This window comes from Lemur catta, chromosome 19, assembly GCF_020740605.2.
Source record: "Lemur catta isolate mLemCat1 chromosome 19, mLemCat1.pri, whole genome shotgun sequence".
NCBI lineage: Eukaryota > Metazoa > Chordata > Mammalia > Primates > Lemuridae > Lemur > Lemur catta.
The window spans coordinates 16,017,181-16,161,359 of NC_059146.1; the positions used below are offsets into that span (position 1 = coordinate 16,017,181).

General features: G+C 42.7%; 1 protein-coding gene and 1 long non-coding RNA gene across 2 annotated transcripts; one reads left to right on the top strand and one right to left on the bottom strand.

Annotated features, from left to right (window-relative positions):
- The first annotated feature begins 3,725 nt into the window (after positions 1 to 3,725).
- Positions 3,726 to 78,311, top strand: PARM1 (prostate androgen-regulated mucin-like protein 1). The gene is made up of 4 exons (XM_045532824.1): positions 3,726 to 3,842; positions 45,548 to 46,279; positions 65,808 to 65,886; positions 74,382 to 78,311. The coding sequence occupies exons 1-4, from the start codon at positions 3,800 to 3,802 to the stop codon at positions 74,464 to 74,466; spliced, it is 939 nt and encodes a 312-aa protein (XP_045388780.1). The 5' UTR covers positions 3,726 to 3,799; the 3' UTR covers positions 74,467 to 78,311.
- Positions 78,312 to 83,224: 4,913 nt separating this feature from the next.
- On the bottom strand, positions 83,225 to 104,247 carry LOC123624725. The gene is made up of 4 exons (XR_006730188.1): positions 104,212 to 104,247; positions 97,312 to 97,382; positions 85,678 to 85,808; positions 83,225 to 83,702 (listed from the first exon to the last, which is right to left on the bottom strand). It is a non-coding gene; the product is annotated as an uncharacterized LOC123624725 (long non-coding RNA).
- Between the last annotated feature and the right edge of the window lie 39,932 nt (positions 104,248 to 144,179).

Sequence of the window (144,179 nt, forward strand, 5' to 3'; positions counted from 1 at the left end):
GGATAATAGTGGTATTTGGGGGAAGAAAAGATAATTTTCTCTCTACCCTTTATGAGTTCTTACTTGGATCCCCCTGTAACAAAAGACAGATTAGCAAGGGAAAACAAATACAAGTTTATTAACATGTATATTTCAAATATACATAGGAGATACCCAGTGAATGAGTCATTCTCAAAGAGGTGGCTTTGAGTTCAAGCTTAAATACCATCTTCAGCTGAAACAAAGAAGGGTCTTGGAGGGGGCAGCCAGTTATGAGGAAGTGACAAGAAAAACATGGTGAGCAAGGGTAAAGCTTGTTTATACATATTTAATTCAGTGTCCTCTCCATTGATGGGTGTCTAGTAAGGTAGAGTTATCCCTATCTTTCTAGCTTTGAGAGGGACACAGTCTTACAAATGGAGATTTGCTTTATGGATTTAAATTCCTCTTACAAAAAGGTAACTTGTACTCTGTTCTCAAAGCCTCTCCTACAGCTTCTGTTTCTCAAAATAATCATTATATCAAAAAGGCCTATTCTGGGGTGGCATGTTCTGGTCTCCTACGGTATCTAACTCATAAAGTGCAAAGTTTAAACCTATGAATATACAGAAAATGCTCAGAGCAATTCATAAATGTTAATGTTAATGTGTTATTATTTGTAGCATTTAACATAAAGTTATTGCATATATTTTTGTGATTATTCATCCAACATTTGACTCCCCAATACTAGAATAAAAGCTTCCTGGTGGCAGAGACAATTAACCACTCTGGCACACATCACATCTGTTCCTTGTGTCAACCTAAAAGGAAGAGGCTGAGGCACAAAACATAATTTAGACTTTCCTTGAGCCAAAGTAAGGACAGCTATCTGGAAGACTCAGCAACAAGTAATCTTGGACAAGAGCTCCTTTTGTTCTTTGTTACAAGCAGGTTTTTAAAGGCAAAACAGAAGGACAGGGAGTGGGCTGATACAAAGTTGTTGGTCAGGAATTCTCACTGGTTTACAAAAAGACCATTGATTAGTGATTGACTATACATTGCTAAGCTACGGGACGTGGGTTATAGTATACACTGTGGCGTTAGTAGGTTAATTTATAGCTACTTGTGGCACTAGCAATTATTTTCAAGAGATGAATACATAGCTCAAAGGGGGAAGGAAGATGTCATTGCTTTATCATTTTAATGTCTCTCTAGGCCCGATCATTTAAAGGACTCAACTTCCTCAGATAAAAGTTCTTATCTTTTTCTCACCTGCTATCCAGTTCTCCCGTCTATCTGGGCACGTGAAGAGTTTGTGCTTCCTTGCTTTCTTGAAGTTGGGTATGGTCATCCACTTGCTTTAGCCAATGTAATATGACTAGAAGTGTCACTTTGGTACGAAGATTTAAATACTGCACTTAACTCTCCACTTCTCTTTCCCCTAACCCAGTGAATGTGGAATCGGGTTTTGATGTGGCAGTACAACACTGAGTCCTGACATAGAGGACAGCCGTGCTGAAGGGTACCTAGATCCATAGCAGACTTTGATAAGCAGGAAATAAACTGTTTTTGGTTAAGCCTTGGAGACTTTGGGCTGGTTTATTACAGCAGCACAACCTAGCCTACCTTGCCTAGTACCACCATTATAATCCTACAGCTTAGTATGCGATCTGGCATATAATAAGCGATTGAATATGTTTTGACTAAATTAATAGATTTAAAAGCTCTAATCAGCAATTTAAATGAATTATTTTAATTAAAGAAATTATTTCAGCTTGATCCTGTGCGCAGTAAAAAGTCTTGGCAATTTTAACTCATTAGTATGTAGCGATCACAATCCTTTGAGTATCAAACCATCATCTTAGATATCAAAGTTCAAGTTGCACATGCTTTGCACTCCAGAAAGACTCCGTTAAAGTTTTGTTGAATTTCAATTGAATAAATTTTTCTGTGAAGTGGGCTTCAAAAACCTTTATTTCTGCCATAGAGCCACTTACTTAAATCTGTGTACTCAAAGGCCACAGTGCCTTATAGAATGTCCCTGCAAAACTCCATCTGTGTGTGGTCCCTGCCTCCATGACAACCAATATCCAGATGCAGAAATTCTTCATAATATGCTAGAAACCGGAAGGACCTTCAAGTCAAAAGCATTCCGAGAACATGTTTAACAGATTGAATTTGCAGTTTCTCTGGCCAGGGAGGACAGAAGGGGGATGGGCACTTGTTTGTTGTATTATTATTATTTTTTTTTAATTTCTCATTCTAATAGGAATTAATAGATTTACCAAGACAAAAGAAAAACAATACGAGCCCAGTTTAATCTGGTTGTAGAAGTGTGAGCCAAATCCACAAGCGGTAATGGTGGAGCAGGCAGGGGGACTGACCTCTCCACAGGTAAGGTGCCAAGGCCAGCTTCTGGCATACGAGGAAGAAGTGAGAAAAGAGCCTCTGGTATATGAAAAAGAAGTCACAAGGGCAAAAAAAGCTGTTCTCCAGAGCTACAAATTATACCAAGCAAATCAGTTCTTTAAGAAGGTTCGTTACCTCCTGTAGCTCTCAGCTAGGGGACAGTCAGGCTCACTAAAACAGGTATTGGGGGATAATCTGGCACTGATTTGACTGAGGTGTGAGAGCTGAGCAAATCTAAAGCGGAGGAGGAGGGAATTAAGTGCAAGGTCAGTTTTGATCTGCCAGCTTTGGAGAAGCTTTGGGGTCTGGAGAGGGTATAGGACAAAAAACGAGCCAGGTACTGGGCAGACGTCTTATCACCATTTGCCAGTTGTATGACCTTGGCCAAATACCTAAACCTCTCTCTGCTTCCATTTCCTCCACCTGAAAATGAGGATATATTAGTGCCCACCTAAAGGCCTTGGTTTATTCCTGGACGGCATGCTATCCAGCGCCTAGCACACAGCAATTCCTCAGGAAATGTCAGCCTGTGTTATTACGGGCCTGATGCACAAACTATTCTTACCAGCCATGTGATCTTGAGCACATTATCTTCTCTGCACCTTTATTTTCTCTTCTGTAAAATAGAATAATAACCATTCTTATGTCACAGGGTTGTTAGAAGCAGTCAACATACAACACCTAGGATGGCGCCTGGCTCGGTTATCCCACGATCAATGTTAAGCAGCGCTACCTTACATTGGTACTATTTCTTCCGGCAAGAGGCTGAGTAGGGCGACAGACATCCTGGCTCGGGCACCAGGAAGTGCAGTGGGGCTGAGAGTTTCAGGTACACGCAGGAATGTTCGGACAAATGAAGGAAAAGGTCCTCAATGCTTGGAAGGAAACGTCTGGCTCCCCAAGGTGACAATTAAAATAGCATATGGTCACCTCTTTAAAGGCTGTGAGCGCATGTAATTCAAGCTGAGCTGGATTGCCCAGGGCGGAGATCTGCTCGCACTTGTTTGCATCCGTAGTTGCCGGCGCAGCGCGAGCCGCTGCAAACAGCCGCGGAGCGCAAAGCCCGGGGCCCGCGTCCGGAGTGTCCAGCAGAGGCCGCTCTGGGCCGGGGCTCCGGGACCCGCGCGCGGCGGAGGCGAGGCCGGGCGGTGGCCCGTCGGCGCCGCGGGGCCGGGTGGGAGTGGTTTGGCGGCGGAGGCGGCCCCGGGCTCCGGCCGCGGGGATGGAGCAGAAGCGCGCCGAGCACCGCAGGGCACGCAGCTGACCCGGCCGCGCCGCGCCGGCCTCTCCTCGCCGCCGCCACCGGAGCCGCCCGCCGTCCCGGCCCCGCCGCAGCCTGCCGGGCAGGGGACCAGCCGCCCGCGCCCCGCGCGCTCCGCCAGCCCGCGAACTCCCCGCCGCCCGCTCCGGGCCGGCACCGGCACCGGGGACCATGGTCTGCAGGACCCTCCTCGCTCTCTGCATCTTCGCGGCAGGTACTCGGCGCCCGCCTCCCGGAGGGGCTGGGCTCGGAGCGGGCCGGGTGGCCAGTGCCGGGACAGGGGCAGGGGCTGGGGCCGGGGCTGGGGCTGGGCGAGGGAAGTAAGTCGCCGCGCGCTGGTGGCCCGAGTGGCGCGAGCCCCCGGGGCTGAGCGCAGGTGAGCGCGCGCTTAGGTTTGGGGTGGTCTACGCTTTGGGGGCGTCCTGAGCGGTGCTGAGCGAGGGCACGACAGGGTCCTTCCTGCCGCAGCCTGCTCCCGCACAAAGTCCCGCTTTGTGGAACAGGTGGCCGGCTGCGCTGTGCGTTCGAGCCCGGAGTGGGCGGCACTGATTGCTCCTCCAGGCTTCTCGTTCTTCGCCGGGGTCTCGGACCGCACCCTGCCGGGGTCTGGGACCAGACTTCTGGCCACGGTTCGACCCGGGAGGGACGAGAAAGCCAAGGGAAGTGGGCGGGGGGAAGGGGTCGCAGCTGGGAAGGCTTCCGCAGTGGCTGCGCGCCCGGCAGGGCTGGTTTGCGTTCCCGGGACTTGGCGGTCTCTGGTCTCCCGCGTCCCTTCCTGGTTGTGCTTGGGATGATGCTACGCTAACAGTACTACGGGCGGCGACCCGGGCCTCGGTCGAGATCGCGATCACCACTGGGGATTTGCAGGTCTACCTTGTGGCCCAGAGCCTCCCAAAGAAACTGGGAACTTGGCTGAAACTGGTATCCTTTCCTCCCCTCCCCCAGACGGCTTCCCCACGCGCGACTCGAGGCTCTTGGGACCACAGAGAGTGGAGGAGAATCTGGCAGGGGCCTGGGGAGACCGGAGCCAGCCGACTGAGCTCGGCGTGGCGGGGGCCGGGGAGAGATTCGGAATGAATCTTTGAGTCTGGATTTCGGGTACCCAGTCTTTCCAGAAAACTGTCGCCTGGCAAGGGACAAATGACTGTGGGTCAGGCACTGGTGGAAAAAAAATAGCCCGAGTGCGCGGCCACTGGCATGTTTAGTTAAGAATGACCCAAAGTCACGTAGCACGAGCCAGGTCATGTTTTATCCAGGTATTTCCCCCCTGGAGTGCCCTGGGTTCCTGTAATTGCGGACACAAGTCGTTTTCAATCCCTTGGGAAGAAGCTAGCGGTGTCCTGGCAGCTCACAAAGGATGGTACAGTTTTAAGGAAAAGTTTCCCAACTTAAGGCTGTAGCGTGGTATTGCCTCTGCTTGCTGAACGTCTGAGAAAACTCTCATTTCGCCCTGGTATTTTTGCACGGTTTGGAGACCCGTCTGCAGATGGTTCCGGAACACTCTTAGGCAGCTTTAGCTGTGGAGCCTCAGGGGGCCGGGCTGAGGGAGCCTGGATAGGGCAGATGTGACAGCCGGAGCCCCAGGACTGCGATGATGGTAATTAACTACCTTAGTACTCCCACCAAGAGATGCTTACAGAATGGCATGGAAGGTACCTTTACTTTCTCCTCACTGAAAATCTTTTCATAAGGTTCAAAACAGCTTGAATGAGCCAGGAGAGCCATAGGTTCGTTTGCTAATTTGATTTAGTGGCTTGTCTTATTTATTTATGTATTTACTTAATTTTTTTGATAGCTCTGGCAGTTGGCAAAACCCCAGGATTAACCCTAATAAGCAGTGAATTGTAGCGTCCCTCCCCTCCCACCCCCACTCAACCCCCCCTAGCCAAGGAGCTTAAAGGTTTTTTTGTTTTTGTTTTTGTTTTTTGGTCCACTCTTAACTGTTTAGCCCTGAGGGGAGGAGAAATATTGCCCTTGACTCCACCAGAGTGGGGAGGCTGGTGAGTCAGGGACTGGCAGAGCAGCCCTGTCCCTACCCTGACACAGGTCTCCTGATCAGAGTCAAGATGGTCACAGCCTCATCGTTCCGGGGCTCCGGAGACCCAGGGAGACAGACATACTGCCCTTTTCCCCTGGTTGTTTCTATGTACATATCCCAAACAGAGTGAAGCCAATGGAAGCTCCATCCTTCCCTCTGAGCTTAGTGCCTCTGAAGGAAATCTCTTTGGGGTCAGTGTCTTGTTCGAGCTATTTGCAACAAATTGTCAGAAAAATAATATTTTAAAAAATTGGCATAAATACTCGTGAGGTTCTTTGCACGCCCACGTGAGGTGCTTCCAGAATCTAAGCTATCATTCTCAAAGAGCAAATAGATGTGTTGGTCAAGAAGAAAGGGGTGAGGGTTCTTGAAATGAAAGTGGCACAGCATGTTTGTGCAGCTCATTCTAGAGCTCCCCTAGCAAAGCTCTGCTCTGCCAGACATTGTTTCTTTTTCTGTTTGCTTCTCCTTTTTTCCTCTAGCTTTAGAGGCTTCAAAAAACTTTCTGTAAAACCCTTAAGGTGATACTTTCTTGAACCAGAACAGGGTTGAGCAAGGGCCTATTTTTGTTTTGGCTTAACAAATCCTTTCAGTATATACATAGCATTCCCTCCAGCACTTGCAAATGTGCATGCGTTGTCAACAATCCAGCAAGGGTAGATCTCTAACTCTATTCACTTGTATTTTAAAAAGGAGGAAGAGAGAAACCTTAGACGGCCTTCAGTTCCCTCAAGGTTGATTGTAGTAGAAAACTAGCATAGCTATTTCACAAACCAATTCTCAAACACCTCTTTTTGCCAGTACAAGGCATGTAGAAGTACTGCCTCCAAATTCACATACAAGCCAGAACCTCCCAAGTTTGGCCCCAGAGCCAAGAAGAAAGAGAGGATGCCGGGCCACTGGGTAGTTTCCACCTTTATTCCTCGCCTGACCCCCTCTGCGTTCTCTTCCTTTACTCCCACCACGGTCATGGTCATTGTTGCCCTCTGAAGTTCTTGGCTCGATTTATTAAAAAAGTCCCTCACTGAGATCTCTGAGATATATTGCAACTTTCAAAAGGCCTTTTCCAAACACTTGAGCAGGACAAAAGGGAAACACACATAGGTAAGAGAGGCGCAAACATTGTGATCCTATTTTTCCTGCCCTGGGATCTGCCCTGTCTGTCCCTGGCCTCCCCTCAGGAAGAGTACCCTCCACCCCGTTACCCAGGCGTTCTGTGCAGACTCATTGATCCCTTGCTGATCAAGACCAGGAGAGCTAGATTACTGGTCTGCCACTCAACTAAAGGTCCTGTTTGTATTCTGGGTCCGGCAGATACCTGTTCTCTAGGTAACCAATATAAAAAAATGTCCTTAGACCCCACCCTACACATTTACAGTTCTGTACCTACTACAGGTCCTGATACATTTCAACACAGTAGCCTCATCACAGATATAGTAAAATAAGCCAGAAATGCGCACACATTTACAGGAACATGAAGATTGCCTATGGTTTCTTGGGGGGGGGGTGCTGTTGAAGAGTTGCTTGTATTCCTTTAGCCTGATTAACTCCGGTTTCCTGTAATCTGTGGTCATAGTCAAAGATGTACAATCTCCTTCACGTGAAAACTGACCTGAGAAGGTAGATGGACACGCTTCCTTGTGACCCGATGCATTTACAGAGGCAGTGTTTCAAGGTGGTAGGTACATAGATTCTGCAGCTAAATTGCCTAGGTACAAATCTAAGCTTTACTACTTACTAATTGTGCGATTTATGGCGAGTACCTTAACCACTCTGAGTTTTCTTATCTACTAAATTGGGAGACTCAAACCTCGTGAGGTTATTGAAAGTGTTAAATGACTCAATATACCTATAAGTATACAATGCCAGAGACAGTAAATGTTCCATAGATGTTAGCTGCTGTTGATGCTATTATTCTAATTACCAAAGTTTACTATATTCTGCATTGATTAGGTCATCCTCTCCAAAAGCTGAGTTTATATGTTTGCACTGGACTATGTAAATCAAAGATCTCAGCTAATATTTCAGTATAGTGCCAGCTGTTGCAGCAAACCCAATGTGCAAATTAAGAAAATATTCAGCCGAGCCTACTAAATGTCTCATTTGAAAAGGTTAATAATGTGTCAACTCAGACCTAGCACAACAGTCCAAAAAATGCTCAGTAACAAATAGAAGCAAAGGCTCACCAAAGACTTATTTCTTCCACAGAGACTTTTTGCAAACTGGTGTGTTTCAAAAACCCAACTCAGCTAAATCTTAAAAGTCAGGTCCCCGGAGCCACAAATCTGAGATAATTCAGATCAACAACTTAGGAAAAGACAGGTCATTGTATCTGAATGCTCCAGAATGGCACTCTTCAGAACCCAGAATCACCAGTAATTGCCAGATCTCTAATTTAACTTTAGCATTTGGCTCTGGTCTAATTGTGCTTGTGTTTTTATGAGGGAAGTATTGGCCAAGTATTTATACTATTTACGCACACTTTCTTAGGCAATAATTTCCCCTCAGGGGGTACTAGCACCCCACGGGAAACAACAGACAGCAATATTTTAAAAGTGTTTTCAAAAGGGATTGGCTGTCTTAACACCTCAATGAAGGAGTCTTGCAGTAGTAGTAACCACAGTTTGCTTCCTTTTGGAAGTATCTGATACTAAAATGGGGCATGTTAGTTTAGAAATCAAATTTATTTGCTTTGCTCAAAAGATATCAAATGAAGCAGTTGCTTGGAAAAATTAATCTTTCATGTAGAAGGTGGTGGCAGTTCTAAAAAGAGGTGGGCAGATAGTGTCTGCTGGATTCAATGATTGCTTTTTACTTGGAAATGCAGGACTAATAGATTACCATCTAGTTAATGTGCAAGCAGGCTGACTATAAAGGAAGACTGATTTGTGTATGTAGTACATGATGTTTCTTTTTTCAGTTACAGCTTAAATTATTTAAATGATGAGGATTGATGTAACATCAAATTTTCTGACATGTGGATCTTTAAATGTTCGTCATAACTCTTTATACCAGTATAGCCCATTTCTTTCACCTGTTTTACCATTGTTTATAAATTTTAAGACCCTTACCATTTTATAAGCAATATTATAGAAATAATTAAAACAAAATAGACAATTACAGTATTTTTTCCACATGAGCTTTTCATTGGAGCAATATGGCATTTCAATTGAAAAAATATTGTCTTAATTTTTCTTTGGCTGGTATTGTCAGATTTAGCAAATGAAAACACAGGTTGCCCAGTCAAGCTTGGATTTCAAATAGTGAATTCTAAGTATGTCTCATGCAATATTTGGGATATACTTAGATCAAATCTTTCTTTGTTGTTCCTCTTAAATTCAAATTCAGCTGGTTGTCTTGTATGATATCTGGCACCATTACCTTTGACCTTTCATCTATGGTTCATGTATGCAATGGTTTTGATACAGGACTAGCTTTAATTTGAATTCTGCCTCCTGGGGCTTTTAGGTGCCCTGCACCATTTCGTTAAAAATAATCTGTTCGTGGGAAGACATGGAAATTTAAGAAGAGCTTTCTTGGTGTTAGCACCTACATGGATTAGGAGTGAGAGGCAGCACTCACTCCAATGAAATATTTTGACTGTGATTATATAACCATTAACTATGTGTTTCAAAACAATTGGTGGGATTTCTGTAGCCTCCCTGAACTACATTAACTAACCCCTTTTGACCTTTACTTTTTTAAAAAATAGTATATTTTTAATGGTAGCAATGTTCTTGCATAGGAGCTGGGACTAGAAGCCTTCTAGAATCTAGCTGGCAGCTGATCAAAAAAGAAAGTTGTAATTAAAACTGAAAGCTTTGGATTTCAGTACTGTTTTGTGTGCCAGGATCTTAAGACATCTCACACAAATATTAATTATATAAGTTTTACATAATTCCTGCTGTATGTCTGTTGGTATCACTTGAAAGCTCTGGCTACATAGGACCTGAAGCAACATATTAAACAGAATTTTAAGGCAGATGTAAAAAAAAATAACTTTTAATCAATCAGACTGTGGTAGAAATTTGCACCTTTTATACCTAAGGCAAAAATCTGTGAATAACTCACTATTAAGTGGAAAAAAATTGTGGGAAATTACCAGGTGTGATATTTAGAAAACATGTCTAGTCAGTACAAAGATGAACAATGGAATATACCTTTGATGATAATATCTTCCATTTATTATATATTCCAAATTCTGACGCCTGACTTTCTTTTTTATGAACAAGGAAATAAGGACATGGGAACTTTAGTGCAGGTGTTGAACATGAAAGGAATTAAATGAGAGAAGGTTTTATTTATTTGATTTTTTGGACATGGTTGTAAACTTAGAGCTACTATTCAGACTTCCCATGGGTTAGAATGCATTATATTTCTGAAATGGAATTACTGGAATATATGTTACATTTTACATTGTGAGATTCTTTTTTATTATTATTTTTTATTTTAGCATATTATGGGGGTAAAAATGTTCAGGTTACGTATATTGAATAAGAAAATGACCTGCCCTGTCCAGATGCATTCAGCTGCATGGTTTGGCTCCATCAAGGAGGGCAGAGTGGCCTGGGGTTGCTCTCTTCCAGGCATCCTTCCTAGATTGCAGTTTTAAAGTCCTCCTAATATGAGCAGACTCTTTTTTAAATGCTTATATGAAGTGAAACAGAGCCCTGACATTTCTCAGGCGAGGATGAGATTTGTGTTATTTTATATGAGAAGCAGCGTGGTGTAGTGGCGGGGGCTGCGGAGTAAGACAGGCTGGCATGGAGTGCCAACTCTGCAACCTCACTTCCTCCCTTGGAGGGTTATGATAGTAGACACAGAGTGCCATGTGAGTAAACATTCGACCCGTGTCTACTGAGCATGTACAGCAACAGATGAAAGATTTATTTCATTTTACTTCATTCGCTTACCTGCCTCTCGCAACTAGATTGTAAGGTGCACAACAGCAAAAATTTTAGCTGTTTCGTTCACTGTTGTATCCTCGGGATATAGAACAGAGTGAGACACTTAGTATGTACTTAGCACATATTTGTTTAATTAATTTTGAATTGAGAATCTACATGTGCTAAACAAGGCTCTGGAGATATAGTAATGAACAAAATAGACAAAATTTACCCTTAGGGAATTTATATTTTTTGAGGATGTTGAATTTTGACTTAGTCAAAAGAAAATCAACAGTTGAATATCTAACAGTCATCTCAAACTCAGCATGTCCAAAACTGAGCTCCTGGACTCCCTTCCCTAAGAGGCTCCACTTGGAGCCTTTCCCATCTGAATGAATGGCAGCTCCAACTTTCTAGTTGCTCAGACTGAAATGAGTCATCCTTGAGTCCTCTTTTTCTCTCAACACCCCTCATCCAATCCTTCCAGAAAATCTATTTTCTCTGTCTTTTAAGATGTATACAGAACCTAACCACTTTCTGCCATCTCAGTTGCTCTCTCTCTGGTCCAAGCTGCTGCCATCTTTCTCCCGGAACACTGCAGTGGCCTCCTCTCAGATCTGCCAGCTGTTACCCTTCCCCTCCCAGGTCGGTTTTCTACATAGCAACAGTGGATCCATTGGAACTGTACCAGAGAATGTCACTGCTCTGTCCAGAGCCCTGCAATGGCTTCCCATTGCACTCAGAGGAAGAGCCAAAGTCCTCAAAGTGACCATCAAGACCTGCGTGAGCCAGTGTCCCATTCTTTCTTGAACCTGATTGTCTATCCTCTCCTTCGCTCACTCTGCACCAGCCACGCTGGTTTCCTTATAGCAGGCGGTGGCTGGTTCCTCTGTCTGGAACATACCTTCTCCAGATATCCACATGGATAATTCCCTCCCCTCCTTAAAACTTTTGCTCAAATGTCACCTTCTCAATGAGACTTACCCTGGCCAACCTCCTAAAATTTCAGTCTGTTCCACCTGCCAAAACCATATTCCCAGTGCCCCTTATCTGACTCTTGCCTCTACTTTTTCTTTAATTTCTCTCTCACTCCATCCCTCCCCTTTGCCCCTTGCCAAAACACAGCTCCAGGAGGACAGAGATTTTGTCTTTATTGTTTGCCATGTTTACCCCACAGTGCTAGAATACTGTGTGGCACATGAGAGTACTCAATATCTATTTGTTGAATTAGATGATTAAAATACATTTTTGAGGGCTGGCAAAATGTAGACTTTAATAATTCAAATTTTGCCTTAGATGACCCCAAAGTGAGACATTGGCAAACTTGCTATCAGGTATTTATGTGTAGTGTTTCCAAATAGCTTTAAAAAAAAAATGAGTCAGGCCTTTAGTCTTCATTGAAGATTACAAAAGCTAAACTTTAAAAATCAGCTATTTTTGAGCAATGCATATACAAAATGCTTCTTAAAATGTAAGCTTTTTTTTTTTTTTTTTTTGCCATGGACATCATTTTAAAATAGCTGAAACTTCATAAAATTTCTGTCCAGTTAAGAAAATGTCACCTTTGAGCTCAGCTAGGGAAGACAGTTACCTCCATTATTTGAAAATTTTTGAGAATTTTTCTGAATTCCTAAAAATAGCATGGTGATGAAAAGTGATTTGAGTCAAGGGAGAAGCACAATTTTCAGTTCCCCAGTAAAGTCTGACAAATTTAAGTAAATTCAGATGCGTTGAAGGTGTAAGTTTGTCACTAATAAACTCAAGAACAGAATAGGAGTTTTCTTGGCTTTAGAGACCCTGTGTTCTACCTTCCTTGGTGATTCTGAAATATGAATTATGCTTTAGCCTGAGCAAGAGATAGAAGGGATGCTGAAGTCTTGACTCAAATCAAACCTGTATCCTGGGCGCATGGGGAAGGGGAAGCACTTGTTACCTACACAGCAGGGATGACACCCCTTCACAGGGCTGGTGTTAAAGTCCCCCAGACTGGCCGTTCCCCAGCTTCAGCGTGCAACAGATACTCTTGGTATGCTCTGGCTTACTCAAAATAGGAATGTTTAATTATTTACTGGCTGCCAAAAAGAGCAGGAGCTTAAAAAATAGAAGCATACTCTTTGTGAATCCTTAGGGACAATAGTGAAATTTGAGATTATATCAGCTTAAGAGCAACCTATAAACAAACCATAGAAGGGGAAAAGATGACAATTTATATTAAAAACATTTGCCTTGCTGTTCCCTAAGATCCATTTGTCCATTCTTGAGGAGGGCAGGCTCTCAGCCATCTTGAGGTTCAGCAGCCTCAACTGTCATCAGAGGTGTGGCAGAGGACAGCAGCCCTGACCTCTGCTGGAGGCCAGCAGCGACCTGTGTCGGGTGTCGTGGGCGTGGTACTGGAGGACAGGTGATCACTGTCCCCCTCTCCTCCCAGAGGGGATACCGTGTTCCCTGAGTGAAATGGAAAACAGGGCCTAATTTCTCACTGGAAGGAAAAAGGGGACACATCAGCCAGAGAAGGGTTGTGGTGCCCAAAATCTCAAAGGCAAGTGTGGCTGCTGAGGCGGTGAAAATGGCTACGTCACTGAGACTAGAGTTTCAATTTGGAGACTTAACAGAAAGGGGGAAGTGTGGTTTTTGAGATGCAGAAATTTACTGCCAAATTTGTTGTTGTTGTTATTTATGTTTATTTATTTATCTTGTGTTCTATTTATTTTCTTAGTGTTTCATACTTCTTTTTTATTATTTCAGAATATTATGGGAGTACACATGTTTTGGGTACATAAATTGCTTTTGTACAGTTTGAATCAAAGTTATAATTAAGTGTGTCCACCACCCAGATAGTGTGCATTGTACCTGTTAGGTGTGAATTTACCCATCCCCTTTTTCCCCCTCCCACCTGCTTGATTTCTGTTGAGTTCTACTTCCACGTGTGTGCACATAAGTGTTGATTGATTAGTTCCAATTTAATAGTGAGTACATGTGGTGTTTGTTTTTCCATTCTTGTAATACTTCACTTAGAAGAATGGTCTCCAGTTCCATCCAGGTTACTGCCAAATTTTTGGTTAAAAAAAAAAAAAAAAGAAAAAACAGAAAAAGTTGTAAGTAACAGCTCTCTTGTAACAGTTTTAAAAAGTTGCATTGAGGTACTGATTTTTTTGATTTGTTTATTGTTATGGACGCTATAAAGATACACAGAAATGATAGACAAGAATGTACCTATCACCTGTCCAGACCTGATTCAGAGTCTTGTTTGTTTGTTTTGGTTGAGAACTATTTTTAATAAAAATAAATTGGAAACAGTGTAAATGTCTAACAATAAAGTGCTGATCAGATAAACCAGCATACATTCAACATTCATACTGGGCAATACCAAGTGACTGCTTAAAAGAATGAAATGGTTCATTATGTATTGACACGTAAAATGTATTATAAGTTTATATGTCACAGTATATTGAAAATGCAAGCTACAGAATAAAATGTACATTGTGATGAAACATTGAACACTTTATGTGTGTGCTGTGGAGAAAGGGGTTTGGGAGGATACAGTTGTTATCTTTGGCAAGTGAGTTTTGGATCAGTTTCACTTTCTCTCTTTCTCACACACACTCACACTGCCTGAAATTAAAAAAAAATAGTTTGTATTGCCTTTACAATTAAAAAAACTAGAGATATTATGAATAGTTTTGATCCCTCTTTAGCAACAATTACTGTGGCTATACTAACTGCTAGATGACTGTTTCATGCCTTCAAATCTTGCTTCAAAACTGGTTCTGATAAAACCCTCAAAAATAAGATATTAAAGAAGCAAATAACCTCAGAAATGTTTACAGATCATCACTGATGTAATGTGCAGGGAAGGTTCTGGGAAAGCATTGACTTAAAGTAATATTACATTTTTAAAAACCAGAATGCTGCATAAATCATTGATCAGGATGACCATCTTGAATAGTATTTTAAGGGGTTCTGAGCTAACTGATCAGTACTTAAAGACCTTTGTTAGTTTTTTAAATCTCTTCAGCATTTGTCACTTACAGGAACATATTATTCTAAGCTTTTCTAAAATATTATTCTAAGCTTTTCTAAAATGAAAGTTGCCATCTTAGATATTAAATAAGAAGAACAGCTCTCGGAAGAATATACAATTTAGTTTTCTTTTGGCAACATTAAATTTGTTATATCATCTTTTCCCTAAAATAATCAATAAAATTTGGTTTAGGCAAATGCTGGAGGATCCATTATTAATACTCTAGAACAGCGGTCCCCAACCTTTTTGGCACCAAGGACTGATTTCATAGAAGACGATTTTTCCATGGATGGGGGGTAGGGATGTTTTCAGGCTGATTTAAGCGCATGACATTTATGGTGAAGTCAAACCGCTCTGCTAATGATAACCTGTATTTGCAGTCGCTCCCAGCGCTGTTCACAGTTCAACCCAGAGAAGTTATATTATTTTCACTTCTAAACCATTTCATGAATGAACTTCCCCCTCAGATGAAATAAGTTATTAACTTAATCAATTATAAGTCACTTGTATTCAAGATAGCATTTGCTGTCACCACAAGCATTTCTGTTTGTTTACTTATTTATGAATTTACTTGTTACTCTTGGTGGTGGAAGGCTGGTTGAAACGCTTTAAATCAGATGTTTCTCAATCTGAGTACTGTAGGCATTTGGAGGGGGACATTTCTTCAACACGTAGAGATGGCATCCCTGGGCTGTGATCACCGAATAGTAGTAGCACCCTGCAGGCACTGTGACAAGCAAGAAAAAAGAAAAATTAGGAAAAAGTGAAAGGCAGGAAAGAAAGGAGAAAGGAAATACCTTCACATATCTCCAAACCATCAGACTCTTTGAAATCAACAGCCTAAACTAATGAGATTTTTAATGTCCCTCCTTAGAGCCCCACACAGAATGGGTTGCACTCAGCAATAGCAGTTCTGGTCACTCAGCAGCCTGCTGACTGGGGGAGGCCTCTAGAGGATTCAAGAACGTTCTGACTTGGACAGGGCTGGTAGCATGTGTGCTATTTTGGAGGCATGTGGCAGATTCAAAGGCACCATTTCACTTCTCCTCCGCCATGTTTAATACTGTATTGTTTACAACACTGTGCCTAAGGTGAGTGAGGTTGCAGGAGATGAAAATAGCCTCCCACTCATTGCACTGTCGAAATGATACCTTTCCTCTGTTTGTGTGCAGGGAGGACACGATCCACTTTCTAAACAGCATCTTTTTCTCAGTTCTGCATAAGGATTATTGGATGTGGGAACGTAAGAGATCACAGGAATCTTTCATGGAGAAAAGCAGAAATTGCAAAATTCTAGGACTGTGGATTTCTGTTTGCCAATGTGAAAAGTGTGTGTGTGTGTAAAATGTGTTTATATGTATATTTGTGAGTGAGATGAATGTTTTCCTCCTTGCCTCCTTCCTTCCTTACTAAAATAATTAGAAGATTTCAAAAGGGGGAGATCAAATAGCATTAGAAAGAATGTCTTTTTTAGGGAAAATTAGTATTCAATGGATACTCCATTTTCTGGAGTATCTAAAACTCACTTTGTCTCCCTATAAGTAGAATATTCTATACATTCAAGAGCCATAATCATATATATCCATCTCTTCTAATCAGTAACTAAGATATTTGTTAGGTAAACATGAACATTTATGTGTTTCTGTAGATAACCTATTTGATGTCCTTTTGGAATCATGCCTTTCCTTATAAGTCAGAGTGAAAATCAGCACTTGAAACTCTTTCCTCTGGAAAAAAATATAATTTCACTTATAAGAGATTGAATTATTTAGATAGTTTTGCTCACATAGGTAAGAAGATGGTTTTGCTTGCACAGGTAAGGGAAATATTCTAAGAAACATGAGAGATCCGCTGTCCAAAGCCTTTATTGATTTGAGTTATTCTTTAAGGAAACAAAAAATTAAAGTTCTGATACTATAAACAAAGCTCCTTGATGAGAACTGAGTTCATGCTGAGATAAAAAGTTACAAAGCAAGAGAACAGACTCATTATATTTTTTAAATCCCAGGGAGAGTCATTGTTTTGCCAAAGCAGTGTGGTGAGACAGCCTGGGACCCAGCATCAGTGCCCAGGAGACTAGGAGGAAAGAGCTTTAGAAGCTTTGAATTTTTTTCTAAAACAATTAAGATTAAAGGAGTTAATCAGGAAATCTGAGGTTATATAAGGGGTGAACAGGTCAACCAGCTCATATATCTGGTTTGGGGCACACGCTGGGGATGACCAGACTTTTCCACGGAAGATTGTGCCTTATGATAATTCTTCCAGAGTGAAAGAAGTGACAAGAAACATTAAAGTTTGGAAAGTGATCCCCATCACCACCGACATCTGAGAGTATCTGGGCCTCTCCAGAGACATCTGACCGAGGGAGGCCGATGAGCCAGCTGGGCTCCAACCCTGAGGGGCTGATGGGAAGAGGAAGTGGGTCACTTCTGGCGAAGCAGCTCGTCTCTCTTGGCAAGTCAAGCTGACTGATTAGGAGGCGACCAGCTCTATCACGACTGGTCTGGCCACCTCACCACTTCCTCTCCAAAGGTGACTCGGGCTGCAGCTTAAGACTTTATATGGTGCCTGAGTAGATCTGGAATATATCCTCTGGAGGTCTAAGGTTCAACATCCACAGTAAATTCTTTTTGAAATCAGTGGAAAGAGAAGATTCACTATTCAAGCAAGAGCCACCCAGGAAGAACCAAAAAACCCTTGGAGATGGAGTGTGAAGGGACAGGAGTTCTAGGGAAAAGACCCCATTTTTCCATGATTTAATCTGGACTGGGTCTTGAGTTTCTGGGAAGGCACAGAAAACTTTACTAGAGAGGCAGGGTTCATTGGTATGTGCCAGATGACACTTCACGAAGTCTTTGCTAGTAAAAGTGACATCATTTATCTTCTTTCTTAAGCCCTGTCTATTTTGGTCCAACTTTACCCACAGTAGCAGCTTGGATTTGAAAGGGTGCCTAAGTACTTCTGCAAGGTTTTTAACAACCTAAATTTGACCTGTGTTTGACTCACAATGCCCCACAAAAAATGCTGCTGTTTTGAAATTACACGGATAGCAAAGTGTAGTTGGAACCTTGCTATACACTCAACGATTCCAACTGCTCATTTTCTTTTCACTTGTGATGCTGATGGCCTGTTCTAGAAAACACCAAGCACTCCTGCACCTGTGGGAGAACAATTTCTGCTGGTTGCAATGACAGTGGAAAAATAACAGGTCTCGAATCCCATCTGCAATGGGAATGTTGGCCCTCTTCGCCAAGGCTCCTAAATGTGCAAATTATATTGTTTATGTGTTCACTTGATTTTATTTTTATAAAAATGCATTTTTCTTAGCATCAGACTTAACACTTGATTTTGCTTTTTGATGAGGAATTTGGCAGAACGTAGGCAATTAGCTGGGAGCTATGTAAATTCAGGAAACCTGATTAACAGTTAGATCAGAATTCATCTAAGAGTTTAGGCTTAGGCCATGGTGGGTAAAGTTTTCTTCTAAAAGTGTTAGGCAGTTTGGCTTTAAAAGAAGAACTGGATTAATTCAATGTATGCTTTCCTGCTATACAGCGTTTTTTCCCCCCAGTTTTCAAATCTGCAACCTACATTGTAGAGAGTAAGCTCAGTTATTTGGAGTATGTTAGTCACCGGACATTGCATTTATCATCCCTGTTAAATCAAAACAAGCTTATGCAATCTTAGGATATCAGGGGTACGGGAGGGGTGCACAGGCTGGGGAACATGTTTCCAGGTGAGACCATTTTTACAGACTTATGTGTTAGAAAGGGAACTGTATGCAAAAGAAATTCTATGATAAGATAGTGCATTTCCTGGAGTCTAGATTTGAATTTTTTTTTTCTAAAAGTTCAGAATCTTTCTCCCTACCGAGTAAACAAAGGACAGATATATCTATGACCAACAAGAAAATGACTGAGACTGAAGTCTCTTCCCCAGTTATAAATGTAGCCTACAACTTTCTATAAGAACATTTTTTGTGGACTTGCATTATTTTCTTTCCAGAAGAAAATGTGGCCTGATTCAAAACAGGGGGCCTGTGAAGAAAGATTTAGGACAAGAAAGGCTGTTGGTGTTACCTAAGTCTTATTGGCTTTTTGCAAATTCCATAGAAACTGAAGCACAGTAATTATTCTAGTATCTTTTGCCAACGTTGAACCTTTTTCTTAAGTAGGTCTATGACATTAAGTAGCTGGCAGAGATATTTTTATGATCAGGCTGTACCGAAGGCACTGGGAGATGCATGATTCATGTATTTTGATTTTGTCTTCTAAGAGATTTACATCTGGGCATAAATACATAAACTAATAGAGAGTGGTTTGCCAGGACAAAGGAAAGAATCACTCAAGTTCAGCCACTGTGGTTGTATCACCATAGTGGGGGAGGAGCAGCTCAGACAAGTTCTCATAATAGATGTGCCAAGAACTTGGGTTTGGGGGCCCACGACCCTGCTTTTGAATTCCAACTGTGCCAGATAGCAGGCAAGAGAAGAGGGAACTGCCATTTATTAACTAACAAGGTGCCAGCCATTGTGGTAGGCACTTTACAGACATTTTCGTATTCAACTACACAACAGCCCTGGAAGGTTGGTACTATTGGTCTCCATTTTCAAATGAGAAAACAAGAGATTTAATGCTCGAAGCTACCAGCTCCTAAATTTGAACTCAGATTGCTCTGCCGTTAAATCCACGCTGTTTCTATTATTCAGCACTTCTTGTCTGGGCACTAAGTTTACCTTTTAGGATTGTTAGATTGTAAGAGATTAATTTACCCAGAACAATCTTAATATACAGGAGGCCTTGGATAAATAGTATTTTTCTTCCTACACTTTGTTCTGGTAATACCTCTGATTTTGTTGTTTGTTAGGTTGACTGATGAGAGGTTTTTTGGTTTTGTTTTTTTGTTTGTTTTGTTTTGTTTTAAGATTTGGGCCTACCTCAGCGTTTTCTAAGATGCAGAAGCAAAATGATGACTCAGAAGAGAAGGGCCAGTGTGACTTTAGAAGACCAGAAGAGTCAGAATAACATTTTATTCTTCCATCATTTGTCTAGGGTAAAGAGCTGCAGGCAGGGAATGGAGCGGTGCTGTTCTGTCCGTTGAGAGATCATATATAGCATTACCAGGTGTCTCCTTAGCTGTGCAGCAAGGCCTTTGCAAACAGTTTAGTATCCCTTCCTTAAGTAACTGCAGTCTGTTGCTTTGTGGAAGGTTTGAAGCTAGACAACAGCCAAGCTGCACCCTAACAGGCCTGCAGTATTCCAAGCAGCCTCTGTCATTGTAGGCAGGTAGCCCAGAGTGCTGCCCAAGCCTGGTGCATGGTAGAGAATGTGCAGAGAACTTCTCCAGAATTGGTAGGAAGGGGCAGTATTTTCTTGCCTATAAAGACCAGACTGCTCACAGAGAGGCTTGGGAAGAACTATTTGTCATAGAAACAGCGATTGCTTGTTTGTATTTATTTATTTATTTTACCTTGCTCCCTGCCTAAAGGCACTGGAGCTCTCTGCTTGCAGATAATGAAAGGCATCTAAAAGTGCATGTTCCAAGAACCAAGGAAAGCATCTAGATAAGCTGGAGTGGTTGGAAAGGCTGGCAACTGAATCTTAGAAACATATTTTGATATTTTCATTCAGCAGACATTGACTCAGTGCCATCTTTGAACTGGGGATATACAAAAATGATTCAGGCACAGCCTTCATCTTGAACATACCAACAGTCTGGTAAATATCTGTTGAATTAAAACAAATAAATAAAAGAAAAACTCTATTAATGGATAGTGTCTAGCTGCTTTGGCAACTAAACACAAAGAATAATTTTTTATTGAGTGAGTGAGAACTCTAGTTTAATATCTACTTGTCTGGGAAGTTTAGGAAATGGTTTTGCCTAATGACCATTTAGGACTAGAGAGGGAGTGAGTGGCAAACAACTAAAGCAAAGTATTTAGTGAATTTGTGATACCTTGCGAATGTGACTGTTAAGAAAGTCAAATGTTGGACATTTGAGCAAAGTAAGCTCCTACTCAGCCATCCCACCTCCCAGATTCCAGGGGAAAGACAATTGCCTTAACTCTCCACTTCATCTTGCATGAGTGGACATTGTCCTAACGTCACTTCTTGCTGCTAAATTGTGAGTAGAAAAGTATTTAATGCACTTTATTTTGTGTAAAGGAAAAAGAGTGATTTGTGATTGAAAAACTATTTCTTGTTTATTATCCCCGGGCACCTTCTGTGCAGATAGTCCTCGGGAGGTCTTTTGCTAACTAGATGGGTGTGCAGATGTATAGGAGGAGAGGGGGGAAACTGGGGCACAGGTGGGTTGGAGCTGGTGGATTTCAGAAGCTGCCTGGGCAAGTTGAGGATACAATGGCTGGCCTTCTTTTGTAAGAAAGGGGAAAACCTGATATTAGGGGGATTTTCATTGTGCTCTGTTATATGCCACAAAACTTCCTCCTCCTTCCCCTCCCCCTCCTTCCAGCATGAAATGTTTGGTAAAATTCCCCATTAATGCCTTGAGTAGTGGGTTTCACTTTGGACAGCAATGGAATTTGATGAGTCCTGCTCTGAGATTGGTGAGAAAAGGCTACCGCATTGGGTATCTGCAGAAGAATCAAAAGTCATCACAAAAACATGACCCTGTGATGAGGACACTTCACTTCCACGGTATTCTTTCTAAAAACTCATAGCCCCCATCTAAGCATAAGAAAAGCATCAGACAAACTCAGACTGGGGACATTATAGTCGATACCTGATTGGTATTCTCAAGATTGTCAAGGTGATGGAGACAAGGAAAGGCTGGGAAACCGTCACAGCCCAGAGGAGACCGGGAAGACATGACAGCTGAATGCAATGTGGTGTCTCGATTGGATCCTGGACCAGAAAGAGGACATACATGGAAAAACTGTGAAATCTAAATGAAGTCTGGATTTTAGTTAATAGGGGCATGCCAATGTTGGTTTCTTAGTTTTGACAAAAGTAAGATGTTAACAATGGGGGAAACTGGGTGAGAGGTATATGGCAACTCTGTACTATCTCTACAACTTTTCTGTAAATCTGAAAATTACTCCAAAATTAAAATAGTCTACTTAAAGGTAAATTCTCAAAGCTAAAACAGGCAGTTTTTCCTCCTTGTTAAACTAGCAGGGAAAGCAAGTAAAATAAATCTCTAAAGTTAGAAATATGTATTTAAGCAAAGTAATCACAAAAAGGGAAACTTAAGCTCTCTGCTAAGTGGACAGTAACATTTGTTGTCACTAAAGTGCCTTGACTTTTGACCCCTGTTGCAGCATAGTCATTGTTAAAGAAAAAAACTATTCTGACACTTGTTAAAATGGTGAAGACTTTATTCAGGACAACTACAATAGATGTCAAGATTATTGTATTATAATAGCAGGGAGATTTCAGGCTCAACTCCAGATACAACAAGGACAAGTGTGGGTTTATAACCAATGAGCAGAGTGAGGGGGTCAGTGGTTGGAAAATCACTCAGAGGAGACATCAAGTTGCTAAACCAACTTGGTTCTTCTTGAAGGCAGGCCAAGGACTTACACATGAATGGTGGGGGATGAGGAACTTGACCAGATATCAAGGGTAAGAGGGTTCTCACTAAACCGACTTAGCAAGATTCTTGCTAAGATTGGGTTAGGCAGGCCAAAGACAGGACAAGGGCCAAGGTCCAAGCCTAGTTGAGAAGAGGACTCAGAAGAGACTAAATGAAATGTGCTCATGAAGAGAAACTTTGTTATCATTAGCAACACCAATTACCATCTGACTCCAATTTGAGCCTCAGGTATCCTACCAGCATTTGCCTGATAGCTTGACTTGTATCCACATGATTTGGTATAGTCTTGGCGTGATGCAGCCTGGGGAGCAGATTTCACCTGTGATTTCACATCCAGAAGCTAGATTTTGGCCATTGACATCACCAGTGTTGATGTTATATGAGCCAATTTCCTCCCAAATTGATTGGCTTGTGGGCCTGGAGACAGCAAGCTTTTGGGATTTGGCATGTGATTTTGCAGATGATTTGGTACCTGGAATCCACCAGGCAGTTGTTTCCCAGAGCCAAAGCCCTTAAAATATGTAGATCTTTCCAGTCAGAAGATGCTATGCAGATGTAAGAACTTTACATACAATGCACACATGAATTCCATCAGTCTGGCAGTTTAGGTATAGAAGACAAACTCCCGAAGGACTATCTATTTTCCTCTGTGCCTGTCCAGCACATTCATTCACATTAGCATACCCAAATGTGGAGGGCTTTGCAAAAATCGATAAGCTCAGTCTTCCACTTTGCATTACTCTTGGTGCAGAGCATCATGGTTGTCTGTCATTTGGGTAATTCCTGGATCAGCGTCTCTGCATGTAAAGCCAAGTGACAAAATGAGAGCAGCCAGGCAATTTCAAACAGAGCCAGTTTTGTTTTTTGGCTTGTATTCTGACCTAAAATTATCTGCACAATAGCCCCGTTTCTCCACCTGGCTTTGGCTCTGGAAACTCTTTGGAGCTCTGTCTGCAGACAGACAGATCGTGTCGTGGGGAGAACCAAAGCAGAGGCTGACAGGGGCTGATATTGGCACGTGGGCTAAGCTGGTAAAAACTTAGTTCAAAGTTAGTTTTTTTATTATTATTTTTGGTTTCAGTTCCAAAAAAAAATTTTCGTAGACTAAGACATTCTGACTCTCCCAAGTCCGTAAATAAATTCTGAAAGGACATGAAAGAAGGTCATAAAACCCAGCCAAATACATGTCTACCTGTAAGGTCCTCTTGTTCTGCTGTTATTTAACTTGTGGTTTTTCCCTGAGGGATATTTTAATATATGGAGAAGGTGAAACAGTGGCTAAAATATTGGGGAAAATGTAACCATTGTTAACAAGCAACACATGGGTAGATTGGCTGTCAATACCCCAGTGCTCTGGTGGGTTACTAGAGTATCCCACCAGAGTGCAGTGGATAAAGCAGCAAACACAGAATTCTTCAGTCTTAGAAGACACTGGCAGGAAAATATAGGTGTTTCATTATTTCTGAAGTGTTTGCAGATCACTCCCCCGTTTCATTTTCCTTCTTTCAAAACTCTTTAATTTTAACACCATCTTTCAGCCAGCTTTCAACATAAAATTAATATATGTCTATGACTTCATTGCTTTTCAGCAGCTTATGATATTTAAGGACAAGCCAACCATAATTTATTTATAGAATTTGATCCCATTTCTGTTTTCTCTATTTTGTCTCCTGGAAAGCAGAGGAAAAGGGCTCTAAATATATCAGAGAAATTAGACATTGAACTTTACTTTCCCCCAACTGCTACAAATAAAATTAGAGCATTTGTCTCAAGATAAAATTAAGAGAAAAGAACATTGTATCATTTGAGAATCAGATTACTAAAACATCGGGTCTGCAGAATTAAATTTGTACAGGTCAGGAAATAAGAAAGTTGATTTATTCTGGTTTTAAGCCTTTCTATTTACGTGACTACTGTATTCTATGATAAGACGTTAGCACTCCTGAATTCTACACCATCTCAACTTCAAATGAGGTTTGAAATTTTTACATGTCACACCCTGATTATTTGTCAGTGCGCACAGAAGAAAAAAGAGGAAGGAAAATAATCCTGGCACTTAAATTAACTGAAATAGTCATTAATTGTGAAACCAACCTCAATCCCCCTGACGTGATCCTGTTGACTGCAGAGAAAAGGCAGTTTGGGCTTAGTTGTTTATTGTGCTTTCTTCTGACAACATTCTTTCCTTCTTTCTTTGTTATTTTTATTCATTCATTCAGAACAAAAGAGAGAACTTTTCCCTTTGATCATTTACTTCTGTTTCCTTATTACTCAAAGGTAGCAAAATACATGATGTAACTTCTGTGGACAGGATTAAAACAACCTTGAGTTTGGGGAGGTGTCAAAACTGAATCCTGGAAATACAGGTAAATCTACGGGATTTTTGGTGTCTAGTCATTCTGAGAGTAGTGGTGATTTCCCATATTTAAGAAATGCTTTGAAAGACAATAGCAGATTATGGGCTGGTTTGCCAAAGTGGTTCACGTTCAAAAATAGCAACAACCTTCCCGACAGAGAATCAGGCTGGACCGAACACAGGCATGCAGTAACCATGTTTGGCTTCAGTCTCTCCTGCCAGTGGATGCTGTGAAAGTACATCATGGTGTGTTCCTAGGGCGTCTCCAGATGATGAGGGAGGGTGGGGAAGAGCAGCTGGCATCCCTCACTTCTCCCTCTCACTTTCAGGAGAACCCACAGGGAGCCAAGCTCACGAGCCCCTTGAGGTTGTGTTGGGGGGCAGGTCCAAGGTCCCTTCCTGGCTGTGTTATGTCGTTTAAAGGGGGTTTGTGGGCCCTCAGAGGACTCCTACTCAACACATACGAAGGGACTTAAATGCCAGGGATGTAGCGCAGCACCAAGAATGTTGTGCCATCCAAGTTGCAGACAAGCAACCATCAAATGTGAATGCAGTTGCCACCCCATCTTATCCGGTGCCAGCACATGTCTTGCCTTCCAGACGCACGCAGTGGTCCTCTGCAGTCAGAGGAGGGCAGAGAGGGTGCAGTCTCACGTCCCATCTTCAGAGCTAAAGTGCCCATCTTGCTGCGAAAACAGCCAGTGTCACAAGAGGAATGATGGATCTTCTCGAGCCACCTGGTCCGCAGGCATAGCCCTGAGTCTGTTTCCTTCTCTGGACGGGAAAGGAAAACAAATAAAGGTTGAAAGGCCAAGCTTTCATGTGATGGAACCGAACACCTCGTGAGAAGGGAGATGCCTTTGTCCCTCTTCCAGGATGGTCCTCTGGGTTGCTACTTCCCTTTTGGGTGCTCCTCGCACCTTGCTAGCAGCGGGCTGGCAACAACCAAGTGCCGGGGAGCAGTGTGTGTGTGGGGGGGGGGGTTAGTTTTTCACTGTTTTTGAGATTGTAGAAATTGATGATGCACAGCACTCTCATCTTGAATGTCTGTGGGCTGAGCTCCCAGGCCTCCTAACAGGGGCCAGGTGAGTCTGGATACAAGCATTTGCTACTGTCTAAGTCATTGGTAGACTCAGAAAATCCAGCCTGGGGTGGGGGAACAGTATCTCCGCTCCCATGTAATCCAGTCCCAACGCAGAGGTTGGAACACTCTCAGTTAAAGGAAGCCTATCTCCACATGAAGAATTGGAGGACATACCTCCCTAAGCTAAACTCAGAAGTGACAGTGTGTGGACATGAGGTGCACAGTATCTGCAGGTTCCTAAGGCACCAAGCAGATGAGACATTCCAGATTATTCTCCTCCAGGCCTAATGTGTGCCTTGATGCCAAGCTGGCCAGAGGAGGCCTTGCAGAAAGAGCTGTCCTCTTATGTGGCCTTGTCCTTTTTCTCAAATGTGAGGGGGTTCAGGACCCCATAAAGCTGGAGAGTTCACATGTCAGCCACCAGGCTCTTAGTTACAGGCGTGGCAAACTTCCACCCTTTAAGCAGTGACGCGGGAATCTCAGGGCCCCAGCTGCCCGGCAGAGGGAAGGGTTAGGCCTAATGGGAAAATAAAATTATTCTCACCCCCTCCCACGTTCCAGTAAGTCTAGATCTGGTAAAACATCAAATCTAACTGTAATGAACAGCCGTGCAGTTGCCTGGCACAGGCATTACCTACTTGACAGACTTTACTGAGCACATTTCAAATTTGAAGACTCCGTCTTCCCTGTTGGCACATGTCTGCCCAGGCTGTTTCCATCCTGCATGTATTCAGGGCAGCAATTTAATTTTTGTGTTATTATAAGCAAAACCTAATCAGGAGGCAAATGTCCTGCAAACTGATTTAGCTCTATTTTCCAGAACCACAGATAAAAACCTCAGAGTGAGAGACAACAGAGAGTTTGGGATCCGGCACAAGGGAGTGAGGGGCCTCGTTAGAGTCCTGTCTTTGTTCCTTATTAGCTCAGTGACTTTGAGGAAGTCACCCAACCTCTGGATTTTGGGTTTGTCATCTGGGAAATGAAGCCACAGAGTCTGGCGGGGAACGAAAAGAGACCTAAAGACTGAGAACTGAGCATTTGGGGGCAAGTTGCTTAACTACCTCTCCTCGAGGCATTCTTTTCTAAGACACCCTTTTCTCCATTCTTTTTTTCTTTTGTTTTTACTTGTATAATACCATCTCTGAACCTGACGTGCGTCTCACAATCAATGGCATGTTATAGCTAATTAGCAGCATCTTCTGTCTGTCCCAGTGGCACATAAAATACCTGTATGTCTGATAATTGGTACTTTTTAGGTTTGGTGAAATACAGTCATGTTTCTGGGCTGAGTTTGCTTATCTGAAAATACAGCAGGTGGGCTGGTCAAGTTCTTAAGTCTCCTTCTCTGAGGTTCTGAGCTCTGCCTTGCTGACTTGTGCGCTCCATCATTTCCTCCCACTGGTGGGGCGGTGTGGGGAAGGGTTAGTGAGGAGCTGGCTTAACCTTGTAGCTGCCCTTACCTCTGATCCTAATCCTCTCTCAGCCTAGTCTAAGCTCTACTTCCCAAAAGAAAGTCTTTGAGGCTTCCGAGAAGTCCAAGGGATTAGAACACATTCTTCCTGTAGGACCAATTACCTGGATGGTACCCTCCCCTGCCAGGGCCAGAGGACATCTTTTACAGCCACAAGCATAATCATTTTATGCCAGAGATACTTTTTTATTCACCTATAGCTCCCTGGGGTCACTGGTAGTGAGGGTGTGGCTGGAGGCGGGCAAGTGTGAGCAAGGGTATTGATGATATGTGTTCCCTGTCTCGAGCAGGGCAGGGGTGACAACACTGAAATTCTGGGGTCATGCTCTATGGAGCAATGCTGCTTGTGTCACCTTCACACAGGACTTCAGAGACAGGGAGCATGAGCTAACAGCAGCGCCTCGTGACTCTGGAGTTGCCTGAGCATCTGTAAGATCTTGGTCTACTGTAGGGGAGGCTTGATTTTTGCCCTAAACATTGCATTTGTTTTGTTGTGTTTTTTACAATGTGAAAAGAAAATGCCTGTGACAATACTTCCCTTTCGATTACATTCATTCACTTGGTTTTGAAACCTCGCTGTGTGTTTCTTTCAGAATCCCTCTGTTTAGCATGGAGCTGGCATTTGTATGTTTCATAACAATAAGATACCTTCAGAAAGAAGCACACATCTGAGTTAAAGCCTTTCTGAAATCCTCGCCTATTTAAACATCTAAAGATGAATCTGAATGTTCTCAAAATTCTGTCTTTTAGTGCAGCTCTTCAGTAGTATTGTGCGAGCTTTGACATTCTGCTGTAAATAGCTTCTCCGAATCAAAAGTTTTATCTGAGAGATTCGTCTTTTACTTTAACACCTTTGTGAAAATTCTCTTGGTGAATACACAAAGTAGTACTCCACGATTTCTAATTCTGAGGCAGAGACCCTATGAAAGTAACATAGGCTCAGTCTGAATCTATTAATAGGTGACCCTCTAAATTCTTTGGAGCATTTTATTTTAAATGTTAAGTCCTTGATGATGTAGTCTTGCTGGCGCCTCGCATTTCCAGGAAGCGAGGTGAAATGAAGATTTACAGTTTGGGGACAAGAGGCTTGAGGACATCTGCAGTCTGGTACAGTAGAGAAGGCATGGACTTTGCTTTTAAGCAGATAACAGTCAAAAGCTTTGGCCCCGCCCCTTGTCTGCCATGTGGATCTTTAGTCCTCTGAGCCTCAGTTTCCTCATTTGTAAATAATGAGACAATCACGCCTCATAGTGTTATTGAGAAGATGAAACAAAATAATGCAAAAAAAGCACCTGCTACAGTCCGGCTTAGGAGGTATTTAAATGCACTCTTTCTTCCCATGTCCGCACTACTTTTAGGAGCCTTGTTTAATATTTTTGTTGGTTTGAATTTTTATTTTGGTTTTTGTTTTTCAGCCAACAAAGTGTAAAATCTGGATGCTTTCGCAGTAGTACACATCATATGTAACATACACTTGAAATAGAAAAATTAATGAAACCTGCCATCCAGGCGATGCTGGAGAATATGTATGAATAATGGAAAAATATGTCCTTCCAATAAATATGAACAGACTTTCAAAGTGTTTAAAAGAATAAATGATCTCAGCATATAAAATACTTCTATAAAAAGTACTTTTATTTACCCCATAAAGATCTCAGCGTCTTGAAAACAACCAAGGAGCTCCTCCCACCCCCAGGATGAAATCACAGTCCAGGGATGGAGTTGGGGACATTCTGTTTTCTGGAGGCCATTGGAGGGTCAGGTCTCCTCACCTGCATCTGAGCCCTGGACAGGAGAACAAATTGACTACAAAGTCCTTCCCTGAAGATCTGGGAGAATCTAACCTCAGATCCTCCCTGGGACCCTCTTGCAGTGGTACAAGCCTCGAGATGGCCATGAACTTGAATATACATTTTTCAGGTGTAGAAAACCCATACTGCCGATTCTGCCTGTCTCCTCCCTCCTGACACTAATTCCCGAGGTGTTGGCCAGGGGAACCCAGGCCACCACCCTCTGATTTCAGAACACTGGGATCCTGTGTTAGTCAGGATTAGAGAAACAAATATGTTACGTGTGTGTGTATGTGTGTGTGTGTGTTATGAAAGAGAGAGATTTATTAAGTTGGCGCAAATGTAATTGTGGTTTCAGACCATGAATTTTAAATCATTATAACTAGGCTCAAACACATCTTTATTAATCAAAATAGCAACCATTACAATCGACACATTTTTGCCAACAAGAAATAAGTTTGTTTATTCCTGTGGCATAAAAATCCATGCTTTGGGATTTCACAAACTCTGGGAAAGCATTTTCTGCATGCATCCTGCTGGTTGTGGAAGCGTTTCCCCTGCAACAAGTTGTCGAGATGCTTAAAGAAGTGGTAGTCGGTTGGTGAGAAGTCAGCTGAATATGGCAGATGAGACAAAACTTCATAGCCCAATTTGTTCAACTTTTGAAGCATTGGTTGTGCAACGTGTGGTCAGGTGTTGTCGTGGAGAATTGGGTCCTTTCTGTTGCCCAATGCTGGCTGCAGGCGTTGCAGTTTTCGGTGCATCTCATCGATTTGCTGAGCACACTTCTCAGATGTAACGGTCTCACGGGGATTCAGAAAGCTGTAGTGGGTCAGACCGGCAGCAGACCACCAGTGACCATGACCTCTTTTTGGTGCAAGTTTGGCTTTGGGAAGTGCTTTGGAGCTTCTTCTTGGTCCAGCCACTGAGCTGGTCATGGCTGGTTGTCATATACAATCCACTTTTCATTGCACATCACAATCTGACTGAGAAATGGTTCGTTGTTGTGTACAGTAAGAGAAGACAACACTTCAAAATGACGATTTTTTTGATTTTCAGTCAACTCATGAGGCACCCACTTATCGAGCTTTTTCACCTTTCCAATTTGCTTCAAATGCCGAACGACCATAGAATGATCAACATTGAGTTCTTGGGCAACTTCTTGTGTAGTTTGTAAGAGGATCAGCTTTGATGATGGCTCTCAACTGGTTGTTGTCAACTTCCGATGGCCGACCACCGTGCTCCTCATCTTCAAAGGTGTCGTCTTCTTTACAAAACTTCTTGAAGCACCACTGCACTGTATGTTCGTTAGCAGTTCCTGGGCCAAATGCATTGTTGATGTTGCGAGTTGTCTCCGCTGCTTTACGACCCATTTTGAACTCGAATAAGAAAATCACTCAAATTTGCTTTTTGTCTAACATCATTTCCTTAGTCTAAAATAAATATAAAATAAATAGCAAGTAGTAAGTCATTAGCAAAAAAACATAAAGCGAGAAATGCACATTAAAATGATGTATAACGTGACCACATTTATTTAAGAATGTATTCCAGTATCAAAGGGCAAATTTCAACAATGCTAAAACTGTAATTACTTTTGCAGCAACCTAAATGATGGAGAATTGGCTCATGTCATTATGGAGGCTGAGAAGTCCCACCATCTGCTTTCTGCAAACTGGAAATTCAAGGAAGCCAGTGGTGTAATTCAGTGGGAGTCTGAAGCCTGAGAACCAGGGGAGCTGAAGGTGTAATTCAGTCTAAGGGCCAGAGAAGATGAGATGCCCCATGTCAAGCAGTGACGCAGAATAAGGAGGGGCAAATTCCTCCTTCCTCTGCCTTTTGTTCTATTTAGGCTCTCAACAGACTGGAGGATGGGTACCCACTTTGGGGAGGGCAAGATTGCTGAGCCCACTGATTCAAATGCTAATCTCATCTGGAAACACCCCCACAGGCTCCATCCACCCAGAAACAATATTGAATTTGGGCACCCTGTGGCCCAGTCAAGTTGACACGTGAAATTAACCATCACAGATTCCCAGCTCCCTACAGACATAGCAAAGATACCCTGGAAGGATGGGCCACTGAAAACTGTCGCATAGCATCCAAGAAAAGACTGGTCCAGTGCTTAGACTTCCATATCTGTGCCAATCTGCTTCTGCTCATTCAAGCTCAGGAGGCATGGAAACATTTACAGCTTTTATTCTCAATATTAGCCTGTCAGAATTTTTGCATTCTCTGTTAGGGTTTATTAGCATAGAATATGGAGGTGATTGTAACCATAGTAGAGAAAATTGAATGTGGAAACAAATGTTATAGTGACTTCCCAAAATTTGGCCACCTAAGGGGATAACTTTCAGGAGAATTGCTGTGGACTGAATTGTGTCCCCTCCAATATTCGTATACTGAAGCCCTTAACCGTCAATGTGATTGTATTTGGAGATAGGGCCTTTAGAAGGTAATTAGGTTTGGGTGATGGCATGAGGGTGGAGCCCTCATGATGGATTAGTGTGCTTATAAGAAGAGATACTAGAGAGCTTGCTCTCTCTTTCTCTCTCTCTCCATCATGTGAGGACACACCCAAAAGGTAGTCATCAGCAAGCCAAGAAGAGGACTTTCATCAGAACCTGACTACACGGCATCCTGACCTTGGACTTCCAGCCTCCAGAAATATAGGAAAATAAATTGCTATTGTGTAGCAATAAAATGCCCAACCTGTGGCATTTTTTTATGGCAGTCCAGGGAGAGTAACACAGGCAGCATTAGACACTGCAACTGCCCTGCCACCTCACTCCACCACATCTCAGACTTTGTCCAGCACTGCCCTGCCCTGAAAGCTGATGCTTCCATTTTATGTCCGTTGAGATAATTTGCACATTTCCCCTTTCACCTAACCTTTGAATGTCAGCGCAGCCTCTGCAAAGCTATGGTAGACCATGGCATCCAATTTTTAAAACATCGCAGCCCCTGTTAAATGAATTAAATTCTGATGTACCATTTAAAAAAAAAAAAGAGCATCTTTAGCTCAGCTTTAGAGTTAAATGAGCTCTAATTAGTCACAGCCAGACCGTGTAGTTAATGAGAGTTTTGCATTTCCCAGTCATGTTAAATTGAGACTTTTCTTCCTGGAAAACAAAACAAAACAAAAATATGGGGTGCGAAGCTCCACCCTGAAGTAGTTCAGTGATCTCAATTTCCTTGATGGACTTCATGAGTTTTGGGGTAGTTGAAAGACCTAACCATGGCTATGAATACAAGGGAAAGAATATTCTTTACTAGATTTTGATATTTCCCGGAAATTTTATAGGCATGTACATACTAGAGAACACTTGTACTGAGTTACCTTTGACTGCATTTGTTGTATTAATTAGATTAACGTGGTTAGGAGAGACAAGTAAATCGGTAGTTAAGTAACCTCTGCGTAATTGTATCTTCCTTCACAATGGTTTGGGTATAATTTTCTTTTTTTTTTTTAAATGAGCTTTGCATTATTTTAGTTGCAATATGTAGGTATTGTAGAAAATTAGAAAATTCAGGCAAACAAATGGTTTTTTTTTTTTTAATAGAAACTTGCTCTTCCCTCCCCCCAAAGCTCACCACTGTTCAACCTTAGCTCTTGAGTATATTTTTGAAACGAAGTCACTGACGCCTGGGATCAAGGTTTGAAGCTCTGCTACCACTGGTGAATATGAATTTATTCCAGAGGCAATGGCCCTGTATTTCCAATGTATCTCTCAGAAACAGTTCCCTTCAGGAATCTTTTCTGAGACATTCCATCAAACTTTAGAAGAAAAAATTCTAAAGCAATTTCCCCACTGATATGCCTGAATTAAATTACCATTATTCCAAGACACGTCTAGTTGAGTTCTAATTCTTTTTATATAGAAAATCATTTATCGCCCCTGAGTCAATCAGCTCGCTATTCAGAGGATGGCTCTCTGACCCCGTAAAGTACATTTAGTCTTGTGCATCTTTTCCTACCTTTCTGTTAACACTGTAACAGGAAAAAAATTGGATCCCCTGCCCTACCTCACCACCGACACCATAAAAAAATTGTTCCAGGAACCAGATGCCATCATATATCTACAGTGACATCTCAGAATCTTATACTATAATGAATTAGAGGGAAAATTAGAGGAACTGACTATGGCTCAAGACCAGCACAAGTCTCACGAGGGTCATCTAGAGCGTCCATCTGACCCACCCCTCACGTCCCCTGAGAGCCACTCTAGATCTCAGTACATGGTAGATTATTGTGGCTTCGGTCACTGAATATGGCCTGGGAATCAAGTTTTTCAGAAAACTAAAACCTTTGTCCTTTCATGGAGGAAGTTTCTGAAATCTTAATTTATGACTTTTTTTGAAGGAAATATTTTCAACGTCTGCTTTTCTGACTCAGGAGACAAAACAGACTGTGCATCCTTCTTGCGTCTCTGGATGACTCAGGGTCGTTGTCACAGAACTTCAGTGACGCAGCGGCGTCATGGGACGGTGGGACAGTGGCTAGCGCTTTTCTCAGGTTTGGGCCTGGAGAGTTTGCCTGTTAACTAGAACCAGGGCCTGGACACTTGGGGACACCGAGTCATTCATTCATTCCCTCTGGCTTGCCGTTCCACCTTGCTCCTCCCCCTTCTGTTCAGCCATCTTTCAGGACCTCTCGTCGTCTTCATTCTGTATGTCCTTGATGTTTTCTGGGCTGTTTTTGATCATCTTTCTCCCCAGAGACTATCTGGGCCATTAAGAGTTAACCAGCTAGTGTGACTTAGGAGTTTCTCCGTCCTATGAGGAGCAGCCATCCTGCGGTCACCTCACCGGGATCAGAGAGGGAACCACGTGTCCCCACCCAGCTCCACACCAGGCCCTCTCTCTTTGCAAACAGTGGTCTGAGCATTGACAACTTCCTTATATGCCAAAGCCGTACTTTACTAAACAGTAACTTAATGGCCTGAGCAGGGGTTAACAACCTTTTTCATGCCTTGCCACACATAGAAGGATAATATTTGCACAGCGCCCTGGAGTAAACAGATTGGGTGACCAGCTGCCCTGACAGTTCAGGAGTTCAATGTCTACACACATACCTGGAACCTATTCTTGGCACATGTTGGCAAACCTGACTTAAAGAATTGTCCTGTTTCCAAGGAACAGAACTCATTTACAGGAAGGGAAAGAACTAGTCTCTATGTATTATATATGTGTGCTAGAAAGTTCTCCATTATTTGGGAACATTATTTGAAATACCAGCAGGGTTTCCTTAGGCTTAGAGATTAACAACACCACAAAAGGCATTAAGTGTAAGAATAACTAATAATTTTTGAATTTTCATTACTATAGCACATACTGTTTTAAGTTTACCCATGACTATCAGGGAAGAACCCAGCCTCATAAGAGTTGGGGTCAAACCCAGCCCTATTTTTGTTCAACCTGTGAATTAAAAATGGTTTTTATATTTTTGAAAGGCTGTTAAAGAAAAAAATACACAAAGAAGAGTATACAATAGAGACTATATGTGACCTTAAAAGCTTAAAATAGTTACTATTTGGTCCTTTATAAAAAAAAAAAAATGCCAATCCCTGTCACAGAGAATGGCAAGGAGTGACAGGACTCCAGAAAAGATCCAAATGACGTGGATAAGCAAGCAGGAAAGCTGGCTTCCACAACTCCATAGATTCCCTAAGTAGACGATGAGATTCAGTGGATCAGAGCAAGACAGCTTTTGTTTACAGCACAGAAAACAGCAGGAGCATCACATTCAGTGGCTGGTTCCTCTGCCACTAAATCCCATAGGACACGGAGGGCCCAGGAAGTGGCTCTGCAGGCAATCATGCTGCAGCTGAGGAACCTGGGGCTGAGGGCTGAGCACCTTTTCTAGCAAGTAGTGAACGAGTAGCTAGAAGTAGCTCCTTCCCCTGGGGAGTTAGTGGTCATATGGGAGTCCCTCTCTGTCCCCACGACCTACTTAATTGGCTTTGGGACTACAGAAATAGCTCAGCGTCACAGGACGCGGTTAGGTCTTGCAGTTTGGCACGCTCAGCAGGATGGGTACTGATGCTTGGGCCCATGACGGATTGCCTCTCTCAACAATGGGCTGTCCATTTTATCCTCACTGAAATCCTGTGAAGGTGACACTACTATATTCCCATTTTATAATTGAAGAAACCGAGGCTCAGAGAAAGGAAAGTAGCAAAGTAACTTGTTTAATGTCAAAGGCAACTTGCCCAAGATTGCACAGCTGCTGGATGGTGGGCAGTGACTTAACCTTGATCTGTCTGAACACAGAGCTCAATACACAGCTGCCTCATTTCATTCAGCAGGAAGCCAAGAACCACGTGGACTAGACTTAAATCACGTACCTAAGAAAATAATTCATTGTTTTGCTTTCTTCTTTTAATAACAATAATGCTGAGAGATGGCATTTTGACAATGCATAGGCACGCAATAATCCATTTTTAAGATTTAGAGATGTTTAAATGCTAGCAAAAGCTTGCCAAAACACTTTCCTGGTTAAAAAAAAATGGATTTGGCTAGATTTTACCTTTCCCAGTTGTTTGGAAAAGTTTTCTTTGCAGTATGAAAGGCAAAACACAGATTTAATTATCTTTCTCTAGCTAGTGTTTGAACTGCCTGAAAGCATTAACTTCAGATATTACAAATAGCAGCTCACAATAAACTCTTTCCTGGTGATTTAACAAGCCCCATCCATTAAATGAAGTCCCAGACATTTTCCTCCAAACCTTTTGCATTATTCTCTCTACATTTCCACAAATAAGTAACTGATTTGTATGGACAGTATAGAAGGAGGTGCAGAAACGTGCTGTGCATGTGTGTCTGTGTGTGGAAAACTAACTCGAACAGCAGAGGAGGTTGCTGGAAACAGGAATGTGAGTATATACACAGGAAGCTCAATGCAATGCTAGGCCTAACACAATGGTATGGACGTGACGGGGGCAGGGCTGTTGTACAGGACTTTGGGGTTGCAGGTAACTGAAACCTCTGACACTATTTAAGCAAAGGAGGAAGAATTTAATGAAAGACATTGGTCTCCCTCATAATATCCATGGACAGAAAGGTCAGACAAGTCTCAGGCAAGACCAGGAAATTGCTCACTAAGGAAGCCAGCCAGCTCTTTTCTCTGGGATCGTGAGATCCCTTGTGCCTGCTCTGCGGGTCCAGGGCAGTAGTATGATGTCGTGGTTAACAAGCTGGGCTCTGGAGTCAGACTGCTACCTTCACATCTCTGCTGTGCCACTTCCATTAATCTCTCTTTGCCTCAGTTTCCTTGCAGTAAGCACTTGAGTTTCATTGAGTTCTGTGAGCATTAAATGAGATAGGACCTAACAGATATTAAATGCTCAATAGTATTTGTGCTTCTCTTTCATATTTGCTTCATTCTTTTCCATCTGCAAGTTGGCTTCCGCTTCTTTATGCGCATGGAAGATGTCTTCCCAATTCAAGCACTAATCCTGACAGACTGCCTAGTGTCTCAGTCCCAAATACAAGTTCCTGGATAAAGGAATCTGATTGGTCCAGCTTGGGTAAGGTGTCTACTCCTAGTCCAATCAGCTGTGGTCGGAGGAAGGATCACAGTGTTCAGGTGTGACCACAGGGGCCCCTTCCTTTGTTAGTTGGGAGCATGAAAACAGACATAGCGCTTTCATAATATATTTGAGTTCATTATAGGTATTAATAGTTATAAATGAAAGATATTGAATATTCTGCTGTTTATCTGTAAATAGCAGTTATATTAAGGAAAGATCTGGGATCATTTGAGAATGAGGCTGGGGATTCAGACTTGCTAATTCCTGCACATTTTACCACTTTTAGAGAATTTTGCTTTCCTCCCTGTGTTTGGTAGTTTTTTTTACCTAGACTAACTGTTGTTTTATTACAGTGAAACAAATCAAAATTATTACCAGACATACTCCTTTCTAGGTTGTGTGTACAATTGTACGTAGGTAGGAGAAGTAAATTTCTCTGCCTCTTTCAGAAAGTCTGCTTGTAGTTTTTATATTGTGCTGTTGCTTGCTTAGACAGTGGGTTTCAGAGAGAGGAGCCAAAGCTGAAGTGCGTTTGAGTCAATTACACAGCAAATAGAAATGCTACTTCTGGTCTTTCAAAGACATCATTATTTCATAAGGATTTAGTAAAAGGTAGATTTTTCTGGCTGAAGACTTGTGAATGCAATTACAGCCCCACGGCCGTACCAAGCCAAAGTGCTTGTGTTTCAGCCTGCAGCAACCTAACAGTTACCAAGGGCTTTTAAGGTGAGATGTGAATCTGTCGTGTTAAAAGCAGCCTCTGAGCTAGAGAGAAGGTATATCAGTAATCTGGCTGTCAGATAGTCCCTGCCAAAGTACATCTGAGCATCTATCCTACGGCCTAAAGAATGACCCACCCATTTTCACTGTGTAGCTCTATGAGGAATTTGTATGTTTGCTGGGCAGGAAAACTTCCTTTACTCTGTGGCTCACTTAGAAGGGCGTGTGTGTGTGTGTGTGTGTGTGTGTGTGTGTGTGTGTGTGTGTGTGTAGGACAATATTTCACCCCACTGCAAACAAAGTACTTGCCTTAGTAGATTCCATGTCTATAGGAATAGAATCCTCTTTCAAAAAGAACCGTAGGGATTACTGGAATAGCCAGATACATCTAAGCTCAAAGCCCAGCTTTGCCTCTTGCGAGCTGTGTGATTTTGGACTAGAACTTGGATAAGGGGGAAGGTGATGACAGAAATGAGGGAACCCCAAGGAGCTGGTTTGATGAGGAAAGATAAGTCAGATGTTAGACTTATTGACTTTGAGTGTAAAACCCAAAAGGCATTAGGACATATAGGACTAGAATGTAAGAGAAAATCCAAGGCTGCATAGAAGATCTGAGACTCACTTTTGTAATAAAGTCACGTGGTAGAGCTTACTCTGCCTCGAATTAAGCATGTGTATATTCGGGGTGTCACTGTATAATCCCAACATTGCCAGAGGGAGCATAGGAATATATGAAAAAAGTGGTTTATAAGGTTTAAAATGGGTAGGGGTATTTCTTGAATATTTTTTCCTAGGCAGTGACACTTTTATAAATTTATTCTAAACAAGTATACCAAGAGCCATATTATTCTTTGAGTTCCATTACCAACAGAGCCAATTTTTATACAGCTTCTGCAATTCACCCGAGTAAGCTCATGTCGCCAGATTCTGTCCTTCCAGATTGATGTGTTTAATAGCATATGTCAGCGATGGCTGCAGAGTAGCATTTTAATAGTTCCCGAGGATTTTCATCAGAATATGCTGTATTCCAATAACAGTGCCAGGGACACCTCCCCAGTTGGCGTTGCAAACACTTTCTTTAGTAGAGTGGCTGTGCTGCAGGCATTGGAGAGCTACTGAGGGGAGCAGCAGTTGGAGGCTTGTTAACAAATGAAACCCTGAAGATGATGTTTGTGTGGCTGTGTGTATCCAAGCAGTGATTTATGTTATTTTCAGCAGAGATGCAAACTCTGTGAGTAAGGAGAACAAGCTGCTTCTTTCTGAAGTAGTGAATGTGTTAGGTAACAAAAGCATAAGAGAGTCCAGATTTTTTAGGCAAATTAAAAATCTAAAAGCTTCTTACACAAGAGACACATTGGGAAGGTAATTAATCACATTAAATGAGGATTTGCCATGGAGTTTCTTCAAACAGCCAGTTCCCCTTGTCTTTTAAAGTGTTTGATTAAAATTCATTACCCCCATAACGTCTCTTATGGAAAGCATGGTTCTCCATATTGATTTCAACTCATTTAGTTCATTATGAGGAACATTTTTGCAGAAAGATTCAATCCTACAAAATTAATAGGTTACCATAGTGACACCGAAACTGGAAATAATATTTGTCCCACCTTAGCGTTATGCTATCTGTATCTCTGTGTGAGCTAGAAGCATGCGTGTGTTGCTGTGACCTCCCAGTGTCTGAGTTCCCATTCCCCAGCCCTCCTTTGTTCATGGAAAGGATGGATGCAAGGTCCCTACTCCCCTAGAATTGCCTGCCAGTCTTTGACAATACAGCAGGACTTGGAAAACGTTCCATGAGAAAGTAAAACACACAGTCCTCTCCTGGGGTCTCCGGTGATGAGTGGGGTCCTGCCGTGCAGAGTGGTTCCATCAACATCCTCCACCCAATCCCAGTCTTGAAAGTGGCCCCTCTCAGCAAAGATGCCCAGTACCGCATTGAGTGTCCCTGACGGGAAGAGGGTTAGTAATCAGAGGAACTGGGTCTCAAAGAGGAGAAGTGGTTTATCCAAAGAAGTATGACCTGGAGACCCTCAAAGCCAGACAGAGACTTCAGAGCTTCAGGTTCAGCCTCAGCACTTCCAGCCTCGAACACGCAAGTGAGCAGCAAACTTCATTTCCATTTAGATGTCTACAGAGGACAGTGATCTTCAGATTCTAGGAACTACATCCTGACTCTGTAAGTTTTAAAACCTGCAGTTTGGAAGACAGTTCAAGAGGCAGAAAGAGAGGTGAAGGGCAGAGATCATAATTCATGAAAACCTTACATTGGTGCGTTACATATTTGCTTACCAATCCCTTCCTTCCAGCATACTTAACAAAACAGATCTGCGTAGAGAAAAGGTAGTAGAAGAGGAAACATGACTGTTCCAACCTCAGAGGATTTTATTCAGAGAGGTCAGGGGTAGCAGACATTAAGCATTAACATACATGAGAGAAAAATAGAGCTGAATTGCAGCAGTCAATGAAAAGGCTTCATTAAATATAAATGAATGTATCTCCTTTCCAATGTGCCTTCCTCCACATCATTTAGATACCTGGGTGCCCTGGTCACAGCAGGCTTCCATACATAGTTGCTGAACTGGACCTACACAAACAAAAGTCTCATGGAATATTTAAAAAGTAACCTAAGTGATACACACAATTTAAAAATAATAGCAGAATGCCATTCCAGTGAGTGCGCTCTGGCCTGTGCCTCACAGCACTGATTAAGGTAGGCCAGCTCGTCTGAAAATAACAAGGTAAGCATCCCTGATTGTGCAATTTCCTCTGCTGCTTTCGCCTGCTGGAGCCACTCAGCCTGATACATGTCATATCAAAACTGCCCCAGAAGTTTCTGATTTTTTTTTAATAAGGTGGAAAAATACAAATCACATTTAGCTGGGGTTTTATATTTTTCTTTTTCCCTTTCTGATGTGTTCTGTGGGTGTGCGAAGCAGCTTGGCTTTCATGGGCATCAGCCCAGAGAGTACCTCTGGGACGCTGACAGACCCAGTCCCTCTTGCTTTGTTGAAGGATGTGGGAAGTGCTCCGTCCCTGAGGCTCACAGCTGATGCCAGGAGGAGCGACTGTCTCCCTCTGAGTGCCTGAAAAGCACCTTTTGAGAATCATTAGCAGATTAGAGGTGAGGACTTTTGAGCCCAGGTTCCAACTAGACATAGGTCAACAAAATAATATTTTTCGAGTTCTTACTCTGCGTCAGGCATTGTGATAAGCTCTTACAAGGAGGAGTTTCAGATTATGTTGGTGATGGTGCCCATAGACCTCATGTGGAGGGTAAGCAGAAGAGATTTCCTTCCCTGTGGCATCTCGTGACCGTGGTGTGTCACTGCCCAGGCAGGGCTCGCCATATCTGGCAGTGTCACTGTGTTCTGAAACAATGCTCATTCACCTCTGAGAAGTTAATAGATTCAGTTTCTTCATCCTGGTTTCTCAAGGAAATATTAAAACTTGATTCTTTTCTTCAAATAAAAGTGGTTCTCCTTGTGTGGGAAGGTGTATAGGGGGACTACATTCTTTTAAACTTATCTGGCTGCCCAGTCTCACATAGACTCCCCTGGCTTGCTCTGTAATGGTGATTGCTAAAGTCCTGCCAGCTTTTTTGAGTCTGGGCACTGTGGTTCAGTGGCGATCAGAGGGTGGGAGTTCTGGTGTGACTCTGTCCCTACACAGTTCTTTCCAGGCAAATGCTGTCCACTTCTTCCTCTCAGACGTGTGCGGTCAATTGCATCACTTCTCCTCCCTGTGCCTGTCCCCTGATTTATAAAATGAGGAGTTATACTCACTCATCACTGAGGCCCTCTCTAGCTCTAGAATTTCCTTGAAATCCCAGGAAAGTATACACATTCTTACCTGTTTGACTTATTCGGTTTGGTATTCCTTTGAAAACACAAGTCCTACCTATTAGAAAGCAGAAACCATATTTTCTCAGACGATCTCAGTGATTCTGAATGCTGAAGTCCTAGCGCCCAATGGGATGGTATTTGGGCATGGGCCTTAGGATGTATTAATAATTAGGATTAGATGAGGTCATGAGGGTGGGGCCCTCATGATGGGATTTGTGCCCTTACAAGAAGAAACACTAGAGAGCTCACTCTCTATCTTCACTCACATGCCATCAGAGGAAAGGCCACTTGAGGACACAGCTAGAAGGTGACCATCTGCAAGCCAGGAAGAGGGCCCTCACCAGAAACTAAGTAAGCCAACACCTTGATCTTGGATTTTCCAGCCTCTGAAACTATGAGAAGTAAGTTTCTGTTGTTTAAGCCACCCAGTCTATGGCATTTAGTTATGACAGTCCAAGTAGACTACCACAGCAAGTATTCTCTAGGAGAGTCAGGACACCTCAGCCTTGGCTATCTTTGTGCTAAAAAAAGACCCACCATGAGTGAGGGCAATCTGGAATGTACCATCAAATAGGGCAAAACAGAGACTTTAATGCCTTGCTCAAGTGAAGATAAGCAATGTTGTCACACAATTTCATGCCTTGTTGGCTTTTTAGGAGTAGAAATTGCTTGAACTAGACTGTAAAGTTCTTTAAATAAGTACTCAGTAGATAGCAATGGGAAATGAATGACCACCTCCAGTCCTCTTTGGAAGCAGGTATGATAGGAATTATAACAGTATATTAGTAAACATTAAACAAGAAAATGGATGTCTCCAGCAACAAAACCAATTCCTGGAGCATGTCATTTTCAGCACTGTAATGATTTCCATGGTACAGCTTTTAGCTCCCCTGGAAATGCAAATTCAGGTGTGTCACCCTGAACATCATGTATCTTAAGTGGCATCTTGTGCATTCTTATTCTTTCTAGAACCAACTCAAATGTCATCTCTTCTCTGACTTTTGTAAATGTCACTTGAAAATGACATTTGTGCATTTTTACGTTCCATGGTCCCCATACAAAATTTATTAATCTTTCCTCAGGGCTCCCATTAAAACTTGGTTTTACTTTCATCTAGCACTTATCTCATCATATAACAGGAAGTTGGGTATCCTTTCTGTCTTACTAGATAGTTAACTTTCTGAGGGCAAAGCTATTGATGTAGAAGCTACTCAATAAATGCGTGAATGAATTGGTGCTCCTTTGTATATGACTTATTCCTTATTTATCTCAGGTTTCCAAAGACTCCTTGATTTGATTATCAGACCGAGGCATTTTATGCCTCCGTCTGCTTATCTATTATATGATGCTATGAGCAATAATTAAACATTGTTATTTTTTGCCCTTAGAATCTTCAAACAGGCCCAATGCAGTGATGCACACCTATAGTCCCAGCTCCCTGGGAGGCTGAGGTGGGAGGATCACTGGAGCCCAAGAGTTTGAATCCCGCCTGGGTAACATAGCAAGACCCCACCTCTAAAAAAAAAAAAAAAAAACATAATCTTCAATCAGACATAGGAACTGCCAGAATGCAAAGCCAGTAAGCTCCAAAGGTCATCTATGAAGATCCAGTATTTTAATAATATTTGTACCAACTTTTGTTTTGCCCATATTTCAAAGATTTCTTGATCTGTATTTATCCCAAAACTATTGATAGTTCACTGCTGCCAAAAGACCATGAGTATGGAATATTATGTGGCCTAAGTGGAGAGGTCTATCCTCCTGTTTACTAGGAAGGTAATTCTCCTGTAGTTTATTGTCTTGGCCAACCCCTTTTAAATAAAATAAAATCAATTATTTTGATGATAATCCAAATGTTAAATTCAGGATAAACTCTGTAGCACAACTTTGCGTCAGCATCTGAATCTGTTGTGTGGCAGCATGGTGAGGTAACCCGAATGCCTCCCTTTGGTCTTTTCTCCCTTCCTCTGTACTGGCATCTAGCCCATGTTCTATTCCTTCTGACTTTTGATGATGGTTGGCCTTTACCTATATGCCACCTCCAAGGAAATCTCCCCACAGTAGGCTGGGTTAAAAAGTTGAAGACCTAACAAGACATCAGCCATAGGCATATGTTGTGTTGGAATGACAAAGAGTAAAGGTGATCTTTAAGTGAGGATTTTGCCCTCAAGTAACACCAGGTAGGCAGCTCTACCTGAGGAAGCCACGATGGATAGGGCAATGACTAAGTGATATGTAGAAGCAAGTGGAGAAATGTTGAGAGTATTCATGCATAAGGTTCTTAGGTTAATGTATTTTTCCACTCTTCCTTCCTTCCTCCTCCAAGTACTTATTGAGCACTTATGACCTAGCTCTGTCCTAGGCTCAGAGAAAACAACAATGAATAAGACCCAGTCACTGTGCCCTATTTTTGCTTCCATTCTGGTAAAAAATAACAAATAAGTGAATAAATAAATGTGGAATTTTAGGAAGATGCTACTAGTATCACAAAAAACAAAAATGAGCAAAGGGAATGGCATTTCCTCAAAAATGTAAACATAGAATTACCATATAATCGAATAATTCCACTTCGGGGAATATGCCCAAAAAAAGTGAAAGCAAGGACTCAAACACATTATGTGTGTACCCATGTTCATAGCAGCGTTATTCACAATAGCCAAAAGGTGGAAACAATCCAAGCGTCCATGGATGGGTAAATGAATAAACAAAATGTGATATATACATACAATGGAATATTATCCAGCCTTAAAAAGAAAGGAAATTCTGACACATGCTATCGCATGAATGAAACTTGCAAACATTGTGTTAAGTGAAATAAGCCAGTCATAAAGGGACAAATACTGTCCGATTCTGCTTATATGAGATACCTAGAGCAGTCAAATTCATAGAGACAATATGATGTAGAATGGTGGTTTCCAGGGGCTGGGGAGAGGGGTAATGGAATGTTGTTGTTTAATGGGCACAGATTTTGAGTTTGGGAAGATGAACATATTCTAGAGATGGATAATGATGATGGTTGCACAGCAACATGAATACAATTAATGCCACTGTACTATACACTTAAAAGTGGCTAAAATGGTAAGTGTTATGTATATTTTACCACAATAAAAATTTTTTAGAAATATTTTTTTAAATGTTCAAGGAGCTGGAGTCACAAGGATTTTAGTCAGGATTGTCTGGGAAGACTCCTCTGAGGAGGGGGTGATATTTGAGTAGAGACCAATCAGAATGATGAGGAGAATGGGATGACAGAGAGAAGCAATTTTGGGTTTTGTTCTAAGTGCAACAGAACGCCTTTGGAGGGTTTTGATCAGTGGGAGAACACGATCTGACTTACCACTGTAGAAGATCGGAAAGCAGACTGGAAGGGAGGAAACCTGGGAGCCAGAAGCCCAACTAGGACTATTGCAGTCGTCTTGGCTAGCAACTGTAGTGGCTCAGGTGACATTGAGATAATGGAGGAGGTGGTGGAAAGTGGTTGGATTGGGATCATATTTTCAAGGTAGAGTCATCATGACTCACTAAGGATTTGATGTAGGGTGTGAGGGAAAGAGAGGCATGAAGGGTGATGTGTCTGTTCTTAACTGAGCAGCTTAGCAAATATGGGTCCCCCCTATTGAAATGGAAAAGCTGCTGGGGGCTGGGGTGAAAACTAGTTGCGGGATGATAAAAGAGGCGTGGGGGGCAGTCAAGAGATGTATTACCTGAAAAGTGAAATCCCAAGCCCAAGCAGAGTACTAGCACCGTTTATCAAATAATGGCGAATCAATGAATGAATGAAACTGAATGGGTAAATGGAGGAAGCGAGGAACAAAGAAAGGAAACTAGCTCTAAATCTTACAAAACATGAAGGAGAACATTTGGCAAAATGATATGATGATAAGGACCTCAGGCTAGAATTTGGGACAACTGGTTTCCAGTCTCAGAAAATATTTCCAAACCTCAGATTACTCCTTCCAGCTTTTATCCTGGGACCTCCCCCTTTTCCTTCCTCAGAAGAAAATGTGGTCACATATTTCTCCATCCCCGCGGGCAGGCCCGTAGCCCTTGCGTGGCTGGGTTTAAGTGCGGAACAGATAGCACCGGAAGCAGGGAGCAGCCAATCAGGGAGCTCCTCTGGCAGGGAGCAGCCAATCAGGGAGCTCCTCTGGCAGGGAGCAGCCAATCAGTGAGCCCCTCAGTTGTGGGCGGAGCAGGACTGAAGCCCGGATTCCGGGCACCACGCTCATCTCCAACCCCCGTCTCTGTCCCCACACGTGGCCTGGCATCCCGCGGCGTCGTGGCGCTGGCCCCTGAGTCCAGACAAACTCCCATAAATCAGTTCCCCAGAGGGCCCCATTCCCTGAGGACACGGTTTTAAGCAAGCAGGGGACAAGATTAGTTCCTAGCACGTACTGGCTGGTCTGGAGCTGACTGATTTCTCTGACCGAGCCTTCGGGCTGGCTCCTTCTGAGACTCGCAGGACGAGAGCAATTAGTGGGAAGAAAAAAATTTAAAAGTTGCCTTCCCCACTGGGGAGGACACGGTGCAAAATGAGAAATACCCGTGAAAATATTGGGAAACAGCCGCAGGGCAACATATCATGAAGCTTTCCCGTATTAACCGCGTTTGTCCTGGCTCTTCCGCAGGATGGAGGGTGCAGAGCGCGCCCACCTCGGCCCCCTCGCCGGTGTCTCTTCCGGCCACGATCGCCCCGTCGCCCGCCCTCGGGACCAGCTCTCCTCAGACCGCCGCCACGGTCGCGGCCACCCCAACCTGCGGCCCTCACGGCACCGGGGCGCCCTCAGCCGCGGCCCCGACCCCGACGTCTCCGCTTCCCGACAACACGTCTGTGGAGCCCAGAGGGGAGAAGACCACCGGCCCCGTGTCCGGCTGCGAACTCACAGGCGCAGCAGCCTCCTCTCCTCCCGGGTCCCTGTCAACAAGCGGTGGCGTCCGCCTGACGGTCACACCCGGGGAAGGCGGCGCGGGCACTCGCGAAGCGAGCCTGCCGCCCACGGCGTCGTCGCCGTCCCCGTCCGGGCCTCCCGCGCTCACCTCCCCTCAAGCTCCAGCCTCGTCACCCGCGTCCCTGTCGCCTGCACCACCTGACGCCTCTTCTGCCCCCGTCACCGCCAGCCACAGCTCCACCGTGGCCGGCACGCCGCCCACGGAAGCTGCAGCGGCCCCGGCGTCCCCGACAGAGGAGCCCAGCCCTGGCCACAGCCCCACCGCACATACCCCGGGGGAGCCAGCGCCCGAGGAGAAAACGCCCCCCACCACCGTGTCAAGCAAGGTGATGTGTGAGCTGGTCGACACGAAGACCACCACCATCTTCCCCAGGGTGATCATGCAGGAAGTGGAACACGCGCTAAGTTCAGGTGAGTTCACACCACGAACTGGCGACACTGAGATGCTAAAAATGCAGCTACCCAGACACAATGGAATGGGTTTTAATTCTGCAGTTGTAACACCTAAGCTGAATTATGATTCACAAGAATTTCCACAAGAGCGCACACTTCACTTTTAGTCACTTCATAATTTCCACGTGATGTCTTATTCATTGTGGCCCACTGCACCTCTGTGATTTGTCTTCACCCGATGTCGCAGGGAATGCAAGCAAGTGAAACGATATAGCGAAGGGATTAACACAGCAGAGTGGCTTTGGGTCAAGCTTTCTGGTTTTCCGTTCTGGCTCCTGACCTTGGGCAAGTCACTTCAATCTCTCTGTGCCCTTATTTTTCCTTATCTGTAAAGTGGGGATGAAGTATGTCCTGCTACATAGAGTTCTTGTAGAGATTAAATGAGATGACATATAAAGCTCTTAGAACCATTCCTGGCCCGGAGAAAATGCTCAGGTTGAGTCAGTTGCTATTATTATTCTGATCAATGTTTTAAAGTAGTGTTTACTTCCTGGAAACCAGTCAAAGTAAGGTGAGGTGGAGAGAACTTGCTTTTTCTTTATGGTCACTGATATATAATATTTCATGGGAAAGAAAAATTTTACAGGATGTCACATTTGTTTATATTCTCCCAGCAATCCTGTGAAGTTAGTATTATTTTTATCTTCATTCTGCAGTCTTAGAAATTATGGTGGAGAGAAATTGACAATCTTTTCTAAGGCCACATGCATTTGACCTTGATGTGAAAACTGTAAACTTTAGGGTATTGAGCAGGAAAAGGCTTTCATGGGAGCATTTGGCCACTTGGTAGAGAAATAGGGAGGTGAGAACAGCTGGAAGGTGAAGGGGCAAGTGGACCTGCAGCCCTTTCCCTGAGAGGTGTGGACTGAGAAGGGAATATTCCAGATAGAACTACGTATGGGCAGCTGGGGTCAAATGAATGGCTGTCACTGAGGAGAGATTCACATCTTTTAACAAAAAATTGATAAACAACCACTATGGATGGAAACTGTGCTAGACAGTGAGGTGGGAAGAGATAGAATTAAAGTTAGCAAAGACATGATTCCTCATGGAAGAGCTCATAATATCATAAGTCAGGGGTATGGAACCTTGTCATGTTGGAAGGCTGCATTAATTTAGTTATAATCAAATAAGGCCACATTCAACAAACTTCAATTAGATATACTTAAAAATGTACACGATTTTGTAAAAATCTAAGTACTATGTACTTAATAATTTATGAAAACTATTTGTTAATTTTAAAGTTAACTAACCTTCTAATGACTCTGTTGTGTCTGCTTTTTGTTGGAAAGTATTTGCATATTTGGTTGCAGCATGGAGGTCCCCAGTCAGTTGATCCTCTAGATGGGTGTCAGTCATTTGTGACATTAAGAGCATCTTGACTTGGGTTAGGTAGGAGAATGTAGATTCACAGGAATAGTGGTTGAAAAGCAAGAAAGCATTTTTCAGGCATGTTGCTGAAGGCGTGGGTATTCTACTGCATTTTTCCACATTTCAATTGGATCTTTCTTAGCATCAACCAATGATTTTAAAATATCATCTACTGAAAGCTTAATAAATTCCATTTGTAGTTCTTTAGGTGCCTTGGTGATACCAACTAGGTGAGGCTGAAATGCTAATTTGAATGTGGTATCATGATTCTCAAAGTCAGCAAACATTTCATTGTATTCTCCAGTTAATAAGTCTATAACAGCTGTGTATTCTTCAAACGAGTCGTATATATCATCCTGCTCATCAATGGCCTTTGCTAACTGGGGAAAATGTTCATCTAAAATTTCCTTTTGAAGAAGGAGTGTTTTGAAAAAAGATAGATTTTTTCAAAATGCTTGAATTTTTTTTGCCATGTATCATATATAGACTTAGTTTTACCATGCAAAGAAATATTCAAGTGGTTTTATTTTTATATATCACACAGAAATGCCGCATTCCTATAGAAATCTTATTTCAATAATTCACATTGCTGATTTTGTTATTCTTAAAATTTAACTATATGTTCTTGCAGAAAAAAAAAAAATTTGGCTAACACCAGTTCCTGTGATAGCCAACGCACTTTAGAATGATAGGGCAAATCCATACTGAATACCTCATCATTCAACTTTAGCATGTTATGAAAGAAACTGATAATGCCATGTTGCATTTGCATGAATATAGTTAACATTACTTATAACTTGTTGCAAAGTGTCACTTAAAATAGCTTAAGCACAGAGATTTTGCTGATGCAAGATACAATGAAAAGAAATGAGAGCATCTGGGTCTGTTAAACACTTTTTTAAAATCTGTGCAATAAATCCTTCCTGGTTTCCTGCCATGGAAGGTGCACCATCTATATATACACTCACTAAATTTACCAAATTCAGTCCAACTTCACAACATTTATTTTGAAAGTTCTTGAAGATATCTATTCCCATGTTCTGTTCACAAGAGTGCCCAAACCAAGTAACTCTTCATAGCAAAGAAAATCTTTTGTTATGACCCAAACAAAGTATAAAGCCTGCACCAAGTCAGTAGTATTAGCAGATTCATCCAAAGTGATTGAATAATATATATTAATATTTTACTTTTGAAGTATTGCATGAAGTTGTTCTGTTAAGTTAAAGGTTAATTCATGCTGCTGATCAGTTATGATTCTCCTCGAAAGAAGCAGTTGTTTGTACAATACTTTGAAATGTTATCAGGATCTGAGAATCCTACAACTTTGACAATACATTCTTTCACAATTTCCTCATCACTGACTGGCTTCCCTTTTTTCCCCGAGCATATAAGCTACTTTATAAGTTGCTTCAGTGGCACTATTTCCAGGTCTTATTGCTGCTTGAAAGAATTGTCTTTGCTTTTGCTTTTCATCTTTTAATTTCTGCAAAACAACCTTTCTTGCCTCTCTTCTAATTTACAATATTTGTGGTCCTTATGAGTGTTGTAATGCTAATGAGCATTGATTTTCTTTAATGTTGACATTGCAGTATCACAAAGCAAGCAAATCATCTTATCTTTAGCAGAAACAAGATAATATTGCAATTCCCAATCCTCATTAAAAAAAAATCTGTTTTCTTCCTTCAGCGTTCTCTTGGTCTTCTTTGACATGATGAGCTGTTAAGCAGACAGAATTAAAAAATACTGTCGAACTGTGCAACTATTCACAAATTCCACCTCAAACAGAAACAGTACAGCACTGTCAAAAGCTGATAACAGACTGGCACATTCGACCCCCATAAACTCTCACCAACCAGCCTCATTCGGTAGTGGTGCCAGTCAGGCGGAGGAAGTTAAAACTAAATCATGAGCATAGCAGCCATTAATTTAGCCTTTATGGCTTAGTAATGTTCTAATTGTGCTGGTCAATCTGGAAGGATTATTTCATTGAAACTTATTTTATTTTTTGGTATTTTAGATACATTCATATTTAAAATAAAATATAAATATAAAAGACAAACAAAACTGTATTAATAAAAATAAAATCATTTGTTTTGTAGAATGTGGATTCAGTCAAAAGGCCACACTTAAGGACCTAGAAGGCCACAGGTTCCCCATGCCTGTTACAAGGGAAGATGTCCCAAAGAATTGCAAATTCTTATTTCAAAAGTCCAATGTGTTAGTGAGGATCCCAACAAGAATAGGAGAGACACCCAGACTGGGATGAAGGAACTAATTTCAAAGGTCTGGCTGGGGTACCGGGAAACCACAAGAGGTCATGATACTAGGACTCTTATGGGTTAGGCCTAAGAGGGAAGAAGAGAGTAGAAACCAGAACCTAGAAGGAGAGAGCCCTGCAGGAGTGACCACCTTGACAGGAGTGGTGGTGACTCTTGGTTGAGGGGCACAACTATCCCAAGGTTAACCTTCTTGCAGTGAAAGGAATAAATACTCTGACCCCGCTCTCCCCCTCCCCTCTGATATGGGGCCAGAAGCCAAGAACAAGGGAACCCACTGGTGTAGCCCATGTTGGTCAGCCTCCTGGAGGGCTGAGCAGGAAAGCAAGTCTGCAGAGGCAAAGGGAGGAAATCTGTCAGTTCCTCTGTGCTGCCCCATCCTGGATAGCACTTAGCACACTGCCCTTGAACATGCCTTCTGTCTGTCTCTACCCCAGCCCCATATCCTGGGCTCCCAGTATGCAGGTAACATCTCTGGCATAGGTACCTGAAGCAGAGTGGGTGTCAACTTAGATATGTTGTCTCAAGGACTATCTCTAACAAAGGGGCCATGGAAGTGCAGGCTCCCAGGCCCCATCTCTTGTCTCTTTCTTAGTCCAGGCCCTCACCACCCCCTGTGTGCACTACTTCTTCAGTTTTCTAACTGGTCTCCCTCTCTTCACACTCTGTCCCCTCCAGGACACCCCAGACATGGTAGATTAATACTTCTGAGCACAAAGTCTGAGCTTGGCATACATGACTCTCCATAAGCTGACACATCTACTACTTTCTGCAAGTTTCATGGGCAAGATTATCCAAGATAGTTCCATTCCAATATTTTATCTTGTTTTTTAGACCACGTATCTTGATTTTCTCAACTCCAAGCCAGCAAGTCAAGAGACACAAAATTAGTGGCAGATTTGGGTCATGAGCCTTTGTAGTTCTCAGGAATATTGCACACAGGAGGAACTCAGAGTAAATGACTGAATGTTCAGGTGACTGGGGAAGAGGGAGATGTGGCAGATTAGAGGGAGGTCACTAAGCATGGACCACTGGACACTTCATAGACCAAAGAGGATTTATCCTTATGATCTACTAAATCAAAAAAATATTTAGTGTGCATCTACCAGGACCCTCTTCTTAATGCAAAGACCTGTCCTTAGAGATTTTATAGTTCAAGTAGAGAGAAAGGACACAAGCACAAGTAACTCTGAATACCACTCCTTAGTGTCTAAAATGAGAATAAACCCAGGTAGGTGGAAGAATCTTTGAGATTATGTGACACAATCTGCTCATTTCAAAGGTGAAGACATGACATCCCAGAAGTTTGAAGTGCCTTGCCCAAGGTAACACGGCTCAGTGGCAGAGCTGGGCCCAGAGCCCAGATCCCTAAACCACAGTCAAGTCCCCTCTCAGCACCTGGCGTTGCTGCATGGCTCCTTTCTCAGCTGGCACACCATTCAGCACTCTGTGTGGTTGTGCTTCCATTTTGGGATGCTCTCGTTTAGCGATTCTTATGCTTTAGTAGTGGGAGTAACAACACCATACTTTTGTATAGCAATTTGTCTTATTCTGTGTGGGTTCACATAGCATATTTCTATTAATCCAAGGACTCATCCACTCAACAAATATCTAAACATAGTCACCAATGAATAATTTGAAACAAGGTGAATACTATGGGAGTTCCATTTGACTAGAGGGATTTAAGGAAGGCCCCGTGACGGAGGGAACTGGGAGCCGAGGTGCAGAAATAAAGGGAGGTGGGGCCTAGAGAGAGATGAAGGGGATTTGGGCAAGGGAGTTTCAGGTGCTTGTGCACACAGGCAAGGAACCAGAAGCCCAGTGGCTACAGCTGCCCGCACCTGCATTCAGAATCCACCCAACAGCTGTCAGCACTGAGACCGCCCTTGTGGAGGAATCCGGTGCCTTCCACGTTGCCAAGTCTGGTGGGCACTTCATAGCCCTGGTTTGCCCAGCCTGCCAGCAGCATTTGACCCATGTGATCACTGCCTTCATCTCCAAAGTGCTGTCTCCACTTGATGTCCAGGGCACCTTCTCTCTCACTTCTCTGCCTCAAGGGCCACCTGTCTCTGTGGCTTCACTCAGCCCCCTCATCTTCCCGCACAGCATGGGGCAAGCACCCTGGGCCACCACTGCCCTCCTCCCTCCCCGATCTCTCCACACTCACTCCTGAGATGATCTTGTCTCGTCTCATGACTTTAAATGTCGTCCATATGATGACAACTCTGAGATGTAAAATTCTATCCCTGTTTTGTTTCCTTGAACTAAAGACATGTATATCCAGCTGTCAGCCAACCCATAATCTCTCTCCACTTGGGTGGCTCACGTGTAAGCATCTCACACGTAATCTGTCTGAAATGAATTATTGATTTCCTCAGCTCTCAGCCTGCTCCCACCTCGATCTCTTTCTGTCTTCCTTCAAATCCTCAGGCCAAAACCCTGGGAGCAGTCCTAGGCTCCTCTCTTCCTCACTCTCTCCACCTGCGGTCCATCGGACCTGGGCTGAGCTAACCTGGCCTCTCCGTCATCTTTCACATGTGTTCCTGTACTGTTCCTGTAACCGATCTCACTGCTACATACTCACCACCACTGCTGCTGCTGCTACACACAGGTGTACTGCATACACCCTTGCTGGGCAGATCTTTGTAAAACTCAGAACAGTTCTTGCTGCTCCTCGGCTCTCACATCCCAATTGCTTCCCTGCTGAATCAGAGTAAAAGCCAAAGTCCGTGTGATGCCTGCAGTGCTCAGCATGACCTGAACCCACACAACCTCTCTGCTCTCACCTCTTCTACTTTCACCCTCAAGCACGCTGACCATCTCGCTGTTTCTCAAACATACTGAAGACACTCCTGCCTCAGGGCCTTTGCACTTACTGTTCCCCCTGCCTGAAACATCCTCCCTCCTTTAATGGCTCACTCCTTTTCATTAGTCTAGCTGTCACGTCCTCAGCAAGCCTTTGTTCATTCCCCTGTCTGAAATACTCACCCCCATCACTGTTGATCCTTTTACCCTGCTTTATTTTTCTTTTTATCACTTAACTATTTTCTGAGATCACCTCTTTTATTAGATGAGTCAGTGTCTGTTTTCTGCCACTAAACTGTCAGCTCCGTGGAAGCAAGTGCCTTGTTCACAAAGAGGAAGATGTAGGTGACTTGCCCAACCCCTAGAACAGATGGTCCTGACACACGGTAGGCCCTCAATAACATGTGTTGTATAAATGAATCAATATTAGGGGAAGTATTAGATCTCTCTGAGCCTTGGGTCTTCTCGTATTATTAAATCAGAACTCTTCAAGGATAGAAACTATAGTGTGTTTTTGACTCCCTGGGCAAAATTGAATGGTGCTGCATACAGTTTGGTGCTCGGTAAATGCTTGAGGGATTAATGACATTGCAAACCAAATTATACTCAAAACATAATTAGTTCTTGCATATGCAAGCTTTAAAATTATACTCCCTATGCCTGTTGCAAAGTTGATATTCTCTTTGTCTATAAAATCCGCTGGTCTTATGCCACTCTATACCTTCCATTACAAAGAGAAAAACACAGACCTGTGAAAATTGGTGTAGTCCATTGAACTTTTAAATTACTGGTTTGAACCCCAGAATTTATTCAGTATAAACCATGTGAATAAGTGCCCTTAAATACAGGACACTAAGCAGGCACAGACATCTAGACATCTCCGTGTCTGTACCTGCAAGGGACTTTCAGCTATACAAGACACTCATAACCCTTAGAATGAATAGGGTGAATGAACCCTAGAACAAATAGAATGAATGAACCTTCTAGAACAGAATAGATTAGAAAAATGAATCAACTAGTAGAAAAAAACGAAAGAATAGTTTTAAAGGTATACCTAGAAAAGCTGTAGGAGTAAAAAATGCACATTGTGTTAATGATCATCATATTTAAATGACTTGCTAAAAAATAGGTTAAAGGGAAAAATAATGACTTACTAAGAAACATAGGTATGAAAAGACTATGTAAAAGAATGATAAACATTTCCTGGTCAGATTCTTTTAGAATGCCCAGAATGTGTCAGAAAGCAGTAATCCTAAAAGTATGGTATCTTAGGCTCAGTTTTACAAATCTTGTCATTGTCCGTGATCAGGCCTGGTCCTCTTATAGTGAGTGCCACTACCATCTTTTCAGTTCTGTCTCTTCTGCTCCCTAGTTCCTCTCCATCACTGAGAGCTATTGATTTTGAATTCTTGGTAACCCCCCCAAATTCATCTACTTCTCTTTGTCTCATTCTCAAGTCAAAGCTCCCATAATCCCACCACAGTCGCCCCCTAACTGCCCTCCACCTCCTCCCCTGCTCCCATCGCCCCCGTCCTGCCTGTTCTGCACACAGTAGCCAGAGTGACTGACGATGAAACACAAATCTGATCAACTTTCAAATAACCTCCCTACCACCGACATCCCACTGTTCTCAGCACGAAGTCCCCAAGCCTTCACTTTAGGTGGCCTCTACCTGCCACCCTTGTGTCATCCCACACCCCTCCCCTCACTGTCTGCACCACCCACACTCGCTGACTCCCGGTTCCACGAACCTCTGACCTCCCTCTTGTCTTAGGGCCTTCACTCACTCGGACACTTCTACCTAGAACCTTCTCACAACACATCGCTACACCTGGGTAATTCCAGCTCATTCCTTGGGTCTTAGCTCAAACATCACCTGTGCAGGATGCCTCTTATGGGGTCCCATGTCCAGCTGTGGCCTCCCAGTTACAAACTGTCACAACTCACTTGTACCCCTTCTTCACAGTGCGTGACTCTACACTTCCCTGTATGGCTCTTTGTTCATTGCCTTCACTGCTTTTCAAGGTACATGAGGGTGGGGCCTTGTCTGTTTTGGCTCAACAATGTAGTCCTAGCACTTAACAGCGTCTGCTCATTCAATGTTCAATAAATCAATGAATGAATGCCTTTTGGTGACTATCAAGCTTTAGATGATAAATCTACATATTGTCTTAGCCTCATAAATCCTGAGCTTTCAATTGAGAATGAAGAAAAATTGAACATCCTCACTGCACCTGCAAAGGCAGCCCCTCTGATACCTTGTAAACCAATGAACGGGCTTTCTGCTGCCCACACATTCCCACCACACCTCTCTTTTACCACTGTTCCAACTCCCATCTTTGGCTTTCCCATGAACTTCAGGGCTGCCAAGGTGATTGATCGTTATAAACTCTCACTCACATTTCTCTCTTTTGTGCCCAATTCTTTAAACTTAGGCTAAACCTCAAAGCTTGCTACAGCCGGGTAAACTCCCATAGGAGACTCCAACTGTCTGATTTTATTTTAGGTAAAAATTATTCTGAATTATTCTCTCTACTTCTCATATTTTTCTCTTTTGGCTTACTTTTACTACTTAAATCTTAATCTGGTTTTGAAATATGTCTAAAATATCTTTGGAAAAAATATATGTCAAGGGCGTAAAATCTAATAAAACCTATTTACCATTTAGGTTGTCATCTAGTAGCAATACAATTACATCACATATTTTAATTGTCTCAGTATCACATTTTATGACCCTTGGAGAGTTTCTGTCTCCATGGAACAATTTTCTTTTCCTGTTTTAAATGCTTTCACCAATCCTGTATGACTAATGTGATAATGGAAATGCTACACTGAGAAAGTGGGATTTAGTTTATAAGCACAGCTGATACCACTAATGAATCTATGGCTTGTTGGCTCATTGGGAAAACTGATTTGGAATATGCCTGATTCCATATCCAGGTTGAACTCTTACTATAATCTTCCAACTCAAAAGAGCATGTCTTTTTAGTTACAAAATAACTTGGCAGGGAAGTAAGGAAAGAGCAACACCATCCCATCACCATTATGAGAAATGGATCTAAAAATCCCATCCCAGAGATTCAAGTCACGAGTATTGTATTAAGAGAACATATAATGGATACTAAACCCATATTGTCCTCAGCATGCCTTGTTTCTCAGGTCTTAGGAAAGAAAAATAGTGGCCAAGAAGAGACAGCATTTTATTTAACAGTATCATGCTTTCATCATCAGACTCATGGCCTCCAAGGGGTAGACCAGAGGCTCAAAGGTGAAGGTGAACTTATGTTAAAATAATAAAGTCTCAATAAGTCCATGGAAGTGGGCCATCAAAAACATTTTGCCATATTTCCATGTGACGAAATCATGGAGTCATTTCAAAGCCAGGCTCTGGGAAGGCAATGATGTTTGTAACAGCACGTGCTTTGGCATCGTTCTGCCTGGTTCAAATCTCACCAGTGCCATTTGCAAGATGGGAGACCTAGGCAAGTTTATTTATCTATATGATGAGGGTAATTACCGTCCTGTACCTGTTTTATAAGATTTTTATTAGGATTAAATGAGACAAGTATATAAAGTGCGTCTTACATAGTTAGAACCAAATAAACGTTAGCTATTATTATTACAGTTGGGTCCTTAATTCTCAGTGTGGATACCAACCAGCCAGAGTTTTGACTCTTCTAGACTTTGATTTTCTTAACTTTTGAAGAATTAGAATGTTTGTAAAACACTTTAAGACTCCCAAAGGGATTACTACTGTGAATATTAGGTAATAAAGATCCACTTAAGAACTCGCCTGCAGCACAATACACAAAAGGATAATCCAAAAAGTGTGAAGGAGAAAAATAACTATGTTCACATTGGAAACAGTAACACTTTCAGAAAACTTGTAAAATCCAAAGGAAAGGGTTAAAGAGTCCAAACAACTAGAGGTTTCTAGCTGGGAGAAAAGCCACTTTGAGGAGTTGGGGGAAACAAAAACTGAGCTTCAGGATTTAGCCTAAATCCCACCTGCCCTGAAGGGTGGACAGTTAAGACCCAGAAGTTGTACTGTTCCCTTAATTTGCATCAAAGTTTGGAAATTATTTTTTCTTTCTAGTGTTTTTAATTTTAAAACCTTCAGGGCCTGAATCTGGGAGAAATTAAAACTTGGTAAATACAGAATTCAACGGCAGGTTCCTGTGTGGCCTTGGTGATTAATGGCATGGGGTCAGGGCTAAATTTAGCTAGTGGTTCCTAGGAGATTCCCCGAGTCCTTGGGACTGCAGTAATTATATTGATGTCACTGCCCTTGGCCAAGCTGTTCAGACAGGTGACCTGAAACTGTGACTTTCTGCTCCTCGCCCGTATTCCATGATAAAAATGAAAAACTTGCGCACTGCCTGGCAAACAGAATTAGGACTCTATCTCAGGCTCTTAGAAATTCCTCCCTTTCTTCTTGCTTACGTCCTTTGAACCAAGAAAACACCAATGTGGAAGGTCTTACTTGCCAAGAGTGCTGGAACCCACAGGAATCTGAGTCTTCACCCGGCAGACTGGGTGATTTTTAAAAACGGTGTATGCCAACTTTTTCGGTTTATTTTTTCCCTCAGTGTTATTTTATCCATGGCCATGCCTCATTCTCACATCAAAATACTAAAGAGATAGAGAAGGAGGTAACAAAACAACAAAAAACCTTCTCTCTCGGTGTTCATGGAAATAAAGGGCAACTCCTGAGCAAGACAGTGGGATTCTTCCTGCAATACCTTATTCGCCCCCTCCAGGCGTCATTCAAAGAGATGATTTAGGCGGTGAGATCCCCATCCTGGCCTGTGATGTTTCTCATTCCCTGCGGACTCCTTTCTTTTCCTCTGGGGAGCACCATTATGCCAACTGAATGAAGGCAATGCTCCCAGACACTGAGCCGCAGCCTCTGTGTGCTCATCAGCTTGCTGTGACATCAAGATGGCAGCCACACTGTGAGAAAAAAGGATGCGGAGCATTGTCTGCTGTAAAGGAGACCTGGCAATCAGGCTACCTAAACACGTAGTTAAAATAAATTCCAAATGCGAAAGAGGGTTCATTTGTGATGGAAAAGATTGTAATAGGAAGTGAAGTGAAAAAACTTGAAAACGCTGGTAACCAAGAACTGCACCGTTGTGTGTGCCCTGGTTTGCATTAACTGAAACCTGTGCCCCTTGTACTGCGGATGTGCCCCGTGAGAGAGAGAGGGAGAAAGGAAGGAAGAGGAGATGAGCGCTTGGCTTGCGCAAGTGTAAATCTTTTACTAGCTCAACCAAGGTTAGTATCTCCAGTGTACGTTCTTAACTGTGTGCTTCAGGTAGGTAAGATGCTTTTAGATAAAAGTAAAGCCCGTCTCCAAACCAGATCTTCTGATTACGTGAAATGGAAAAGTATAAATATTGGGGATCCTTCCCCAAAGTTTGAATCCTAATTCTGCCCACTAACTAGCTTTTAGGAAAGAGTATAAACATATGAGGTACAAGATTCCAGTTGTGATAATATTGGACTGATTTTGATAAAGTTTACCTCTGCTCCTCTGTGTGAACAAATGCCAAGTAATAAGTTAATGATTTAAGGACCGGGGGAGGGGTGGTAGGGAAAAGGACCAACTTAACAAAGACAAGCTTAGGCTGGGTTAATTAGAAAGCACTTCTGTAGCATATTTGCATGCAAGCTATATAGCTTATAAAAGAGCTTTCTTTTTGCATCATACCTACTAATGAATTTTTTAAAAACTGCTATGCTTCAGAAGATCAGAGTTATTTTATGAATTACTGACTTTGAGGCTAGACAAATAAAGAAGTGTAACTTCATATCCCTTGGCTTTAAGGGACTTGCAGTCTAGAGAACAGGTAGAACATGTTCACATGAAACCATTGGTATAAGAGTATATTTCATGCATCTATCTTGTATGTATAATGTGCGTAACTGTCCATAGATACATGCAACAGTATCAGTTATATACTGAAATAAATTTACTAAATTGTGCCATACAAAATAAAAGAGCGAGCATCTAGAAAAAGAGGACTCAAAATAGTGTCTGTCACCAGGGATGATTTCCAGTAGAAAGAAGGACTTGGAAAGGTTCTTACAGGAGAAAGGTGCATCCCTCTTCCCCAAACACTGTCACAGTCCCTGCTGCCCACACTGTCAAGCCCAGACACCACGCCCGGCTTTCAGAGTTCTCCGCGATTCAGTCCTGAGTACTCAACCATTTTCACGGTCCCTATTAATTTCCATTACACCTGTTTATGTAGCCTGTGGCCCTAGTTTTGTCACTTCCGTAAATCGTGTGACCTTGGAAAAGTCACTCTGTCCTGAAGTATTGCAGTCTCTTAATCTATAAAGTGAGAGCACTGGGCTCTACAAAGCTCTCAACAGCCTCTCTTTGTCTCACGTGATCCTCCCAATGTCCCTGTGGAGAGGACGGGGATTAGCCTATTTTTCAGATAAGGACACCATTCATGGTGCACCATCTTCAAGCCCAGTGCAAACCCTTCAATCCTGTAAGAGTTGAGTGTCTTCTCTCGCACAGTTGGTCCCCACCTCGAGCCTCACTGCTGTTAGTACTAGCCCTGCTGTCCTTCAGATAACAGCTTCATTCCCACCTCTTCCCAAGAGCCGCCCCACTCCCCCAGTTACAGGCAGAAATACAGAGTTTGGTACCACCCACCTCTGTTACCTACCTTCCTATTTGTCCATTCAATCCTGACGCTCCTGTGTCGTCCTGGGGGCCCGACAGTGGTCTCTACAGTGGGGTAGTGAAACCTCAGAGCCCTGGCCTGTTGCATCTCTGCACCCCACCCAGTCCTGGCTCAAGATGAGCCCATGGAGCTCATTCAGGAGAGGCTCATGGGATTGGTTTGGGGCAAGAGGGAGGAGGCAAGATCAGGGCATGGGGTAGCACAGGAAGAATAGGAGTGAAATCCAAGCAGACAAGGCCAGAAGTCAAAGTGGCCTTCATTAATGGTAAAATTAGTCTCTACCTAGGTGTGTATCCAAGAACTGCGGTTTTCTATTTTTGCTTTCTCTCCCCCGTCTCACAGCCTACACACCCACACACCCCACCACCGCCAAAGCCAACTGCAGTTACCATACACCGTGGGTTACTTAATATACTGCAACAGACAGCATTTGGCAATACTCCGAGCAGTTATTTTAGACCACAGCACATACTAGAAACCAATGACATGGACCTTCTTAGGTTGCTGATCTGTGACAGTTGTCTGTTTCTAACTAGTCTTCCTTCCAATTAATTTGCATTATTGAGCTTTGACCCGGCTTCACTGGTGCCTACAAGAGGATCCGAGCCACCGCACAGCCCCGAGTTAGGCCCTGATTCCTGGGAAGCCAACAGAAAGTAGACAGAGGACGTACCAGAGCCATAAGTTTTATCTAAAAGTAGACTTGGATCTAACACAAGAGCCCAGGGTGGCAGGAGAGCCCAGTAGGTAACACATGGCCTCTGGAGTCTGTGCTTATAGCCCAGTTCTTCCAATTACCAGTCGTGTGGCTTTGGGCCCTTTGTGTCTCTGTGCCTCAGTTTCCCCATTATTAAAATGGAGATAACAAGAGTACCTACCTCACGGAGTTCTCATGAGGATTAAATAAATTGAAAGAAGTGAAGCTCATAGAACAGTCCCTGGCACAGAGTCAGTAATAGGGAGGTGCTAGTGGCCATTATTTTTGTTGTTATTATTTATTCCTATTACTATTATTGTTTGCTTTGGAGGACGGAGACGTGGTCGGACACTCTAGCTGTAGAGACAGAGGAGTAGCATACTAAACAGAGATTCGCACACGGTGCTGTCAGGCCCTCGCCAACCGCCCACCTCCCTCCTCCAGCACGGCCACAGACACAGACTTTTGCAGAGAAAGAATTCCTTTGAGACTAAATGTTCCTTTCCTGTTGGTGACCTTGGCTGAAGGAGCCACCGCACACTCTGAAGTGGCCACCTGCTCCTCTTCTCTGTTTCTTACCTAATCTCTGGAAGTGGAGGGAAAAGAGCAAGAATATTGGAAACCAGTCAAGAGGTTTGCTAAAGCCTCTTCTCAGAATAGATCCGTGGTGTGCACACAGACCCAGGAGCTCGGTCAAGTACTTACACGCACCTTCCAAACAAGCTGACTGGCGAATTTTCAAGGAGAATGTAGTTCAGGAGTCATCTGTGGAAAGAAACGAGACAACTTTTGTCACCCCTGGAACCTTTCCACCGTCACCTCCACCCCCAGCTCTCTCAGAACAACGACGTTTTTAAAGAGCCTAGTAAAGTTCTTTCTTTTAGAGGGTGTTTGGGTTCATCCCATCACATCCTAAGATTTTTATGTTGGATACAGTTGGCAAATATTCCTGCCCAAGAGGTCAGACGAGATGTTCCTTTCATGTTTAAAGGGGGAAAAAAAAGAAAATCCATCAATGAGAAGAGTCCCCGGAGGAACATCTGAGGTCTGGGAATGTGGTTACGCCCAGGAAGGCAGGAGGGTCCTTTTGGCCCAGTGAGGGGGAGGTGGTGTGGACGTGAGCGGGCCCCTCTGAGTGTGCGATTAAGGCAGCTCGTGATAAGCAGGGGCTCATGTCTGCAGCGGGAGAGGCAGCTGCGGGCGAGACTCTTCAGACGACGCTGCAGTTTATTCCAGGACCCCACAGGGTACAGAACAGAGTCAAAGCAGGGAAAATGACAGCCTCTAGGGGCAACCTCCTTCCTCGGGGGTGCAGGGGAGTGGAGTAGTGGCCCGCCAGGTCCGACCAGGAGTTTGCTTGGCTGCTTCAAGGATATTATCTAACTCTAGTCAGTTACTCCCAAATGAACTCCCCTCCAGCTCACCATCTTGGTCCTCCATGGGACTCCCAAGTGCGCAGCATGGAGGGCAAGGGGCTAAGGAGATGGGACCACAGATGCAGTCATAGGAGTAGGTGCCCAGGTGAGGCCTGGAGCAGGCGATTCCAAGGTGAACAGGCAGAGAACCTGCTGCTTGGGAACTTTCTTAGCACAGTGATTGGGGTCAGAAACTTCCAGTTAGCAAGTTATTTTTTTCTGCCAATATTATATTTATTTATTCAACATTAAATGAGTTAAGTACCCACTATGAGCCAGAGACTGTGCCTGAAGCTAGAAGTGCACAGAGAAATGGGAAGAGATGCGAGATGGATATGATTAGACTCTCCCTGGGAGGCTCATAAACACAACACAGAGTGTTGAAAAGATACAGACACCAAGATCTAAGAACACACAACACTGTAATTTACTTAAGGGTGTCAGGGAAAGATTCTCAGAAGGGTTGATATTTAGTTAGGTCATGAAGAAAGGGTGGAAGTTGGCCAAGCTGAGAAAAGGGCTGGAAGAAGTAACCAGTATATTAATGATTAAAAATGAAAAATCTGTATGAAACTCTCTTGGGTTCAAATGCTAGTTCAATCATTTACCAACTGTAAAACCTTAATCTCGCTGAGCCTTAACTTCCTCATCTATAAAATGGGAATAATTGCACTCATGTCATAAAGAGAATTAAATGAGGTGACAGCTGGAAAGTTCTTGGCGCAGTGCCTGCCAAGTCATCACGTGCAAATGGTAGCTATGGCCATTCTTTAGCACATTTATTCTTGCTCTAGACCCTTATGAAAGTGGCAAAAAGGCAACCTTGAGAAATCCCAGACTTCAGGGAGGCCCAAAATTCAAGGAGGCTTTGGCTCATGGATCTTCAACAGCCTTCTGGCTAGGCAGAACATATTAGCAGAGTGGAATGTGCTAGCACAGTGGAATATTCTTATATCTTAGCTTATAAAATATACAGGTAAATTTCCTCCAGTTCTCTCTTAATTTCTGCCCATTCTGACTTTACAGCGTGAGTCACACCCAGTCTGTTACTGGCAAATCTCAATGAGGAAGAACTAACATGGCAGCCACCTCCCCTGCCCCACTCCCACCAAGTGTCCGGCATCTTCCCCGCAGGGTGAGCCTCCCCTGCCCACAGCCACACCGGCCTCATTTTTCCTCTCCCCTGCCCCACCTTGAAACAAGAAAGGGTAGGACAAGGGGAATTCCAGTTTCGTGTTAACAGAACTGAGGGGGAAATGACATTCATTTTCACAAGGAGGAAATGAAGCTTTTCCACCTTTTTAGAGGTGTGCTGACGCAGCTTAGCAACCCCCAACCCCCTCCTATGCTCAGACCATGATGCACTCAGGTATGGAACTTCCCAGGGCTGAGGTGACAGGCTGCTTCCGAAAGCAGAAGCTGCCGTGGGGGTGACAGCAAGCTCAGGACACGAGATCACCCAGGCTGGGGACCCCATCAAGGTCTTCTACTTCTGGAGGACGCTTGCTCCCTGGCTCGGCTCAGCTAGGCTTTTCCCCACTGAGAAGAGCCAGTGGGTGGCAGAATAGTTAATCGGGTGTTCCAAATGTCCCAGTACCATCTAGTTTATCTCATACCTTTTGGCTTCATATTGGGCTGCGCCAACTCTAAGAAGTGCCCCTTTGCCCAGCTGCCCTCAAGGGCCCAGTCAGGTGGAAAATCACGTGCTAATTCCAGCCCTGGTCACACAGGCTGATGTCTCTGTGGACAAGGAAGGGTGGCCTTGAAGGGCCCCATCTGAAGATCGGGGCTACACTGAGAGCTAGACAGCCACCCATCCTGTGGAGAGGAAGCGGTCAGTCTACCACTTGCAGTCTCAGAAAACAAAAAAGAGAGAGAGAAAGAACAGCACTTTAGCTGGGAGAACTGCATGATTTATCTTTAGAAAGAGGTGGTATATAAATAAATTCAGTAAATCGCAGACTTGGAGGAGACCCAACTGCTTAGAGTTAGGGAAGAAACTTAGAGAAAGGTCAAGCCTACAATTTCCTATATTAAGCCATCCCTGAGGCAAGAAAGAAGAGTCTTACAGAGAAATGGGTTATATTCTTCTCTTCCTCTACTTCTTTAAAAGAGAGAAATTAAATTAAAAGGTCAGTTTTTTAAACTGCTCCCAATTGCAATAGCTGTATCTTTCTGAATCTTAAAAATACCCCCATCACCTTACGTTGTGGTTATAACCGTCCTTTCACAAGCTCTTAAAAGAGCTTTTATGAGGCTTCAGTGAACTTTGAATTGTCCTAATTCCAACACAGTTTGGAGGCCAAGAAGCTAAGAGCAGCCTCTCAAAGTAGGAGTGGAGGTTTTTCATAAGGTGGAAAGTTTGACCTCGAACTTTCCCTGCCTGACCAGATCTGCACATTTGAGCATTCAGTGCCATGGTTTTGTCTTTAGTAAAAAGAGAAAAAGATCATGCTGATAATTATACTCATCTGGCTCAAAAGGATTCCAGGAGCAAAGAAATGGATTGTGAACGTCCAGAAGTGTGCACACTCTGAAATGGTCAAATCTGGTCAGTCTGTGTAGAGACATCAAGCTCTGGTCTTGAGTCTCTATGTCAGCAATGTTCTTTTTTGACTGTTTTATGAATTATGACCAGTGGGAGCATTGATGTCTGATGTAGCCTTCTTTCACCGAAAACTTTTGGGGAGTAACTAAAGAGTTAATAAGTAGACTGATTCTCTTCCTAGCTATGCTCTAGTTCTGTTGGTGGAAGGGCTAATAAAAAGAACAACAAACAAAAGCCATTCATACCAGAGGAAAAAATAATAATAAAAGGAGACATGACAAAGTAATCTACAAAGATAAATCTACAAAAATGTGGGGAAGACTCAACCTCTTTGAGACCTAGTACACAAGAGGTGGGAACTGGCCCAGGGTCATGCATTCGGATAGCACTTTAGACTGGTGCACATGGCATTGCATGTAATCTCCTTAAAACTGCGTGAGATGGGTAGGACCCTCCTATTCTTCTGTCTCTGCAGGTGAGCAGCATGAGTCGACAGTGCTAATAGCTCATGGTCACACAGCTAGTAATGGTCGAGGCACATATTCAGACTCCAAATCTCTTACACTCTTTCCAATGTGTGTAAGAAGAGTGCCATTCATTTGCTGAAGTACTAGTAAATAATTTCCCAGTGGCCTGAAAGCGTAAATGAGGTCCCTAACACCAGCTTTTGTGCCAAAACGTCACTTTAAGTATGAGGGGACAAGAGCTCAATTGATTCCTGGCATTTCTAGGGTAAAATAAAACCAAGTCTATACATTACTAGTCCAAAGTTCACACAAAAAGAGTGTTGTCCTTCAAAGTAGTATTCAGAGGCAGTATGCTTATTCTTACAAGGCTACAGGCTCAAAGGGTTTTTTTAACTGCCCGTTATTAGTTGCTTTTGGAACCAGATTTCAAACTGCAGCATAAAACATTTGTGTTGCTTTATAATTGCACCCAGTTATTTCTACAAACAAAAAAGTGTTAACCTATCAGACTTGACCTTATTTTATACACCACACTGGACTTTATTCTCTATGAAACCAAATTTACTATTCAAGAATGAAAACTGGACATACTTCCCAAAGAGGTGTTTTTAAAAATGCTTTGATATGATGGCATCATTAAAATTAGTGTATCTCCTAGCAAGGTGGCCCTTTTGAAGTGGACACTACTGATATGGCCGTGCGGCTGTGGTTTATTAAAAAATCAACGACATCACTTTGTAGTGACCCTTGAATAAAACATCCTAAGTCTCCCAGTATCTCACAAGTAGTGGACAGATGAGCCAGAGCCTACAGAAGAAGAAAACAGGACATCCAGAAATTTAAAATCCACCAGCCCTGCGAACAGCAGCAGCAACAACAACAGATTGGTGTCATCCTTTAAAAGATAATCACATATTACTAGGTGCTGTTCTCTGACTTCCAGGCCAGCCACAGGTCTTGATAAATATTGAAATAAATATCCACCATTTATGCAACCTCACCTGGCATAAAAAGCATTTTGGTAACAGGATTGAGATTCTGGGTTTTATTCTTGCTCTGACTGTCACGCAGAATGATCTGAAGTAAGTCACTTTTTCCTCTTTCACAGAAACGATGGGGCCAGGCAGAGGGTGGGTACTGTGCACTCCAGAGTCACTTAACTCTCTCTTTTGTCCTCTTTTCTGTGCCTCTCCTCCTTGGCAGGCAGCATCGCTGCCATTACCGTGACGGTCATCGCCGTGGTGTTGCTGGTGTTTGGCGTTGCGGCGTACCTAAAGATCAGGTGAGACGTTTCTGCTCTTCTTTATAAAGAAAAGGACTCCCCTTTACAGGGCTCCGGGCTGAGAGCTGTTTTGCCGAGTGCGTGCTCCTTAACAGGTACCTCGGCCCTCAGAAATATGGGCAGGGAAGTAAAGTTGGCCAGTGTATTCCACACTAGACAGGAATCCGTACAGTGTCTGAGCCTTGGCAAAGCGGAAGAAATAAGCTGAAATATACAGCACGATGATGCAATGGGACAAGAATTAACCTGGAGTCAGGAGACTGAAGCCCAGGCTCTCTGCCCTGCCCTCACCTCACACCCTGGGGAAAGCCGCAGGCCTCCTGAGCTCGCGTTTTCCCATCTCTGAGATGGGGCTGAGGGTGGCGTCAGTGGTTCCTAAATACTAACGTTCTGAATACCGATCCTTGGATTCGTGTCCGATCTGATAACGAGGTTTTCACTGGTTCTGATGCAAAATGTGAAAAACATAAGGAAAGTGTAGTGTTTTCTGTAAAACTTGGTCTTTTTCCCCCCTGAGATCATGTCCTTATAGTTTTGGTTTTAAAATATCTTTTTTCCTGTGCAATGAAGGTGATCACAGATAGTAGCGGAGATTTAGCCAAATAGAAATTTGCAATATTCTGTGAGTCCCCCGCTTGTGTTTTCTATTGCTCTGTGAAATCCAAGCCTCAAAACCACGTTACTCACACTCTCTGAGTGTCCTTCCAGCTGTAAAATGCCAGATGGCAAGGGGCAGTCTGGTTTGCCAGATTGTGCAGTGCCTGCAACAAGGGACAGAAGGGCACGGGCAGCCGTGGTGAGCACAGCCACCCTTGGCCGCCAACACTTTCTCCTCCAGCAGCCAGAGCCTTCTCTGTGCAAGCTCCTCTGCCCCTGCCACCCCCTCCCTTAAAAGCCCCCACGGCTCCCCCTGCACGGAGAATACACTGTAACTCCCAGGGGTGGCCCTCGAGGTTGTCACGGACCTGCCCCTGCCTCCCCTTCTAACTCATCGCTCCCCCCCCCCCCCCAAGCACTGAGCTCCAGCCATCTCCGCCCCTCAGCTCTTGGCACATACCAGCTTCTCTCCTTCCTTCCCGCCCAGGCCCTTGGCTCTTGCCAGCCCCCCTCCCCGAGATGCTTGTCTCGCAGCCCTTCCTCCCGCCCAGCTGCGCACGTTGGCTTTCATCTCACTCCCTCCAAGAGACTCCCCTTCCGGTTTGGTGCCCTTGTTATTTATCCTCTTAGTGCCTTAACTACGTTTACTCTGCTTGTTAGCACAGTCTATTTTTTTATTTTGTTTTTTTTTTAATATATATATTTGCTTGTTTATAGTCTCTTTTCCCCCACAAAAATGTAAGCTCCACGAAGACCCAGACATCATCCGTGAGCACGCTGCTTGATAAATGGAACAGTGAACAAGGAAACATAGGAACACGCAGTCCCACGAGCCCACAGCACGCACACACCGATGCGGTTCCAAATCTCTGTGCACACACCCGCTCTGCTGCCACCCTGTCCCCAGTAGCCACCCGGGGTAGCCCAGCACCCGCTAGGGAGGGCTGCCCTCCTCCTTCCCTTTTCTCTCCCTCCGTCTGGTCTCGTGTTCTAAACATGCAGCACATCAACCTAGTGATGGCGGCAAGTAGGAGAGTAATAATAGCACCTGTGTCTAAGGCGCCCAGAACAGGAAAGCCAGGTTTCAAAGAGAAATTAGAATTAAAAGGCCAGCGTGACCTGTGTCTAATAAAGGATTTTATAAAAGCATCCAGAAGTCCCCTTCAGATTGAAAAAAAAAAAAAAATTCTCTTCATTAAGTCTGCATTTCCTTGAGCAGCAAACTTAATTTTATAAATTATATCTTACCGAATGGTACCTTTTTCCATCTGGTTTAATTACTAGTTTATCGCTGCAGACAGGTTGTATTTTAATTATGAGTTAAATTGCCTTTTATGAACTACTCTGGGAACCTCATTCCCATTTTGTAATAAAGTATCTGTTGAAAAATACGTCCTGGGGCCCAAAAAAGGGAACTTACACATAAATTTTAGAGTCATTTTTGGAGTCCCCAGTGGTGAGTCTCCGAAGGGCTATGGAAATACAACCTTCAGTGGAGTGTGGAGCGAAATAGAAACACTTCTCTCTTGCTACACACTTCCCCAAAATGTTGCTGAAATAACCTAAAGGATTCTGCCTCTTGACCTTAGGCAAGGATTCAAGTTTGCCATCTCAAACCAACACCAGCATCGGCAGGCACCTCAATTCAAGTCCCAGCTCTGTCACTCTGTAGCACTGTGACCTGGGCATGCTATGGAGCATCACCGGCCCTCATTTCCCTCACCTGTAAAATAAGGGCATTAATTTTAACTACCACGTGGCATTGTTGGGAGGACTGATGGATACTGCTTCCCAAGTACATAGCACTGCCGACGCCATCATCATTGTCGTCAAAGTGGCAAACTGGAAGGGACTCCTTGATAGAGAGTTGCTGAGCACCAACCCCATGCCAGGGGCCACATCGGTGATGGGACACAGTTCTGCCGTCACAGAACTTAACTGTGCTGGGAAAATTTTGCTAGCAGGCCGTTACAATTTGTTCTGATGAGTGCTGATTAAAATTTTATTTTGAACTATATTTTCCCCAGGCCTTCTGAACACCAGATAAATTAAGTGGATGATTAAATAGAGTTAATGATTGCTTCTCTCCCCATATAGGTTCTCTCTCCCAAATGTAGAAAGGCCCCACAGTGGTATAAATATAAGACTGCTATTTATCTATTGTGCTACTTAAGTTTAGGCCTTATAAGCTTAAGGATGGATGAAGTGATCAGATCTCTGTTTCAGAAACTCCCTAAGGAAAACCCCTTTCTGCTTCTCTTGATTATTTTGACAAAATGATAACATAAGGAGATTAATAGCTCTTATGAACCTTATGGCTATGCTAAAACCCCTTCAAGTGTTATTTTGCTAGATTCTTGGAAAGCCCTGCTAATCATTCATTGAAAATGCAGTTGGCATGGGTATGCGCGCATGTATGTACCTAAGGTTAGGCTTTGCTTTAGCTGGAAATTTATTCTGCTTCTCTCATCCCAGATTTCTGAGAACAATAACACAACAAGAGGCCTGTTGTCTGTGGTCTTTTAGCTCACTTGGCTGGAGCAGTGAGTGACTGAATTCACCCATAAGGGAGCCATTAGCTTCTGGCCTGCACCCATGGGCTAGAGACCTGGCCCAGCCAACGTCCCTGCAAATGCAAGGGGAAAGTGGGCTGGAAAAGGCAGCGTCCCAACCAGAAGAACAGCACGCCCTGCAGGCTCTGCCAACAGTGGCTCAGCGCTTTCACCTTTCTTCCCAAATCCTCATGTCCTCCAAAGGCATTGCTAAACACATTAGCCATCTGTTTTTCACACTTCTATTCTCCAGGTACCCATGACTCCTAGTTTTGTCACAGCGTCCCCTGCCCAGAGAACCACCTCTTTTTATAACCTGAGCCATTTTGGGATGTGGCTTATAAAAATGAACTGCCCTGAACCTACCAGGGCCCTTCTCTGTCTTGGACCCCTTTTATAACCAGCAGCACAATAGCGCAAATGGAGGAATGGGAGCTTTGCTGTCAAGGTCAATACTGACCCTTCTACTTATTCATTAGATGGCCATGGGAAAATTATAATCTCTTTGATCCTCAGCTTCTCCAATCTGCAAAAATAGAGCTAATAATATGTACCTTTCAAGGTTGTTTGAAAGCTGAAATGAAGTAATGATTGCAGAGTACCTGGAGAGACTATGGCATGGTGGCTAAGAAGATGGCTTCTGGGGCAAGTTTCTTAATCATTCTGTGCTCAGCTGCTTCGTTTGTAAAATTGGATTATAATAATACCAACTCAGGATTGTTGTGAGGATTGAATTATGATACACACAAACTTTCAGTGCTGGTGTGAGGTGAGGATGACGGAAAGGCTAACTACTCTTATAGCTGTAGGTGTTCGGACAGCACTTAGCATGTAGCTGCTCAGTAAAGTGGTGGCCGCCAACGGTAGGCCTTGAGGTTGGGGAGAACGGCCCCAACCTGCCATTGCCATTCAGTAGGTGGGAGGGATTCAAAGGAGAGGGGAGAGGAGGAGGAAGATGGCAGTGCAGTTTGGTAATTGTGCATGGATGTGGTGGGCTTCCGTATTCCATTTTGGCTATTTTAATGGCACTGTTCTTATATGCCTGTGAAGTGGCATCCACGTAATACATTCATAAATAGAAACCATCTCTAAACAGTCTTTATTCCAGAGCTTGTTTGCAACGTTAAAAGAAAGCCAAGGCCCTGCCTGGCTCTTGCACAAGGTGTCTTTAATTAATGAGGATTGAAGAATGAGGTGAGTCGGTTTTGTTTTGTTTCAGTTGGCTCAAAACTGCTCAGCCACGAGATAATCTCCTTGCACAGGAGACCCTGTCTGCTGAGGCCAGTGGTGTGGATGTTGCTATAATTAGGTGCGCTGATAACCCAGACAGACAACACGGGCTGTTGCCTTCACAAAAATAAATGTATCTTGATTTATAGACACAACAGGGCCTGGCTTTTAAGGCATCTTGTTACAAGTCACCTGTTTTGCTTTATGTCTTCCAGTGATGGCGTTTTAAACAACTGGATTCCTTCTGGTTGTTGTTAGGTATGAAGAGTAGGCCCAGCCAGCCATGAGGGCTAAGATCTTCTAGAATTTGTTGCCAACAGGTCGACTTTTTCAGACCAGCTTTTGGAGTTCTGTAGGTCTAGTTTACTTGACTTTCTAGCTCAGCAGTTCTCAAACTTTAATGTGCAGAAGAATCAGTGGGAGAGCTTATTAAAAACACTATTTCCTGAGTGTTATCCCCACAGATTTTTATTCAGTAGGTCGGGGTAGGGCCTATGCATTTGCATTTCTAACTAGCTCACAGGTGATGTCAATGATGCTGGTCCGCGGACCACACTTTGAGTAACCCTGCTTTACCCTCATCTCCTAACACTCCAGACATCCTCTTTGCTGTAGCATTTCCCAGATAGATTGCCCTGTCCTTTGTATATATGTTTCAGACATACTGCCTCCATGACTTTGAATGGGCTGACCCCTTTTCCAGAGATATGTGGCTGGCCCCTTTCCTATCTGGCTAATTCCAAGTCATCCGGCTCAGAGACCTCTGAGAAGCCTCCTCCCTCCTCTCCATGCTGAGTTTCTTGTACATACCTCCTTTGGACCACGTGATTTAGTGCATTCTCTGTCATCCTCCTCCAGTAGCACGATATAAAGCCCCTGGCATACCTGACATGTAGTAGTTGCTTTGTAAACATTTATTGCATGAGTGAATGATTCTGAGTAGGAAAGTTTGGGGTGCAGTAGCAACATTTGTTAATTCCAAATCAGGGAGAGCTAGGTTTAAGGAAGGAGAAGTGTGGGAATCTATTAAACCACACATACTTTTACCAGTTACCCGGTGACACTGTGCTAGTTTACAAATAAACTGATGTGCCAGTGTTTAGACCTTTTCGGTGATGAGTGTCTGATGGTACTATGGTATCTGGCAGATAATTTTTTTTATTTTTTTTAAAATAAAAGAAACAAATTTGATCTGCCCCTTCAAAGTAAAGGTAATTATTTAACGATGTTTGAAAGTATGAAATAATAGCTTTTTAAAAGAAACTGGACTCTGGAAAGAGGATTTTGGAAATGAATGTTTGGAAATGTTTTCACCATTGGGATTTTAGTAGAAAGAAGGCGGAACTGATAAGATTCCTGAGTTGTGCTACTCTGCCACTAACTTGCTGTGGTAACCGTGGGTGTGACCCATAATGGTCACAATTTTCTTAGCTTCAAAGTTGTGGTTCAAAATGTTAATTTCTTAGTTTTGACCAATGTACCATAATTATAGAAGATGATGTTAACATTAGTGGAGGCTGGGTGAAGGGTATATGTGAACTCTTTATACTGGTTTTGCAACTTTTTTCTAAATCTAAAATCATTCCAATATAAAAAGTTTATCTTTAAAAATTATGGTTCAGTAGCTACCACACAGATGTGTTGTTTGCTCCTGCCTCAGGGTCTTTGTACTTCCTGCTCCTCTGTCTGGAGGTATATCTCAGACATCTTGGGAGTGGGAGTTTTTTTGTTTTGTTTTTTACCTCATAGACTCTGCAAATGCCAATCTGAAAAACCTCCCATTTCCATCCAAAATGTGGCATGATTTAAGTTCTGACCGAGAGAGAGAGTTTAACATGCTCACTAATGACTCTCCCCTTATCACACACACAAAAAAATGTGTTTGTCTGATTCTTTCTCCAGTAGTACCGGATTTATCCAAACCTGGCTGGAATCCCAGCACACCCAATTCTTCTTGTTTGGGCTCATTAGTGTACCGAACAAGCCCTGCAGGTTCAGTATATGCCCAGTTTTGGTTTATGCATATCTCTTGCCTCTCTTCCCTCACTTAACAGCATTTTGTTCACTCACTGTTCATCCATAGGGGAAGGCAAAGCAAAATGAAAGTAAAGACGAGTCTTTTTTCCTTTATTTTACTAGTGTTTTTGTAGGAGATGCCTCTTACAATATAACAGATTCAGATACAGCCTTGACCAAATAGTCTTGCCTAAAATAACCATAGACAGTAAAACCCAACAGAAGGTTTTTAATCCTCTGACCCCAATGCTGAATAACAATAATTTTTAAAAATCTAAATATGGTAACAATAGCATAAGAAACAACTGTATAACTGTCCCTGGGGCATAGTTTTAGGAGTTCCCGGTGGAAGGAATATTCACTTTTCACTCAGTGCCATTTTTTACTGTTTGCAGATTTACCATGTGCTTGTGTAAATTTTATTATAATAAAAATTAAAAAGCAATATTGGCCAACATTCATTGCACATTTACTATGTGCCAGGCCTTTTATATGCATTATCTCATTTAATCCTTCTCACAACTTTAAATGAATTTAAAAAAAAATTCTCCATTTTATAGATGAAGAAGCAGAGGATTAAAAACTTATTCAAGAACATACATTTATTGACCAAACTGACATTTTATGGGAATAACATTATATGATGAGATAAAACTGCTGTGAGAAGCTCATTTACCTTACAAAGGTGAGGCCGTCGCACCCCATCAATAAAGGAGCGTGTTTATTAGGGAAATGTTTGCCCAGCTTGCAGCAGTAAGTCATGCTGAAATTTAGACTGGGCTCCAGTGCTGAAATCATCAGGTTTTTACTTGTTAATTCTATAGCTTCCATTTCTCAACCATCCTGTTAAAGAATTTAATTGGAATTGGAGGTTTTAAATTTGGAGAAGTGTTGGCCGTAGATAACCCGTGACCTTCATTTACCAAAACTACCTCCTGTATTCCTATCAAAAAAGCAGTGGTGTTTCTGGATTGCTCTTTGTGGCCCCTTTCCTTCTCATACCAACAGAAATGGATGTGGGCCTTTAGGGGAAGCAAAGCACATTGTAGAACATCTTCAAGTTTCTAGGTATATAGACTGGATCAGCTGAGTCAACCTTTAGAACATAAATCAGAATTTTGAAGGCTAAGAGTCTGAAACAAGCATAGCAAGGGTCTGGTTTTTGCAAAAAAAAAAAAAAAAATCATCTCTTTGTAAGTACCTGGCAGATATAAATAAGCCTCAAAAAAAAGTAGCAATTATTTTAGCAACAGATGTAAGTATAGCAAATGCTTTTTGTGCTTCTCAGATTGTATTTTCATTTTGGTTAATTTTCATATCTAGCTAATGAAAAGATTGGGGGAATGGGCGTGCTTTTTGGTACTCTACCTAGCATGCGTGATTTCCAGTGGCAAGGTATAATCACATGCTAGCACAAACCAACTTTGTGAGGGAAGGAGCCATTTAAAGGTTTTTAACAGAGAAGTGATTACAATCTTATAGTCTCTTATATAAACATGATTAATCATGAAACAAATTCCTAGAAATGACCAACGAAATCTCATTTAACCCATATTGCCATTGAACTAAGGTGCTAATCAGACTCTTGGAACCGGGGCTGTGAGCACTGGCTTTAGATCCGGGAGGCAGAGATTTGACTCACAGCTCAGTTAGGTGATTTGGGGCACATCATTTAACATCTCCGAGCCCCATTTTCCTGGTCAGAGAAATAAGGATACACCATACCTGCCCTGTGGCTTTATTTGGAGGACCAAGTAAAAACTGAATATAGAAGTGCTTTGTAAATATAAAACACCATATAAATGTCAGGAGAGAAGGTGATAGCCATAGTGGTGTGGCTGTGTCATTACTGTTTCAGGAAAACCTAAGCCCAGGACCTAAGTCAGAATGCTAGAACACAAGCTTCCCTTTCCCAGGCTGTCTTACTAAATCGCCATAGTAAATAGGGCCTCCTCTTTCTCCCCAGTACGGGGAGATCCCCAGTACGGCTTCCTTCTCGTTGGCTCCGTAAGTCTGGCCAGTTCAGGCCGCAGGGCACTAGGCTGTCCTGGGACGGGCGACTTCTCCAAGTAATCGCAGCCTCCTCTCCTTCCTCGCCAGGCATTCCTCCTACGGAAGGCTTCTGGACGACCACGACTACGGGTCCTGGGGAAACTACAACAACCCTCTGTACGACGACTCCTAACGAACGAAGGCGGCCCGGGATGAGGAATAACTGTTCTTTATTTATAAGTGCTTATCCAGTAGAATTTATAACAAGTACCTGATGCACATTGAAACGACAATCTTAAGCCCTGTTTTGTTGGTATGGTTGTTTTTGTTTTCCTTCCTCTCCTCTAGCTGCTACAACTTCCCCTTTCTGGTACAAAAAGAACCATCATTTAAAGGTGAGTAGGGGCTGATTTTCAGCCGAAATGGACCAACCTTGCTCCGGCGGAGGCCGCCGCCCCCACCGCGGGACCCAGCCTGAGAAGGACCCAGGAAGCGCAGCTGGGTCGCTTTGCTGGGCTTGACTTTCAGGGGAACTTTTTGTTCGTGGTGTTTCTTAAACTCGCATTCAGGAAATGACATGAAATATCAACGAGGGGAAAGGAAACGAGTCCTTAGGAGGGTTTCACCCTGCACGTGAGGGAGCAGGGGTTTCTCAGATTCCTTTGTAATCTCTGATTATCTGGTTGCAGCTGACAGGATGCCTGCTTGGCTCTGCAAGCTGCCCAGTTAATGAAAGATGAAAATGGGAGGTGCCCTGGAGGAGGCCAGCAGACGGGAGGCAGGGCGGCAGGTTGGGTGGATCTGAGCATGCGCCCCACCTGCTCTCCGGCTCCAGGCCGCCTGGGCCCGCAGAGGATGCTCTGGTCAAATGCAACAGGGATCCCACCCCACCAGCTATAGGCAGAGTTGCATTTCCAAAGGAGCAGGCTATGCGATGAGCTGAGTAGCAGAGAGAAACGGAGAGGCACGTGGCATGAGCACACAGGTGTGGGGAGTTGGGAGAGAGAGTCAGGGGAGGGGAGAAGGGTGCTCACCTGCATTGAGTATGACATTAGGGCAATGGCAATCAGCTGTCAACAACAGCCAGCAACATCCACTGCTTAGAGGAGCCCAGAAAATCCTTCCTTTACACCCATAAAGCGACTGACTGGTCCACTGCCTCACTCTCTGTTGGATAATGGCTGCAAACTGTTAAAAAAAAAGGGGGGGGGGCACTATTCTATCTGCAATTGCCCAGTGGGGCATTTCCATAGGAAACAGAAACCATGATTAATCTGTTTATTCTTCCTATACACTTACCTTACTAATTCTTCCCTTTTCAAAATGAACACCCCTGTGTATATAGTTCTTAAAATCCTGCACAACAAATTTTCAGAAAGAGCTGTTCATCTTCGTAGTCATCCATTTATTGCAGTCATTCTCAACCAGGAGGTGATTTTTGTCCCCCACCCTTGCATTTGAAAACGTCTAGTGACAATTTTGATTGTCATGACTTGGGTTTGCTACTGGTGGACAGTGGCAGGAATCCTGCCAAACATTCTACCATACACACGACAACAAAGAATTGTCTGGCACAAAATATCTATAGTGCTGAGATTAAGATTATCGATACTCACATATGTCATGCTTTTTTATTTTTAACAAAATGAAATGATATGTTAAATTTTTATCTTCCAAGTGTTCAGTTTGTTGGCTGATGGGTTGTGTTTTGGTATGCATGGTCATCTTTTTATTTCTATGTGTTTTCTAGAGAGCTTTATTTCATGAGCTGCAACTCTGTCCTCCTAGAACATATTAGCAATCAACATTTTATGTCCTGATTTCAATGTAGTAGAAAACAAACATTGGGTCCCATTTCAAAATGTGTTATATGGTCCTACATTGTCATAAAGAACTTGAAAATGGATCAGTTTTCATTTCTAAACTTGGACCTTGCTGCCATGACTCTGTTTAGTTTACAGAAACTTGACCTCCGGCTCATCCTGTCACTAGCTGTGGCCCGGCAAAGCACTGACATGAAAACCACCCTTGCTTTACTAAACAGCTCTGTCGTCAGAGACACTGGGAGTAGTACCGCTTTCTGCAACCTGCCATCCCACACTCTGAAAAAAATATTATTTTTAAGCTCCTTAGGTGCCAAAAAAATGAGCAAACCCCAGAGGTATTTTACAACCAGAGTGGACAATGTGGAGTAGGCCTGGAGGAATTACATCTCTGAGGATTAAAACTGAAAGACAATAAAAGTGGACCTTCCCAGAAACATGGACAAGAGTGACCGAGAGTGCCCAGTCTGGCCGTGTGTGGCTTGAGTCATTGTCCTTCCTCCCCATCCCGCCCCCTCCATAGGGCTTTCAGTTTGGCAAAGGACAAGCCAATAAAAACAGGACATTCCATGTGATGTTTTTTTCCTCCCATGGCCAAAAACGTTTTGACAAAATGTCCATGAAACACCTTTGGAGAGTTGTACTCTGGGTGTTGCCTCTGTCATAGATACTGGGTCAGAGGGACCAGCCTCTTCCCAGGAACCCTGACCTATTACAAACCATGGACTCAACAAACGATTTTCTTGCTATTGTGCAAGAGCACGTGATGGGTTTGTTGCTCTTATTAAGTTCCCAATGCTTATGGCAAAGGGAGGGTTCTGGGCCTAAAGCAGATGTATTCAGCAAGGTGACAGCTTCCCGCAAAAACTCAAACGCTCTCTGTGATGTTATGTCAGTATAAAATACCTAAAGGTTGAGCCTTATTTTGCCAAATGTCTTTTTTCTGATTTTGAACTGGCCAAAGGATTTTAGCAACTGTATTCTACAAGTGTTACTTACACACACACACACACACACACACACACACACACACACGCACACACACACGCGCACACACACGCACACACACACACACCCCTGAAATATATGCTGGTAGTTGACTGGCCCTCAGGGAGTCTGTCAGGTGTACCCAAGGGAAATGGCTCCAGTGGCTCTAAACACCACGTCCTGTCTGTGGATAGGACCAGTCATAAAGCTGTAGAGAGAATGTCAGAGCAGGGGGGAGGCAAGCAGCCACTCCCCAAGCGTAGATGACAAGTGATGAAAGAGTGGGATTCCACCGTCTCCTCTCTGTGCCCCAATGACATCTCCCGCCCTCCCTGCACAGCTGTGTCTTCATTTCTAAAATGGGTGAAGCTTTCATACTGACCTCACCCCGTACTACCTCACAGATGTGTTGTGAGGATTAATGAAATCACACCTACAGTGTTTTCAGTTTCTGGAGAAAACAATATTTATAGACATTTTAAGTATTACATAGATATATAAGTGATCTCAGTTTCTTGTGTGCTGTTATACTGGTGTGTTGTTTTTACATATTCTATAAAATGACAGTTGCATCCTAGCCCCACCAGACAGCTGTTACAGGTCTGGACTACACCCCCACGCCCTGGTGCAGCTGATCGACTGCAGGGTTAACTGTGCCTGGGATCACAGAGGATAGTTTTTGTTTCCAAAGGAAGGTCTGGCCCAGGATGTAGATCTCACGGACTCGCAAGTCAGGATCCAGACGGTTAGGGTAACACGGAGTGTATACTTGAGCACTAACAACAGTAAACCTCTGGCCTGCACCATCCTGAAGTCTTCTGGATTCTGCGTGGAGTTGATTTTGGTTCGATGTCATCTGTTTGCTCTTCTTCTTACTTGCAAGTGTGCATGGTTCAATCCCTCGCATCTGGGACATGAATTTTGCAGCTGGGCCAGATGCTAATTTGCACGTTGATTCACCTTCTTTGCCTTTAATCTTTTTTTTTTTTTTTTTTGGCAAATGAATGTACCATTTCAACTTTGATTTTAAAAGTACTAGTTGATATTGGTTATACTGCTAACCAAGAGATCAATACCAGATTTCTCTCTTGGGGTGAGTCAACCAATGTCATTTAAAGATGGAAAGATGTGAAACTTCTTTGATATTTGATGTTATTGTATCCACATTTGTTGTAAGACATATTGCATACCAATTATAATTATATCAATTAAAGTTGTTAAAAGCTTGTGTCTGGTTGTGGTGATTCACATTTTAATATGTCTTATTATTCAAGCCATTCAGTGGATATGTCCAATACTGGTCATACTAGGTAGCTCTGAGTTGTTCGTAAAGAAAATATATCCCACATCAATAAATAATATTTTCTGCATAGCAGGAACGTCTCTCTGATCTTGAAACAGAATTGAAGAATGTCAGAATTGAAGAAACTTTCCAAGCAGTCATTGTACTCTTAAACTGTGTGCCTTATCAAACAGATGTGAAAACAAGCGCTTTGATGGCAACACATACGCAAGTCACATTAAGGTATATTGGCATTAGTGGTACATTTGATACTTGTCTCACTCCCCTTCAAAAAATTAAATTCAGCATACTCATCCTTATCGGACAGTTAAACAGAAAGTTTCAGTCATCCAGAATATAATTTCAACCCCCAGAAGCTAACCAAAGATTATTCTGATTCCGAAGAAAAGAGCAACAACAAAACCCATGCATTTTGCTCCATAGGAGAGAACTGGACCACCTGCAAACTAGAGCGTGTTGATTAGATGATGGAGGTAACCTTAAGGTTGGGTTTAATAAGTTTAATTTCCTGGCTTCCAGTGGCACAGTAGGGAGGTGGGACTGGGAAGAGTCAAAATAGGGAATGAGGACTCTTTCGAAGCATGAAACAGGCCCTTTCTGTTGATTATTTGGTCATTTCTTAAGGACCTGCTGTGGGCACAGAAGCAACTAAAGACCCCATTATTCCAAGCTTGCCTGAACTGGGTTGGTCAAAAAGCACTTTAAGTGTGCATAGAAAGAAAGGGCTTAATGGTAATAAGCAGTGTAGCATAGTATGAATTCTTGGATCCAAATCAATATGTTTTCTATATTACAGCTTTTCCATGTCAGACCATAATCTGTATTATTTAGTAACTTATCTGCAATCTTTTACTCTCCTAAAATTCAATGGCCCTCACCAATAGCTAGCTATATTTTGACTTTCGTCAGAAAGCATTGAATTATAAACGACTCTTAAAAAGCATGTCGGGAAAAACCTGTAAGAGGTATGATTGTCCCTTTTAAAGGATCTGGTCTTTGGCAGATGCAGACTACATTTACTGCACCAAAACTGCATTCATCAGTTCGAATCAACAAATGTATTGAGTTTTTATCTTAAGCAAGATACTGAATATTTACTATGAAAAAAAAAAAAGAATCAAATGTTCTTTAGGGAACTTGGGTGACTGTGGGCATTGATGTAATCCTAGCATCAGCTTCAGAGGTGATTATACTATCTCCATTTTACAGATGGGGAAACTGATATGAAATCCACTTGTCCATGCACTGAATCCTTGTATGCACTCCATAGCGAATAAGATGTTCCCTGCTCTCCAAGTATTTACAGTTTAGCAAGTGGCAAAGGTGGGATTCAAATCAGGTCCGTCTGACCCCAGAGCCCTCAGTCTTTTTCCACCCAAGGGACTGGCATCTGATGTAAGTATAATCCTGGTCTTGTGAGGGGCCCTCACACCTCCTGCTAACATGGGACCTTCTCCCCCTGACAGAGTCCCCTTCAGCTATTTCAGGCAGTCCCGAGGGTGTCTGGCACGCAGTCCAAGCCCAGTCAGCTCCCATGCACGTGTCGCCTGCCAGGCACTGTCACCTTTCTGCTGACTCCTGCTTCTATGGCTGTGTTCCCTGCCAAGGGGAGACTCCCCTCCCCCTCGTCCTGTTAGGACACCAGCACGGAGCCCCATGGTCTCATGGAATTTTCGGGAAAACCTCTCCTAGTTTCCACTTGCCGCCTCCACGCTCGGGAGTCAGGTGTGAGTCCACGGCAGCCCGGACTGGGGCTGCTGCCTTGCACTCACTCCCCGTTCTCACCCTGAGGCTCCATCGTTGGGGCAACTGGCCTTTCCTTGGGGTGCTGATGACAAGGACAGTTTATGCTCACACAGTGCTTCCTGTGAGCTAGATAGATACTGCTCTAAGAACTTCACATGACTTAACCTCCCAATGAGGTAGGGATGATTAATGTCCTCATTGTACAGATGAGGAAACTAAGGGCCAAAGAATTGCAGAAACTTGCCGAGGGTCACACAGTGGCGGGCAGAACTGAAATGCCAACAGCTGTTCTCCAGGGTCCGTGCTCGGGGGACCACTCCCAGGCAGAAGCCTCACTCCCTGCCAGGCTTCTCAACGCGTACCTACTGCCAGCCACCAGGCAGGCCCATCCATGCGGGACGACCTGAGGCCAAAGTTAGGCACCCAACACAGAAAGAAGCAAGGGGCCCCCTCTAAGGCAGCTCTGTGGCCAACTGGGCAGCTCTGTGACCGCGTGTTCACATTTGTCAGTGCAGTGGCCCGGGATCTTTTGAAAACAGTAGGGCCCCCAGAACTGATGACCTGGCAGACTCTGAGCTGTCTCTGTCTATACGCTGGCACTTCCTGTCAAGGTCACCCACCCAGTCACCACCAGCTCAACAGCAGGGGACTCCAGGCTGACCCTTTCCTTGTCACCAGATCACACAGCAGCTGGAGTGAGCCAGTCCAGACCCCTGTCCTGTTCTCCCGCTAACCAATTCCCCGGGTACTCGGACAGCACTTGCTGCGGCAAATGCTGCTGAGCAGAGTGTTGAAAGGTTCGAGTCAGTCACAAGCCAGGTGTCGTCAGATGGCGTGAGAGACACGTGCTCACTTCCAGCCCCTGTGCCGGGACGTGCAGCCCTGAGGCTGGCAAACACAGGCACCGTTCCCTGTATTCCCGGCATGTATGTTACAATTTAATACACAGTTAAAGATTTCTTGTACAACTTAGAGTCTTGCACAAACTTCGGGAGAGCGGGAGAAGAGGTTAGGGAAGCCACCAGCAGGAAACTGCTAAAATGCTGGGGTTTCTGGAAAACTGCCACCAACTCCGGCGACAACAGCACAGTGAGTGATTCTCAGCCGCAGCCACCCACGCGCCGGCGGCCACCGTTTCTGAAGAATGGTTTTGCCTTTTCTCCACCTTCCGTATCTCAGCTAGGCAAGCTCTCTCACCGGGACCACACAGGAACGAGCATCCCAGGAAATGGAGGGTCTTGCCTCTCTGTGTTGCAGAAGAGACCTTAGAAAAGGGTGAGAACAAGGCTGAACTAAAAATAAACAGATGATCACAGTTCATCCCTCTTACGCCAGATCAGAGCTTCCCCAGGAAAGACATATCATCCCATGTATCGCTTCATCTCTGGGAGTATTCATTCCTTTCCTAGTTCAGATGCAATTTCCCCTTGATACCAAATGCAAGGGTTAACCACTTTAACTCGCTTTATGTTGGCCAGAGAGGAGTGAGAAATGGCAGAAAAAAGAACTGATTTATGTCTATACACATAGCAAAGCAAGCAAGAGAATGCGTGTAGTTACTAAAAACTTCCTTCTTCTCCTAGTCACGTGACCGTGTTGATATTTATAAATTCCTTCTTGCACTAATCATTGCATGTTCGTTTTGTCCTTGGTCCGCGTCTCGCCTGGTCGCGGTTCTTTACGTGGCAGGGTGACTCAAACCTTCTTTCAAAATACAGCTGACACTTGGGCACTGGGGAAATACGGGAGCTACTGGACTGGATAATGTTTCGACCACTGAAAAGAAAGACCAGCTCACCAGCTCATAGGGTATGTAATGTCCCCAACACTCTTCCCTCCCTACTTTCACTGTTCTTTCCTCTCTCCTCCCCCACACTCCAGCCCACCTCATCCACCCTCCCCACAAAGATAAAGAACAGGTGAACGGAGAAAATAGAGAGGGGGTTTGGAACCATCCCCAGCATGTAGCCTACTGCATGCAGAGCTGTGGAGCATCCCCACACCCCCCTCTGCCCATCGACTCCTCGCAGCTCCTCCACCTCTGCTGGAGACCTTCAGAAGAGATCTACGCATTCTTTAGAAAAGCCAGAACTTGATAAAAGACCTGCTAGGAAGAGTGGGGGAGAGTAAGAGCAGGGTTTTCTTTGACTGATTCCCTTTCAACTTGCAAGTGCTACGAGCCACCCCACTGCCCACATCCCACCCCTCCCCCGACCATTCCCCTCCCACGAGGAAATTCCTGGCTGCAGTTGGCTTTGCTGAGCTGCTGATAACAAGCTCGGGAGCTGCTATGAATGAAATAAAACACATTTTACTGTTTTAGGATGTGTAAGCCTCAGTGGCAATTAATCTCAGGTCCTGTCCGAGGGGGTGTTCCTCCCCTCTGGAACATCCATTTCTGGAAAGCAGCCAAGCGCAGCGAGCAGCCCTACTCAAGGGGCACAGCCTGAGGCCTTTGCACATCGACTTCTAAGGGTTCCCAGCATAACCTGGCTGTTGGCCTCTCCTCCAAGATTGGAGAAGCTGGATTTTGTGTCTGTGTCTAGCTTCAACAGACCAGCTTCAATGCTTGAACTAGCTGCTTGGGCACTGACTGCCCAAGCAAACCCAGAGGGCCAGCAGGTTGCTTGTCAGTAAAGAAAGGCACAGTCATTCTTTCCTGGCCTCCCTGAGTGCCTGGAAACTGAGGCAGCTGGTCCGTGGAAAGTAATGGGCTGTCAGTGTAGCCACAGCCAAAACCATGAGCAGAGGAGAACCGTTAGGCTGAAGATTCCCATAGCTTTATATCCTTTCCCTCTTGCCTTTTTTACTCTGTGCTTGAGACACTAGAGGCAAGAAGAGAGGGTGTCGTGGGAAATCTGGGCTGTGGCCTGCTCAGAGGCACATGGGAGTTGAAACCAACCGAGATGCGTTTGCTTGCAGAGAGTCTCAATGTTTGCTCTGTTAATAGGCCCCATGGATTTCCCTAAGGAATGGACAGTGATGGACATTGTAGCGTTGGAAGCAAAACATTCATGCATTGATTCATTCAACAAACAATATTTATTTATACATTCTATATACTTTCTTAGACATTGCATGCAATGTCTAAGCGAAACAATGAAACAAGACAAAGCCCCTCTAATAACACTCACCCTTAAAATGCTTTCAATCTAATAATAAAAGTCCAACCTATGATTCTGTAGAAAGTGTCGGGTACCTTGGTAGACAGCAACGTGCAGGGTACACTGGGAGCACAGAAGAGGATGGAGCCAAAGGATCTGAGCTGTCCTGACAAGTTTATTCCCCTCTTCCTTCTTCCCAGATGTCTCCGATTCTCATGCCCCCACCATCTGCCTAATCAACTTCCTGGGCCCGGATCTGCTCTCTGAACTCTCCCTTTGCAGATCCATCCTTTGCCATCAGTCCCGGATTTCCTCTGGGAAATTTAATTTGCTCCTTCTAACTGCCCCGTTTGAGCTAGGGGTACTGGGCTTTCCAACCCTGGTCACTCCCAGATCAGCTCTTCTCCCAGTGGTTGTCATGCCCCAGCAACACTCCAGCCGGAACTTGATATGTGTATGTCTCTAACTGTGGAAAGAAAGAGAGAAACAGAGAGAGAATAATGATCTTTCTTTATTAAGAGCCTACCCTATGGTAATAATTCCCTAATGATACCCAAAGAGCTAAACTGGTTTTCCTGACTGTGTTCTCTGACGCAAGGCTGAAGAAGAGAAGGGAAATGACATTTGTTGAATGCCAACACCATAAGGAAGGTGTTTAGATCTTTTTAGAGAGCAGGAAACTGAGGCTCAGGTTAAGTGACATTTCTTTGGTTACACAGCTAGTAAGACGCAGAATCTGGATTTCAACCCCAGCCCTTCTTACCTCAAAGCCCATGTTCTGTCCAGTATCTTGTTAAAATGCAGATTCTAATTCACAGATCTGGGGTGGGGCCTGAGATTCTGCATTTGTATTAAGCTCTCAGGTGTGCTGATGTTGGGGTCCCCTCCCCCCAATTTTGAGCTGCCAGCCAATGTGAGATGCTGGCTTTGTAAACCCCAAGGACCCCACAGGGCGCAGTTCCCAACAGAGGTGATGATACTGCATCTTTCCCCAGGGCAGCAAAATGCGGCAGCCTATTTGGGGCTTGTTTTTTAGTTGTCACTGAGATCGGTGGATTTACTGGCACTTAGGATGTGGGAGTCAAGGATGCTGCAAATGCTACAATGTATAAAATAGTCCAGACTGATTCGCTCAGGGCAATCCTGCACCGCACAGAATTGTCTTCCTAAAATTCTTACAGCATCCCCATCAACGAGCCCTGAACAGCAGCTCAGGGAATGTGTGCTGCTGTCAGACACGATCCCTTTGGCTGCCTTACTTCCCTGGCTTGTTCGCTATCATTAAAAACATCAGCTCTGCCCTCCAGCTGTTCTGCTCCAAACTGACAGCTGCTCCACAAAATATCACTGCTCGTGCACGAGGGCATGTTGATGCCTTGCCACCTGAAACGCCAAGGTGTCAACAGAAAAGATGATCCAAGATGGCCCTAATCAGAGACAGGTGTGTTCACATTTTTCTGGGTGCCCTCAAAGAGCCCAGGGACGCCACTGTTACACAAACTTGGGCATTTTTGGAAAGCACGTAGGCCAGCTGATAAATTCATATCGTTTTGCATTTCAGGAGAATTTCAAATGGTATGTATTGAAAAGACAGGAGAGGAGCTGACATCTACTAAGCTTCTGCTATATGTCAGGGACTGGGCAGATTCTGTGCAAGTATTATTTCATTAGATCTGCAGCATAGAATAGTCATCACACACCTAGACTCTGGAGCTAGTGTATCTGGGTTTGAATCTTAGCTCAGCTAATTACCAGTTGTATGATCTTGAAAAAAATTATTTAACTTCTTGTTTCCTCAGTTTCTTCATCTATAACATGGGGATCACAATGGTATCTTCCTTATTAGACTGTTACAAAAGTTAAAATGAAATAATACCTATCGCATGCTTGGAACAGTACCTGGCACTGAGCAAAGACTCTAAAAGCATGTTGTTGCTAAATAAAATAGACATGTAAGGTAAATTATTTTCCCCATTTTACAGGTGAGGAAACTGAGGCTTACCCAGGTTGAACACAGCCACAGTGTTGTGGAATCTGATTCATCATAATAAAAGTTCATCTTCACAGAGCCCGTATTATGTGACAGACACTACTCTAAGTGTTTTGCTAGGATCAACTCAATCCTCACAATACCCTAAAAGATAGGTATTATTAATATTATCCTCATTTTACCATCTGAGGAAACTGAGGCAGGACGAGGAAGTAACTGTGATGTGTCCAAGGTTACAAATCTGGTTAGTGGTGAATCTGGGATTTGAGCTTGATAGTTGGACCCTGGAGCCTGGGGCTAAAGGTCCCAAGTTCATGCTTAGTCAGTTCTTCACACACCCCTGCCAGTCATCTGCTCTGTGCCCAGCCCTGAGCAGGCATACTTTAGGATAAAAAGAAGTAAAAGTCACAATGTTTACTTTCAAATTAATAATTTCATGCCATATCCTTACCTTGCTGTTGGCTAGATTATTGGCAAAGCAGCGTGTGAAAGTAAACCTACAGTGAAGTCTCAGTTCCCCAGTTACTGGCTTTCGTGGTCTTGGGCACATTATTCGATTTCACTGAGCCTGAGATTCCTCACCTAAAAAAATATAGATGATAATATTTACTTGGCAGTGTCGTTTATGAAAACGAAGTGAGATCCTTTATGCATAGTGCTCGATAAACACTAACGCTCGACTCTTCTTTTCCTTACTCTGTGCCTCACAAGGAATGCCAAACTGGAATTAGAAACGCAGATATTGTTAACACATGATTTACAATAAAGTTTCTGGATAACAGCTAAAAGAGTAAAGTTTTATAAATTGGCATTTTGTTCCTGAAAACACATTTCACATGATTAAAATGCCAAATGAGCATGAAGAGAAAAACCCTCACACTTTGGATACACATTTTGACAAACATACATTTAGTATGTAAAACCAAATACATGACATAAATCTACATCACATTTGGGGGATAAGGGGGATAGGTTAATTGTTTAGTTCCTGAAAATGTGAGTCCAATGGACTGATGATGCCTTCTTTCCCTACTAGATTTCTGAGTAGTCAGAATCAGCAGTTTTTATTGTTCTAGGGACCTGGAAATGTTCGATATTTATAATAAATCACCTGGGGCAAAATTATCCACTGATGAGCTAGTCAGCATGAACAGTCAATTCTAAGGAGGAGTCTCCAAGGTGATTTCTCTTACAGTAATCTCCTGCTCCCTTTTCAAAAACATTAAACACCCATCCTGAATAGAAGCTTTCAAGTTCAAAGACTTCAGCCAACTTTTCTAGAGAAGCCTTACATGTCTTTATACCAGGTTTTTTAGCTTCCCCTGAAATCTGATAATTTCCCAGCCAGTTCTCTTTCTGAGTGGTCAAACCATCCTTTATTCCATCTATCACCTTCTCTTAATGGCTTCTCAATCTCTGTTCACACGAGTTTCAAAAAGAGACGCTGTCTTTGCCAAAATGTATAGCTTAGTCTGGGAGTATGTTTTGCAGCCAGTCATGAATCCATATCAACAAATTTCTTCTACCTCTCAAATCAGCACCTCGCAATGTGTTATTGCTAATTATTTATGCTGACTTTATTCTAAGAGCACATCAGTTTCAGCTAGTAGGCAATCATAAATACAAAGTTTGTTCATTATGGTGAAAGTCCTACTTATGATAAGCCTATAAACATTAAACCTCTCAAGTTAAACCATCCCAAGTCAGGTGGTGCCTGTTTCTAAATATACCGTTTATCACATCTGATGTCTTTGCTCAAAACAGAGATTCTGGCCTGTTCCACTAATCCTCCTAACATCGCTTCTCTCAGAGCTAGGAAAAGATTCCAGGTCTCAAGTGAGCTATTTTTGGCAGGAGGTAATTCCATGCCCCAGAGATGAAGTTCTTTGCATAATCAAGTTTTTAAATGTCAGTAGTATTTTGGAGTGATATCAAAGTGTTTTTGACTTTTGAAAAGGCTTCCAAATATCCTTAAGTCTGTGTAATCTTTTCTAAGAAGTCAGACGAAAGCTGTAGTTTTTGTCCGTCTGCAGAGGATCCCAACACGGGCCGTGGATACTGAGTGCTGGGTCTGCAAATCCAGTCCTGAACTATGTGGCTCTGCATCCAGAGAAAACAGCCCAGCCTTGAGGTCACAGCCTAAGGAGCTTAAACAAACAGAGAAGTCACGAAGTATGTTTATGGCCCTTTAATAAAAATCCTATTTATATTTAGCGTATTTCCAACCCGATATTCAGCCCAGTTTCATTAACTGGCCCTTCTAGGAATTCGGGAGATTGAAGGACAGAAAAGTATCAAACACTGACAGTAAACAGCATACTTCAAAGTCTTCTGCCATGCACCATATGAACGAAGAAGGGAAGGTGAAAAAGAAATATTATTGGGTCTGGATGATATAAAAACACCAATTCCAAAAATATTCATGCCTCCAGTCATCTTACAAAAGAAAAAGTTCAACTCATAAATGAACATGAAAGAATATTTTCAACCTTGCTAGTAATTTTTATAATTCTAAATAAAACGGATGTACCATTTTGCATAACAAATTTAGACAACAAAAAATAAACTCCCAATTTTAAAAACCAAAGTATCCAATACCAGAAATGCCTTAATGAAACTATTACTTCATATATTTCCAGTGGGATAGAAATTGGCACAAACCTGCCACAGGTCAAAAACCTAAGAATCATATTCGGAAATGGAAATGTGTGTCGAGGAGGCTTCGTGGGGAGCCATCTGGGGATTGCACCTGAGAGGGAGGGAAGGGGGACTAGGCAGAGGGGGAACTGGAACCACAGGGCAGTTGCAGCAAAGTCTCAGCCAATCCTACAAGAGGCTTTGGGTCTGGTGACCCTTTAGCTTTGTCTCCAGTGGGTGAGTATCACAGGTTCCCTTGTCTCCCTGCCCAACAACAGCATAACTTTGGGAAGATGACTCTCTCCAGCCCATGGAAAGGGAACTTGGCTGGGAGCTGTCCACCACCAGCACTCCCACCAGCTGGGGGACTGCATGAACGGACCGGAGGGGGTCTGGGTGGCACACAAGGACATCCACCATAGACAACTCCGGGCACCATGGGGATCCACTTGCTTCATATGATCAATTCTGGGAGAAGCTCCTCCAGTATTGTGGGGGAATCTTATAAGAGGAAGGTTAATGAGAAAAGCTACCATCCCTGCCCTTGCAGCTGATCTCGAGGCAGTAATATCAAGTAAAAACCATGTGTTAAGCTTTGGCAGGACTTGAATGTGCAGTTACAGTTCAAAAAAAACGTTTGAGGAAAGACAGAGAGGGAAAGAATGGCCACCTAGCCAAGGAGATGGCAGCTGGGACAGGCAGGTTAGACTCCTGTGCCCCCAGACCCTTCCGCTTCAGAGTTTCTAAACTACCCTGACACAAAGCAGCTTTAAGGACAGCTTCCACTCAAGAATTTGTGAGGAGCACCTGCCACTTGTGCATGCACTTGTCATAACTGCTCAGACGTTCTCACTCTACCTCCGAGGCTCTCCACACTTTCCGCCAAGAATCTGAAGGCAGCGTGTGCTCCTGCACCCTCCCCTGGGCAAACGGAGGTGTGGGAAGGAGGGAAGGCCTAAATGTTTAAATAAATCCTGCTTCTGCCATTTATTCTCATTCCCTACATGGGCTGAAGCAAAATCTGTCTGTGTCTGGAGAAGTGATTGCGGAGTTTTGAAATCCAAGCCTACCATGAACGCAGTAATGCAGATGAACCAAACGTCAACAGAACAGCGGACCCATGGGGTCTTTTGACACAAGCAACACTTTTAAAATATTTTGGTTAGGGATACAACAGAATTTCTCTGATGTCTCTAATTAATCTTACATTGCAAATATATGAAATGCATAGGGATAAAATGGCCGTTGCTTTCTCCTGCAAAATTGCCACTCTTTCTGAGGACTTTTCAATAAACTGCTGGGACAATCACAAGTGTTGGGAGCCCATGTGGACCTGAAGCAGAAACATCTCAGGGAGTGATTTTATAGCAGAAGAACCAGGAAGTCCTGGAAATACTATTTTGATGTAAAATATTGATAAAATGGGGCCCTGACAGCCACTGTTTGGTGCTCAAACTATGTCTAAAACTAGAGTGTCTTCTGAATTGAGCAGGAAAATGGAAAATCGCAGCAGCCTGTCTGCAGGCCCTTGGCAACATGAGCATAGTAACTAAGCTGCCAATGATAGCTGCCTAGGAGAGGGATTGTATTAATACATATTTTTTAAATATCCTGTTGTGCTTTATATGGTTTTATGATCTCTGACCTCTGCTCTAATCCTAACTCTGAATGCTCAGAGAAAAACATCTCTGTTGAGCATAGCATTATGACCACCCCTGGGCTAACGAAAGAAGGATGTGTTGTGGGGCCTTTAGTTATTCTGTCTTGGGAAGTATATAAGGACCAAGATTTCCTCCACCTTAAGCTATCCTTAAGATAGCTCCCTGTCCAGTCTACCCCAATACCCAACTCCCACTACTCTAGAGACTCTTCAATGACAGATGTCAAAACACTTTGCCAAGTATAAAGACTTATGCAAATCTAAGATATTTGGGGGAGTATAGTACTATTTGCAGGAGTTAATGTATCAATGTGTTACCTACAGGGACTAACATTAACATATTAATCCATTTTAGTAAGTCAAATGATATGACATACTTATAAGCACTTAGCAAACTTTAAGGAACTCTAAAATATAAAACATTTGAATGATGACAGTGAGTGTCTGGGTAAAGCGTAGTCTAACAAACAAATGAGCCCCAAAAGAAGAAGATGAAGATAGGTGCTACAATGTGGATGTGTTGTCCCCCACCCCCACCCCAATCCATACGTTGAAATTATCACCCCCCAGGTGATGGTATGGGGGGAGGCTTTGGGAAATGATTAGGTCATAGAGGCAGAGACCTCAGGAATGGGATTGGTGCCCTTAGAAAAGAGGCTCCAGAGAGATTTCTCGCTGCTTCTACTCCGTGAGTGCACAGAGAAGACTGCCACCTAGGAGGAAGCTGGCCTCCACCAGACACCAAGTTTGCCAGGGCCTTGAGCTTGGACTTCTCAGCTGCTAGAACTGCTGGAAATAAATCTCTATTGTGTCTAAGCTACCTGGTCCATGGCATTGTGTTACAGCAGCCTGGACAGACTCAGACAACAGGGAGGTTCCATGGGGGAAAGAGAATCAGCCCAAGGTGTGGCATTACAGTAGGGGAACAGCCACGGGTGGCATAAGGTCGCTGAGTCCTGAGTGCAGAGGGGGTTAGAGGCCCCCAGGGGATAAATGGAGATGCTAAAAATAAACTTCACCCCCCACCCCTTAACAATTCGCCTTTTGTGATCACAAACTCATTCTTTTCTGCTTGCGCTCTCTCTTTTCTTGTATCTATTCTTGGCAGATTTCAGTTTGTTAAAATAAAAACTAAGCTTCTCAGTTCACTCAACCAGGACTTTTAAAAGATTAATTAAACATTCAGATCTCCTTGAGTTTGCTCTATCGAGAATAAACACCCTGCCCACTTCCTTTGCCTAATGAAATCTTAGAAGGCTAACAGCTGAAGGCATCTCACTCCTCCCCAAGAATTGGCCGTGTTTTTACTCCAGAGTCCAAAGTTATCTGTTGTCTGCCCACCCCTCCACAAATACACTGGATTTTAAATTCCTCAAGAGCAATGCCAGCATCTTATTCATCTTTCCTTCCCAAATGCTTAACGAGGAAGGGGATTAGTGCTTTTAAAACTACACTGAAAGTCTGAAGTAGGCAGTGTCACAGTTGCGCCATTAGCCTCAAGTAAAGGAAGCAAATTTTATTAAAAATTTTTAAGGACCCAATAAGTTTAACATTTAATTTCTCCTCAACAGATGGGAGACGGTACTTATTATTCACTTTTTAATCACTGGAGGTATAGAAGCACAGGTTCAAAAATGCCCAGGCCTCTCATGCCAGAGTCCCAAGTGATGTCAAGAGAAGCAGGGTTTCTAGTGTCAGGAAACCCCAAAATCTAGTGGGAGGGACAAATTACAAACCAATGAATACACCGTAAAGAGCCTGGATACGGGAAGTGCTACTGCCTATTTGAAACTTAAACCCAAATGATAATCAGTAAAATCTCCCTTTCCCATTTTTAAGGAAACTAATATACAATTATATCAAAATCCTTCAATGATATGAGGTTGCATTTCAAGTGTGAAGTAGGGGACTGACCTCTTTAGAACATTGCTTTATATAACTCTATAAACTTAAGATCATAGTTAAAGGGTAATCTTTGGAATTCCTGGCGGGGTGGGAAGCATGAGGAAGAAGTTTAAATCAAAGCCAAAAGGAGATAAGTGTAAAATGGAAAATACTGGTATGGTGTTTTGTTCTGAGTCAACTGGGTAAAGCCAAGACTACATTTCCCAGAATCCTTACACCTGTACAGAATACTGTACAGAGTTAGTCTGGTCAAAAGTGGAACTCGCATGGATCTGGAAGGTGGGGATGAAGAAGCATTCCTTATTCTCAGAACATCATCACATCTGGACGCAGTGACAGACAGAGGCAGCTGCCACAGGGGTCCACCCACCTCCTCTCAAGGTCAGCGTCTTCCTGACCACTCGCCCTGCTGTTTGACAGGGATCCCAGGCCCGCTAACAGACGTGCGGCTGAGGATCCAGGCAGGCAATAGCTCCCCACAGACCTCCCACCAGCTCTCCCTTGGTCTCGCTGTGGCGGCTGCATGCGCCTGGCTTCCAGATTGGTTGATATCGTCTCTGATCTCCAACTCACCCTTCAAACTTTCACTTCTCTAAGCCTCCCCCCAATCGTATAGGGTCTCACTCCTACAATAAATCTCAGATCCATAGGTCAGGAAGGGCAGATCCTGGTTGAAGTCTGATGTTATAATTGGTTAGAAAGGAACATTCCATTCCCTTCTAATTTGCTGAGCATTGGTCTGGGCCAAGTGTCTTCCACATGTGCTAATCTCATTTTGTCCTTATGATCGTATCTATGTGAAGGTGACGTCATAAGCCCCACTTACAGATAGGAAAACAAAAGCTGAAAGAGATGGACTGGCTCACCTACTAGAACCCAGGTAGAAGAGAAAGCCAGTAGGGGAAAGAAAGGAACGGCATCAGGGCTAAGGAAGTTCAAGTGATCACAGTTGTTTGAAACAGGCCTAGGGCCAAATTAGAAGGGGAAGGGAGGAGACAAGCACGAGAGGCATCTCCACACATCCGAGCTCTCAAGTGGGAGTTACTGCAGTCCCTCTTCCACAGACGAGGAAACCAAGAAAGTATAAAGCCTCCAGGTGACTAAATTAGGACAAAGCAAGTCTTCGAACACCCTAGTGCATCCACAGTGGGAAATACAGCCAGAATTCTTAAAAAGCCACGTGATTTTTCCTACTCAAATAAGAAGAGAAAGAGAAGGGGGACGATGACAAGAGAGTAACAAAGACAGACAAGACGGAAGAGTAATAGAAGAAAATGAGCAGCAAGGGGAGCATTGGGAAGAAAAGGAGAGAGGATGGCAGATGATCTCCATTTATTCCAAAAATGCTTCTGGGTCACCTGCTCCAGGTCTGGAACCGTCTGGGTATGTGATGTGAATAAATTACCTCCCGCTCCACGGGGCTTCCATTCCAGAACATAAACCAGACATTAACCCACAAATTTAACAACTACTGTATTGTTGCAATTTACTTTAAAGACTTTATAGACTGTGTAATAAATAGGTAGGCATTCTAATTTATATCCTAGGGGTGGTTGATCAATATCTGAACTACCGTAATGAGAAATACACATTCCAAGGATGGTTAGATAGCATTTGAGAGACTCATCAAAATCTACAGTCCAGAGGCAGCTACCATAAGGCTACAGTTACGGTAATACCTGATGAACAGCAGGTTTGCTACTTAGTGCAATGGATATTATAGGTTTTTCTTTGATCAAATAAATGGTCTTCCAGTTGTATGGAATGACTGAAAATATTGTATAGGCACTCCCACCCTTGCAATAAACAAATGCAAATCCAACAGCCTTTTATCTTTCGAAATGGTGTTCTAGGCCTCAATGTTTCTTCTGGTCCTATGTCCTACCATTTAGCCAGTATTTGATCCTGATTACAAATTTAGCTGAATGTTGTTACTAGAATATTTTCACATATGCCTCAAATGAAGCCTTTAATTAAAGGCTGTCTGGGTGCTTACAAAGACAGAAAGCTAGGATTTCATTGAGCCAACAGAGCAGGGTGCGTGATAGTTTTTGTGCCCGCTTGATGGCATCTGTCACGCAGAATCTGTTTTGAAACCTGCCTTCAGTATAATATCCCTGATGGTTGTGAGTTCTGGGTGATATGTAATAATTGGAACCGACCAAGGTGGCTTAGATCATTTTACAGCCCCAATTAATTTCAAATATAAATGCCCTAAGGGAGAAACGCAAGGTAACACGGAAGCATCTGATATCTATGCCTGACCTAATCTAATAAATCAGAAATGAGGGTCACACTGTGCAGTGAGGGTGGGGAGACAGGAGGTGACATTGGTTGAGGGGTGAAGGAGCCCAACTACACAGAGCCTTGTGGGTAAAGACTTTAACTAGGTTGAATTAAGCAGGCAAAATGAGTGGATAAACAAGACAGTCCAGAGGAGAGACCAGAGGAAAGACTACCAGGGTCAACACACAAATTCTTCCCATTCGGCAACAACTAAAGACCAAACTACAAAGGAGATGCTGCTGGAAGCAGCTTTGTCTTCCCCAACTTAGATAAGCCTTCAACTTTGCCAAAGAAGAGCGCTGGCCTAGGCTGCATTCTGCCGGCATTTTATCTTAATCAGGGGCTTTACTTTTATCCCGTAGAGCCTGATGTACTGAATCTGGAATCAGGATTGGTGGGGTTCTTCTTGGCAGCGTGTTTGGCAATGGTGTTTTTGTACCAGTGCCCAATTAGCCCACAACTCTTAGTGAACAACACATCTCATTCATTTGCATAATTGTTTCCTTTGCTGCTTCCTTTATAAAAAATAATGAGCCATTATGCACAATTAAAGCAAGCTTAACAAATGAGGGCCAGGCTGACAAGAATCACATGAGAAGGTCAAGAGAAATAAATTAGCATCGAGGCCCGACTGCTAAGCATAAGGCCAATCTAATATGCACAGTCTCCCGGGGACGGATGGACTCCTCCGGGGCCTCTGCCTTGGATCTTCACTGAGGTCAGGCCTCCTGGAGAAAATAAGATTTGATTTCCTCCAGCGTTCTCCTTCTGCTTTTCTCCTTCCCCTCCTGTCCTTCTCCATGGGCAGTATCTGGCTTGCTGTTGTTAGAGCACTTTGCAACCAATCCTCTGTCTCTTTCCCCCCTTCTCCTGAGTCAGACATTTTTCCCAGTGAAACTTACTAGAAAACTAGTGGAAATAATCAAAGTTCTTCAGTCCTAAAAAGTCCACAGATGAGCTTTCTGGACACTAATATATTTCCTTGTTTAAAGTAGTAATACTCGTCCACCGGTGAAGTGACATTTTCAGTTTTTGAAAAGTTTAATGGCATATTTACCAATTGCTAACTCCTAATATATTGTTTCAATTCTCACTCCTAGTAATAACCTGAATTCAACGTATTATTTCTTGTTGCCTTTCTATAACAAATCGATAATATAACAGCTAATTTTTATAGTATGTGCTTATTAAGAAAAATTTAAAAATGAAGAACCCATGCCATTTCATATACTATGAATTGTGGCATCGTATTTTATGTGTTCTATGCATATGTTCTTGTTTGCAAAAAGTAATCTGGTCTAGTATTTAAGTGATGAATGGAAAACATTTTATGCCATAAACCAAATATACAATTATACATATGTACCAATAAAAGAGCAGAGGGAACAACTGAGGGCTGTGGGAGGCAGGCTTTGTAGTACCCAGGGGTTGAACTGACCCCTGTTTCCTGCAAGAGGATGTGATTGGTTTTTTTAATAAATCTGCAGGCTGTCAGGGACTGCAACCCTGTATTCAGGGATAAGTAGGCACTGCCCGTGGTCCATTGGATTAGGAGGGTTGTTTGGGTTAGGGACCTTATCCACAAGGGCAGAGTGGGGAGGAGAATTTGTGTTTAGGACATTCAAGACTGCCCAGCCCCTTGATTTCACCACATGTCAAGGCAGCACACAATATTGGACCTTAATTTTAGGTCTTATAGCACATAGGGAAGTCATCTTATAAAAGTACTTACTTAATACGTGCCTGTAACCACCAAGCACAGTGTCTGGACTATAGAAATTGCTCTCTCTCTCTCTCTCTCTCTCTAGTGATATATCTATCACTCCTGATCTCCTCTCTGCCTCAGTCTTAGCCATGTAATAACCACAGCCTACAGTGATTCAGATTCAACTAACATTACTTGAATGCCTACCACATGGCAGGCACTATTAATTGCTCCCACATACATGATCTTATTTAATCTAATATTCCCCCCAACACTATGAGTCAGTTGTTCTCATCCTGGTTTTATAGACCAGGAAATGGAAGAGTTCTGCCAAGTCCACAGGAGCCCTGTTTATGTCTCATCATGGCCTCCTTCAATGCAATCTGTGATCTGTGATAATAATGCAAGGATAATCTAGCAGTGCCTTCAACCTGCACAGAAATACAGACGCCAGTCACAATTTGTGAGAAGCCAGCAGTAGGAAAAAAATTGAATTTATTTGGGTAACTCAATAATACGAACAGAAGAGAAGATGGGCAGGTATAAAATGGTTTGGACTTGGTTTGCTAGGCTGACGCAGATAAAATCCGACAGTAACTAGAAGGTTCCTTGAGAAAGTGATAATTGAAAGAGACAGCCTAGGGGATATAGTAACTATCAATTTTTCTAGGCTATCTAAGTTCTATATGATTAATTTAGATCATCAGGAGCCATGCACCTGGGCTATATATTTCTAGTCCCCAAAAGAAATGCTTTCACTGCCTCATGTTCAGAGGTAGTGTGGTATAGTGGTTAGGAGTGCAGACTCTGGATCCAGACTTCCTAAGTTCAAATCTCAGCTCTTCTGCTTTCCGGCTATGGAATCTGGGGCCAGTCGCTGACCTTCTCTGTGCTTTATTTTTCATCTGCAAAACATAAGAGGAGCTTCTACCCCTAGAGTGGTTGTGAAGATGAAGTGAGTTAATATATATAAAGCACTTAGAATAGTGCCTGGGACAAAGTAACACTGTGTAACTAGAGGCTGTTATTGTTATGAGTCAGTGCTATGTCTTTGACTTACATGAAGTGTCAGTAAAATAAAGTGATCTCATGAGACTTATCCAAATAAACACAACAGAATATACAGCCCAGAAATGGACCTTAGTATGTAAAAAAATTTAGTTTATGGTAAAGGAGACCATTTCAATCGGTAAAGAAAGTTTGGTTCATTCAATAAATGGTGCTGGGAGAATTGAATAACTTGATCTCCCAACACCTTGCCCTCCACCTGTCCTGTGTCCTTAGTGGTGATACTTTGAGTACTCATGATGCCACTACGTACTGTGGATTACCAGCGTCTTACTTGTCCTAGACAAAAAAAATTATGTTTCATCAAATAAGTGAGAAGTTCAATCCCAGAATCCAATTTTACAAGCTTATTTCTGAGACCCCTCCTGATACGAATTATGTGATCCATTAGGGTGCCGGCAAGACATAGCTGACACTTTCAAATAGGGTAATGGACAAGAGTTTAGCTAAGGGATTATTGACAAAAATGTGATGAAAACCAACAAGAATGGTGAAGAACCCCCAGGGCTAGTGACAAGAAATCTAACACCCTACCTAGGTCAAAAGGGATATTTATCGGAATGCAGCAAGACGTCCCCTGATAGCATCTGGGGCCTTGGGGAGGAAGCACAGCCACTGCGAGTCTGAAGCCTGGAAGACGGGGAGACGGGGAAATAAACACCTCACTTCTCTCTGCTCTGTCACCCCATGACCTTCTAGAAGCCAGGCAGCAAGCAAGCCTGGAGGACCCAGCTGATACAGTCAACTTCCTGGGGCACAGAGGAGGGTGGAGAGGGGAAGAGAGTGATCCTTAAGGAATAGACAGAGAACAAGGAAATACCCACCATATTCACTAAGAAGTAACTATGTCATACCAAACAGTTCTATAACTGTCCTCCACCTGTTCACGTCAATCCTGGAAAGACAGAAAGCCACGGTTAGCAAGGTGAAAACAGGAATGGAAGCCCAACTTGAGAAGGGTGACTCCTCTCCTTCCCTGCCCTCCTGCCTGAAGGAAAACACTAGCAAGAGTAGGAACACTTTAACCTTAAATCAAGTTCAGAATCAGGATCATTACTTGGGGTGAGATATCTTAATTTCTGAATTGAAACTGTGGTCGTGGCTGTATGATTTTTTTTTATTGTTATTACATAAAAATAAGCAGAGGCAGGGCAGGACTTCCTCCACAGAATACATTTTAAACAGACAGTGGGAAATAACAAAATAAATATGCTCTTTGAGTACATCCCAAGAGACCTGCCTGTTCAACGTACCAGTTGCACAAGTATTACTTTTTATGATTAAAAAAGCCAAATTAAGTTTTTAGTATCAATTTAATGAATATTTTCATAAGTTTTATCAATTTTCAATGAATATATTATCTGTCACACTACCTAATAATGTCTTTTCTATGGGAATTTAGGTGATAAATTCTCCAAAAAATAATTTTGGTCTCCCCAACAGTCAGATTTTCTGAAAACCTACGCATTTTAATTTACGATAACAATCATACTTACCTTTATTCCAACAATATTTACTGCCAACCAGCTACATGCTAGGCATAAGCTAATAGGAACAAAGTGGATACTGCTCTTGCGAAGCTCACTGGCTGGTAGAAGAGATAGTTATTACATAAATGAACACAGAATTGAAAATGTTCATAAGCTCTTAAGGAACAGTATTATGTGACAAAATAATAGAGGGTGACGATTTAGATCAATAAATTTGTAAAATGTCCCTCTGAGGAAGTGACATTTGAGCCTAGATCTGGGCCAATTAGTGCGAGTTAATTAGCTGGAGAGACTAAGACGCTAAGAGAAAAGCTTCCGGCCAGAGAGAAGAGCATGCCCTGAGGCCAGCGGGTAGAAAGCCCTGGGTGTGCTCGATAAAGCAAGCTGCAGAGTAAAGAGAAGAAGCGAGGGTGACAGCAGAGCAGTCTGGAGGAGTCGGGCCATGCATGCCTTTATAGGACACATAAGGGTCCTATACAGATTTCATCAGAAGTTCCGGGGGAAGCCATCAGAGAGTTGTGAGAAGAGGAAACATACAGGCAGGCCTGCATACCTTGTCTTATTTCGAGTGGCTTTACTGTGCTCCACAGATAGTATGTTTCACACAAATTGAAGGTTTGTGGCAACTCTACATCAAACAAGTCTATTGGCACCATTTTTCCAACAGCACGTGTCACTTTGTGTCTGTGTGTCACATTTTGGTAATTCTTGCAACATTTCCAACTTTTTTGTGATTTGGTGATACTATTGTAATTGCTTTGAGTCACCGTGAACCACATCTATATCAGATGGCAAACTGAATTGATAAATGTTATTTATATTCTGACTGCTACACCGACCAGCTGTTCCCTCATCCTCCTCCTTCTCCTCCAGCCTCCCTATTCCCTGAGACACAACAATATTGAAATAAGGCCAATTAATAACCCCACATTGGCCTCTAAGTGTTTGAGTTTTCATTCAAGTGGCACGATCTCTCACTTTAAATCAAAAGCTAGAAATGATTAGGTTTAGTGAGGAAGGCATGTCAAAAGCCAAGATAAGCTAAACACCAGGCCTCTTGCAACAAACAGCCATGTTGTGAATGCAAAGGAAAAGTTCTTGAGGAAATTAAAGGTGCTGCTCCAGGGAACACACGAATGATAGGAAAGCAAAACAGGCTTATTGCTGATATGGAGAAAGTTTTATTGGTCTGGGGAGATCAAACCAGCTGCAACATTCCCTTAAGCCAAAGCCTAGTTCAGAGCAAGGGCCTAACTCTCTTCAATTCTATGAAGGCTGGAAAGATGAGGAAGCTACAGAAGAAAATTTGGAAGCTGGCAGAGGTTGGTTCAAGTGGCTGGAGGAAAAAGAAAAAAAAAAAATCCATTTCCATAACATAACAGCAGCAAGGTGAAGCAGCAAGTGCTGATGTAGAAGGTGCAGGAAGTTTTCCAGGAGATCTAGCTAAGACCACTTTAGCTTAAGGTAAAAACACTAAAGAATAGATTTTCAGTTTATATGAAATAGACTTCTATTGGAAGAAGATGCTATCTAGGACTTTCATGGCTAAAAAGAAGAAGTCAATGTCTATCTTGAAAGCTTCAAAGGACAGGCTGACTCTCTTATTAGGGGTTAGGGCAGCTGGTGACTTTAAGTTGAAGTTGGTGCTCATTTACTATTTTGAAAATCCCGGGGCTTTCAAGAATTATGCTAAACCTACTCTGCTTGTGCTCTATAAATGGAACAACAAACCTTAAATGACAGCTCATCTGTTTACAGCATAGTTTACTGAATATTTTAAGCCCATTGTTGAAAGTTACTGCTCAGAAAAAAAGATTCCTTTCAAATATTACTGCTCATTGGCAATACACCTGGTCACCCAAGAGCTCTGATGGAGAGATACAAGGACATTGATGTTTTATTCTCATGCCTGCTAATGGAACATCCATTCTGCAGCCTGTGGATCAAGGAGTAATTTTGATTTTCAAGTCTTATTATTTAAGAAACGCATTTTGTAAGTTATAACTGCCATAGGATAGTGATTTCTCTGATGGATCGGGGAAAAGTAAACTGAAAACTTTCTGGAAAGGATTCACCATGCTAGATGCTGTTAAGAACATTTGTGATTCACACGAGGAGATGAAAATATCAACATTAACAGGAGTTCGGAAGAAGTTAGTTGCAACTATCATGGATGATTTTGAGGGGTTCAAGGCTTTAGTGGAGGAAGTGACTGCAGATGGAGTGGAAATAGCGAGAGAGCTAGAATCAGAAGTGGAGCTTAAAGATGGGACTGAATTGGTGCAATCTCATGATCAAACTTTAGTGCATGAGAAGGTGCTTCTTATGAACTAGCAAAGAAAGTGGTTTCTTGAGATGGAATCTACTCCTGGTGAAGATGCTGTGAACATTATTGAAATGACAACAATGAATTTAGAATACCACATAAATTTAGGTGATAAAGCAGTAGCAGGGTTTGAGGGAATTGACTCCAATTTGAAGGAAGTTGTACTATAGGTAAAATGCTACCCAACAACATCACATGCTACAGAGACATCTTTTGGGAAAGGAAATTGCCACAATTGATGTGGCAAATTTCATTGTTATCTTATTTTAAGAAATTGCCACAGCCACCCCAGACTTCAGCAGCCACCACCCTGCTCAGTCAGCAGCCACCAACATCAAGGCAGGACCCTTTACCAGCAAAAAGATTACGACTTGCTAACGGCTCAGACGATCATTAGCATTTTTTAGCAAAAAAGCATTTTTTATTTAAAGCATGTACACTGCTTTTTTAGACATAATGCTATTGCATACTTATGAATAATAGACTACAGTATAGTGTAAGCATAACTTTTATATGCACTGGGAAACCAAAAAGTTTGTCTTTATTGCAATATTTGCTTCTTGCAGTGGGCTGGACCTGAACCCTCAATCTCTCCAAGTATGCCTATAGTTTGCTTCATGATCGCTTTGGCCGTGGAGTAGAGAATGAGCTCAAGGTGGGAAAGAAAGAACGTGGAAGACCCCCTAGATAACTATTACCGTGGTGCCGGGAAAGACAAGGGAGGCCAGTGGGGTGGAGAGGACTAGGTGGGTTTGCGTCTTATTTTGTCAGGGCAAGTGACGGGCTGCGTGTGGAGACTGGACAGGGAACAAGGGTGGGAAATGTTGAGGTCAACTCCCAGAATAGAAAGATTTTCACTTCCCCTTCACTGCCCTCAGCTCTGACTCACCTCTCAACCCATCCTCCAGTCTGCCATCCCTTTGGCCGTTGTGCTCAGTGAAGACGGTATGAGGTGAAAGGACAGTCTCTCCACTGCCCTCGATTTTCACCAAACATCCACACTGAGAGAATGAAAAATCAAAGCAAGCACAGACTGTAGCAATAAAACCCCTAATAAGAAACTTAACCGTTTGGCCTGCGACAGATTGGCAAGCCACAATTACAGGCCCCCGTGACAGCCCTTATCAAAGCAATATATTCTTTTTGACATAATATTGCATTTACAACAAGCATTCATCATCCAAATATTAGCATAATGTTACGTTTTAAATGATATTTAAATGCTAATGATTCTAATTTATCACTCAAACATTAAATAGTAATGGGAGCATTCATCTTAGAATCACAGTGGGCTCTTACTTTTACTACTTCCCAAGTTATCCCATTCATTTTATCACTGCGACATGGTCCAAATTCAGATGATGCCCTAGTGCCAGAAATCCCACAGGTCCCTAAATCAGACAGATAAGTGCAACAGAATGTCTTAGCAAGGGAGTCTGAGGCGTGCCTGAGAAGCTTGCATTATAGCTGGAGTAAACTTTACATTACTGATTTAAAAGAGGAAATAAAGAAAAAGAATGACTCCTGGGATTCTGGCACAAGCAACCAGGTGGATGGAGTTAGCATTTATTAAGATTGCACAAGCCAGGGCCGGGCACGGTGGCTCACGCCTGTAATCCTAGCACTCTGGGAGGCCGAGGTGGGTGGATCGCTCGAGGTCAGGAGTTCGAGACCAGCCTGAGCAAGAGTGAGACACCGTCTCTACCAAAAATAGAAAGAAATGATTTGGACAGCTAAAAATCTATATAGGAAAAATTAGCTGGGCATGGTGGTGCATGCCTGTAGTCCCAGCTACTGGGGAGGCTGAGGCAGTAGGATCGCTTAAGCCCAGGAGTTTGAGGTTGCTGTGAGCTAGGCTGACGCCACGGGACTCACTTAGCCCGGGCAACACAGCAAGACTCTGTCTCAAAAAAAAAAAAAAAAAAAAGATTGCACGAGCCAAAAGGGGCCGATGAAAGGGTGTAAGCAAGTTTCAAACATGCTGAGTTTGCAATGCTGGTGAGGTACCTGGGTGGGACTATCAAGTCAGCAGTAGTATATATGAATCTGAAATTTAGAAGAGAGACCCAAGCTGGAGAGAGGAAAAAATGCATAAATCGTTGGAACATAAATGATATGTAAAAGCTTGTTAGAGGAAAACATTTTCTAACAAAATAAGTGTAAAATGTGCTCCCCCCAAAAATCCCAGGCTGAAGTCCTAAGATCTGCTACACTTAGAGGCCCAAGTCAAGTGAGAGCACCCAAAGGACGCTGAGGGGTAGTGGTGTGAGAGAGTGGTGAGAAACAACTGGGAGTTATGAAATCTAAGAAGAAAACAATGTCCTCCCTGTTTGCTTTTAGGAAATATATGTGGTTCTCAGCTGTGCTAGCTCACCCACTCCACGATTAGCATATTCTCAGTACTGATATTTCTCCACTCTCTGCTATCCTATACGTCTTCATGTTTTGCTAACTTTTCCTGCTCATTCCTTGGTTGTGCTGCAGGCAACGTGGGTTACGCTGGGCAACTGCCCAGGAAAGCAAAGGAAAATTAGACACAAAAGGGGCTGCTAGTTGGTCCAAGAGGAAGCTGATATCCATGACATCTGCCTTCCTGTAACTTTCACACCGAGACCCCCACATTCAACTCTTGCGATGGATTGGCATGAGGAATTGGTGTGGGAGAGGGACTACAAGAGAGATGATGGAAGACAAAGAATGAAAGATTTAAAAAGTAAATAGGTTTAGAGAGATATCTCTTCTGCTAGATCCTCATCATTAAAATCTTTCGCCAGATCTTCAAGTCTTTACATGCTCAGTGGCTATATTGGAAAAGAATGGTCTCAATTTGGAGCACAGATTAATGTCAAGTAAGTAATTTAGAGGGCCTCCACATGCAACAGAGAAATTTACAAAGCAAAAGAGGGAAGTATCAGTTCCTTAACTTAGCCTCTCTCTTCAAGGAGAGTTTTGCTTTGGAGCCCAACATAAGCTGGTCTCCCAGAGACCATGAAGAAGGAAGTCAATTTCTCAACAAAGAAAAAGGTGAGTTTTTCAAAAGCAGTTCCCATTTTTAGATGAAAACAAAGAGAAGAGATTTTATGTGAGCTGTTCAAGATCCACCAGGCTAGCATTGCTGGGAACAGATCTTAAACTTGCTCCCTTGGGATTGGCATTGACAGTTTTGTTGGGACCAACTGATGGCACAGTTATGACTCAAAACATAAAGGAGCACAAAGTTTTTCCTTAATGACTAACACATACACATTCAGATTCAGATAGAAACTACAGCTGCTCCCTCCATGTACTCCAAGTTGGATGAACAGATGGCAGGCTTCCTCTGGGAATGAAAAAATTTAGGGCTGCCTCACAGATAGAAATTGCACGAAGTTAGAACACCAGGAGGAGCGGGTGTTGTAACTACAAATGCATTTAGGAATTGCCACAAAATAGATCTGGGTCCTGTATGCTGCCCATCATTCATGGCTATGGTTGCTTTGTGTTTGAAATACTGATGATTCGGAGGCCAAGCATCATTCAACCTCTGTGTGTGTGTGTGTGTGTGTGTGTGTGTGTGTGTAATGGCTATTGCATCCAAAGAGATACTGTTTCTTATGGATGAGTTTTCCCTCTAATTTTAAGATAACCACCCTGGCATCCACATCTTGACATAAAACTAGGTCTTAGGAATTGGGAGCCGTTTCCTTCCCTGATTGCAGTCCAGAGAATTATCTTGCTATATATTGTTATCCCTTAATGTAAAGTCAAACCCAAGGGGGAAAGAGGGAGTTGCTGTTTAATGGGTATAAGGTTTCAATTTTGTAAGATGAGAAAGTTCTGGAGATCTGTTGCACAACTGTGTAAATACACTTAAAACCACTGAGCTATACACTTAAAAATGGTTAAGATGGTTTTTTAAAAAAACTCACACATACGCTGGAAAGTATTGGATGTTCAATCTGAAGAGCTTCCAGTGATCTAGGATTAAAAAAAGCCCTGGAAAAAGCAAAACAAGAAAGGGAAATGAAGGAAGCATATGGCGTACATTCAAAGATACATCTAGCTAATGCCCTCTGGTGATAAACCCGTTAAAAAGCACATAAGGCAGCTCAGACTGTGCAGTGAGGGATAGAAATTGTCAGGGGAAACAAACAGACCCCTTATAAGGGATATAAAGACATTGTATACCAAGAAAGTCACTTATTTCAGAGGATTGTTTAGACAGCAAAATTTAGACCAGAGCATAGTAGGCTTAATGGTAAGGGGAGCAAGGTGGAGAGGAACAGGGGAGATCATCTGACCATTGATTAGGTCATAGCACACAGAGGGTTTATCCAGAGGCCCCTCCCAGACCTCACTGTCCCCCTCCTCTTCTCCACTCACTGCTTCACATTTAAAATTCTCATTTACTTTTTTTTCTATTTCAGAATATTATGTGGGTACAAATATTCTGATTACATATAATGCCTTTGCCTCGCCCAAGCCAGGGCTACAAGCTTGCCCTTCCCCCATACGGTGCGCTCCGCTTCCATTAGTTTTGAGTTTACCCACCCCCGCCATCCCCTCCCACCTGCCTGGCACCCAATGATTATTACTACAATGTGCGTACCTTAGTGTTGATCAGTTAGTACCAATTTGATGGTGAGTACACGTGGTGCTTGTTTTTCCCTTCTTATGATACCTCATTTCGAAGGATGGGTTCCAGATCTACCCAGGATAATATAAGAGGTGCTAGTTTACCATTGCGTTTTGTAGTTGAGTAGTATTCCATGTTATACATATATCACATTTTATTAATTCACTCATGTATTGATGGGCACTTGGGTTGTTTCCACATCTTTGCAATTGTGAATTGTGCTGCCATAAACATTTGAGTGCAGATGTCTTTATTACAGACTGTCTTTTTTTCCTTTCGGTAGATGCCTAGCAGTGGGAGTGCTGGAATGTAAATTAAAATAGAACTACCATATGATCCAGCAATCCCACCACTGAGTATTTAACCAAAGGAAAGAAAATCAGTATATTGAAGAGATACCTGTAACCACCATATTTATTGGAGCACTACTAATAATAGCCAAGACATAGAATCAACCTAAATGTCCATTAGCAGATGAAGGAGTAAAGCAAATGTGGCATACATATACAATGGAATACTATTCGGCCATAAAAAATGAAATCCTGTCATTCAAGGCCACATGGATGAGCCTGGAGGACATTATGTTAAGTGAAATAAGTCAGGCACCAAGAGATGTATATATCACATACTCTCACTCATGTGGGAGCTAAAAAGAATTTTGAGCTCATAGAAGTAGAAAGTAGAATTGTGGTTATTAGAGGCTGGGAAGGGTAAGGGAGGGGTCCATCGGGAGGGGTTGGTTACAGAATATAAGTTTACAGCTAGATAGTAGGAATAAGTTCTAGTGTTCTTTAGCACTGTAGGGTGGATATGGTTAGCATTTGCTGTATATTTTCAAAAAGCTGGAAGAATGGCTGGGCATGGTAGCTCACGCCTATAATCCTAGCACTCTGGGAGGCCAAGGCAAGAGGATCTCTTGAGGTCAGGAGTTCAAGACCAGCCTGAGCAAGAGCGAGACCCCATCTCTATTAAAAATGGAAAAAAAAATAGTCAGGCTTGGCGGCATATGCCTGTAGTCCCATCTACTCAAGAGGCTGAGGCAGAGGGATCGCCAGAGCCCAAGACTTTGAGGTTGCAGTGAGCTATGATGATGCCGCTGCACTCCAGCCAGGGCGACAGAGTGAGACTCTGTCTCAAAACAAACAAACAAACAAAAAAGGTAGCAGAGAGGATTTTAAATGTTCATAACACAAAGAAATGATAAATGTTTGAGGTGATGGATATGCCAGTTACCCTGATTTGATTCTTACACATTGTACATATGTGTTGAGATATCTCTCTGTACCCCATAAACACATGCAATTATTATGTGTTGATTAAAATTAAAAGGAAAAAATTTATGGCTAGAAAGGAGGGAAAAGTCCCAGGGTTCTATAGCACTGTAGGGCGACTATAATTAATAACAGTTTATTGCATATTTTCAAACAGCTAGAAAAGAAGATTTTGAATGTCCTCAACACAAAGTAATAATAAATGTTTGAGGTGATAGATGTGCTAATTACTCTGATTTGATTATTACACGTGTATAATATAACACACAACTAATCAAAATAACACTCTGTACCCCACAAATATGTATAATTTTAAAAATTTTTAATTGAAAAAAAGAAAATTGAGAAAATAAGGCCAGTTTTATACTTCAACACTCTGAATTGCTGGAGTATGTTGATAACTACAATTCCTAGGATATAATACTACATGGTTTCTTTCTCTACTTTCCTACACTACTTCAAGAGAACCACATCTCTCAAGACTCAGTGCAGTCTCTCAGTCCCCTAGTCCACCCTGCCTTCTTTTTTTCCAGGAGTTTCAGGTTCTGAATGAATCCAGAAAGAGCAGGGTGAGTTTGGAAAGGCATAGTACACTGGCTCTTTCAAAAGCAGAATCCGTGGAGAAGAGAAATTAATAGCCAATTATCTTTTTGAACAAATTCTGTCACTTTTTTTCCAGTGACCAGACAGTGAGAAAGAGATAAAACATTTTCTCCTCTTCTTTCAGATAGGTGAGATAATGCTGTTTCATAAGATAAAGTGTGAACAGGCCATCTATGCTTTCCTGAAAGCAGTTCCATTATTGATCTACCTATCAGTATATATTGATATATTGGATCAAAGTTCAACAGGGCATCGTTTTCACATTATTACTAGAGTCTGGTCAATGAGCACACAGGCCTAGAGCGAATAGATGAATTGATAGATGGAGAGAGAGAGAGCGAGAGAGATAAAGGGAGGAAGGGAGGAAGGGAGGCAGGGAGGGAAAGAGGGAGGGAGGAAGAAAGAAATGCTGAAAATGTAACACCCTCAGGGGCAAACCTCAACCAACAGGGACTGGATTCCAAGACTGAATGCTCCAGCTACCCAGTCCCTATGTGGGACAGTTCTTCGGTGTGCAAGGTATGGTTCCTCAAAGGCTCCCGTGGCAGGATTGAGATCTAGGTGCCCTCAGCTCATTAACACACTTTTTATTGGCTTTCCCTTACTCCCTCAAGTGTGCTTACTGCTTTTCAAATAAATTACTTGTACCCAAAAGTCCTTATCTCAATGTTGCTTTTGGATGATCCAAACAGGACACAGATGCTATAAAAATACCACAAAATTAATCTTTGTTGTGGTTAGGGATTTAGAAAGAAAACAGTTATCAGTCTTCAGGTGGCAAAGCCATCTCATACAATAAACACTGGTTATTTTTTTTAATTCCTGTTCCTTGTTTTCCCTGTCCTTTGTTGGTCTCTGCTCTATGACCATGAGTTGGTTAGAATCATTCCCTTCCTCATGACATTCTCTTATTCTCTCATTTCTCCCTTAGCCCATCTGTAGAAAGACAGTTCTTCCCAGAATGCCTTTTGATGCTATAGCAGGTGGAACAAGCCAATGAGGGACTCTGACTGACTGTCTGGAGGTCGGAGCTATTTGCTTTTACTCTCTTCCTACGTATCAATACCAACGCAATACAACCCATCCACAGGGACTTACCTGGGAACCCTGAATCACCATAGAGTAGTTTACTCTAATCCCAAAACCTCCATTAGGATCATTGAAGAGCTATACATAAGCCACAAAAACTCCAGGCAAAGTCACACACTGCTGAATGTTGTCTACAGAGGCAGCGCACACCTCTCTTGAGTGATTTTCACTTTTGAATATTTTTAGGGCCACTCTAAAGTTTTTCAAAGCAATGCCTTTGCTTTTCTGTTTCAGAGTCAAATAGACTCCTTGCTCTACAAAGAAGAGGAACAAGCCTTGTGTTCAATCTTGTAAAAAAAATGTGGGAGACGTTATATTAGGAAAAAACAAAAGGGGTCCCAGAGGACCCCTACACATCTGGAGAAAGCTGCTCCAGTCTGTCAGCACCGCCAGGGCCCAAGTCTTGCTGCTGTTGCTGCTTGGTCTGTAAAGAAGCAGATGGTACGTAAGAAGCCTTTTCCTGTGTTTCAGTTGCTTGCAACAAAAGCCCTAAAGCCCTGAGTTTGGACTGGTGTTCCCATGACTAAGCCACCTAATCCATTTGCCTTTGAGATTCAGGTTCAAATGAGGGTCACTCCAAAGTCAAATAAACGCTTCCCAGGATGTCCAGGAGGTGATGGCCTCAGGGGTATTCAAACTCAGAGGGACCCTGCCCAGTGCCAAGGAAAATTTTACTCAGTGTTGTCCAAAGCTTACAAGCCTCAGCGAACAGGAGGGTGGGACTTGAGTCAGCTCCTTCTGGAGATTAATTAGCTGGGTGGCTGGGAGGGTTTATGGGTCAGCCGTGCTGGAGTGCAGTGCACTTGGTTTCCAACATCACTGTGACCGTGCTGTGACCAAATGACCCCAGTACATTTCCCAGGCTGGCCAGCATGTCTTCCTCGTCCTTTATCCCAGAGGAAACAACAGCCTCAGGTCCAGGTGTGTTCCCCCACAAAGCCTTAGACACAGGTATACAGTAGCATCATTAAAATGGCAGAGCCATAGAGCAACATTCCCCAAATTTTCCAAAAATGAGACTGGGATGAGAAGGGGTTAGGTGTTCCATTTTGGGGTCGGCAGACTTGGAATCCAACAACTGATAATAACTAACATCTACTGAGCATCCACCATGCTCTAGATACTATTCTAAGTGCTCCATGTTTGCGGCACATTGGCCACCACAACTTACCTCATCCAACATGCTCTTCTTACAGAGTATGGTAAGATCTATGATCTTTCCCCTTAAACCAGAATGGATCTTCATGACTGCTTTAGCCAATGGCAGGCATATGGCAGAAGTGATGCCATGTGACTTCTGAAGCTGGTTCATAAAAAGTTACACACCTTCTGTTCAGTTCTTTTGCAATGCTAGCTCTTGGAACGCAGTCCCCATGCTGTGAGGAAAGTCGGGCCACACGGAGAGGCCAAGTGCAGGTGTTCCAACCAACAGCTCCAGCTGAGGTAAAGGCGATTCCAGCCCCAGCCACCATCTGACTGCAACTGCGTAACGGACCCCGAATAGGAACTGCCCTGCTGGGCCCAATCAACTGCTAGAACCGGGAGTGATGATAATAATAAAATGAACATTGTTGTTTTCAAGCCACTAACTTTGTAGTTATTATGCAGTACTAGATAATTGGAATACATGTATAAACTTATTTAAGCTTTATAAAAATGCAATGAAATAGGTATCATCATACCTACCTTACAGATGAGGAAAGACCAGGGCATTGAATGGTTAAGTAATTTGCCCAAGTGGCAATGTTTGGTTTCAAACCCAAACAATCTGGTTGACCAGAATTTATGCTCTTAACCTCTATTCTAATCTGCTTCTTTGAAGCCCCTCTTCCCTACAAAAAAAAAAAAACACTGAGAGCAAAGAAAAGTTAAAAGTTGTTGCTAGGGGTGGGGGGACAGGAAAGATCCCATCTCTCAAGCACACAGCGTCCATCAGTTCAAAACCAGCTTTGCCATTAGCTCCCCTCCCTACGTGGGCAAGTACAAGTCTCTCTGGGCAACTGGCACCGATTCCTTCCAACACCTGCAATGCCAGGAGCTGGTGCAGGAGGTGGCCTGGCAGAAGCCATTTATGTCACTTCACCGTTGTCCACCTCATCTCCTTTACCTGGGAGATTCACTTACCCTACCCCAGCACAGAATACACCTCCAGAGAATACTGATTTCTCCAGGGTGCTTTAACAAATGAATAAACTTTTTTGTAAACTCTGAAACCCAAAGACAGGAATTGTCTGAATACTCAGCATAATCACACAATAGCCAGCTGGGAGGCCCGGAAGTGGCCCTCTGGACTTCCCGTGGGAGAAGGACAGAGTGGCTTGGGTGTGACCCCCAGAGAGGACTCAGATCCAACCCTGACGCATAGCACATGCTGTCTGCCCCACCCCCGCAGCAGCCCGGATGTTCTGACGACGTCTTATGTTTGTGACTTTGTCCTTCAGAACGGCTGGAGTTGCCTTTATGAGACTAGGCCTCATGGACTGAGGGGCGCCAAAGATGGGAACAAGTCGCACAGAAATCACGTCTAAGTGTGGCCAAAATCCAAAGCCAGCTCACACCGCAGGGAGGGCAGCTGAAATCAGAGCAGACCGAGATAACAGCAGCCTGGGTTTCCGAAGAATGATAAATTATTTGACCTCAGAAGTTACAGAAATGACTCTTCAGACTTCGTTTTTAATATCTATGTGATTACCCCTCAGCTTCACAACAGATTTCACGGCCCTGGCAGGAAAGTCTACCAGCGTTAAAAAGACATTAAATTACTGAATTTCAGGCAGGCAACTTCAAATTAAAATGGCTTATGTGAAAATGAAAACCCAGGTAAGTTACTACATTCCTTCTAGCTCCTTCTAGCCCCTTCTAGCCCCTTCTAATGCCTGAGATTGACCCAACTCAGCCTTTAAGAGGCCCTCCCGCTCATGCACAAGCCCCCACACACACATACACACCCCTGCATTCCCACCCTCTCACTCTCGGCCATTCTAGGGCTCACATGTGCCTCACTTTACATTAAGGAGCACGTCTTAAAGATTGTCTATCAGATTTTGTAAACTATGTTATATTCCCGGCTTTATGTGTTTCATGTTTCCAAAGTCTTTACCTTTTTATCTTATATTCTTCAAACAACTGTGTTCTCTTCCCTCCCAATACTTTAATTCCAATCGTCTCTAGGCTTTTCTTTCTCCTTCCACTGCAGTCTCTTCCAGTCATCTTCAGATGGCTAGAATGCACAAATGCTCTGGGGGGGGTGGGGGGGTGGCTTTGTCACCGCCAGTCTCCTAATTGACAGTTTTGAAAGTCTGGAAGTTTTCTTACCACTGAGAAGGCCTATAAATGTCCTTAGGGCAAATGTCATGCAGCCCACTGTGATGCAAACTAAAATTTAATCCAAGAATCAAAACACATTCGTCACCTAGAAGCAGTTTGCCTTTCTAATGAATCTATCTTTAGGGCATAAGGCAGGAGCCACATCTCAACAATTTCAGGTCATTAAAATCCCCTGAGGAACATTTAGAGAGGCCAGGTGCTAATTTGTGTCTTCTCCCGTACTCCACTTTCAGTAATGACAACTAGCACCTGCAAATCCCCTTTTGACACATACGTGAGATGTGCAATTGTTTTGCCCTGTTTAGCTGAGATATTGGTCCCCTGGGAGGGCTGCCTCCCATGGGCACAGTACTTAGTAGAACCCACTGCTAATCACACCCCTCAGGACACATCTTCTGAAGTATGGAGGCCCTCGCTAAAGTCCATCAAACTCTCACCACAAAGCAAAAAAGACTGGGGCCCCACAAAAATAGCCTTGCTGTTGCATAGATCTCTGCTGTCTTTAGAATTACCTTTCCCAAGTCTCTCCAAACATAAAACGAAGATTGTCTAAATCAAACTGTTTCTTCATAATTGTGTTCCTTAACTTTGAAAGTGGGAATGGCCAGGATTTCCCCAAATTAGAACAGAATCATCCCATGAAAAGAACTGTTGTGATATATTCACACTCCCTAGCAATAAAAAGAAATAAACTCTTGATATACACAACAATCTAGATGAAACTTGATAAATCTCCAGAGCATTACGCTCATTGGAAACAGCCAATCCCAAAAGGTTATACACTGTGTGATTCCATTTATCCAACACAAAATGACAGAATTACGGAAATGAAGAACAGGTAAGAGTGGTTGCCAATGGCTAAGGAGTGGATTGGACAGGAGGAGAGTGAGTAGTGCTGTAAAAAAGCAGCATGAGGCATCCTCGTGGTGATGGGAATGTTCTGTATCTTGGTGATATCAATGTCAGTATCTAGGTTGTGACACTGTACTATAGTTTGCAAGATGTTACCATTCGGAGTAACTGAATAAAGGGTAAAAGGGATCTTTATATTAATTCTTACAACTGCATATACAACAATCTCAAAATTAAAATTTCAATTTCAAAAGCATTGTACTGAGACTGACAAGGCCAAGCTCTAGGTCAGATCCTTCCAATAAAAGCCTGAGCCAAGTCACTCAACCCCTTCCGACCTCACTTTCATCATCTGTGAAATGGAGCCGGACAGGGTCATCCCCAAAGTCCTGATGAATTCTACAGCTGAGCAATGTCAGAGATGCTCCTGGTCCACAGGGGCCTTTGAAATGGAGGGGCCCTCTGAAGAATCAGGCAAAGGTACATAATAATCCATAAATAATAATAATGTGCATAGTCTCTATAAACACCACTTTTAAAGATGCAAACCGAGCTTCTGCTAAACATAGCATGCAATGGCGTGAACAAAGAAGTAATTTGAAAGGGAAACAACTTGACACAAATACTATGTCATCATTAAAGTCATAACTAGTAAAAGAAAAAGAAATTTTCTATAAAATAGTGTCATTAAACAGTATATTTTATCTACTATAAACCAAGAAAGCAAACCAGCACATCTGCTATTTTCTTGACATAATATACCCAAGTCACCCCCCATTCCCTGGTCTCTGTTCATAGTTACACTAGTCTTATTCTTAATGTTCTGCCCTGCGGGGAACCACAGCACACAAAACAGGAAGTCCTTTAATATAACCTGTAATTTTAGAAGGGAAAAACCCAAGCAACTGATTAAGAAATGAAAACCTCAGTCAAATTGTTCTTTAATTTTCATGTCATCAAATAACCAATCTGCTTTTGTTCAGCAGATGAGCTGAATTGAGTAGTTTATTTAACAACAGAAGTGTAATCGGTGCTAAAATATCAACAAACTGGGTAGTCTGTTCTATCAAATTAGTAACCTTTACTATTTCCTGAAAAAAAAGGAGATGTTTCCCAATGTACGTTTGTTCCAAAAGCAGTGCAAATCGTTAAAAAAAAAGCACATCAAACAAGCAGCAATAGCACAATATGTAGTCACTATCATCTGCATATTTGAGAAACGGAGAAGTGATTTAGACTAATCAGTCAAGACAGAAAAAGATCCCATGTATGGATTGCCATAGCCAAATAGCTCAAATATATTATCACTACTTCTACTAAAACTATACACAATATAATTTATCCTTTTTTGATGACTTAGTGGCCTCTGTAAAATGTACTTGCTCAGATAAGGATAAGCATGACCTCCTCTGGCTCTGCACATGCTGAAATGCTGACCTGCCATTTATAGAGTCCATCTTTTTCCTGCTTTAGACACAATGATAAGTACCAATTTTCCCATATTCCCATGTCTCCTGTTCTTCATATTTCTCCAACACTGGTGAAGCATCTCAGTGATATGATTTGTGAGTTTTCTTAGCAGCATAGAATAAATTCATCTGTGCATAAAGATTTTAATTCATTTACAGCAAGAAAAGTGTTCCATTAATATTATAATGTTTCCAACCATATCGGGCTTCTAGCTATCTTCACTGATTTTTGACAATATTGAATTAAACGACTGGTCCCTATAGCAGATTTTATTTCCAAAGATAGACACAATATTCCCATCCCACATGCTTTTCTTAAAACAAAAAATTGACACTCCATGCGCCTAGACAGATCTTTATAATTCCCTTGACCAATGGAGTATAATAGAAGTGACAGTATGTGACTTCCAAGCTAGGTCACAAAAATAACACACACTCCCACTTTGCTCTCTTGAGATACTCACTCTTGGAATTCACTGCCATGCTGTGAGGAAGCCCAAATGATCCCATGGGAAAAGACACATGGAGAGGCCAAGTGTAGGTGTTACAGCCAACAGCCCAGTTGAGGTCTTGGCCAACAGTCTTCACCAACTACCAGGTATGTGAATGAAGAAACTTCCAAATGATTCCAGCTTAAAACAGCGGAGTCACCTTCAGCCTTTAAATCTTACTAGCTGAGGCCCCAGACATTGTGGAATAAAGAAAATATGTCCCCAACATGCCCTGTTTGAATATCTGAACCACAGAAGCCATGTGCACAATAAAATGACTGTTTTACGCCACTACATATTGGGTGGGTTGCTGCACAGCAATAGTAACTGGAACAATTTCCTTGAAAAGAAAGACAAATGCAAAATAGAAGCTCTTTCTTTAGATGTCAGTGTTTCTCAGTTACTACTTGCATTGGAAACATCTGGTGTGCTTGTTAAAATTTAGATTTCTAGACAAACACACACACACACACACACACACACACACACACACACACACATACAGGTTCTGGAGTAACTATCCCTAACCCAAAAGAATGGTAGAATCGTAGGCCCTGGAGAAGACCAGCAGTGTACATGTGCTGAGTGTGTTGAATGCCTTGTGTATTAGGGCAACCCAAGCATGGATTGAGAAATCTTATTTCCTGATCACTCCTGATACTACCGGTACTGTTTCAAAAGTCCTACTTCCAAAATTCAAATGTTTTATTATTGAACAAGATTGCAAAAGCAAGTAAGTGTTAGATAAAAGTTTTAAAAATATATCATTTCCACTTAAAATGGCTGATGAATCAAGGGAGAAAGTTAATGTCCAAGATCACAGTTATATCACCTTTTTTATTATTCTGACCCCAAAATCCTGGGCCCTCTCCTGGCCACACATTGCTCATTTGAAAGGGAACTGTCCAGCACCACTGCTTGCTGAATAAAAGCCATTATACCTAGTGAAAGGAAATCTTGGCTCAACCTACAACGTGTGTTCTAGGGCTGAAGTGCTCCCTTCAAGAGAAATCGAAGCCCTTACTCATCTAAACTCCATAGTGAGCCATCACCTTACCATCTCCCATGCACGAATGCAAACTAAGGCCATAGTCAAAAAGATGACATAGAATGGGGCTAGTCCACTCAACTTAAACGTGGAGGGATTTTAAAAGTTTATTCTTTCAGGAAAGCAGAAACCAGATTCTCAATATCTCTTCTTCCCTATTCACTAGGTTTAAAGAAGAACTTAAAGTATAAGATATATTCAAATATGCAATTTTTATAAGGGGTAAGCTCTGCTCTATAAAACAAAAATGCTAAATGAGGATTACCAGGGACCCTTCACCATTAACAAAACTAACACTGGTGTAAGTTTGACTGCTTCTTTGCAAGTAGCTATTACTAGATTTTTTTGTGTGCTGAAATGATTTGTTCCTGAAATTTAATTACTGACAAGTCATTTTGAGAAAATAAGAATCTGGCTATTGGTGCCATAGGCTCATGCTTTCAAAAAGTAGAGACTGGATGAAAGCTTATTAAATAGTAACCATGCTTCAGATGTTTTAGAATTAGAGTAGTTTAAGATTAGGTTTATAGTTTTTAGTAAAGCCTATTTTTATTTTACTTTAAGGCCCATGTTTTTAATAAAGAATGTTAAGAAAGTAGGATCCAGTTCAGATAGTCACTCAGATAACAAGCTATTGGGCTGGGTGCTATAGAAGATTTAAAAAGTGCAGCAAGATACAGGTAAAATATGCTCCTCATGGCCCACTCCATGAAGCATTTGGACTACTGCATTCATTATCATATTTTTACTTTTGCTAAGCAGTTCTGCCACCTACATTCCTTAAATAATAAATTGTACAGGCTAATCCAAAATTTGTGTTTTCTGGCAAAACGTATCTCTGCTCCTTTTTGTTCTGCAGGCATTTTTGTCTTACTGTCCATACATGGTTCATTTTTGTTCATTTAAAGGATGACATATTTTATATTTTGACCCCTGTCTTCTATAGAGAATGTTATTTTGATTTGTTCCTTTTATTTTCCAAGTATGCAAGTTAGGATGATCAAATGGTAACCATGGTGACAGAAAGCAGAGTTCAAATCTTAGTAGGGTCATGTCATTCTTTCCCACAGCACAGAACTCACATTCTAAGACTAATCCAGTATCTAAAAATATATCACAGGACAGCTCATGTTGCCATTTATGGGAAAATATGACTGAGTCGGTTAACTAATTTTCCTGTTGCATACAAAGAATCCCAAGTTGGTAAACTAAGAGATCCCAGTTTTACGGAAATTAAATGACAAAGGAAAAGGGAGAACTTCCTTGTTTGCTAGAATAATTTCTGAAACTTAGGGCTACCTCTGAAACCAATTGGAATGCAAAACCAGATCCAGTGAAAAGGTCTACCATAAAAGCAAGATAATGATAATAAAATAACCATATTTGACGCCCCTTAGGCTGCATCCGCATACGCAGTGGCAAGGCAGTCACTAAAGAATTCCTCCAACTGGGACTTTCTCACAAATGGATCAGCTACTGGTTAACTATTTGGCTTTGTAACTGGCTGAGACCCAGGAACGCCACTTCCTCAATCAAGCCAAGCAGCTAGTAGCTGGTTCATGAGCTCGTCGTGCCCATGGCTGTGACTCGGGCTTCACCCAATCAGCCCAAATTGTGTGTAAGAGACAAGTTCAACACTTGCCCCCAGGCCCACTTTAAAGTTCATATTGAGAAACTCTGTTTTGATTGGATCTTCAGGCTTCAGATTAGGCAAGTTCCGAATAACAAAAATGGCAACCAGAGTGACAAAATAAAAATTTTAACATACTTGCAAAAAGGAAAGAAAAACACTCTACTATTGAGTATGCATTTTTAACCTTAAACTAGCTTGACAGAGCTAACCTTATACATCGGGCCTTTACTAGTTTATTATTTTTTGTCTCCATCTTAATTAAACTTGTATTTTCTTTAGCTCAGGTCCTTGGATATCCTGAATTCCCATCACCAGTTCTTCCCATGCTCCTATTCTGAAACTGAATTAAAAACTATTTTTCCTTCAGCTTCGTTAGACATAAGGAGGGGTGTCCATTTCAGTTCCCGGGGCCTTGCCTTCAAACATAAGCCATTCATCTCTAGGTAAGAATATCTTCCCAGTTTCCCACTCGCGGGGGCTCTTCCCTCCCAGGTGCATAGCCTGTTTCTCTTCTCCCCGACTCCTCACAGCATTTAAAGCTTCGAAGTGGTTCAATCACATGTCCAGACACCACCTAAGACTGACTCACAACAAAGACTGGTGATATAAATATTTGGCAATATAACGCTTACATAGTGTAATATATGTACAATATCTATATCGGTTTGGCACAGAGAAGTGTTTGACACGGTCAAAACACTTCTCTTGAGAATAGATCTGACTTGATGGGCCAGGAGTAAACAAGACAGATAACTGGAGACTCCTTTGTACAATTCTGGAAGAAGGGATTGACGGGGAAAGTAACCAGAGAAGACTGTGTACAGTCGATGACTAGAGAGAACAGCCTAAGAGAAAGGTAGCAAGCTAGTTTAAGCACAGGACTGTGCACGTGTGACTTATCTTCCTGAAAACAGTTTGTACCCTGAAATGTTTTCGTAGTACAGAAAGTAGTTTTGCAGTCTATCCAGCTTACCAAATGGGGAAGATGGCAAGAAAACGAGATAATGAGGAACTGTGCACTCAAACTCTCCGTTTCCAAACAACAAACTCTGGAAGGCGGCGATTACAGCAGAAAATCTATAAGTAGAGGAACTAGGCAGCTTTCTGTCTGCTAGACAACAGGACACAGTTAGTGTGAGATCATGCTATATCTTTTTTTTGGAGGAATGCCAGTGTTTAAAGTTACTGAGCTTGAACTAAAATATGTGGTCCTGGTCCTAGGCAAAGCTTGGAGGCACAGGCCTTCTTCATTCAGCACAGCACCTACAGCCAAGGGTAGCACACGTGGACATGGGAGATGTCTCAGAAGGCCAGGCCAGTAATCCAGGCAGCCTGCCCTGGGGACAGCCAGTGTGTGAGCACAGTGGCTCTGTCTGCCATGGTGTTGTCCACAAAGACTGGGAATACACCCCTGAGAATTTCCAGTGCCCTTTATGTACCCAAAGATGAGACTCAACTCCTTTCTCTTTGCCAGGGCCTAGTATAAGGCAGTGAATAAAAGATTTGTAACTCTAGGAGACAGATATTAGTTAGAGAGGTTTAACAACACAATCCTTTTTATTCTCCACTCAAAATAATATTAAATAATAATCAAATATCACCAGTTCTAGTTTTTCAGCCCTCTGCTGGTAAAATTTCATTCCCTGAATTATTTCCAAGGGCTGAATAGTGAAAACCACTCCATCATATGAGGAATGTTGAACAAAGAGAGATTTGTCCTTTAGCAAGTTCTATGACCATAACCTAGTTTCTTCTTCCTTGTAAGTTACATGACATCTCTCTTTTTTTTACACCAAACATAATGGACAGTGACAAGATACAACTATAACTCCTCTTCTCTGCAGAGTCCTGAGAGATGAGACTTCCTTTATTCTCTGATATCTGCAAATATTAAACAGTAGCCAGTGACACAACAAGATATAAAGATTTTGGAGATTTCATGCCTTATTTCCTCCCCCTTATTGTTGAATATATAAATTATCTCTAAGGAATGCAGCAGCCCAAGTCTTGGGAGACTATGCTATCCCGCAAGAGTTTACCAAGTTCATAGATTTTTCAGATGAAAGAGGGATTCTCATAAGTCAATAAAGAGACTTGGATTCCTGAGGCAGGATTGTCCAGGGTCCCCTGGCATTCCAGTTATGGATATATTAATTTATGACTGAATTAATTCACTTGAGTGGACTGTGTTTTCCAGCAATACAGCAGGGATGGTACTGTCCTGGAATGTTTCATGTGCTTGCCCTATTTCAATTGCTCTGTTAAATTTCTCTGACACATTTCTGAATTGATTTTCTGTGTTTTCTTGAAGTTTTTTGAGTTTTCTTAAAACAGTCATTTTGAATTTTTTGTCTAAGAGATCGCACCCCTCCATTGTTTTAGGGTCAGTTTCTGGCATGTTATTTTATCCATTTGGTGAAGTCATATTTCCCTGAATGTTCTTGATGCTTGCAGAAGTGCAATGATGTCTGTGCATTGAGAGATTGGGTATTCATTTTAATCTTGGCACTCTGGCTTTGTTTGAGCCTGTCATTCTTCGGAGAGCCTTCCAGGGATTTTAAGCCCACTAAATGTTGTACTCCCTGTGACCACTGCAGCCATCTCAGTGGTAGAGGACACTCTAACTCCAGGTTTGCTGCAAGTCTAGCAAGGGCTCCAAGGTTGACACAGCTTTTTAGCCCAGATGGACCACGGGAAGACACAAGGAAGGCAGTGGGGCTGTGTGAAAATGCTGACCAGGGACTTGAGTCCAGAAGACTATCCTGGAGATGGATCCTCACCTGCAGTAAGAGGAGTTGGAGTTGAGACTGGGCACTTCTGGCATCTGCTGTGGGAAGGAGGCTGGTGGGCCCATCTCATTGGCTCAGATGGGTGTGCCTCATCCAGCAGGTCTCTGCACAAGTAGGGTAGTTCCTTAACTGCAACAGGAGAGGCCAGAGCTGAGACTGGGACCCCTAGGATCTGCTGTGGGATGGAGGTTAGTGTGCCTGCCGCATTGGCTCAGAAGGGTGCAGGTCTCTCAGCAGATCCCTGCACAGACAGGACAGTTCCCTGACTGCAGCAAGAGAGGCTGGAGCTGAGACTGGGTCCCTTCAGGATCTGACATGGGGTAGAAGCTGAAGAGCCCAGTCTTGTTGGCTCAGAGGCACATGCATCTCCAAGCAGATCCCAGTATCTATGGGATAGTTCCCCAACTGTGGCAAGGGGGACCAAGCTGGGGCTGGACTCCCTTGGGATCTGCTATGGGATAGAGACTGGCAAACCCATCAGGGAGGCTCAGACTCCCAGGGTGCAAGATTTGGGCACATCTTCCTTTGGGTTTTGTGCAAGAAACTCTGAACTGAGACCTCAACTAACGAAGTCTGGAGCAGCACCATAGGGCCACTTTCAAGTTCACTGCTGAGACCAATGTCAGCGGGCAGACAAGCCATTCCACCAAGGCACTAGTGTGTATGATTCCTTCTGATCCCTTGGCAGAGGGTTTTTGTTGCAGGCCCAAGGCCAAACAGGGCTATAGTCAAGACCCTGGGCTGTCTCCAGGTTTGAATGCAGAAGCAAGCTCAGGGGGGCAGATCAGCCACCTGGGTGTTGGTCTGCGTTCTCAAAAAGACCCTCCTAGGTCTTGGGCTCCACCAGGGTTTCACAAACTCCTACCTGAATCCTGAGGCTCCTGCAGAGAGACTGTTGCCTGTGCATGAGTGCAGAACTCTTGTTGTGAGGGGATATGAGCAGGTTACCTTCTGTTATGTAATCTTGGTGACATCACTGCCCCTTAATTTCCAGATATGTAAAATGTAGTTAATAATATTACCTAGTTCATAAATTTGTTGTGATGATTAAATGAGTTAATATATGTACATAAAACACTGTGAAAAATCATAATCATTTAATAGACATTATTATCTTAAATAATTTCATCATGAAATTTTGGCCATGATGCTCTGAGGAAAACTAAGTGATTGTCAGGATTTTAGAGTGATGATCTTAGAGTGGTAATAATGCCACATCAAAAGTGCTGGATGTCAGGTTGGAATAGTTGTGTTGGTGGGGTTGGCTGTGATTGTGATGGTGGTGGACTGTGGGTCTACTGTAGAAAACTCAGAGTCTGGGAGCATACTCTTGCTGGGAAACTGACTTATAATATGAGACCAATTATACTCAGCTCCATTTTCCTACCTTCATTTCAGTGGCAGGTGCTCTTTGGAGGATTGTAACAAACATCACCTACCATATTCAGAAAACCCTTCCTTTAGAGCCGGAACCCATTCTACTAAGTGAAGTATCCCAAGAATGGAAAAATAAATACCACATGTACCACCATCAGATTGGTTTCACTGATCATCACCTAAGAACACATTTAGGAATATCATTAATCGGGTGTCGGACAGATGTAGGTGAGGGGAGGGGATGGGTGTACACATACATAATGAGTGCGATGCGCACCGTCTAGGGGATGGACACGCCTGAAGCTCTGATTTGGGGTGGGGGGAGGCAAGGGCAATATACGTAACCTAAACTTTTATACCTCCATAATATTCTGAAATAAAAAAAAAAGAAAGAAAGAAAATCCCTTCCTTTAATCCTTCAAGAAAAGATGGAATGTGCTGGCATTGGAGCCGTGAGTCCATCAGTCAATGGGAAGAAATGTGCCTGTTCTCTGGTGTGGAGCAGCAGCCACAGTTGTCTCTCCCCCTCTAGCCCAGTGATGGATCAAGGGATCCAGTGGAGTCTTAACTGAATAAAAACTAAGGAAAATTATAATGGATTCATCACTGGCACTGACCTGGCATTGACTGATGGAACTTTCCCCCATTGATCTCTTGAAGCAGATTTCTACCGAGAGAATGGCAGCATTTGGGATTCAGACATAAAGCATGCTTCACAAGCGTCAGGCATTAGTGAAAGGACAAATCAAAACAATCAGCTATTATTTTCAAAGCTTAAAAGAAAAAAACGTAAAAGCCAAGTATGGTATGATAAATATTGCAGGTGGGAGGGAAGGAGGCAAAGATTACTTATGGAAAGAAGCATCATACCTTGGAGAAGGCGGCCATCTGGAAATCCCATGTGAGCACCTGCGGCAGAACTACGGAGCGGGGAAAGAGTAACTGTAATCAGGGGTGTGATGAAGGGATTAAGTAAATGTTTCCCTGACAACAAAACATCAGAACAAATTCATTTCCTCCTTCCCCTTAAGAAGTATTTTAGGAAACAGGATTTCTGCTCTTCTCTCCTTGGCTTCACAATATAATTAGCAAAGAGTGCAAGAGTAGAAGCCACACTGCTCTGACGAAGGTGATTGGAAACATCCCTATGTCAAGGGGAAGAACAACTCAGAACCATCATGGCAACCACATGTCAGAAATTTCTTTTTCTTTAAAGAATACTGGACATTTTTTATAAAGAGAAATTTTAAAAGCATCTCTTCTTGTTCTTTAGAGAAGGATCGTAAGGTCATTGATTCTTTGATGGTAGGCTGGACAGGTTGCTGATGCTACTAACCCCTTCATTTTATAAATGTGGAAAATAAGGTCCCTGAAACATAAGCAGTCATAGATTTTTAGTTGCAGAACTAGGACTAAAACAGTCCTTTCCTGACTTCTGTCTACTGCACAATTTTTGTTCTTAGGGAGCATCTGAAAACAAACAGTTCCTCTAGGTCCTTCATAGATGATTATAAACTTAGATATGAAGTCTCAGATTTCCAAATTCAAATGCTACCATCTCAATCTTTGCAAGTAAATGCAATTGTAGCAACAAAGCATCTAAAAGATAGTTGGACTTAAAAAGGACAGTTATGTAAATGTAAATATCTAAGCACTCAGTTGCAGGGTCCATTCCACATGTGATTAATTTATTCAGCAGGTATTTTTTGAGAGCCTACTATGTTCTAGATACCATTGTGCTGAATACTCAACAAGATCTCATTGAAAATATATTTAAAAAGTTTCAAGTTTTCCTCCTAGGAGTAAAATACCTACCCTCCTGTCAGAGAAAGTGATCCTAAAAGAAGATAGATGGATGGATGGATGGATGGATGGATGGATGGAAAAGAAATGATAAATGCCTGAGGTGATGGATACCCCAATTACCCTGATTTGATTAATTCACATTGTATGCCAGTATCAGAACATCATGTGTACCCTATGAAGACATACAACTATTATGTACCCATAATAATTAAAATTTTTTTAAAAAGATGGATAAATTAGAGGAGAGGGCAGAAGGGGGAAAAAAAGTCCCCATTCAGGTAAGAACTGTTCTAGAAGTGCACAATTTCATATTTGAAAACTCTGATCAATAAGCACACTAAAAATAATAGGATGACCACATGACACTGTGACGAACCCAAGACAAACTAAAACGTAAGATTGAAACTAAACATATACCATTTAGATTTCCTCGGCAATACTGACTGGGACTGACTGGCATTGCCCTGACCAAAGAGTAATAACAAAATCTTGCATATTTCACCCCCTTACCAGGGCTTATAAAAGGTAAGTAAGGTAAGTAAGTGCGAATTACAAGGTAAGTAAGTGCGAATTTTCGAATCACCCCCAGGATCTAATAGTGGTAAGAGAACAAACTGAGAACAGCTCCAAGGCAGTCTTTCACTCCCTCAACTGTGCCCCTGTGCTCTCAAACAGGGCAATTGAGCAACTTGTCCTCCCTGCTCCTTTCCCAGCCAAATCTCTGCTATGACAAAAGAGATGGACTTGAACTGCAGTGGAAAAATACCTACCTTGGATAGGTTTCTAATCAGATTTTCTAGACACTGCCAGGAAACAGAGGTGACGTAATGTGCATAATGCCATTCTGGAAGAAGGGAAGCGCTGGCTCCCTGTCCGAGGGCTCTTCAGACTGTCAGTCTGTAGCCCACAGGGCTGAGGACACCTGGAGTCCCCCGTTATGCACCAGCCCCATCAATTCCACTGTCAATTTCTGCCTGAGGCAGGAGGCAGGGTGCAATACCTAAACAGGAAGAGGATTAATAACAGCACTTGAATCAAAGTGATATGGATAACAAGCTGCGGAGGTTGCAGTCAGGTATGAAGAAGAGAATCTATCAAACCATTTGATGTTTTGAAAACTTTCTTGGAAAGTAGTACAAGAGGAAATCTTATCATTGAGGGATAAAATTCCACTTGTATTCAAGATCCCATTGGAATCAATTCCCGGAAAAGTCCACCAGGACTTTCTTCATCCCATGGCATTGCTTTGATCAACAAATTTGCTTTAGTCAACTACTGTGTCCCTGGTACTAGATTAAGAGTGAGTGGTGTGAAGTTGGGATTGGACTAACCCTCAAGGAGACAAAATATGTAAGAAGAACGTAAGAAGGAACTGTGCATGATACTAATGAAGGTATCAGAGACAGGAATCGGGGGCCAAATAGTTTATTTAGATGATTCCAGAAAGTGCTGGGGACGGGGACGGGAATGGGGGGTAGCAAGATGGGGAAGGGAGGAAAGCCACTAGGGGTGTGTTATTAAGCAGGTCACCAATTTGGGTAACTGGGGTTCGATCCTACTGGGGACCCTCTGAGAGAGTGCGGAACACGCATAAAGATTATCCCACTGCAGGGTAAGCAAGTGCAGTATTTAACAACTCCTGTGCCCCACATGTTTGGGGTAACTCCTGGGATGTTATCGCCCAACACTTCTGACCCACCTCTGCACATGGACCAGATATGCACCCAGATGAGAGGACTCACTCAGGCAGAAAGATGCAGGAAGCCTTCAGCGTGCACGGAGGGGATTTCTGGCTAGGTGGAGAAATGTGGGGAGAGCAGTGACAGTGTCTGCTCCAGAGTGATGCGGAGGGTCCGTGGCATCAGTGCTTGGGGGAGGGAGACATTTCCACGGGCAAAGGAAATCGAGGCAGGATTTCCTCTGGTGCTTTAAGGATACAAAGGCTTTAGACAGATTGGAAATAGTGACCCTTTTTTGTGTTCATAGTGCCCTTTCTGATATTTTTCACCAACATACATGAAGGGTTTAAAAGGCAAACACTATTTTTTATTTAAAGCAAGTTTCAGAAAATGAAAAAAAAACCCTTCTACAGTTATGCTTATTCCTCACTCACCCCTCAGCATGGTATTGCTGCCGGAGGAGACTTGTTCACTGTCCTGGCCACATTCTCATAAGGCAAAGTTCTTGAACATTCTGCCAAATCCATCCTCGTTGGTTGATATTGACTTACGGATAGACTGTGCTTCAGTAGAATATTTCACATTGTCAAAAATCACACGTATACTTAGTGGGAGCAAAAATTAATTTTGTACATTGGTAAAAGTTGGTGCCAGAATGCCATGGCACCACTCACGGATAGACACAGGAAATGCGTGGAACGGCATCCTAGGGGTAGGAATGACAAGACACGCTTGGAAAACAATGCTGACTGAGCCAGGCTGACAGCAAGGAGGAGTGGGAGTTAAGGCTCCCAAAGGAGGTCACAGAGCCACATTCTGGGGGTTCTGAACATCACGTTGTGCTGGCACTTGGTTTGGCCAGCAACAGGGAGACACGGAACGGCACGACATGAAGAGGTGAGATGGGAAAAGCTGTTTAAAGATTTAGGATAATGAAGCATATATGAGATACTGGAATGGCAAAAGCTGAAGGCAAGGAGACCAATTGTGAAGTCATTTATTAATTCAGGCATAAATTGTAAGGCCTTATAAATATTTCACAATTTATAATTAAGTTCATGCAGTTGCACAGATTTTACAGAAAGGGATCAAGGTGAGAGAAGAAGTGGAGGCAAAAGTAACTTTATCTAATTTGTCCACCCAGAGGGGCTGCCTTTTTCTAATCACAGTAAAGTATTATACTAGCAAAAAGCCCTGTTTGTAATTAAAACCCACGGACACATACACATACAGAAGGGGGGAGAGAGAGAGAGACAGAGAGAGAGAGAGAGGGAAAGTGTTTGGACGAGGTAGGTTGCAGTGAAATGGGGAGAAAGACAAATGGGAGGAACACTGAAATTGGCATTAGTAACACCTGCCCCGCAGCAATATCGTAAACAAGTATAAGTTACGATGTGAAAATATGAGTTAGATGACACTCTATCATTCAGTTTAATAAACTCTTAATTTTTTAAAATTTAAATATTTTAGTAGGACGGCATTATCTAGCTTTTAAAATATTCTTGTTAACAATAGTACTGAATCTATAAAACTTGTATAAACTCTAACTTGCAGAGCCTTTGACCATAAGAAAACATGACTGACCATAAAACAAAGTGGAGAGAGATTTATTCCTTCTTTGGTAATTCAGAAACGCTCAGAAGCTTGCAGAGTTTCAGGTGATTGATAGGAATATCAACGATCACTGTATAGTTCTATGAAAAAAGAGCTGGGCATTTTATTCTTTCTGGTTGTTTTAATGCCTTCATCCTTAAATTTATCATTTCTTTTACAAATGTAAAAATGCAAACACACACACACACACACACACACACACAGCAAACCCGTAAATACTCTCTTTAGGGCTTTTTATGACCCTGTTTTCAGATGTGACCTTTGCAAACGGCTTACTCAACCAAAATTAGATCAGAATGAAATCTGAAGGATGCTCCATCCTTTATTCTTTTGAGTTAGCTATGAACTAACTCTTCAATATTTATGACCACTCACTGAAAATACATGATTGTTCTACCGGTAAAATGAGGTTGCCTTGAGCAGAGTTGCAGGAAACCTGATTTGAAAATCCAAGTTAATAATCTCCACAATTCTAATAGGGCAAGTTGTAAATGAAACCTAAGTTAATGGGTACAGGAAAAAAAATGACCTCTGGATTCCAATTAGAATAAGATGTCGAGGAAGAGAGATGGGGGTTCTGGCTATAGTTATGGGTGATAGTTATGGCTCACGCCGTGAACAATAAACAAAATTTAAAACCTGAATAGAAGAAAAATATTCCTCTCTCTTATTCTCTAAGATCTTTATTATCTAAAGGAGAAGTATGGTGTTAATAGTGGCTAGAACATGAATGTTAAAGATCCACTAACAGCTCTTGTCACTTACTAGTCAATGATTTAGCCAAGTTATTATACTTGATGTCTCTGAGCTTTCCGATCTCTTATCTGAAAAATAGGTCTAATAAAATCTAACTTATAGGATATGTAAAAATGCCTAACAGAGACTTGCTCACATAGCAGTTGAGAGCAAGTTCCATTTCTTCTTCCTTCCCTTTCTTCTTAGATATAAGATAACCTTGGAGAGTACCGATGTGTTCTGAAACACGACCACATTGGAAATTCCTCCAAGAGTAGCTGGTAAATTTTGCCAGCATAATGGCTCTCTTTAGTGCAGCAATCTCCTTGCTAGCAACTGAAATATGAAGAGAGAGACCCCATGGGGCCGTGTGGCCTGAAATGTAAGACTGTGGACTCTAAGGCTGAGCTACCTGGGTTCAAACCCTGGCTCTGCCACCTACCTTGTCCTTGGAGATGTTATAACTTTAGAAATCTCAACTTAAACATTCTCTATTTCTGTCTTCCTAGCTGCAAAATGGACAATAAAAAAAGCATTTTCTCTTAGGGTTGTGAAAGTTAATCCAATCCATGAAAGGAATTCAAAACAATGCTTTAATCACGGCAACCACTCAATTGAGCAAAGGCCATTAAATTAAAATTTCAACCCTAGGAAACAGGGATTCAGAGTGGTTTTTCACAATGAATGCAGGACTCCTTCAGAAAATGAGTCAACTTAGAGTTTGTTAACTGCAGAGGTGACTGTGGTGGGGGCATTTTGCTCGGTACACACGCAAGTCATTGGCAAACACCCATTAACTTTTGTACTCACTATGCTCAAGGTCCTGTGACACTACGACACCTCTCAACTCATCATTTGGAAAATTCCCACCCAGAAACTCAGGTAGCGTATTTGGGTTTACTTACATATTCACAATAGATGTTTTCTTTACTGTCAACTTATTTTAAAGTAAAATAAGCTCTTTCCTCTAATAAAGGTCTCTTGGGTCTATATGAAGTAGATAAATCATAACAAAGGAATAATCACACTTCTCCATGAGTAGGTTTCCCTGTTGGAATCAATCTTGAGTAGCTATTAATAAGACTCTCATAAAAGCTGAATTTCGGTGAACGCTAACACTTGATTTAATCAGCCAGAGCTCAGGGATCCCTCTGATGACCGGTGTGGCCAGGATGGGCCCTCAGCAAAGGACTGTGTAACAGCTGCCATCCTCCTCATCCTCTAATGAGTTAGGAAGGGAATTTGTATTACTACTGTGGGCACCAGTTAGTAAGCCATTAACTCTCAACTCCAAATTCATTTTGCTCTCTCTACTCTGTGATGCTGAGGCTGGGACTTTGAAAATTATTCCTTCTTTGCCAGCTGTTCCCTAAGAGGTTCCACCAATAGGGGACACTACAGGGAGGCTGGAAGGCCAGGGGAGAGAAGATCTTGTTCCTCCATGTCTGCTTGCTGTTTCGGTCAGCGTCCCTCAGCAATGGCTTTTCACCCTGGCAGAAACAGCTGGTTCCAGGCTTCAGGTTCTTTTCTGACACCCCTAGGACAAGCTTCACCTTGACCTCTCAGAGACACCAGCACCAGCAGTAGCAGCAGCATCTCTCTTCAGAGGTCTGAGTACAGCTCTGTGGGACCCTTCCTCTCCACCGGTGAGTTCTCAAAACCCCAACCTCTTCCCTCCCTTCACCTAGGGCTATGACTGCTGACACTGATCCACTATGTCTGCTCTAACACACTGAGAAAATGGAGCTGACAATATGAAGCAAGTGAAATCCATTCTCCATCCTTCTCCATAGCCCTATCTGTACAATCCTTTTTCCCACGTGAATATGCAAGTTACCCAGCAAAAGTGTTAATTTTTAATTAAGTTGTCTGCTGATAATGGCTTCAGTGCAAGCTCTCAGGTTATTGACATTTTTCAAAAGCTTTCAATAGTTATGTTTGCAACTGTATAGAAATGATTAGTAAATTTCTGGATGTTTGGCATTGAGTTAGACACTATCGAGAGAGTGATTGTAAGGATGAAATGAAATAATGTCCCTGCCCTCAAGGAACTGTGGTTGTGTTAGGTGGATAGCAAGGGACTTCTGAAACTCTCCTGGGGACAAAAAGTGGGTGCCTTGCCTTGGTGCTTCCTTAAGCAATTGCCCCACCCAGGAAGGACAAGGGCAGCTGTCTTTGTGCTATCCCACCTTAGTCCTACACCAAGCAGTTGCTACATCTGGGGGAGGAGGGAATGCCCTATGAATCTGCCAATCAGAATGTAGCATGCCAACTGCAAGAGAATGCAGAAGTGCAATGGGGTCTGGAAGATGACCTAGGACAACATAAGGCTAATCATCGTTTCATTAACTTAAATCTGCTTTGCAGTTCACCCCCACCCCATGGGCTTTCAGAGAGGCTCATGGAGATTCACATGCACAGTAAGACTCAGGTCATACATCTGCCAAGTGTCTGTCAAGTGGGTGCCTTGCTGTCTACCTAACAACCAATGTGCACAAATTAATAAGAGAAATATATGAAACATAATTATAAACTGAGTTGGATGGTGCAGACCACAAATGCATTAGGAGGTGAGAAATAGAAAAGGTTATTGGGAGCCAAAGTAACCAGGGAAGACTTCACAATAAAATGTGAGGTGGATTTGGAAAGATTTAGGTATGAAAAGAGAATAGGAAAGAATGGTCCAGACTTCCATTCAAGGACATTCATTCATGGAATTGGAATATTAGACTTACATACACATGCACACGTCCATTGATACCAATCAACTGCATTTGCTGTTGTATAGATTATCCAAGGTTTGCCACTACATGAAACCCAGATTCCAGTGAACTTATAGTCACGCCAACTGGAATTCCATCTGTCACTTAAAAGGAGCCTCTATGAATAATGTCAAAGTCAAGTGTCCCTCAACTGTGGTAACTTAGAACCATAGGCCATACATTTTTACTAACAGCTGGGGATTTGATATTTGGGATCAATATCCTGGTAATCCTTTTGATTGACTTGAAGGTTTGTCCAAGATGTTTCCATCCTTCAGGAAGGATTCAGGTGCAAATACCAAATTCCAACTGCTTATTGCAGAAACCCTCAGGAACCAATCACAGCCTGTTTGATTAGAATCAACTCTATATAAATCAAAATATAAGTTGGTCATTAAGCACCAAAACCGACCACTAAGTAATTTATAACTCTTGATACTTGGTTACAATCAGGTTTTAAAAATGAGATTTTTAAATGCCTTTTGTAAATTTACATAACGAATCAAGTCGATTGTGCAACCACCTTCACTAAGAACTTTCATAAATCAGTGAATTCAGGTGGGTACAGAATTCTCTAAATTATAAGCAAGAAGATAATCACAGAATTAGATCCTGACCTTTCCCATAAAAGTATCCATCCTCTTCTCCACCCCCACCCTTCTCCAATTTGCAGTAATGAAATCCACATGGAAGAAATCTGTGCAGAGTCCTACACTTTCTTTTTCATCACAAAAGCCAGTTGTTCTTCAGAACCATCCATCAGGCTCACATTACACTCTGCAGCATTTAGAAAGGGGGCCTGAGCTCAGACCTCCTGCTGAAAAGTTAAGTTGTCAGTTGTTAGGCAGAAAATCAATCAGAAATGCATTTGGGACAATGGCGTACTGCCTGGAATTACACTGGGCTGGAAAAAAACCAACCCAGCTGCAGAAGAATACTAATGATTGGAGATACCCATACCACCTTAGACAAGGCAGATCAATTTATTTAGACACATTTGCTAACAGAAATATGCTGGTGCCAAGTCTCAGATTTACATACAATTATACAAGAACATTTGCAAAATTTTCTCAGAAGGATCAAGATACTCTGTTCCTCAACGTGAGCCAGTAACTTCAAAATTGTTATGGATTGTTTTAGCTAACTCACATTCCTCTCCGTAGGTCTTACCTTAGGTACAGAGACTTTGCCACAGTGTGAATAATTTATCATACTTCTGCTGATGCTCATGGAAGATACATGGGTAGCCGGCATCACCACAGACCCACTGGAACCCCCAGCTGAGTGGGTGGGAGGCAGGCGAAAACCCTGCGCCATACTCCTTTACACAGAGATGAGTCTTATTTCCAAAGTGATGATACAGTTGGTTAGAATGTAGGGCCGATGAAATCAACCCTGGGTCCCTAGGAATGCTAATATTAAAAATAATACTAACATTTTTAGCATATTTTTGTGCCCATCACTGTGCTTAGCACTTTACATGTTCCAGTAACCCCCACAACAATCTTAAGAGGTCAGGACTCTTCATTTTATAGACAGGGGAATGGAAGCTTAGAGAGGATAAGTCCTTTACTCAAGGTCACGAGTTGGTAGAAGAACCAGAAATCAAGGCCAAGGTGAATGGTCCCAGAGCTCTGTCCTCACCACTGGCAATGTGGCCTCTCTCACATAACTATGTATCATTGGCCCTTCGTATCCGTGGGTTCTGCATCCATGGATTCAATCAGACTGAAAGTATCTTTTAAAAAGGGATGGTTGTGTTTGTATTGAACACGTACAGACTTTTTTTTCTTGTCATTATTCCCTAAACAATACAGTATAACAACTATTTACATGTATATTGGATTAGGTATAAATAATCTAAAGATGATTTAAAGTATATGAGAGGATGCGCATAGGATATATACAAATACACCATTTTATATAAGGGACTTGAGCATCCGTGGATTTTGGTATCCATGGTGGGTCTGGAACCAATCCCCCAGGGATACTGAGGACAACTGCATCTATGCACAAAAGAAAACTGCCCTAAATCATGTGCTACTGCTACAACCCCTAAGCCAATTACCTCCCAAATGTTCCTGTGTCCATAATCTCAAGAAAACCAGGGACTTTGGCCCTATCACACTCAGAGCCCAATGGGGTAGGAATCGTGGTATCTTCATGTTTGTTATCTAAGTATGAACACCGGGAAGTTTCATCAACAACCTTGCTTAGGAGCTTAGAAGTTTGAAGCCAGGCTGTGCCCATATTCTGGGCCTCATCAAATAATCACCAAATAACCATCCATCCGTGTAGTAGAAGTACGTCTTTCCACACTTCTCCACTCCTCTCTTCATTGCAGCACACTGTCGCCTGGTGCTCTGGACAGCGATAGCTGTAAACTTCTAGAAATAACCCTCACAATAGATGTCACTTATCAGCTGAATCACAAGCCAATTCTGTCTCTAAGAGTCCTTCACTGTCCTCAGAAATCCGCCTCTCTTCTCCATCCTCAATCTAGGGCATTATCCAGGAAAATCTGGCAACACCGACCTCGGAGTCCAGCAGTCTTGATGGGGATGTGCAACGATCTTCCTCTCTTCCAGTGTTTTCTTTCCTTTCTTTTGCAATCTCCGATTCCTCACTATCACAGACACTGCTAATTTTTCCCCAATAATCATTTCCCTTCTTCCATTGCAATAGCCTTTTAGCAGGGCACATGCATAGCCCCCAAAATAAAGACTGCATTGCCCAGCCTGTCCTCCAGTCTGGTGTAGCCATGTGACTACGTTTTGGCCACGGTGTGAGCATAGGTGCACCCCTTCTAGGTTGTGTCCTTAAAGGGAGGGGCATCCCTTTTCTGCCCTCCTCTGACCTGGTGTTTTAAATATGGATATGGTGGCAAAATAGGACCGTGAGGGCGGGGGCAATATCCTAGAGCTACAGAAGCAGCAAAAGGAACAGAGCCTGGGTCTCTGGAGAATCTAACAGGGGAAAGCTACTGCACCAGCCCTGGCCCCTCTGCCTCTGGGCTGCACATAAATCAAAAATAATATAAAAGGTTTAATCTACTGTGATTTGGTGTCTCTTTTACACACAGCTGAATCTACCCCGTAACTAATAAACTCAACATTTTGTAGTGTTTTTAAAGAAATTTGCTTCTGTCCCTAAGTTTAGCCTTATGCAAGAGTTGTTGTATTTCTTTGATTCTAATCTTTTCTTGTTTTCTTTTTTAAAGTCCACGCTCAAAAGTATATAAATTTTACCTTAAGGCTATATTTTATTGCTTCATGTAAAAGCAGTAATTTCATTGCCAGAAAACAATTTTTCTCCAAATGTTCTATATTAATTTCTTGTGGAACTTTGGACTTACCTGGTATCCATTTCCTTGATTTACATATAGCTTGTCTATGCCAGAATTCCACAATTCTGAATGATAATGATACATGCAGGTGTCCCTCAATATTCGTGAGGGATATCAATTCCAGGACCCCTGCAGATAGCAAAATCCACAAATGCTAAAGTCCCTTATATGAAGTGGCATAGTATTTGCATGTAACTCACATTCATCCTCTCATATATTTTAAATCATCCCTACCTAATAGAATGTAAATTCAATGTAAACAGTTGTTATACTGTATTGTTTATTTGTATTATTTTTAATGCCACCTTGCTAATTTTTTTCAAGTATTTTTGAGCTGCAGTTGGTTGAATCCATAGATACAAAACCCCAGGATACAGAGGACTGACTGTACCATGTCTGTTTTGTGCTCTTACTTATTCCTTTCTTATTTCGACACTATAACTACTTGGGCATAAAACCTAGGTTCAGAAAAGCAAAGATGTACATGTACATTTTCCATTTGTCATACAGCTTGTTTCACCAATAGCAAATTTCATTTGGCATTTAGTCACATGATATCTTTAAATATCCCAGTGGGTATTTTAGTTCACTATTGTTAATGTTTTATCTATAAATTCACTTTCCATTTCAAAGATAAATTCTCTCAAGTATACCTACCTGAAATTTATTGTCGATATTAATGAGTTTTGTTTTTGTTTTTGAATTACTGCTTCCATTCAGGGGGTTTTTCCTGATTAATATCCAATTTATGAAAAGTTGCTGAGTCTAAGGCATGGTTTTCCTTAAGATTTTAATTTTAATTTACAAGTTTTATTCTATTTATAAAAATAGCAAATTTTAACAATTACAAGAACTCAAACATTTGATTAATCTTTGATCAACTCAATTTGTTTGGTTTCTTTTATAAACTTAAGATCCCTCAAGCATTTTTTATTACATTTACGTACATATTTGATATAATTGCCTTTTTAAAAGCATTTTTTGAGTGCCACTTTAAGGAAAACTTTCCCAAGCACTTATTTAACTAAAATCAATATATTAAATTTAAAACATAGTGAATTCTAAGCTCTCTTAAACAATCAACACTATTTATAAACTTAGTAAAATATCTCATGCATTTCCACTTAAGAATCATAAGTCAAATCAGTTACTGAATTACATATTTTAAATTGGAATCACAAGGCTGGTATGTTTATAGTACATGCAATTCTCTTGAATTCCAAATGTGCACCTATTATATAGTCAAATTAACAGAAAAATATTGATATTGTGGGTTTGATTTAAATCACTGTCTCTAAGATTAATCTATGCTTCTCTTTTGTGAAAGGAATTTTGTGTACTAAAGAAAGCAAGTTAAGGTTCGCTATCTCAAGTGAATTGCATTGACTGTCTTGGCACAGTGAGGTTTCTTGTTGGCCCAAGGCTTTGGCCAGGCTGACTCTCCACAGGCCACTATTAGACAAGACAAATCCCCTGATAGAGTCACTCTGCCTTTACAGCATCCAAGCCCAGGCCTGCCAACTAGGTCCGTTTTATGCCCCTGGATTCAGATTACACATTTTATATCTCTTCCAACTGATTTAAGTCTGTAATATCCTCACCAAGACTGTTTCAGCACTTGATTAGATTCAACTAATCCAGTTACTGCCTGGTTTCATCTGAACATTTTTCATAGTCCCGCTATGGGCTCCCAGCACAAATCTTACAGATATTTAAATGACATCTGATTGAATTCTGCATATTTCTCATCTCTGTCTGACTCTCCAGACCGCAGACAACACTGTAGTAATGACAGTAAGAGGATGCAAACATCGGGAAATTATTAGTTAAAACTTAGAACCCATATGTGCCCTCAAATTGATTTTATAATACATTTCAAAATTATTTTCATCCACAATTCATAATATTAAATCTGATATTTCTGTTGTTGTTAAACTTGAAGAATAAAAAAAAAATATCCTATTTTTTTAATCATTTGGTTTTTTACTGTAAAAGCAATGTAATCTCCCCAGGAGGCAGGAGAATCTGGCTTTAAAGTCTGACCTGTCTCTCCATCTTCTCCTGCCCAACCTCATGCAAAACTACATTACCTCACACATTTACTCGGGGCACAGAAGTCTTGTCTGTCACTCATTGTCCCTCCCCCTGGCAATGATGTCCCTGAGGGAAGATTCTCTTCCACTGACTAGTGATGAAAGGCTCAAGCCTGACCTTTTTTTCTTTTACTATTAAAAATTCAGGATTTTAATCTTATAGATTACATTTTTCAGTCTACATGAGGTAAAATGCAAAGATCTCCATTTGTATGCTATAATGCATTAAAATAATACATCTCTAACAATTGTATGTTAGAATAAAGAGGAGGGAAGTGATTTTATCAAGCTTTACTTTCTTCAAAAGAACATATTTATCTTATGTAAAATAGCATTTGGGTTCTTGTTAAAGTCTTCATTTCTTTCTTTTTCTTGATTTTGCTTTTGGGTTTTTTGTTTGTTTTTATTTTAGAATATTATCAGGGTACAAATGTTTTGGTTACATGAATTGCTTTTGTACAGCTTGAGCCCAAGTTATAAGCATGTCCATCACCCAGATAGTGTGCATTGTACCCGTTAGGTGTGAATTTACCCATCCCCCCCTAGGTGAGGGTTTTTGTCCCATTACAACCACAGTGTCGGTGAAAATCTTGTTTGACCTATTCATATATAATAAGAACAGCTAATGCTATACTCCTTCCAAATCAACAACTGACTGCAACATGTCCTTTGTCTTAGATTTTGGGCTGGGGTCATTGCTCACTTTCTCGAGGAAGGCTCTCAAACTCTCCTAGCCCTTAAAACTAAAGGTCCACTACAGAATGAGTGTGATGCACCCGTCTGGGGAATGGACACGCTTGAAGCTCTGAGGGGGGGGGGGGGAAGGGGCAAGGGCAATATACATAACCTAAACTTTTGTACCCCCATAATATGCTGAAACAAAAAAAAGAGAGAGACAACCAAAAAATAAAATAAAATAAATGTAGATAGATGTGTTTCATGATAATTTAATATACCTGGAATAAACTCCCACTTTGTATCAGGAAAAAAAAAAAAGAAAAACTAAAGGTCCATGCACCGCTGAATGGGGAGAAGCCACATGGTTCTCTGCTCCCACCAAGTCTGTTCTTCCCCCAAAGAAAATCCACCTCATCCATTTCCTGCACTTTCTACAAACTCTGTTTTCTCACTGGAACCAGACATCCACTACGGGCTCAGGACGTCTCTAACTTCTATACAGAAACTCTGGAGGAAGGTGTGCAACACGCAGCCCAGCTAGAAACGGAGATGATATTTGGGGAGCAAGAGCCTCCTCTCTTCTTCCTTCAGTGCGGGTTTGGGCCACTCACACCCACCCTCTCTCCTCCAGGGTGGGCTCGGCCTGGAAACAGGGAACAGGAGAGAACCTCAAAGGAACGAGCAAAATCCCCTCGGAAGCATTTCTACAAACCTGTGTTAAATGGGAGAGGAGCCATTTTACATATTTAATAAGAGCAACAGAAAACATGTGTTATTCTTTTAATCCTCAAGTAATCTTCCCATTACTCTTTGCTCAGCTACCCTGAAGAAGACAAAATTTGTGTCCCTCCAGTCTACGGTGCGTCTTGGGTGCATCATAAAGAAAAGTCAAGGTGGAATTTCTCTGGGCATAGGTGGGCATCCTCCTTTGTAGGGGGTTCTACAGGAGGGACTCTCCTATTCCAGACCCTGGGGCTTCATGCTGCCCTCTACTGAGCGGGAAGTTGAAAATCTTTTTTTTTTTTTTTTTGAGACAGAGTCTGGCTCTGTTGCCCAGGCTAGAGTGCCATGGCGTCACTGCAGCTCACAGCAACCTCAAACTCCTAGGCTCAAGCAATCCTCCTGCCTCAGCCTCCCGAGTAGCTAGGACTACAGGCATGTGCCACCATGCCCAGCTAATTTTTTCTATATATATTTTTAGTTGTTTGGCTAATTTCTTTCTATTTTTAGTTTAGACGGGGTCTAGCTCTTGCTCGGGCTGGTCTTGAACTCCCGACCTTAAGTGATCCTCCCGCCTCAGCCTCCCAGAGTGCTAGGATTACAGGCATGAGCCACCGAGCCCAGCCTGGAAGTTGAAAACCAAAGGGACTGTTACTTGTTAGTCCTCCACTCTAATTACACATTAGAATTACCAGGGGAGATTTTTCAAAATACCAGTACTGGAGGACCAGAGAAGAATGAAATCAGACTTTCTAGAGTAGGAAGAGCCACTGATTTAAAACAATCGAAATGGTGAATTCTCCTCACCTCCAAAATATCAAAGTCACTGTGCTCTCCAGTAACATCTCCATTTTAAAGGACAGAAGAAAAACTATATTTGAAGCACTGTAAGGAAAAAACTTCACCTCAAATCATCCCACCTGACCTATCAGCCCAACCCTTTTCCTTCCTTCCAAGAGGTGCCATTCCGGTGGATGTATATTTACTTCTCCCCACCCTTGTCCCATAAACATTTCTTAAAAGGTATGTGGGGTATATTTATAACCCCAACTTCTGAAATTGTACTGGTAGAGGGGTAACAGAAGCTATAAAACTTAAGGTTGTAAAATGTTCTAAGGCTTGAGACAGGTGAACTTCCTTCCTCCACCCAACAAGCAAAGGAAGCTTCATGGTTTTACCAGTTTTCTATTCTTCCCTCACCCCATCCCTAGGCCCCTAATAGGGACTGAATTGTGTCCCCCCTATAAAAAATTATATGCAGTATTGAAATCCTAATCTCCAGTACTTTAAGAATGTTACTGAACATACTTGAGATAGGGCCTTTAAAGTACATATTTGAGATAGACTTTTAAAGTAATTAAGGTAAAGTGAGCTCATATGGGTGTGTCCTAACTCAGTACGACTGGTATCCTTACAAGAGGAGGAACTGGGACACAGACACAGGAAGAGGGAAGACCATAAAGACACAGGGAGAAGACAGCCATCTACAAGCCAAGAAGAGAAGTCAGAATGAAACCAACCTTGCCGACACCTTGGCCTTAGACTTCTAGCCTCCAGAACTGTGAGGAAATAAATTCCTGTTGTTTAAGCCATCAAGTCTGGGCTATTTTGTTGTGACAGTCCCAGTAAACCCACATAGCTCTCTATGAACAGAATCTCTTTCCTCCTCCTTCTGCTCCTGCCCCAGCATCTCCCACCCGCCAGCCCCTGGTTCTCCATTGGGCTGTCCGGATACAGCTCGGGGGAAAATATATAAAACCCAGATAGTCTAGAGAAGCAAAACAGGGTTTTTCTTCCCCAATAACTGGCTTCCTCTTTTTCTCTTTTGCATTACCTGTCTTGGTAAGACAGAATAAACAGAAATTTTTTTTTACATAAAAATGCGTGAGAATGATGCTCTAACAGAGGTAGAAACCACAGACCTGAGTTCAAAGCAGGAGATTCATCACCTAGAGAGTGAGCAAGAAGACATAGCAAATTGGGATCACTAGAGAGAATTCTAGTAATGAAGAAAACTGAAATCGAATGACTATTTTTATTACATCTACTTTCCTCTCTGTGACCCATACCAGTAAAGACTAACTTGACATCAATCGCACCTGGAAAATAGTCGCAGAATCTATCAAAAAGATGAGGTATAATCAAATATTTCAGTCAAAAGGAGCCATTTAGATTAGACTCATAAAGAATTTTCATTTTACTTTATTAATCATATACCAGTAGTAGTACTTTTATTTCTCTGTACTCAACCTCAGTGAAAGAGGCCAATTTTCTGTCCATGGGTTAGAGATCAGCGGTAGGCATATCTCGAGATTGAAATCTGATCACCCCACATGCAGGAATCTGGAAGGGAAGACGATCTTCCAACAGCCATGAGGACCAGCTGGAAACTGAAACTCAGGTTAAATAGCTGAGGATGAATCAAGTGTTTATTTTAACTGTCAAAATATTGAAATAATGATTTTTCTCAAAACACAGACAAAAATATTCTTCACTAAATGCCTAAATTTAATGAATTTACTAAACCTCTCAATTTGAAGTCTAAGAGGGAAAACATTGACTTATTTTCTCAAGCCTGATGTCAACCAGGGTAACTCAGACCTATTCCTTCAAGGAAGTCACAGGGCCACATGAGGGACATAAAAAGTGACATAATTATAAGCCTCTTTGACATCCTCCTCCCAGCTTTATATACTTTGTTTTTCCAGCACTGGCTGGTTTTCAAGAATGACCCCCTACTGCCAGGTTCGCCCTAGACTGGGGTCAGAGGTCATGTCCCCAAGGGACAGATGAGAGAGAGGTGATTCTTTTCTCTTCAACCTTCCTAGTCCCAGCATGGTTCCCCCTCAGTGGACACTGTCCCCCCCTCTCCCGTCCTCAGTCTGCCAAATGCATCTAACGTCTCCGCACCATCTATCCCTCCTTCTATTCTTTATTTTCTCAAACTGTGTCCTTTACTTCCTTCCTGTTCTAGCGTTGTTTTATCCTCAGAGGACTCTGCTCTCCCTGGAAGAAGCTTGATGACCCCATCTCTTCCAGAATGTATTGCGCTTTGGCCCCGTATGGACCTCTAGACCGTGGGATCCCTTGGTACAAACATCACTGGGAATTAAGCAGGAAGGGAGGTGGCTGCAAAAATCTTGAAGTAGAAGGTGACAAAGTGTTCCACACTGTTCCTGTCTTTTTCCCTATGACAGGCTTTAGAAAGTTATTACATAATTGCTAAACCTCCATGGAAAAGTCCCGAGGAAGGTGAGTGGGTTCCCTGCATTCTGGGAGTCTGAGGAAGAAAGTTAAGTGAGAACTAGAGGCGCTCGTCAAACACAAAATAAGTGTGACTGAATAATATTTGAGATACTAATTCATGTCAGCCTTTTCCTGCCTGCATTTCCCCTTCTCATGCCACACTCAAACATCCAAGAGGATGCTCTTTGTCTCAGAAGAGCTGAATGGTAGAGTAGGAAGTAAAAAAGTGCTGGAAGACTTCTTGGCTTTTGTTTTGCAGAAGCTGAATCTTTAGGATATGGGTATTTGTAAGAGTGAAACGAGCAGCTTGAAGAAAGCTGCGAAGAGAAGGATTGCTCTCCTATTAGAAAGAGATATGACCAAGCTGGGTGGGAAGAGTAGAGAGGGGTTGTGTGTCCCCGAGCAGCAGGCCCCAGGCTCAGTCTTCCGGTTACCCACTGAGAAGGAGGCACGGTCAGAGCGGGAGAGCTGCGTGGGCATCTAGGAAGACAGAAACAGAGTCTGCCTCATAAAGATCTCTGAGCCCCGCACATGATACTGCAGCTCTGGAAAATCCTGGAATTGACTGCCTGCGATTTTACACTCCTTGAAAGTTTACAAGTTATACTTCCATAGTTACTTCCCCAGCACACTTCTGTGTGCAGGCAGAAGATACCCCTGGGTCAGAGGCAAAGGGCTCTATTATTCCCAGCACAACGGGCAGCATGGTCTTCAGGTTCACATCAATTCACCTGTCCCCTTAAGGACACAGGGGCTACACGAAATGGCACAAGTGGATACTGCACATGTAGCGGGTTTGCATCACAGCTGAGGATCCCCAATCTTAGGAAACCTCGATATTTTAAAAAATGCTACAGGAAAACCTGCCCAGCCTTTGTCCTGGAAGATGCCGTCGTCTTTATTTTACTGGGCAGCAAACAAATCTTCTCTCTGCCCCAGAGGGAGAAAGTGTCTCTATCTTCCTGTGCCGCTTGCTATGCAAACATCCTTGAAAAGATCCTCCAGCACAAGAGCTGTCAGTGCCTCTGCTCATCAGACGCTAGGACACAAGAAGCCATGGTTGGTAGAGAATTGTCTACCAACATCGACTGTCCCATAAACAGGAACAATGGATGTCTCAGTGGTGACCTGTGTCGACTGATGATCGAGGACCAGAAAGCAGCACTCTGCCCCATTGCCTTTGCCATCCACAGCACAGCCCCGAGAGGGGAGCGTGGGGAGCAGCTGTACTGAAAGCGGTGAGATTAAGTACAAGTCTGAATACTCAATAGTCTCAATAGTAAGACGTTCAGCTCTCTTCCCCCTTCAGCTACCACGATGCTTACAGCCAGCCGCAGCCCCAGGCAGGACACTCAAGGATGACTCTCTGAGAAAAACTGACAACCCTAAGAGAAAAGGCTTCCAGAAATTGGCATTTGGCAAGCGTATGACCTCTCCCAAGAAATGACCACATCTCTGCCCAGGAACCCTACGATGAGTGGCAGGTTCCCCCTCCACCCCCTCCCATAAAAATCTCAGCAATGCTCAGTCTCAAATATGCATGGACAGCCACGGACCACCACACCTCTCGGAAAAGTCTTGAATATCAGAGAAAAAGAGAGAAATAAATAAACAGAAACAGTAACTCAGAGGAAACGAAGACAATGTGGGGAAACAGAATAAACCTTTTAAGTCATAGTTAAGGATTCCAGTTCTAGGAAGGTAAAGTAGGCCTAATATTTTCTATTCTTCCTGCTATGCCCAACCAGAATCCCTGGAGATTATTGTTTATTACCCAACTGTCCTTGGCATTAGCCCACTTTTGTCATTAGAATCCTTCGCATATCAATCATATTTGTTTTAAATTCCAGGTTTGATCATTTCAAAATCCCTACCGTATGTGCGTCTGATTCTGATGCTTGCTCTGTCTCTTCAAACTCTGCATGTATAGCGGGGAGGGAGGTTTTTTTGTTGGGGAGGGGTTGGGGTTTTTTGTTTTTAATATGCCTTGTAATTTTTTTTGTTGAAAGCCAGACAGGACGTACTGTATAAAAAGTAAATAGGTCTTCACTGTGCTGTTCTGTTTATCTGGTTAGGAGTTGGGCTGTGTTTACTGTTTGCTGTAGCTGTAGGTGTCAGATATGAACATTTCTTCTGGTGTTTTAGCCTCTCCTGTTGTCTTTAGGTTTCCCTAGAGACTTTTTCTTAAATAAAGCCTCAGGTGTGCAGTTATAATCCCCTGTTATCATATAGAAGTCCTACTGGTGTGGTGGTAAGGTGCGGGTGAGGAAAATCGTCCTGTAGTCCTAAAGACCTGAGTCCCTGGGCTGGGGCCTGTACAAATACTTCTCAGTTTTGTTCTCCACAGACACACCCAACTCGAGCAACATAGCAAGGCTGGAGAGGGCTAGAGTTGGCTATTTCCCTTCCCCAGGTGGCTGAGGCTATGGTAAAACCCCGGTGGGTTGATCGCTGATAACACAGTTTATTGGAGCAGGCCTTGTTAGGAACTACAGAATGTTCTAGGCATATTTTTAATGACTTGGGCCAGGAGCGGTGGCTCATGCCTGTAATCCCAGAACTTTGGGAGGCCAAAGTGGGAGGAGCATTTGAGAGCAGGAGTTCAAGGTTGCAGTGAGCTATGATTATGCCACTGCACTCCAGCCTGGGTCACAGTGAGAACTGGTCTCTAAAAAAATAAAATTGAAATATAAATGAAATACATAAACAAATGAAAATAAGAAGACAGCTGGATTTTCTTATTTGTGTTTCTGCAGTCTATTAAAAAAAGAAGGTAAAATAAAATAAAATGACCTGATTTCATGCCTAGGCACAAATTAGATGGAGGTCCCTGATCGGGAAATCTAGTCTCTCTCCCCTCAATCCAATCCCTCCTTCCCTTAACAGCTCCAGTACAACAAGAGAAACACGAGAGTGGAACGGGGAGTCTAAACCATGGTACCTCTAGAAACATCAATGTTGGTAATATTTCTCTAGAATTCTTAGAAGAAAAGAGACATCAAGACACCCAATTGATCTGAGGGAAAACATTCCTGCGAACTGCTATTAGAATGAAAGAGCCATTTCAAACATTTTTAGCTAAGGGTGAGAGTCAATTTGGGCTCCTGTGGTTTTCAAAATTCTATTCCTGTTTTAGCCCTTAATTACTTTGTACTTGGGCTGAATTAGGAAGTTCAATTTTCTGTCCATGGGTCTAAAGTCAGAAGGAAGCATTCATGATTAATTCTGGGTAGAAGGAGACACTTTCAGTATCCTTCAGAAATTCCTAGGGATTATCCCAAAATAGGAGTTATTTTGAGCTCCAGGGATATTAGAAACAGTTATATTAAAGAGGGTGGAGAATATTAAACACAAAGGGACTATCAAAGTAATCTAGAAACCATTTCTGCAATTGTCATTCAGGGGAAAGAGGCTATTTCCAATTTTAAATGGAATAACTGAGGTTGTAAGTAATTTTCTTTTCTTTATGTTTTTAAACTGTTTCTCTTGGTAGCCGTGGTTACATCGGAGGAGAAAAACTAGGTGGTTGCAGGGACAGGAATGGGAGGGAAACTGGTCTTCCATTGGAAACACCTTTGTACTTTTGGAATTGGTACTATGTGAATGCATTAATTACTCTAATCATTTATTAGCTGTTTAGAAAATAAATAGATTTCATGAAGAATATGGGGGCATTATCATTATTATTTTATAACCAAAGTATTTTTAGGAGCCCAATTATTCGTCCTACAAGCCAGAAGGAAAGCTTGCAAGCATCACAAGGAGAAACCATCTAGGATTAATTTGGGAGGTTGGGGAGATCAAGTCTCCTCAACTTTGCAGAAGCCACCAAAGATTTTATCTTCTCTTATTCTAGGCTGAGCAGGGTTCGGGACTATGCCCTGATGCGCTGGAAAATCGAAAGCAATCGCGCATGCTAAAATCACTAGGGTACTTTTTTCCAGGTTAAAACATTTTAAATAGTCAATCTTAACTTGCCAATAAAGCAAGCAAAAATAGAGGTCACTGTACTGCTGCCCTCTTCACTGAATTCACAGAATGTGTCAACTTTAAAGTACACTAGCGTAAAAAGAAAAGATATTTGACATAATAACAACAAAATGATAACTACCTGACAAATCAGCCCCTACCCTTTTAAGGAAATTAGTTACCCTCTAACTGGGGCTACGGAAGAGTACGGATGATGTCCTAATCCCACCATTCCCAAATGCAACAGTAAGCGACATCTGATCTTGCCCACGATTTCAACAAGCAAATGTTTGACGTGGTCCTATTTTCAGGCGTCTGGTTTTCAAGACGGCTCCTTGCTGCCCCCTACCCTGGGGTGGGATCAGTGACCTCCCAGAGAGATGCAGATGGATGAAGAAGTAAAGGATTCAAAACCTACTAGCTGAGCATCTCAATCTAGAGCAAAACAGAGATGAAAATGGGTCACAACTTTGCAAAGCCAAAGGCTCGCCCGGGTTAGGGGCATAAGGTAACAATGGCACACCACCTCCTACCCAGCCAGCAATACCGAAACATGGGAAAGAAAGACACGTGGTTTTTGTTTTCCCAAAGTAGGCCCAGGTGGACCATATTCATTTGAGACACACATGCCCTTCCCCGTATCCTAAACCTTTCTTCTAATATC

Bases quoted from the DNA above. Each gene is read 5' to 3' on its own strand.
- PARM1 (XM_045532824.1), top strand. From the start codon at position 3,800: ATGGTCTGCAGGACCCTCCTCGCTCTCTGCATCTTCGCGGCAG. The intron at 3,843-45,547 runs GTACTCGGCGCC...GCTCTTCCGCAG, and splicing joins TCTCTGCATCTTCGCGGCAG to GATGGAGGGTGCAGAGCGCG. The intron at 65,887-74,381 runs GTGAGACGTTTC...CTTCCTCGCCAG, and splicing joins GCGGCGTACCTAAAGATCAG to GCATTCCTCCTACGGAAGGC.